General features: G+C 35.3%; 4 protein-coding genes across 4 annotated transcripts; 3 read left to right on the forward strand and 1 right to left on the reverse strand.

Annotated features, from left to right (window-relative positions):
- The first annotated feature begins 10,255 nt into the window (after window positions 1-10,255).
- On the forward strand, window positions 10,256-27,926 carry LOC149080057 (homeobox protein DBX1-like). The gene is made up of 4 exons (XM_089238576.1): window positions 10,256-10,715; window positions 13,782-13,907; window positions 26,006-26,304; window positions 27,248-27,926. Exons 1-4 carry the CDS (start codon window positions 10,382-10,384, stop codon window positions 27,518-27,520), a joined length of 1,032 nt encoding a protein of 343 aa, XP_089094702.1. The 5' UTR covers window positions 10,256-10,381; the 3' UTR covers window positions 27,521-27,926.
- A 26,361-nt stretch (window positions 27,927-54,287) lies between these two features.
- LOC149080058 (uncharacterized) lies at window positions 54,288-87,074 on the forward strand. Its single transcript, XM_089239001.1, has 2 exons — window positions 54,288-54,671; window positions 83,596-87,074. The coding sequence occupies exons 1-2, from the start codon at window positions 54,512-54,514 to the stop codon at window positions 83,802-83,804; spliced, it is 369 nt and encodes a 122-aa protein (XP_089095127.1). The 5' UTR covers window positions 54,288-54,511; the 3' UTR covers window positions 83,805-87,074.
- Window positions 87,075-92,731: 5,657 nt separating this feature from the next.
- On the forward strand, window positions 92,732-107,004 carry LOC149080059 (uncharacterized). Its single transcript, XM_089239002.1, has 6 exons — window positions 92,732-93,190; window positions 97,645-97,802; window positions 100,654-100,832; window positions 101,532-101,667; window positions 104,657-104,786; window positions 106,781-107,004. Exons 1-6 carry the CDS (start codon window positions 92,803-92,805, stop codon window positions 106,870-106,872), a joined length of 1,083 nt encoding a protein of 360 aa, XP_089095128.1. The 5' UTR covers window positions 92,732-92,802; the 3' UTR covers window positions 106,873-107,004.
- Window positions 107,005-111,078: 4,074 nt separating this feature from the next.
- crim (QVR superfamily protein crim) lies at window positions 111,079-120,413 on the reverse strand. The gene is made up of 4 exons (XM_089239003.1): window positions 120,126-120,413; window positions 119,791-119,931; window positions 118,307-118,460; window positions 111,079-115,153 (listed from the first exon to the last, which is right to left on the reverse strand). Exons 1-4 carry the CDS (start codon window positions 120,169-120,171, stop codon window positions 114,976-114,978), a joined length of 519 nt encoding a protein of 172 aa, XP_089095129.1. The 5' UTR covers window positions 120,172-120,413; the 3' UTR covers window positions 111,079-114,975.
- Between the last annotated feature and the right edge of the window lie 1,483 nt (window positions 120,414-121,896).

Here is a 121,896-nt window from a genome sequence, read left to right on the forward strand (position 1 = left end):
TCGGTGGCCTTTCAGTCCGAAAAACCTTAACGCGAAAGTCTTCCAAGCTATATAAATATTAATTATACAGGCTCGTTGCCAGAAATTTCGTTCGGGGGGGGGGGGGGTGGGCACTACTTGCATTTTGGGAGGAGGGGACCAAAACGATGTAACAATAGATTTGGCCATGTTTTCTCCTCCTTTTAAAGCATTTCTTACATTTCTAGGGGAAGACCAGGCCCCCAAGCCCCCCCCCCCCTCCACTACGGCCTTGGAATTATACGAGTATATTTAAAAGCGATGATGTTCTTACAGTGTATGCCCATAACCACGGAAATATTGGTTTTTATCTTTGTTTTAACTGTCAACAGGTCTATTAATTACATTTTTTGCCCCCTCAAATCATTTCTCAATTTTTTTTTTTTTTTTTTTTCGTGAGCCCTCAAATTATTTCTCTCAATTATTTCTTTTTTCCGATCCTCAAATTATTTTTCAAATTTCCGCCGGTCCGCGAAAATATTCAACTGCGTACTTTCACCGGTTCGCAGTTGTAAAAAAGGTAGAAGAAAACTATAATACTGCATACGTCCCATTTTTAAAACCAATTTTTTTCAATGCTTCTAAAATCTATGCTGGAGAATATTTTACACAATTTTCATTTGAAAAATGTGTTTTTGAAACATAATCTAAGAAAAATGTTTTTGATTAATATTATTAATAGATTATATAAATAATCTTTACTTACGTATGAGACTTGTTTAAAAAAATTGGCGTCAAAGCAGTTTCCCCCTCTCCCATAAGCTTTTTACCCGACTTTCAGATTTCCCATAACGTATAAAGTATTAAAATATTTATGTTGATGAGTTGAATATGATGTTTAATCGGTATATAAAACCATTATACTCATTAATTTTATTTTATGATTTTAAAATCATTGCAGAATTGTGAAGACATTATAATTTAGTCTTCATTTCAGAAATGTGTTGAAAAGCTCTTCACTTTTGTTTCATTCTCAAATAAATAACCGATTAAATAATTAACGTATTAAATAATTTCGTAAAAATATGCTAACTTATTTTTCGATAATTTTGTAAACTCTATATACTTCTTGGACTCATTTTATTGTTCTCATTACTCAAATCCACATATTGGACAGTTAAAAATGGTTTTTCGGCGTTATCTACTTTCATCACTGACCTTTATGAGTTTAATTTATAATGAACATTCAAGCAGAACATTATCGACAAAATAATTGATATTTATTGTTTTTATAAAAGTTTTAAAATAATGCTGCTAGGCTCATACACAAAACCGTTTTTAGTATCTCATTCATCAGACTATAAAAGACATAATCACGATAGCAAAACAGGTGGGTGGAGAAGGGTTCAGTGATATGGATATAGAAGTCGAACAGCTAATTAATAGCAATTCACAGGTATTGACCGAGGAGGAATTAATGCAGGTTGACTGCTCCTGAAACTGAAGCGTTACCAGATGAAGAAGCTCATGATAAAGAAGTAGAAATCAAGTTCACCATCAATAACATACCGGAAAGGCTTCGCACGTTCAAATCAGCAATAGATTGTTTTCATGACATAGATCCTTCTATGGTACGTTCTTCACATGTAGAAAAATTGGTAAAGGAAGCCTTGTCGTCATATTCCAACATACTTGATGATATGAAGAAGAAACGACAAACAGAAATCACAATGTTCTTTCAGAAAACATCGCCAACAATTGCTGCACTCTCTTTTACATTCCCTTATATCTCTGCGTTACAAACAGAAAATCAATTTTACATATATAGATTACAAATGATTTGGAATTTTACATTTTAGCATCGATTATATTCCTCGGTTGTTCTGAAGCCTTTTATAGCATTTTAACACACTTTAAGATGCGCATTTTCTTGTCAATGCTTTTTGAAGTTCCGTGAGTATTTAATGTGTGAAAATCTGTGCACACAAGTGAAATCTCGCTAGAAAGACACTCGATAAGACGACAAATCCCTCTACGACGATAATTCTTCAAATCTTGTTTGGAATTGCCCATAGTCTAAAGTTTACCTCCGCGTGATACAACGATATTCTTTACTACGATAAATTCCTCTATGACGATATTTTTTAAGAGATTTTGAAACCACTACAACGATATTTTTTTTATATACTGCTCGAAATCGTCTTGAATATGATTTAAACTTCGCGTTACCTGTTTTTATTCTTTGGGGACTAATATAACAGCGTTATTTTTCGCCAACTGATCACCGAAAGTGTTAATTGAAGTTTTAGGAATCGCTATTATTCGATTTACAGAGCATACAGAGATCAGTGCGGTAAACACTTTTACAGGAACAACACGTGACTGAATTTTTTTTTATTAATCAACTAATAAATTATAATTTTCTGTGAAGGATAAATACTTAACACATCATTCACCGGTCCCGAGTTAATTTGTGTTTCTTGTGCTCATACATAGCCGTGAACTTTTCCTTAAAAAACCGGTCTATAAAAAATGTTAAAAGTGCATTTTCTGGTGGTACTAACAACGCCGATTTTCAAAGAGATGTAAAAAAAAACCATAAATTTGGTGGTACGTAATAAATAGTGTTGCCTCTCAATATAACGATAATCCCTCTGCACCGATGTTTTTTCTTGGTCCACAGAGTATCGTTATATCGAGGTTTCACTGTATATAAAATTGATTTTCTGTATGTCCGTCTGTGTGTATGTTCTCAATACGAACCTGAAACTTTCGACCGATCTCCGCCAAATTTTGCTTAGGCCTATACATGGATCCCTCTTTCAACGTTTTCGGAAAAACTGTTATAAAAACCTCGTAAGCGGGCAAACACTTTAAACTGGAAATCTGGAAATCTCAGTGAGTATTAGTAAGAGTTTTCGTCGGCCACGGAAATAATCGTACTAAGCGGGAAAGTTTTCGAGTCGGAACGTTATAAGAGAGATCCGCTGTATACCATGTAGGTATACCAAACAAGACCGGAACGATGGGCCGTTTTAAAAAATCGTCAGAGCTAGGTAAATGCCTGAAATTGACAAAAAACCGCCGTCAAAAACGGTTTGAGGGCCCCCCGATGTTTTTCAAAATGTTTACTCTGGTTATCATGGTTCCCAAAAACAATGCATTTCAGACATGTTCATCCCTTATAATATTCATCCCGCTTCATTACACCCTTTACAATAGTTTGCCACTTTAATGCTCTCCTAATCAGAACCGGAACTAGAGAAGGACAAAGGGGACAACTGCCTCGGGCAGCAAACTTTAGGTGTGGGAACAAAAACACCGTCATAAAATAACCGAATTTTACAGCTGTGGAGGCAGCAAAATCATATTTGCCCCACTACCCTTACAAAAATCTTAGCTACCACCCTGCTCCCACAATATAGAAAGAAACCCGAATGTTTTTACTAGTTTAGAATGTACAGGGCGATTCATCCAGAACTGGCCCTGCGAAATGAGGTACATCACGAAAAGATATCATACATGTCATTATGCGCTTGACATATAACTGACCTTGGATTGTTGTACTGTACGTTCGAGTACCGTTCATTGTGATTAGAAGGTGTTGAAAGTGGGTGTCGTTTTCTTGAAAGCACGCGGCCACTCGATATTTCATATTTCTTAGTGATGTGTTACAGTGTTTCTTTGGTGATTGTTCGAATCGCAACAGGAATGTTATTCTTCAAATTTTGAAATGTGTGAGTGTGAGGTTTTTCCTTTGTGCAATCTGGTATACAAACCCATACTTTGGGAAAACTTCGATACCTTTCTGAGATATGAAGTAAGGTGTAGGGTGTCTCCGGTCCTTCAATATTCAATGTGTACACTCTGTACACTCCTTTTTTCAGGAAATCCCCCATTATAAAAAAATTAAGGCTTCAGTTTGGGGTCTGGAAAGCTTGGGGAACGTATGTGTCCTTGTGCTTAGCACCGTATGGTGCTACCACCTGTTTGCGCCATTCACAAATTATTCGACTAATCCACGTACTAAAGCCGAGAAATTGATATGTCCTAATGTTTAGCGGCTATATGCATGAACTACGGAATTATTAGCAAATTCATGGGCCGGTTTATAAAAATCACCCTGTAGATACCACGGTGTGATGTAATTATGTTGGTACATTACAGTATATAACCGACGATTTCTGTTCCTTTTGATTACTTTTCCATATGATCCCGGCGTCTCGTTTTAACCTTATTCAGTGATTTTAATAATCATCTCTCGTTGAATGTTTTTAGAACTCCGGGTGCAAACTAAAAAGAAAAAAAAACTTTTCTTTCTTGTGGTTCTTAATAAAGTGGGCGGGAACCAGTAGAAAAAGCAGCAACGAATCGATGATAATGATGACTCTTCACAAGCGTAATGTGAGCCATCTGGATATATTTTGGTTGCAAACTGACTAGTCGCTTTTTAACGAGAGGTGCATATATATATTCACTCATTGGTATAAAAAGCATCAGCTAAATATCACATGTCGTAGCTTATGGGGGAAGGGGAGTTCAGTGTAATATGTGTTACCCTTTCTTTTCCAACTCACGGATGTTTTTGATTTATGCTAAAGACATCCAACCAAGTAAATGACGTTAATGCACCTACTTTTGGTTTTCTTTTAATATGCAGATTATTTGAGTTTTGATCTCTTTGTTTGGTCATTGAAAAACCGTTAAAGAGATAAAACAACCCTTTTGTCGTGGGAAATTATTTTCGTGTTATATTTCGAATTCCAAAAGTAATGGTTGATAAATATGTTCAAGAGCTGTAATAGTTGTATATGACTTAATTTCATGGTGCTAATTTACCTAAAGTCTGGTTTTTTTATTATTATTTTCTTGAATGATTACTTTTGAATACAAACATATGTATAAAAATTCGTGGTGCGTGTCTATTTTTAATGACCTTTTAGCGATGGTAATACTTTAAATGTTTTATTTTTTAAATAGGTTCATGTAAAATTTTTTTTGAGGAAGGACGACGTGAATACATTTTTCTCGAAAAACAAGCTGATTAGTTTCTTGCTTTAGTTACTTCACTGGCATTTTTTAGATTTTGTGATCACTGATGAAATTACAAAATCAACTTTTGCGTCATTGTGTCACCAGATCCTTTTGCGGAGCAAGGAAAACGAAAATGACTCCTCAGATTTCTCTCCAATTAGGTCTATAGGCTCTCAATTAAACTTGGATCAGACGTTGGAGTTCACTCTAGATCTCAAAATCTAGTTTCGCTAGATCGACTGACAGTCGAGTGATTAGCGTGCCAGTCTGGTAGTGCTTTGAATCAGTGACTGAATTTGATCTCTAGAGGAAACATAACATTACGCAATTCTTATTAACTATACAGTCAGTTTTTTGTTTATCTGCGAGAAGGCACTCATTACGTGGCAAAAGGCGCAAGTTTTTCTAATTTTTGTACGTATTTTCCTTTAGCAAGTTGGAACGGAAAAACGCTTGAATATAATATTCCAAAGTCTCGCATACAATCATACTTCCCAAACTAATTACGTAAGTAATTAGTTTGGGAAGTACAGTAAATAAATCTTCCCACCGATGTTGATATAATGAGGCAACTAAGTTTCAAAATCGAATGATTATAGTCTATACTGTATTTAATGGCAATATCATCGATCTTCGCCAAAATAATTACAAAATGTGAAAAATGGCCGGTTATGGCTGAAATCGTTGAAAATTTGCCTTTGGGTGGAAACGAAAAGCAAGTGATTTAAAATGTGTTTCACGAAAAAAAGTTAAACATCACAAATATGCGACACGACACAAGTACTTGTACTTATAGTCATAATTATTTGATAATTTTTGTCACACCAAGGTCATTATTTGCACATGAGGGCTAATTAGATAGGGACCTACAATTTATCGCCGATTCCGAATATCAGCATTCGGCTGTTTGTTTTTTTTACTCACCAAGGTGTTGGTGAGCTAACCTCTCGGTAAGCGACTTCCTGCGGTAGCAATATATTTTTATGGTCATGTTGTCGTCGCCTTTTCTGTTGTACTCCCGTGTCCGGAAAGTTTCTGACAAGAACGAAGTTGGTATCGAACTCTTGACACCTCTAAACATCCTTTGGTACTGCACTTTAGGCAAGTATCTTATCGACCTGGGCTACCGTGCCAGTCATAATTATCGTAATGTAATTTATAAACAACAAAAATTATTTTCATGCGATTTCAGTTCGGATTACGAATTCGATTAAGCTTCGTTGAAAATATATTTTTGTACAAAAAAATATTATTTATAGGATGAGGCGACGTAAATGTGGGATGACGTAAGTCGAGGTATTACTGCATTTGCATACACAGACGTAAAAACCGGAAAGACAGCCAGTTTTGAATATAAATATAATTCTTAAATTTTAGCATTTCTCAATTTGAAAGTTATTCTTGCACAAAATATTTCCTATGTTCACACAACTTAAAAAAATTGACTTTTTACTATGGGTCACGTTTGATATCCCCAGCAGCCATTATATACCAAAATCGTGTGATTAAAAATAAAACCTAAATTTCATTTAAAATAATCTTAAGATTCAACGGGTTATAGGTATTAATGGTAATGAGTAAAGAAATAGTGAAAATTCGACGACTGTATCAAACTTGTCATAAGACGTGATTGAACATTTACGCGTTTTCATTTCTTATACTATATTGTCAAATTTCTTTATTCTCAATTCAAAAATTATTTCTGTACAAAGTATTTCCTTGTCTACCCTGAGATTTGACAAGAAAGTGCCAGGACAGGAAACTTACCAGGAAAGATAATGATCTTGCGAAAGTCACGTATGAAGCTAGCTTTCTTGCATAATATGTATGCTTGAAAGAAAAGATACTTGCAGGAGCCGATGACGCAAAGTATTAATGTGAATTTTAGATTAACGTTACTATCATTTTTTATAATCTCGTTTCAGATGGAAAAAACCACGAAAAATATATCTTTTAATCAAACTTTTCTTGAAAACACGTCTTCACAAAAAAAAGAACTGTATTATAAAAATTCTTTCATCAAACAATTGATTTCCTTAAGAAAGTTTGCATGTATAAAACGCATTCGTCATTTCATACAGTATTTTGTCTCCGAAAATATCTGATATAAATACTATATACGAAGTTTATAATAAATCCATTTTATGAATTTTTTTCATGTTCATGACAGGACTAGGTTTAATCATTTGGCGGCCCGGTAGAAAAAAAAAATACTGCCCTGTGCTGTATATATGGCCACCCCAAAGGCGAGAATGACAAGTCTGTAGCCAAGAGAACCGATGGCTTATTTATATATTTCATTTTCTGCACTATAAAATTTTATTTAAAAAAATCAATGTAGGAAGCCAATTAAAATCTCGGTCTAGGAGGGTCACTGTCTGCCTTTGTGTGTGTGTTAATAAAAAGTTGATTGTACGTTAGACTTTGGAAATAACTGATTAACCAACTAGAATTCAAGCGATTTCAAGTTCAAACTTTTAATGGAAAATACACACACATAAATATTATAAAACCTTACGCATTTTTGCCATGTAATGGTTGCCGTTGTCAAAAATGAACAAACTAACTGTATAGTTTATAAGAGAGTTATGTAATACTATATCTTCCACAGAGTTCAAAATCAGTCACTGATTCGAAGCACAGTCAAAGACTAGCACTCTAATCACTCGACTGTCAGTCGTCTAGAGCAGTGTTTGTTAGCTACGCGGTACCGGGCCCTGATATCAGTCAAACCAGGCCGTGCGTGATTCACCATTTCATTTTTTTCCGTTAGTCGTATAAATGACCTGGTCTTCCACTCACAGAAAGAAATCAACCGGGCCACGGACTTCCAAAAGTTGAGAACCACTGATCTAGAGAAACTAGATTTTGAGATTGAACTAAGATTATTAACTATCAAATGTAAACATGTGTTAGAAAATTTTAAGCTGGGTTTTTGCAAAGTAGTTCAAGTCAAATTGTAGTAAAGTATTAATGTAGTGAAAGTATTTTATTACCTTTTTACGGCCCGTTGTGGCTCTACCCTTTCCACCTACGTAAGTCTGGCCCTATTTCAAAAGCATGATCGGTAGAAATGGCGGTAAATAGCGATACGGAATAAGTAATTCAAGTGAATAGAGAAAACACTTTGAATATTCAGAATAATAATAATATTCATGATAATAAATAAAAAATATATTTTATATAGCAAAAAAAAAAAAATATGTTACTTTACAAAAAATTCAAAATGCCATCGAAATTATGAGAGATATTTAAAAAAAACAAATAATACCAGATAATAATACTGGAAACAATGAAATTGCGTTTGATATGAAAGTACAGTACATACAATTCCGAATGATTTTGACCTGCCGAGCACGAATATCATCATGAAATCCCATGAAAAAGTTTTTACTGACTCTACAGACCGCCCCTCTTCCTGTCTCACTTTATGTCTACTCAACGCGTCACATGCGTTGTCCTTGAGCGATTGGCTGGACTTCCGTACATAAGCGGGTACATGCTCTTCGAACGGGGTGGGGTGTGGTTCCACCGAGAGTGTGCGTGGTGATCAGGGAGAATTGTCTACTCACCCTGCAGACTATACTAATGATACAATTTTTCGTGAATGGCGGATCGTCATCCCCTTTTTCCACCTCTGTACAGTCTATACTCCTTTATATAAAAAAGAATTACTTCAAATTACTCCAATGGTTGCTTAAAAACAACCATCTTGACATCTACAGAAACCATGAGAGCTCAATGCTTGGTACTTCGCCCCAACGGCAATCTATAGCACTCCTTTAATTATTGCTCAACTTGACCCAGTAATTAACAAACTTAAAACGCAAGCTAGAAATTTAGGGTGTTCAGTCTATAATCATGTGAAAAATAATTATCGTGCATTCATGGCAAAGTTCCCTACAGCAGTGTCAGACGGTGGTGGTGGTCAGACTCCCTATGTATATACTCGAAGGGCAATCCAATCAGAGACGTACGCGGGGGATCGACTTTTGGACAGGGTACAGAAGGCTCGGGGATGGGTCGCACATAAAGGGTATTTCGATATTTTAATTTTAATATTTTTTTATAATTTTATAATTTTTAAATATTTTTTTGCATCAAAAATAAGTTTTTGATCTCTGGGGGGGTACGTCTGCGATCCCAACATATGTTAGGAATGGGGGGGGGGCAGAGCTGACGAAATTTTGCTGACAAAGAGAGGGGGTTGAAAAATGGCTAAAAATCTGCTGACGTAATGCTTGAATGGCCCTTTTGATCCGATTTTAATATTTTTATGGGGGAGGAGAATCGGCATCTATTATTTTAGCGTATACAGGAATGCTGAGGGGGGAAAAAATGTCCATACAAAAATTTTTGAAAACACAGTTAAATGTAGATTAACCAATTTTTGAATTCAAATATCTTTCAAATATCACAAAAACATGGAGTTTTTCTGTTGGCCTCAGGAGATACAAGGCAACAACTTTCTAATTGGAAGTTTGAGAACAAGGGGATCGTATAAATTTTTTTATTTATTTTGTGACACGCTGTTTTCACTCTCAAAACTGGTACAGGGTAATTTTTGAGCGCCTTTTAAGCATTTTATAAATTGGAATCATACCTCCACGACCGGACGGTTGATGAGATAAAAGCTACATTAGCACTTACAGCACACCCTGTATATTGGGGAAGTTTCCACATATTTGTGCTGTTTTCTCTGTATAGTATTTATTTTGTTTTCTACATACTCACGTTTTAAAAACCCGCGGTCAATTAAGTTTTTTCTCATGGTCAAATTCGTGTTCAGCATACCGAATTACATAAGAAATGACTATTTTTGCTTCAGACGCCGAAACTTTGTCGAAATTTTTTGTTCGGTATAATCGCAAAAGATTTGTTTTCACCAACTTTTCTCATCGGCTTGTTTTATTATTTTGGAATTCGTCTTGAGATATCCATGTGTGTACATAGTTTTGAGGCGTGCGCGTTATGCGAGAAGTGGGCCGTTCGATTCGCTAGTCAGCAACCAATGGGCGTGTGAGAGTCATGTATTCATGCGTCCGCCTCGCCGGCCCTCAGGCGCAGCATGACAAGCATGCAGCGCGCATTACGAAATCATTTACCGGCTGCTCCGTGTATTCTGCAATTCATAGGCCGCCACTGATAAAAAAGTCTCTCTCTTTCTCGTTGTCCAACACGTCTTTTCCCTGCCTTTTTCTTTATGGTTTTCTTTTACTTTTATCCCGTAACATCACTTGAAGGAGCCGAAAAAGAAAAGACGGAGGCGGAGGAAAATGAAATAAATAAATAAATAAAGAGGCGCGCGAGCCGGGGGGGGAAAAAAAACCTAAATAAATCTCGACAACTCATAACAGAGAGATAGATAGTTACGGAGAACGGATGTCCGATGCCTGTCGGGCCGGAGATGATGTTGTTTTTCGACGGGGCATCTGCCTCGGACCGGCCACTTTCGCCCCCGGCCACACCGCCACTTATAGGCCGTAACTCGTCGTTTCGTGTGGACGACTTGCTGAGGGATTCGAGGACGAGGATCGCTCGACCTGTACCCCTGCCACCGACTGCGACGACCACCACCAACAACAATTTGTCGTCGACAGCTTTACTTGTAGACGATGCTAGTAGATATACGAGACGTCATCATCCTCATCTTAAATTTGGTGTCAGTGCCATCCTCTCCGGAAATGATGAATCTGATTTCAACAATGATGCTTTCGGAACAGGTAAGAAATCGGGAGTCATTTGTTTCATTTATTATTTTCGAGAGAGGAAACTTATCGATTAATTTACAAAAAGAATTTTCACTAGTGGTGAAAAAAAATTACTTTACTCTCTCTCTCTCTCTCTCTGTTTACTCCTGTAAAAACGTATTGAAAAAGTTGTTTTTTTTACAAATACTGGTGTAAAGTGATGCTGTTAGCATATTTTTAATTGAAACAATACAACGGCTCAGTTCAAGAAGGCAACTTAGAAAATTGTATTTGTGAATTATGCACGCCATGAAAACGGTGGGAAATGCCTCTGCATATTGCAAAACAGCAACAACTCCCAACTCTTTTTACACGCTCCCTACAGTAATTAAATCTGAGTTGATTCACATTCAGTTCCACACAAAATGAATCTTTAAAATGCAAATATCTCGAAAAGTAGAATTTTAAGTTGTCTTTTTGGACTAGGCTGTCGAATACATCAACACCGAAAATTTAATTAAGTAGAGTAATTTTTTTAATTAATTATAATGGACAATTAAGGGTAAAAAATAAAATTTTCTTTTATTTTACTGTTATCTATAAACTGATAAAATCTTGCTTAGCAAAGTTGAATAGTTGTTACTTCGAATTTTATTTCTAATTTGCTTAATTTTATACGTTTTTATAAATCTCATAACACGTAAAATTTTTGGCAGCTCTCAAAAAATTACACCGATGAGGAATCAACTCTCTCTAGATAAAAAGAAAAGTATTGTACTTATACAGCCGTATTTTGTACTGAAATGACACTAACGCTGGGATTAACTATAGAAGTTTTGTAAAAGCTGTTTGATGAAACTTGAATAACCGATACGCGCCTATTGGTTGCATTTTCAAGTTTTATAAAAGAACTTTTCTAAAACGTTTATAGTGTAATTCCGGCCTAAAGGATGCACTTTCTAAAATATTAAATAAATTGAGAAAATAAATAAGTAAAACGTGTTTTTTGACCATGTATTTGCCATGTATATTCAAATATACACCGCACCGTAAAGGGTTAATTCGTTTAAACTGGTTAAATGTGACAACTGTGATATCTAAATGCCATAACAATTAAAATTTATTTTATTATTTTTAATATTATTTTATGAGACAAAATCGAAAAATAGTTCAGTCAATTTATTTTGCAGTAGAATCAGCACTGCAAAAAAATGACATAAAATTCACTAAAAAAATAATATGATGATTGTAGCAACTTTATTTTGTGTCTAAGACAAATAATATATAAAATGTTATATTATACACAAATAGGCATGCAAAAGCCACAACAGACAAACCGCTCAACGAGGTGGCTGAGGAAAGCAAAAGAAAAAAAGCCCATAAAAATACGAATATTAAATAAAAATTGAGAAATTCAGTCCGAATACAAGCAATGAAAATTTTAAACTATGTGAGCAAAATTTTATACATTAGCCTACCCATAAGCAATTATGGTTGCCTTCATCTAAGTGTGAAACTGAAACTTTAATGATTTGCACCACCGTGCCTATCAATACACCAAGTGGACAGCAAGTGCAAATATTCGTTAGTAATTCAATTTTTGGAGATATATATGCTACTGAAAAAAAAGCCTGAAGTTATCCACTCCGCGAACTGGCCGGCCCAGTTTATCCAGCCAATGTCCGAAATTCGGACTTTCGCCGGGCTTTGTCCGGCCCCTATATGTCAATCCCTATTTATCCTTATATATGGATCGCTAAAATATCGATATTCAGATTCCTTTTATCATGGATAATTATAAAAATGGTCATAATTACCGCAAAAAATGTACCAACGTGACGATGATCCCAAATCATAGTGATCGATATATAGGGGCTGGCCAAATCCAGGCGAAAGCCCGAATTTCGGACATTAACTGGGTCAACTGGGCTGTCCAGTTAACTAACTGGCCAGTTTCGGGCTTTAGCAGTAACGTAATACATACACAAAACAGATATAAATACAATGAAATTTAAACACAGAGAAGAATATGCAACATTATATAATATACACTCTCGCATCCAAATAAATAGATGATTTTTTCCCATGCATGTTTCAGATATTAGAGCGTTGCAAGGCCTTCCACAGCAATTGATAAATAAATAAATATAATGTTTTAAAAATAATGTTACCTCGGCGTACGGACAGAGATGAGGAACAAATGAAAACAGAAAGAGAAGGGGGAGGGGGGTTAATGAAGACTGCTATATTGCCAGATATATATATAGAGAGCCCGGAGGCATTTATAGAAATGTGTTTTTGAAGGGCAAAAAATGTGCATTCCTTAAGCAGGTGGTAAAGATCATTATATGGCTTTGTGGTTGGTTGCAAAACTGACAAGGTTCATCAAGGTTAAATTTGTGCAATATACCTTTGCTAGCGTAAAGTATAAAAGGATAAAGGCGTAGCTTGGCCATATTCCTACAAACTTCCAAAAGGAGATTGAAGAGAAGGTAAGATTGTAAGGACAGCGTAAATTCAAAATTATCGGCAAAGTGGAATAATGTTGAAGCGGGCGGTCGAGATCTGTCTTCTTGGAGAGAAATATCAATATAGTTATTAGTAAGAGATGTTAAAACTGCTGGAGTGAGGTAAAGAGGATGGGAGCCAGATTGACCGCAGTCACTCAAAAGGGACTTGAGAGAATTTGCCCAGTTTTTTCTGAGTCTGTATGCCGGCAGAGTTCGAGAAAAAAAATGTGGGTAGACTGTTTTCATCTATTTTTAGAAACCTAAGCTAATACGTGATGAGATGGTTAAACATGTGAGTGAGCGGTTGGACGGCAACCAAGCTCAAGTTTAATAAGATAACCAGGATAATATTTGCTTATATTTAGTAACTTTTTGAGAAAACTCATCTGAACTCTTTGCGGCATATTAGTAGTCTAAGTATGGATAGATAGAACCGTATCACTTCAAAATGGTAATTTTATGTAAGTTATAACAATTATATTTTTGTGACAACCACTTATGGTTCTGCTTTGAACAATGGTTCATGTAAGTACTGTATTGTATTTTTTAACCTTGTTAAATGCTCTTTTTTTTTTTTTTTTCGCATAAGGTCGATATATGACATCAGCTCTTTCTCCGTTGGCCTATTCGGCATTGATAACAAAGAGTATACAACGTCATTTACAACAACCGAGTTCATTTCAAAGCCTGCCATATAGAACGACATATTTAACAGGTAAATTATACCGTTCCCTAACAATTCTCTAAAAATTGTGTTTTTATCAGTTATATATATTTTTTGAAATGATCAAATAGAGTAAATAAGGCACTTAAGATAAACAAGAGAGAACATTTATAATAATTAACATTAAACATCTCTTTTTAGTAATCTCTTCGAGATTTTCCGTAGGAAAAAAGCTCCACAAGTGCAATAAAAACTTTGTACTCTCTGATTTGAGAAATTTTAATAACTGACCTTTTAACTACACTGCTGGCCACCCAAATTGCAACACCAAGAAAGACCAGAGATATCGCAACAATATTTATTTTGTAGATAACATGTTGACCAAGCATCAAATGATTAAATTTATAGACATCTGTGAAGTGCGGTTCCTGCCAAAATCAGTAGCCAGAGTAGCCGCCATTGTTGGAGATCACCGCTGCCACACGCCTCGGCATTGATTCAAAGAGACTTTGGATGTGTTCTTGGGGTATAGCAGACCAAGCAGCTTCCACGCGTTGCCAAAGTTGATCTGGTGTGGCAGCTGGGGATGTAATCTGGGTCAATCGTTGAGCAACCATGAACCACATGTTTTTTATCGGTGAAAGATCCGGAGAGCGAGCTGGCCAGGGAAGCAATTCAATCTGGCGATTGACGAAGAACCTTTGGACAATGCGTGCCACGTGTGGTCGCGCATTATCCTGTTGAAATATGGCTGTGGGCAAGCCCTGAAGGTAAGGAAGGACAACTGGCTCCAACACCTCGGAGATGTAGCGCTGGCTTTTTAAAGTACCGGCAATGCGTACTAGAGGAGTGCGAGAGTGATATCCAATACCGCCCCATACCATAATACCCGGTGCAGGACCAGTGTGGCGGTGCATAACGCAGCTGTTCAGCATCCTCTTTCCACGGTGTCTCCAGACTCGAATCCGACCATCGTGGTGTTGCAGACAGAAGCGTTACTCGTCAGTAAAGACAATTTCATTCCATTGTGCCGTCCACATCCTTCTTTCATCGCACCATTGGCGGCGGAGACGTCTGTGGTTCTGCGTCGAGGGTAGACGAAGCAATGGACGTCTTGCGGACAGACCACTCTGCTGTAAACGGCGTCGAATGGTACGCGCAGACACTGGATGATGCGGTACAGACTGAATGTGCTGTGCTATGGTTCGTGATGTGGCTGAGCGATCCGTCACTGCCATAAGCACAATACGCCTGTCATCACGTGAAGTGGTGCACTGAGGTGGATGCGATCGAACACGTCGGTCCGTCGTACCCTCCTGCATCCAACGATCACATATCCGCATTACAGTTGTTTGGTTTCGTCCAACACGACTACCGATTTCCCTGAAAGATAATCCACAATCTCGGTAGGCCACTATCCTTCCTCTGTCGAACTCGGATACTTGATCAAAAGATGATCGCTGTTTTCTACGAGGCATAATTGATCGTTTTTTGGAAAAAACCACAAGAAAAACACAATTACCGTACTTCAAATCGTCGAAATCTCCAAGCCTTAAATAGCGCTTTGAAGAGGCGCCACAGGCGCGCGTGATGTGCGTCTGCGCTGAAATTCTAATCATTTGCATATCTCACCTCTGCTAATGCATGTTGTAAATTTCATATTATTTGCATGCTTCCTTCAGGGTGTTGCATTTACGGTGGCCAGCAGTGTAACTTAAGAAATTTTAATATTAAACTCGAGTTTAGTCTTTGAACAGTACTTTTGACAAGGAAAGAAAAAACTTGCATCATGAAAAGGCGAAATTATACAGGGTGTCATCCTATATGCTGCCTTTATCTTATCAACCGTTTGTCGTAGAAGTATGGTTGCAATTTAAAAAATTCTCAGTGTATTCAGCAACCACCCTGTACCGGTTTTGTTTGGGAGTGAAAATGTAGTTTGTCATAAAATAAAAAAATCTAAATTTTTATATGGACACCCTGTCCTAAAAACTACTCTATCTATCGCGCGATGTAAATATAGAAGAGGCATGAGAACAGTACTCCATCGCAAGATGTACATAGCAGAAGGACCACGAGAACCACATTCTATCGCTAGATTTTTGCGCGATTGATTGGTATTCAAAATGATCGCGTCATGAGAAACCTAGTAAAGGGAGATCGCGTAAAGCGAAAGGTACCCGTTACGCAAAACGGGACCTGGAAACAAAATTTCTCATAAGTGTGGGACCGGAATCCGTATCAAAATGAAGATCGATCTGAAGTGCTTCTCGGCAACTAAAAAAAAGGGTTGGGGAAGGAGAGAGACAGAGAGAGAGAGAGAGAATCTCAGAATAGATGATGATACGAACTTCGAAAGTAGTTACGGGGCGGAGCGTCAATAGAGAGGAGTGGAAGAGAACGCATGAAATAGTGCTAAGCGACTCGAAGTTGTTGATGTCAGACTTGCGCTAACAATGTGCATAGTGCACTGCAAGCCCATCACTTCTGAGGAACGGGTGGTGTCTGCTACCTCCGCTAACTAGAACGAAAGCGGTACTCGTGGCCCGCAAATAAGATCAGAAGTAGTTGCCACCCTAGGCGCGCAAACGAACGTAATTGACTGTGTAGATAAGCGAACAGTAAATAAAGCTGCTGTCCTATAGTCCTTCAAAGCAGAACGAAAGTGCAAACCCGAACAAAAGCGGAGCGAGAGTGCGAACAAGAGTGAAAGCGGCTGTCCAAGCCCTTCAATCTAGGAAACAATAGTGAGACTAAGGTTGTTCCACTCTTGCTGCACCTCAATGGTTACCGTGGGGGCCCTGTACTAAAAAAAAATTTGGTGAAGTTTCGTTCAAATGTTGTTTCGAGAAAAACACCGTGAAAATTAGAACAATATTTTGAACTTCATTGTCACTTTTTTTTTACGTAGCAAACAAATGCGTTAAAAACATAAGAGCTTTGGCATGAATATTTCGTGTTGCTTCAACGAAGATGATTAAACATTCTATAAGATTCTGATATTAAGAACTTTTCATAATTTTGAACTTTCTGCATCGATCATGAAAACAATTGGTACAGCTGAGCTGCGTGACAACAAAACGCAAATAGTTTATTGAATTCCAACGACTCTCTATCAGATTCAGTTGGTCGTTAGATACTGAAAACAACTTTTACAAAACACTTTCCTTCTATATTAACCTTTTTTTTTTGGAATTATTATCATACATGCCCCTGCATCACCTTAGTAAATGTTATACAGTCTCTAACTGAGAACTGCTAAAACGTTTCAGAGTGGACCTCGCACATGTACGAAGTGTTTTACTTTCAGGTCCATTTGAGAGTTGAAGTTAAATATATAGCGAATCGCCAGCTAAAATTCAATTGCGATAGTTTCATCCCTAATGATATTTGAGAGAAATACGAAAATTAAATAATTTTTACATATATAAATTAGTGAAAATTTTGCCCTTTTTTTTCAACCGAAAGATCAGCAATTGGAACTCTCCTTTTTTGCCCCGATATTCATTTAAAAATATCAATTACCGAGTGGTAAGTCTTGAGTTTTTACATAACTGGTCACACATTACAGCACGCAAAAACTGGTAAAAATCGAAAATTTTAAACACCGGTGTCTGAAATTTTTTTTTTTAATGTGCGTTATATATTTCGCTCTCAATACTGCAAATTTAACTGCTTTGCATTTTTTGATTGGGAACAGTGTAAAAAAACGCGTTTTATATTTCCCCCAATCATTATTTAAAAAAAAAAATATCACAACTGAATTCAAGCTGGAAATTTCCCATACACGGAACTTCAACTCTTAAACGGACTGCAGAATTTTTTCATTCAGACGCTTTTCGAGGAATACCTTGTATATATTACGGTAAATGGGATAAATCGGTGATTATGCATAATCGCCGGATTCATATCGGTTATTATGCATATTCACCGACCAATATGCATAATAACGGTGATTATAATCACCAGATTCATCGCAGTACTGTAAAATATACATGGCATCAACGAATACGTGTTGCCGAAATTAGTGCTCCCTTTTTTTATTATACCAAAATAAATTTACTCATTTACGTCAGAATGAAAATTCATCGAGATATCGGTGATCGAAATTTTGGTTTTCTGCTACTTTCAAGTACTAAAGTAACTGAATATGGAGGAAAACTAACTAAATAAGGAATTTGGATATACTTGTTAAAAACCCCTCTACAGTTCATCCCCATAAAAACGCATTGAACTTTTAGCATATTTTTAATTGAACCCATACATCAACACTGAAATTTAATCAATCAGAGTGGATTTTCTAATTTGCTAAAATAGTTAATTAAGGGTAAAAGGTACACTTTGTCTTGATTTTTTAATGTTATCTATAAATAGATGAAATCTTGCTCAGAAAAGTGTAATAGTTTTTACCTTGAATTTTATTTTTGATCCCCTCAATTTGGTACAATTTTATAAATTTCCGAACACGTAAAATTTCAGCAGTTCTCAAAAAGACATCGACAAGAAATCAACTCCTAGATAAAAAAAATTTTGTACGTGTATAGCCGTATTTTTTGCACTGAAATGACATTAAAAGATGTAATTTATGAACTACACAAAAAAAAAGTAGAATTTGGTATAATGGTTTTTTTTGGCCATGTATTTGCCATGTATATTCATATATGCACGGAAACCATACAGGGTTAAAAATGGAAAAAATTAAAGTTAAATCCTAGTTAATTAAAGTTGATCCTAGTAAAAAAATTAAAATTTTTTTACTAGGAACTCTATTTTAAGTCGGTTGTTTCTGACTCCCAAAATTTTATCATTTAAGGTATCAAACAACGTTGAGAACGCAATACAGATGACTGGAAACCAAGCGAAGATAATTGGAAAGGAAAGTCATATTCCTCTGTGGGAACCACTAACCTCACACGTTCCGGGCGTGTGCTCTACCATTAAGCTACAGAGAATAGGCATTCTCTTTCCTAAGAACACTGTGTTCCTTTGGGTTGAACGGGACTGCGCAATAGATACCTTCCTAACTCAAAAGTTCGAGATAGGTAGTTCGATTCCCCACAGAGGATTGTGACTTTTCTTCAAAAATTATCTTCGCTTGGTATCCAATCATCTGTACTTCGTATAATTAGCGGCGAGCTTCTACGTTGAGAACGTCATTTTTGAAGAAAATCCCGATTTTTTGTTTTTGATGGAGCCCCCCCCCCCCTCCCTTTTTTTTGTTATTCAAAAACAGGCCTTGTTTTGCTCATATGACGCTTTTTACGAAGAATGCTATTTTGACATTTTACTTGAGTTTGAAACATGATTTCTGAAAATCTATAATGTATCATTATAAATTTTAATATGATATTCTGCCATATAGTGTTAAGGTTATAAACCAAAATGTCTATCACTTGTATTTGTCTAATTACAGTGTTTTATATACACGATATGTAGAATGACTTTGGAAAAATTCACACGTACATCAATAGAGATTTGGCTGTAACTTATCAGCATACCATACAATCCTTTAAATTTTGGTTCAAAACCTATGTACCATTACTAGCTAAATTTACTGTGAAAGTAACAAAACATTTATTCATAGAATTTTTTGCAATCGCATTTCAAGTATTACACACATTTTGCCTAAAATTTGACATAAAAATGACTTTTTCATAGAAAAGGACATAAGTAGTCCATAATTTATTATTGTTTTCACCATTCTAAGACATTTTCAATCAAAAAATGCCATTAAAGTTCACTCCAGTACCATTTTATGGAAAAGTGCCCTTAAACATAGCACGGATACATTAATAATTACTAATTTGGTTATATTCGAATCAAGTTTGAGATCGCGGATCACATCATATGACACTGAGGGCCATAAGCGGATACAGATTCCTTGAACGGGGAGGGGGGGGGGGGGGTTGCGTATTGAATCACCGAGGGTTGTATAGTAAAAGGGGGGGAAGATCATCCCCTTTCACCCCCTCCGTATTTCATATCCGTGGCCACATTTGGTTCGTTGGCCATGGGTTGAGCATGTTATTATTTGAACATTTTCTTAGTCCAAATTTCCATTAAGTATAATCATTCTCTTCGATGCCGAAAGATACCCAGGCAATATCGGCTCTCTTCGATGCTGGACTAACGCTCGACACGTTTTGGGTAATTGAAGATTTTTAACAATCGTTTATAATTCACAATACCGTAACTTTTTGCAACATCTCCCTTTTTTATGCTTTGATTGGCTTCTACTAGAATAGCTAAAATTTTTATCGTACATCGAAAATATTTAGTTTTAAAAAAAAATTATTCAAACTCAGTATATATATATATATATAAGAATTTGAACGTGTCTTTTTGAAAGTTATTCTATCGACGCAAATAAAATTGGACATCGAAAATTTTTAAATATGTAAAACAGATAGCATCGTAGAGAAATGTTTTAATTTTAATTATGCGAAAATGTGTGAAAATTTTGTTGTGTTGAAAAATTAGTGAAGTTCATTTCACAGAACTTTTCCAATTAACAAATAGACTATTTTTTGAAAGAAAAATGTCAACTCATTAAAATTTGCTATAATTTGTTTTTAAGTTAAAAAATTTTTTTTACAGGGTAATTGATATCATTGTACAAACTTCGAGGGATAATAGAGCATATTTACACATACTATTTTTTAACTTGAATTATTCACGGATTTAAATTACACTATTTCACAATCTACATCAGCTTCTTCGGATCGAATTGGAAAGGAATCTCAAATAATGTTTGTTATTATTCGAGTAAAAAAAATTGCCCTGTTTAGGAAAATGGTATGCGTTTCGAAAACTTTAAGTAAAAATAATGTACTTTCAAGTCTTTTTACTTTCGGGTTTTTCTCTCTCGATGATAAGATTAACTTTTACTCTAAACTCTGCCTGTAAATATAACAGTGTTTCAATACATATTTTTCTAAATAGTTCTTATGTGTTTTGTCTCCTTAATGAGACATTGATTGTAATTATGCAAATGCACATCTGAGTGAAAATTTTCTTGTTTTTTAAACAGTATAGAAAAAATACTGAAAAATTTACTTATTTATTACTTACTTATTTTTAATGTTGAAAACAATGTCTCCTTAGGCTATAAAATCATGATTATTCACTTTTCCTTTCGATGAAAGCACGTCATATCCTTTTCAGACCAGTACTCACAAACGTGAGGGTTGTTTTTTTCACGCTGGATACTATATTATTATCTAGCCTAAGATAATAATATTAACAGCGAGAAAAAAGTACCCCCCCCCCTCCGTTTCTGCATACGGAGCCTAAAGGGATTTAATATCAAAATCTTTTCATGATAGAATAGGTAATCCGTGCAAATACAGACATTCTCCCACTTAGTTTCCTCGATTTACGCGACTTTTTGTGAAAAATGTCTGGTTCTTGATTCCAGCACATTTTGTGCGCGTTATATGATGATAGCTGAGATGAAAAAAATATTTTAATCTGTTGTAGTCAAACAAAAATATATTTTCCATTCAATCAGAACACCACATGCAGCCAAGTTAAGCTGGTTTTAAAGGTGCTAAACTTTTGTAAGGTTCCGGGAAGCAGCTTAAGATCTAAACTTTGCTACTAGAGAATTTGAAAATCAGTTTGAACCTTAGAGAGTCATTTGAAACATACCTTGCATTTTTAAAGAATGTTTTGGTCACCACCACCCGTTGCTTCCAAAATAATGCTATTTGAAATTTATTGACAATGCCTCGGTCACCTGCCTCTCTACAATTAATTTCGACACATCACCAGACTTCCTACAGAGAAACAAAATCTAATAGCACAGTTACTCTGCTTTAACGCATAAAGCTCATTTCTTTCTATGCACCAAAAGTGTTACCAAATATTGTCTTGCACCTGACTTTCATTTGTACATGTTTTTGAGCAATTTACAAATATTAATGAGAATTTTTTGATTGCAGGTAAGAAAACCTATATTTTGATTCCAATTTTTTCCTCAAAAAGACGTGTTTTTCAGAAATATTTGTTCCAGTTAACCACTATTTAATGTATTTGTATGCTAAATTTCACCCCGGCTTACACGCTTAATGTCGGTCCAACCTATGGCGTAACTTCGGGGTATTACTAGCCAACTAAATATTTTGAATATTTTGCTAATGTCAATAATAAATCGTTTTGATTTGACAAAAACAAATTTTTTTTTATTTTTACGATTTTAAAAATAGATTTTTATATCATCAAACTTGATTGTCACGGTTTCATCACAGAACTAGTAATTAACTGAATAGACGATATTTCAAAGTATCTATACTTCCAAATGTCATCGTTAATTGATTTCAACTTGAGTGAAAAACTTGGAAAAATGGAATCCGTTCACTCGCATTTAGTTGACGCGTGAGTTCAAGAGCAAAAAGAAAGAAAAGGATAATTGTGAACAGCTTTATGTTTTGCACTTCTATTCCACAGAATGGGAAATAAAACGAAAGCGATTCATAAAAAGTGAATGCAACAACCAACGACAGCATTGTTGTCAAGTAAAAAACTAAATAAGCGAGGTCTGGCGACAAAAATCGGCCATTACTCGATAAATGCTGCTCGCTAAGTAAAAAAAAAAACACTTTACGAGATTAACGTCTTCAAGTGGCAATATAAACAAAATACTATTAATACACACCTGAATGCTATTATACACTATTTGGATCTCGAAGGCGTCTGCTTGCTCGTAAACCACATGAGAGGCCACTTTGGATGGACAACTGGGGTATTACGAAAGAAAACAAAGGAAGCCTTCTTCCGGGCGGCTATTCGTTGTTCCACAGCAACGGTCCTCTCCAAAAAAATAATAATAATAAGTATACGAAAACCGATATGAAATAGTCCAGGGGAAAAAAAACCATATGATATCGTTGTTTAAAGTTCTTTTTTTTTATCTTTCTTCTGAGATGAATTTTCAACTACGTAAAGAAAAAGGAGAAAAGTATTTAAACATGATTCTCTCTTTCGGATATTTGTTGATTGTTTTTTTGCTCCTTTAACTTCAAGATACGTACGTACATTACTTGCAATAATAAGAAAGTTGGCCCAACTATATTAGTAGCACTTGTGGGCAGCGATAAATGAAGACGCACTTCAATGTCTGATGCTGATTGACGTTTGTGGTGAGAATAACCAACAAAGACTTTCTTTAGTTCGTGGTTCTTCGCTGGAGGCCGTATCGAAGATGTTTATTTTCCTCGGCTTGTTATTTCTTTATAGAGATGCCTTTTATTATTTTTTTTTTCTCTTCTATTTTCAATGAACTCCTGTGAAATTCAAGTGCTCCGAAGATAGAATGATTATACGTCGATACACGCCATGTTTTTCACCCGTTTTCTTTCTTACTTTTCTGCTTACAAAATTGCTATAAGAACACTACACTTTATTGTGGTTCCGTGGCATATACATATTGGATTGTCTATCCTCTTAAATCAAGGATTAAAGCGAAATATTTTGTCTTTTATGACGCCACTATTATCTTTTGATTGCCGCTGAATTCAAGAACGGTTTCTTTAATGAAGCGGATTTGCGTAGGAGTTGTATTACATCGTGAATTATAATCTTAAACCATAGAAATTCACATTATCAACGGATTATAAAATCTTATTCGGAAAAAAGAAATAGACAAAGACGAGATCAGACTTATCATAATGCAATTCATAATTAAGCTTTTCGTTTCCCGAATCGTTTTTTCTAGATATGAGAATGATAAGCAAAGTATCCGATACCAAACTTCAAAATAAATCAAAAACTTTTACTTAAATTTTTCAATGATATCAAGACTTGGGAGAAATTTTATTTTTCTTCAAGTGTCATCAAAATTGTAAATTAATAGGAGCGAACCAGCGTCAAAAACATAAAATTTAAAAAAATGTATTACTACCCTATATAAACTGTATAAATGAAAAAATTTCGAAGTCTATAATTATCTATAAAAATAATATGATAAAATATATTTTAAGACAGTGAGATAATCATCATGGTCAGACGCAGTGTCGTGGGCCGCACCAGGATCAAAACTCCGGTATATAAGCTGAACGCACATGGGGGAGGTCGGCATATAAGCCTCACCCAGTGGTATGATTGCTTGCTATGGCATCGCGGGCCACAAACATTTTGACGGGAGATTTATGACAAATAAACTTAACTGAACTCTTTATTTAATTAAATACTAATTATAAATTATTATTAATGAATTGTTAACTGAACTCTTCATTTTTTGAAAAAGAGTATATGTTCTCTCATAGACAGTGCAATCAGCGTAGAAGGAAACTGTGTAAATAGCTGCAGCGGTGACTACAATTTCTTACTAGACTAGACTCAAATTTTTTCTTAGTCGTTAAGGAAACTTTTCCATCTTTCTTTTCTTTCAGCAAATTATGAATGTTGATGCTCTAACCAGAATGGAGAATGTTACTTCATAAAACGTTCAAAGTTTATCAAAGAAAAAAAAATTTGATATTCTTAAATTTGTCATTCTAAATTTCGTGCAATGCTTTTCTATAGTTTGCTTTTTTCCCTGCTAAATACTTGACTGAATGACTGAATATTTTACCAATGGCACAAAACATTTTTTGAGGGAAATTTTTCTCTTCGAGATTACCATCACTGACCTCCGATGATTGCGCAAGAATATTTGCTACTGCTCCCACAGTAGATTTTTGAAATCAATCATGTGTCCTTTGTGTTTAAAAAGGATTTGTATTTGTGTGTTGAAAATACAAATTGTTTTTGTCAAATCAGAAATTTTTTTTTTGCTACATTAACCACAATTTCGTCAATTGAAATTAATATAAAAAAATATAATAGATTTTCATCTTGTCGCGGGCAAGCTGTTGGCCATCCTTGATATATAGTAAAGATTTTACTCTAATTTTTTTTTCTTATTTTGCTCGCGCATTTTAAATAAAGAATTTTTTGAAGTATTTTACATATATTTGTCGTGATGAATTTCCCTTGAGATACTATCTGTATAAATCTTTTTTTAATCAGATATTTGCGTCACCGAAAATTACATCGATGGTTATGACTAGGGCTCGGATTTTTATGACCTAAAGGTGAAACGTCGTTACTGGACGGTTAAAAGAATTGAAATTCAGGTTTTTTTTAACCTATCAACAACGACGTTTCATCTTTAGGTCATAAAAATCCGAGCCCTAGTCATGACTATCATCGTTTAGATGTGATATCAGAAAAAATAAGGAATAGCTTTGGCATGTTCGAAAGAAATCTCGACAAGCTAAGCTCACACAGGAGGCTAACTTTCATGGTGTTAGCCTTAAGAAAGAAGACGCGCTAGAAGAGCTATTTTAAATGTGCTAATGATGGCCTTTTAGTGCATCGTCAAGTGCTTCTCTTTCTAAAGTGCTGGTGACAAGCCTCTCCATTTCCCCTCGTTCACTTCTCCCACAAATACGAATACATCGTCGGGAGGCGATGAGTCGCAAAGCAAAGGGCCAATAATGGATCATGCAAATTTGGTTGCCACCTGGACGGCAATTAAAATTCAATCAGAATATGTTGCTGGTGGCGTCGTTATGGTGAAGTACATGCCCTCAAACATCATTAAGGGACCGATCACTTTTGTAATGAGAGCTTCAAATGGTTACTAAATGAGCTCGTCTTTAAACGCTTGTAAAGCAAGAGAAAAGCGAGTCACTTAAGCCTCTTCAATACATGGAAACTTGGATCTTTAGCTTCCGACGGACTTCGGATGAACAAGTAAATGAAGATGGCGATGTGAGAGTAATTGACTGATTCCCGTTTTCAAGTATAAGTTTGTGTTCTTTACTCTTTCCTTTCTGTCAACATGTGTGAAAAGAAATCTTAATATCGGCTTTATTTCGAATCCAATTTAAATAAAGAGTTCAAATAAATTAAATTTTTTAGAGAATAGAATAAATCACAAATCTTTTAGTATTTTTCTCCCCATGCAATCAAATTGTAGACTGTTTTATTATATTGTAAGCTAATTCAAAATAGGATCAGTGTCGGAGACATCGTTTGAAAGTGTACCCAATACTGTTACATAATATTTATTTTTACTACATTTTATTCAAACAGGTGAATTGAATCGACTGAATATTGTTAACTCACCTCGAATTTTGATAATACTCTATTTACTTATTTAGGAGAAACGGAAGTGCCAAGCCTTCACAGTACCAATAGTCTTTTTGGACAGAGTCTAACATTGGCACTATCTCCAACTACAGTCGCTCCTACTCCTTCCAGACTCCAGACTGGGTCGTCCGTGACAACATTCCCTTGGGCAGCTGCTACTCGAGGCAAACCTCGTAGAGGTATGATGAGACGAGCCGTATTTTCTGACGTTCAACGTCAGGGTCTAGAAAAACGGTTTCAGATGCAAAAATACATCAGCAAACCTGATCGAAAAAAACTAGCTGAAAAACTTGGATTAAAAGATTCTCAGGTGAAACATATAATTTAAAATTCACTTCTATATATATATATATATATATATATATAATATTTATTTCATTACATTTAAGTACAGTATCTCACTTATCTGTTGTAACGTGACAAAGAAGTTTTAAGGCGGGTTGGGGCACGGAAATGTTCTAAAAAACACATTCCCAATTTTTCAATTTTTAAATACTATGAAATTTTCTGCGTCTAACTGTGTAAAAGTATTTGTTTTACCTGTACGAAAAATATTTTAATATAAACTGCTGGCAGGCATTACACACGCTAATGTTTTTCACTAAAATGCTTTTTTCCCAAAACCAAGTTTTTTGTTAGATAACGAACATTTTTCCGTGCACCACTCATTCAAATGCCTTGAAACTTTGTATCTCTCAACACTAACGGTTTTAGGATTTTAATTGTTGGTTATTTTGTTCTTGAATTTTAACTTTAACAACATGCAACTTTTTCAAAAACCACCAAAATTTACCCATATTTTGTGGCATAATTTTTTTTAATTATCTAAATAAAAAATCCTCGTGTTAAAGTATGTAACACCATAGTGTTGAGAGACACAAAGTTTCAAGACATTTGAATGAGTGGTGTTCGAAAAAATGTTCCTTATCTAACAAAAAAACTTAGTTTTGAGAAAAACGCATTTTAGTGAAAAACATTAGCATCTGTAATGTCTGCCAGCAGTTTATATTAAAATATTTTAAAAATATTTCTATCACAGGGGATAAAACAAAAACTTTAACATAGTTAGATGCAAAAAAATGTCATAGTATTTAAAAATTGGAAAATGTGTTTTTCGGAAAATTTGCGCGCACCAACATCCCTAAATCTTTGCAATTTCGTTACCAGAATTTATTAGAAATTTTAATCAAGAAAACATGTTATTTTTCCTTAACTCGTTATATAATGGTTCACGCCGTTTTCATCTTCCAAAGGTTAAAATTTGGTTCCAGAATCGACGCATGAAATGGAGAAATTCAAAAGAACGAGAGTTACTATCATCAGGAGGCTCCAGAGAGCAGACTTTGCCAACTAAGAGAAATCCAAACCCAGACTTGAGTGACGTTATATCAAGAAGCAAAGATCATCATGAAATCGGTGTCCGTGCATCACATTGCAGGAGATCCAGGCACAGTTCTCCCGAGTTAGTCACAGCTTCTTCCGAAAGAACTCTCATCTCCCGAGGACTTTGCGAAAATATGGATTAATGTACATGTACGATCAAAGTGTATACATATACCATATTTTAGAATTTCTTTTTAATGATAGAGAAACGCGTGCGTGTGATAATAAGCTATCACAATACAGTCTTCCATATGATTCCTCCATAGAGACCGATTATTTTGTGAAAATAAGGAGAACATGTGGTGAACAATATACAGTTGGTAAATTTCGCGCATACTTAACACGATACTGCAATATTCATTTGAAATCTCTATAGGAGACTGAACGAAGCCTGCTGCTATATCGTTGATAAATGTATACTAAGTCTTCCTCAAATGCAATATATATATACATATATACATGTGTGTGTGTGTGTTTATATGCGAAACAAATGTAATCTATGTCATATTGGTATACAATTCATTAATAAAAATGTATACGTCTGGTATGATTCAGTGGTTACATTATTAGCCTCTTATTTGAGAATATCAACGAATCGGAAGGTTTTGCTACACAATAATATCGCCTGATAGAATAGTTTCATGAAAAAGAAACAGTGCACATTCAATTTTAAAATAATTCTCAGAGTAATTTGCAAAAGATTTCTGGTAGAAAGTCATGATAAGAGAGCATTTTAAGACTGGATAACATGAGTGGATTTTAACCACACAACTTTGTTACAAATAAAATCATTAAATTTTAGTAATTACGATATCCTGTTAAACATTCCGCAATATTAAATTATTCATGCAAAAATTTATCATTCCGTAATAGAACGAGATAGAGCAACCATTTTTTTTTTTTGAAAATTGATCACCACTCTTCAGTGAATCGAAGAAAAAAAATTGATTTAGCAGCTGCAGGTGATAATGTGTGAGCTAATACTTGTTGAATGTACGTCTGATCGATTCTTGTGTTATCCACAAAAAAATATCGAACAAAAGAAATCTAGATCACAACACAAAACTGATGAGTTTATGAAAGTCTCTCTCAACACTGGGTTCATAAAACCTTCTCTTTTTAAACGATAGAGTAAGTAGGACGTAGAGTTTTAAATACGGAACAATTTTCAATTAAAATTCATCAAGATTACACAAGAAATAGTCGATTTATCAGAACAACGCGAATTCTCTGTACAAATTTAAGTTTAGATGTTACATATTGTCTATGAGATATTTACTAGTTTTTATGTGTCTCGTTTCCGTTGAATTTCTTATTAAAGTGTACTAACGATACCTTAAACTCGTACTTTTTTGCGATACATTTTCGTGAAAAATTTGATTTCTAATATTTAAACGAGTATCAATGGTTGCATCTTTTTGGTATAGAATTTTCGTAGGAGGGTTCGGCTTTATGTGCATGCAGCATTTGTAGCGTTATGTGGATCGGGGGAGGATTCGGGGATAAGAGCAATAAGGGGCGATACCTCCGTCACGTGCAGGTGACAGCATGTGCGGAGAAATAGGTATCTGATTCAGTGTGGTCCGTTCCCCCCACTCTTCCGACTTCCATACAGAGCACAGATTTCACCACCACTTCTCATAAATATTCCTCGCCGATTCCTAATATGGCTGCAACTGAACGTTCTGCAAGAATCAAAGGGAGTAGACCTCAACGAGTGGGTGGGTGGGTGGTGTCTCGCCTATATCGCGACACAAAGTCGGGTGTTCGGGATGCATGATCGCAAGTAAATCTTACAGTATTTGTTGTTGTTGTGATAGACGTTAATCAATTCATCTCTTGGACGATTGACCTCCTCGACCATTCACTTGAGTTACTACTTCGAGATCTTTGATTTATGTTTTATTATTTCTTTGGTTAAAAATGGACTTTCCAATTAATTTTTTTTCCTATAAAATATTCACGCGTGTTTTTAGTGTTTGTTTTATTATTTTTCTTATTAAATTGAATTGAAGAAATCAATATATCATCTCGGCATATCAATAGATAAATCACAACCTACACACATGTTCAGAATTCAAGTTCAAATGTTATTTCCGGTCAAAGATGTAAACGATAATATCAACAGAAGAATGAATAACTCGCTTAGCCCATTTATGTACATCATAAGCGCATATATGCGTGGAATTTTACTGGCCATTATCACCAAAGCGCATATATGCGTGCTAGTTTTTTATGGATAAGAACAAAACACTAGAGTATTATCATACTTTATAAAACTATTAAATTTAATTTTTAAAATTATTTTCAATGTATATTTTCATTGTGAACTAAGTAAAATGATAAATTCTTTGTGTACGTCATTTTGTTTTTCGCTTTTTTTTTCATTTTGAAATATTTCTAACTTTATACAATAAAAAAAGTTTGGTGACATGGGCCAATTTTCCACTTTTTCGAATGATGCAAATGGGTTAAGAAAAGATGCTCAATGATGTTAACAGTGAATTCTTACAGTATAGGGTACAAAATATCACTGCAAAACTAACTTATGAAATGAAGCAAAACGAGAATGTTCCATTGGATGATTTCATGATACATGACCATGAGCCATTTTCGAATCATGTCATCTATGACATCCTGCTGCTATTCCCTTCGCAAGTTCTGTAGAAATGTTGTTCCAAATAATTAATTTTTTTATCATTTTATGAACTCAATATCTTTCATAGCATAAATATATTTCAAACGGTCTAATTTATTTTGTATTTTCAACCCTATTAAGGGGGTCGCATACCTTTTAACATGGCCAAAAAGCCTCTAAAACAGTAGTTCCAAACTTATTTTAGGCCATGCCCCACCAAAGCTTATCTGGAATCCTGATGCCCCCGTCAGGACCATAGGTAGAACTTTTGTCACGTTGGGTACCCTCCCCCCAGTGAAAATTCATAGTTCTATGACAAATTATTATTTTTTCTGTGTAAAAACATTTTTCATGGTTGCAAAATCCGGGCGTTACGTCTTTGACCCCATTTTTTGTAATTCTTGTTATTCAAAAAGTAAAGTCCTATTCACTTTGAGGGAGCCACAAAAGTTATTTTCGTAGTCAAAAGCAGTGGTTCTTAACAAGGAGTGCGTGAGCTTAGATGATATAACAATTAACACATTGTTTTTACATCGCTACATACAGAATATTGTTTTGTAAAGGGGTCCGTAGCTTACATAGTGTTCTTCTTATTGGCACAGAGGGTCTGTGGTCTTCATCTTACTGTCACAAATTGTCCGTGGAACACAAAACATTCAAAATCCCTGGTTAAACCTCTTTCAAAGAAAACACTGAGAGAACAATGAAATAATGAAGTCATCAAGAAATTGTTTAAAGAGTATAAATTTGAACTGATGCAAAAAAATTGTAGAGTTCTGAAATGTTCCAAGCCTTGAAAAAAGAACTCATTCTCAAATTGCTCCCCTTGAAAATCAAATTGTCCCCTTGTGGGGCGTAGGCTCCACGTTAGGAATCACCGCTCTAGAACTATGCTCTGGTAGAAATTTATCATTGAAAATATTATATTATTATATAATATAATATCGCCTATATCGCGACACAAAGTCGCGTGTTCGGGATGCACGATCGCAAGTAAATCTTACAGTATTTGTTGTTGTTGTGATAGACGTTAATCAATTCATCTCTTGGACGATTGACCTCCTCGACCATTCACTTGAGTTACTACTTATATACAGTTATACTGTATATAAGTAGTACATACATATTATTACTTACTTATATACTTGAGTTACTACTTATATATATATATATATTTCGCATATTTTTGCTTTTATATGCTATGCTATGCCAATACAATATTTTACATATCTCAAACTGTATTTATTTATTTTATTTTTTCGTCAATTTTCAAACATTAGGAAAAAATGCATTACCAATACCTTGCGCACATGATGAAATGGCATGATATCAATGTAATTGAATAAAATTGATTCAGAATAAAGAAAACTGTTTGCACAGTTGAAAAAATAAGGCAAAATATTTGAGATCCATTCATAAATATTTCATTTATAAAAAAAAAGTTACCTAATTTTTTAATTTTTAGAAAGTTCGAATTTTAAGTTAAATTTTAAATTCCAGCTAATGAGCCTCATCCGGAAAAGTTAGTTATGTTGGAACGCCGCAACATCAGAGGCACATTTATGGTTTTACCGCTCGCGAGCGGTATTTAGCGACACAATTAGTCATTCTGAATGACTCATTCACAAGCTTGCACACGCTCTAGATCACTCTTTTGGTCATTGACATGCTTTCATACTCTCTAGGTAACTCTTTCGCTCACATGCTTGCACGCACTCTAGGTAACTCTTTCGCTCACATGCTTGCACGCACTCTAGGTAACTCTTTGGCTCACTCACGTGCTTGGAAACTCTCTAGGGTCACTTTTTGACCACACAATGACCTAGCCTCTAGTTGTCTGGGAAGTGGCGGATTTATAAGGATTTATGGGGGTTATACAAATTTTGCCGCCCTTCTCCCATTCTACCAATTTTATTGGCCAATCATTTCTCAAATTTGCCAGCTTGGACTATAGCCCCCTAAGCCCACCTGTAAATAAGCGCATGTAATTTTCATTCGAGGCCTTCATGAAACACCAATCTTTTAAATAAAACTTAATTCTGTACGTTTAACTTATCGTTTAAGTTTTTGTCGGGAGTTTTTATAATTTTATTACTGATCAAACATTGGGCATTATAATGATGTAAAAGAAAATTTTACGTTATAAAAATAATAACTTACAAAATTTGTATTAATCTGGTGATTCCCAACATGGGGCCCACGCCCCACAAGGGAGAAATTTGGGGTTTTCTATGAAGGCTTGGAACCCCTTCAAATTTCTAATTTGTAAGCAATTTTTCTTGATACATGTGTGATTTCTTTCTTTTATTTTTCTCTTTCAGTGGAGGGGGTTTGCCTAAGGGTTCTTAATGTTTTGTGTTCCATGGGAAATTTTTGCCAGTAAGATGAAGTCCAATCGCCCGAGTGACGGGGTGGTAAGATGCTCGTCTACCACCTTGAAGGTTGCCGTCACGGTCCCAGGTTCAAACCCAAGGGAGGATATATAGATAAGATATTTTCCCTAACGAACTTGAGATGAGACCACCGATAGATAGCGCCTTCATTTCCAACCCATCACATTAATGGCAGTAAATTGAAATATGGCCAGAGTGGTGTTTGGTGAAATAGTAAGATAAAGTCCACGGACCCCCTGTGCCAATAAAATTGAACAAAAAAGAAGGCTGCGATCTCCTTTAAAAAATGATATTCTGTGTATAGCAATGTAAAACCAATGAGTTAATCATTTTCTCATCCAAGCTCACGGACCAGAAGAAGGACTCCCAGAAGAACCCCTGACGAAGAATCACTGCTTTTGGCTAAGTAAAAGTAGGCAAGAAGGGGCGACAAAGGCTATGGTTTTATATATAAAATTTAAGGGGGCAAAGCAAAAAATAATGGTTCTTACATTTGAAAAAAAAAAAAGTGTTGTGGAACTATGAAGTGTTTTACGGAGGGGGGTACCCCTGACAAAAGTTCAGGGGGAACATCAGGATTTCAGAGATGCTTTGTTGGGGCATGGCCCAAAAGAGGTTGGGAACCAGTGTGGTCCAGACAATTCGTGGTCCAGAGGTTTTTTCGGCACTTCGTTGGTATGTACGTTGGTTCGTATATTATAGCACCTTTAACGCAATGAGGAAGGCCCCGGGATGTTTTACCCTTTACAGTATTTGTATAGCATATGAGTTCTGCTAAGAAGCCGAATTCACAGAAGGGGGCCTTCCTATTATAGTAAGGGCCGTTGCAACAATGAAGTACCGTTGTTTCCTGATGTGGTCCAACTGTGGATTAAGAGGCTGTATTCAGAAACCCAAAATATTTGTCACTTAATTTATGTTCGAGATGGCATAATTTGCGTTTGATTTCATCTCTTGACAAGGTGTAGCATTTTTGATCGAACCGATTTCTTCATAAAAAAAGTACTATTATATTTAAAAAAATGTTGATCTAGTTATTTTTTGAATTCACTTTTATATTTTGGCTTTGCATAAAAACTCATTTACACATTCAAGACTTGCTAGACTTCTGTTTCTTTTGCTTCATAAAAGAGATTACGATTAAAATATAGTTCTTCTTGTGAGCATTTACTCATACTGTACCCACATCTGCTGCTTCCATACTACCTTGTCGGAGGTACCATTATGAACTTTTCGGAATACGGTTATCTTTAATTTTTGCTTTGCTTCTTACTTTTCGAGATGATTAAGAACAGTTCGAGATGGACGTTGGCGATTTTCTCTGTCTTTTTTTTCCTTTCTCCCTGAGATACTAGCTGAAGGTGGAGATTTGTTGGTTGGTGAACGAGAAAACGGAATGCAATTCCGATTAGAAGCTCGGAATGTGGAAAAGGGATGAGCAAAAACAAAAAGGCTGGAAGAAGAAGAGATCAGCAGCTGTTCTCGGCCGTTCGTGTGCTTCGGTTCGCTCTTGAATCATTCATTCCTTTCTGAAAACCTTCCTCTCACTCCCTGACAATGACTTCACCACGGCGGTAACTCGGCTTTTGCCCATGCTACCTACGAGCAGCCAGCTGCGTTTCTTGCCATTAGCATTTCTCCCTCGCTCGGCCCACCGAAGAAAAGTGTACCGCAGTCAAGCACATAATGCGCACACAACACATTCACACATCTTTTCCCCCGTTCTCTAAAGAGTATTCCTTACACCCATTGATGTTGTTCAGCCGCGGATCTCTCTCAGCAACAGCATCGTCAAAGATCGTCTCTCTCCTATACATCCTCATCCTCTACCTTCTTAGGCATTTGTCTTCGTAAAACGTTTCACGATGCTTTTGTTTGTTAGTGATGACTGCACTCACTTCACTCAGTGACTATGAACAAGCAGTTGTCGACTCCCTTTGTGCTTCTAGTTAATTCTATGCTTCCCTTCTAAAAAAACAACTGTTCAATTTTATGCGCTATTCCCCTTTTTTAAATTGCGACGTACATGTATTTACATAGACGATGGATTTTTCTTCCATGCATCATAACTTACGAGATCGAATTAATTACTGTATTTCAGACACGCGGGGAAGAGATATGTAATATATATTAGTGTGAACTTTTTATTTTCGAATTTGTCTCACGTAGTAGGTGATGATGGTCCTACTTGAGCTGACGATAACTCTTTGTTGTCAATATTCATTTTGCTGTTACCCTCGAAGGCATTTAAATTCTAAAAAGGGACTCACATGCAAACATATTAGTCCCCTATGGTCCCGCGTATATTTGAATACACAGTACATGGTAAAAAAAATCCATTATACATTTTCTTTTCTCAATTTTTTGATATTTCTGAAAGTACATCTTTTATTGTCATTTTAGTGCAAAATATGGCCGTATAAGTACAAATTTTTTTTTACTAGAAGGATTTGATTCCTCGTCGGTGTCATTTTTTTGAGAGCTGCTGAAGTTTTACTTTTTCAAAGATTTATAAAATCACACCAAAAATTGAGGTAATTGCAAATAAAATTCAAAATATCTCCTATTCAACTTTGCTAAGCAATTTTTATCTTATCTGTTTATAGATAACATTAAAATCAAGGGAAACTGTATATTTTACCCTAAATTAACTATTTCAGGTACACAAAGGTTTTTAACAGCTGGCTGTGCGAAGATATATTTTCGGAAAGAGAAAATTTCCAACTGTCCCTGCGGGGAATCCAACTCACGCACTAGACTACAGAGGCAACGAATATCTCAATCTTTCCTTGGAGCTCGCGTGCACTGAACGGGACTGTACATGGACGGTAAGACACAATTCAGACCAAAGCTCACAATAACAGCCAGCTGTTAAAAACCTTTGTATGGATAGCGGAGAGTTACGTCATCTACTTGGATATTTTTCAGCTATTTAAAAAATCCACTTCTAATCAATCAAGTTGCGTGTTGATGTATTGTTTCAATTGAAAATATGCTAACAGCACCAATTTCCATCCTTTTTTGTAAAAAATACATTTTTTTAATTCGTTTTTATCGGAATGAAACATAGAGGGTTGAAAATATAATCAAAAATATTTCAGTTTTGGAAAACAGTTTAAACCATAGTCTCCCAAACTTTTTGTTCCATCGCCCCCTGCACCAGAAATTTTTTCTTTTCATCGCCCCCCAACTCAAGTAAACCCATAGGATCCAATGTTAAATCATTAGGGTCTATGGACCAATCCATTGCCCACTTTGGGAAACACTAGTTTAAACCAATAACTTTTCATTGAAAATTGCTTTATTCCATAATGAAAAACTGCCAAGTTATTAATAAATATTTTTCCCCCTTCAGAAATTTTACATTAGACTCCTCACAGTGCAGGAAACTCGATGATCATCGGGAATCAATGTTCAAACGATGCATATTTCTCATTGTACTATACACGCGGTATAATACAGGTTGTAACAATTAAAGTATATTAAAACCGCTAATTTTTTCAGAGCTGTCTTACACCCATAATTATTCATCAGAACGTTATGAAACTTTGGAAACCACTTTAATGAATGGATGAGAAAACATTGAACAAAAAAATCAGTTCCGACATTCATCACTAGATACTTTTTTGTAAACATGTGACCCCAAACTGCTCAACGTTATCCCTCTTTCATTGCAAGATATCTATCTACACAGGGTGAATCCGACCTATTCTGCCAATCGAAAGGAGGTGACAGACGAGCCTAAGTAGATCATGAAACAACCTAACCCTGTCCTATCTCGAACCGTTTTCGAGTTATACAAATACAAATACAACCACAACAGGCAAATTGCCCAACGAGGTGGCTGACTTAAGAACATCATGGATCCCCGAGCCATTTTTTGGAGGCCCTACCTACTACTGCTACACCACACATGCACCCCGCCCACACCCCCCCCCCGCGGAACCCCCAACGAATCGGTACACGCGGGAATGTGCGTGTACGTGTAGTGAAACCTGACGTGAAGTTTTTTGTTTCTCTGTAATGCTTGTTATGTGTAGTGCTGCCATCTGTTATGGTGGATAATCAATTATGGAAAAAATGCGTGGAGTCTGAAAAAACCCGGATTTGTGAAGTTTCTGAGAGACTAACATGTAAACGAAGCACATAATTGAAAAACGCAAAAAAAAAAAAATCCTATAAGATCACACCAATTTTATTGAAATATCTGGATTTAATGATGAGCTCCAGAGGCACTGAAAGATGGGCAAAGTTCAAAATCGAGTTGTCGCGCCAAATATTTTAATTGTCAATTCCGCAAACACCCTTCTAGCTACAATCGGTCAAATTCGTCAAACAACTTGTCCATTCTGCCAGCTTTCGAAAGAGCTTAGAATAAATCAAATTGACCATCTAGTTCAGGAGAAATTTAGTCGTTTGTTTGCAATACATCACTATCACTAAATCTGCGTTTGACGAAGTAATTTTAGTAGGTTTTGGCGATAATTTTTCACTTCACCGATCTCTCAGCGCTTGTAGCTCGCCATTAAATAAGGATATCCTGTAGATGGAGGTAGCGTCATCTTATAGGATTTTTTGTGCAAAATCAAATTATCGCCAAAATCTGTAACTACCAATTCCGAATTTTCGTCGAATATCTACTTCGACAAACGCTGATTTCAGTGATGTACTGTAAACAAAGGACTAAATTTCTCCTGAACCAGAATACCGATATGGCTTATTATAAGCTCTTTTGGAAGCTGGTGGAACGGACAAGTTTTTGACAAATTTGACCGATTGTAGCTAAAAGTTTGTTTGCAGGATTGGCGATTAAAAATTTTGGCGACAATTCGATTTTCAACTTTGCCAATTTTTCATCTCCTGTAGTTCGCTATTAAAACCAGATATTTCGATAAAATTGGTATCACCTTATAGCATTTTTTCTGCCAAATGTGTGCTTAGTTTGCGTGTAGATCTTTTAGAAATGTCTCAAATTCTGGTTTTTTAAGACGACGCATTTTTTTCCATAACCGATTATCCACCATAACTCGAAAACGGTTTTTTGATACGACATGGTTGGTGGGATGTTTCATGATCCACTTGGGCTCGTCTATCCCCCCTTTCGTTTGGCAAAATAGGTTGGATTCACCCTGTATATCTCTCCAGCACAGAACCATTTTCTATTCTTATTTCTTTACTGCACAGTACAACGTTGCCAACGAAACATATTTTTCTGGATCTTATGTCGAGGTGAACTCGGAAAGAAAAGTCAGCTGGTTCCATCAAGACTCAAACCCAGGCCCTCTTGCGAAGCGGTCAAGCATGCTACCATCTACACCACTGGAGAAACGACCCTGCCTTGCTGTTCACCTCGGCCTAAGATCCAGAAAAATTTCTGTTCCCTTGATATATTGGGCTGAGAAAAAGCTGTCTGTCCATCTCTCTCAATACGACGTTAAGTTACAAGAACGTTCTTTGGTGTTCAAGCTCTTACGAACACATAGTGATTCTGCATTAAAAACTGTGCAGAAATTTTTGGTCTCCGTAGGGGCTTCGAAAATTCTCCCCGATAAGTAGTTAACGCTGTAAACAGCTCAGAACAATGGAACTTTAATGTAACAGATTTTACAGTACTCAAGAATCAATTACCATTTTCTTTTAAATGGCGTTAATTCATAAGATCTATGTGATCTGTCAGGGAGAGAAGAGTCCTAAAGAGTTAGTGTTATAGAGATATCCATTTTCAAAGTAGAAAAATTAAAATTGAAATTTATGTGGTTGACCGTAATAGTAAAATAATACTAGTTAAGAATTTTACAAATTCTTCTTGGGCCGCCATTAGGAGACAGAAAGGCTATCAATGTCATTCCATTCAGCAAGATTTTGATTCTTTACGAGATACAGCGTTCCTGACAAGTTCGTTTTCTAGACGCGAACCTCGATTATTTTAAGATGACAGATATTTATTCTAATTCCATCATCTGGAACTCTCATAACAAACCGAAATGCAATACACATCGTGTGTGTGTGTGTGTGTGTCTTTTTCCACCCAATCACAATTTCATAGTTGGAATTACATTTTGACGACTTTTCCCAGTCGCATGAAAGTAAAGTTAAGATAGACTGATGTAGAGGACGTCAATAAATTATTTCTGCCGCACAGAAACCTTTCATCAGAGTATAAAAACATATTTTCTTAATGAAAAAAATTTGTCACTCATTTCTACGTATATCCTGCTAGTTCATTTTCACTTTCAAGTCCATACCATTACATGTTTTAATTTTCACTTTTTCTATATCCCTACAACGTAACTTGTGTGGACATGCTGGTTGTCTGCATCTTTTGCATGTCAGGGCAGTTTTCACAATTCTCACAAAATTTAGGTGAATAGAGATGTGAAATTGCATTTTCATGGCAATGCACTGTTGTTACCATAACAATCTGAATTGAGCATAAATGAATCGAACTAAAAAATGCACTATGTGTGTGTGTGTGTGTGTAAGAAAAGTTTAATAAAAAAAATGAATATACGACATCTGATGTGTACACATAAAAACACCCGTTTTAAAATGAAAAGTTTAGTTGAAGTGGTGCATTTTATTACAAATGCATTCAGCCAAAAACCAAAAATACATTCAGTTTTTCGATATAGGAAACGGTAGCCTATTTCCAACTGCGAAATCAATCCAAATCAATCAGTGGCCTCTATAGAACATGTTTTTTTCTCTTGCCTAAACTCGAAAATAAACTGACTGTTCCGCAATACCTTGCGCATTTCAGCAACTGATTTTAAACGTCAGTGAGACTAAAGAGAAATGGCGTGTTTTTTTTTCATGGTATTTTTCCAAAAGAGGAAAGGGGATGGTCACTGTGGGAAATCGTTTAGAAGTCTTTGATATAAAGCATATAATATGGAAAGAGAGCGTAGTGGTGAGTGAGAGTGGTTGAAGGGGAGAAAAAACGTATTTCATATGATGTGGTCGTCGTCCACATCGAGTCCGTTCCCATTCCCCGGCCAAAAAGAACCATACGATTCCGGAGCATTAGCGTATCCATTAGTTTTTTGACGTAGACGTGGTCGGCTCATTTGAAAAACCATCCAAACAGAAAACATTTTTTTCCTATTATTTTTCTGTTTCGAAAACTAAACTTGACCCATGGCTATTTGAGATGCTGGACTAGCAAACTGATTTCGAAAAGTCAACTGATGATTGATGACAAAATCGAAAGAAATTCAAAAACTGGAAAAATCACCGACAGAATGCTGTATGGACATTGGCAGTAAAAACATATCGTTACTTACAACAAAAAAAAAAATAGTTGAAGCCTCTTTTACCTCCAAATATATATTTTTCCCTTTGGTTTTTCTATAATGAGTTTAAAAACATTAACTACTGTTTTTTTAACTTGCATACACTGAGAATAGACTTATAGAAGTTATTTATATTTTCTTAATCGAATTTTTTCAATATTTAAGTTCAATAAATTAGATTTTCTTGATTTCGATTTCTGTCTAAAATAACTGCTTATTTTTTCATAATAATGGATCTACAAGCTAGAGCATTGTTTCTCAAACTTTTTCCACCCGCGGCGCCCTTTTTCCCTATTCAATGCTTATCCGCGGTCTCCGCCGACTCCTCAGAGCTGTTTAGCAAAGAATCTCTTCGAAAAACTTCGGGTCACCGGCTTCCCTGACAAAGGTTGGAGCTGCCGCGACACACAGTTTGAGAACCCCTGAGCTAGAGTGGAACGGTTGAGTTTCAGAATACCAAATACTGTATTACCTTCCATAAGAATGAAATATATTCCCCTGCAATCTAAAATATACAGGGTGATTCCATAATTCCCTTTGCCGCATTTTACTGGAGAACCGCTGATCCTAGAGGCATATTTCCAATTAGGAAAAATATTCAAATGATGTGTAGACCTCAGATACGTCATTCATATCGCGAGAGCATGTATAGTTATTGAAATACAAAAACCAACTTTTTATAAGGTCACCCTGTCCTGAAAACCCCAATTAGCAAGTTATTGCACTGTCTCGCCTGAGGCCAATAAAAAAAATCCACGTTTTCAAGTGCAATATTAACAGAGATATTTGAATTCAAAAAGAGACGAAATCTGGTAAAGAACAGCATCAACTAACGGACAACTCTTCTTTCCCTGATTTATGCTTTTATTTCCTAATTTTTATTTCCCAACTTTTCCTCCAATTTTTGAATTCAAATATCTAAACGAATGTTGCACTAACTTTCCTGACACAGGGGTACAACAGAAACGGCGACATGACCACAGAAGAAATTGCTACCGCAGGGAGTCCCCCATCGAAGGGGTTATCGCACCAACCTCTCGATGAATATGAAAAACAAGCTTGCCGTTCGAAATCGCAATAAATTGTAGGTGCCGGTCTAAAATTAGCCCTCACGTGCAGAAAAATGACCGTGGTGCGACAAGAATGAGCTATTGCTAATTTTCAAAGCTCACCACAGCCTCTGGCAGAAATGTGTCGATGCAAACTATGTATCAGAGACTTGGCGATGTTGATTTTTATGTTAGGAAACTTGTAGTTCTTTCGTCCAGATTCTTCTCATAATGGAACCATTTAACTTTGAACGACATCGTTCAAAATTAGTGAATTTGTCCAGTCTGTAGTTCTCTTCGCTGATAAATTAAGATTGAGCTTGTGAAGCTGTTCTCAATTGATTTAAGGGAAACCAGGATTATACGAGTAGCAATCTGCAGTGCCGCCTTACCGTATAGGCCCACCCGGGGACTTCCCGGTTTCCTGAAGTGCAGATTGGTCTCATGAAAATGAAATCTGGTCAAAATTTTCGAATGTAAGCAAACGCGCATTGAAATGCACAAGTTTACAGCCAATATATGAGGAGGGGCCTTCGGAAAAATATCTTTGCCCATAATGCTCCTAATACGGCCCTGGCAATCTGATGCACAACGTCCAGTGTTGCACTCAGGGATTCAAATCCCGACAAGATCATAGAAACAGACAGTCGATTGGAATATGATGAAAAATGAATGGAAACAACGTTCTCTCAGGGCAAACACACTAAAAAAATACAAATATAAAACAAAGGAAAAATAAAAACGTCTTAGAGCAAAATGCTAAAATTGAAAAAAAAGAAAAAGCACCAGTGCCCGCTGCTATGTTGTCACGTTCTGGCACTGGTACATCCTCGCCAACACACCGGTCAGATATTTGTTTCCTACTCATCCGTGATTAGGCAGCCCATTCAATATTTATACGTATACAAGTACATGAGCTCAATATTTAGCTTAATATTTTTCGGCCCTAAATTTTTGTTAAGTTGGCGCTTGAGTTCCGATATGGAGACAGATGAAGACCAACAGTTAAAAATGAAGCGAGTGGACTTATATTTTGTATAGATTCTAATTCGTCTATGTTGGTTTGGGTATGTGGGTCCCAGGCTTCACAGGCATAAGAGAGAACAGGGACAATATATGTTTGGTAGCACAAGTGACGGACATGACTGGTGGTGTTTTTCAGATTACGGCGAAAAGAGTTTTTGGAGACATTTATTAAAAATATAATCGACGTGACGATTCCAGCGCAGATCGGAGGAGATTATTATGGCCAGATATTTATAATGGGAAACCTCAGAGATCAAGAAATTGTTTATCGAGTAAGGGAAATTGTGGGGAATTCTTTTACGGGTAACTTTCATAAAAACAGTTTTTGAGGAGGGCAAATTCCAGGTTGAGCACCATTCGGAAATAATGTTAAGGTTGTGTTGGAGAGATTCTCTTCTTGGTCGGAATGATTGGACACTGTTTTGTAGATGACACAATCATCCTCGAAGAGTCTGATACTGCAGTTTAGGGAATCGGGTAGATCATTGATATAAATTAGAAATAGTAATGGCGAGAGGACCGAACCCTGGGGTGTACCAGACTTGACATGAAGAAATAGGGAGTTCTGGCCCTTGAATGAGACAAACTGGCTGCGGTCAATGAGGAAGGCCTCCAGCCATTTAAGCAGTTGGAAATTAATAAACGCGATAACTCTCGTACGAACTAAGTTGATTTTTAAACGACTACCTTAAAGCGAAAGCTATTCAAAGAATGGACTACGTAGCAAATCTCCGGACTTTGGTGATTCGTCCCCGTTCCCCCATCCCGTTCGAATAGCCTGTCTCCACTTATGGTTATTGAATATAGAATAATATAATTTTCCCTTCACAAATTGTGACTGGCATTTATTGAATAATGACATTTATCGGTCCAGGTTGATTTAACCATTTCCGTAGCATAGTAGAAATTACTAAGCCCCCCTTGTAAAATGCCATATCTTTTTAATGAGGTAGTCTTTTTCTATTTTCATCAGGTGCAATGTAAGGGCATAGGTTAAAAGTGTTTCACACTGAGAAATCAATAGGAGAAATAAAAGGCTTTTAGAGGAGGCAAGATATCTCGTCAATGACGCTGAGAGGGTTAAATACATAGTTTGATTATATGAGCATGTTTTGGCACTGCCAGATTTTTTGAGGTATTAACGTATTATTCTAATTCATTCAAGATGAATTTTTTACGCACAAACGTTCTTCATAAAATGTCATATCAAGGACTTAGCAGGAAGTTTCTTTCGTTGGTGGAAATAAACTACAGTAGGGTCTCAATAACTCCAGTCTTGAAAGTTCGAGGTTCCGGATAATCCGAGGTGCTGGTTTTCGAAATTCCTTCTCAAAAATTATATTTTTCTGTTCCAAGAATGCATTTTTTTTTCATTTTGTTTAATTTTTACTATGAATGGGAGTAATATCGGTTTGAATGGGACTTGACAGGGACTAAAGGAGTCTTAGCCCCTAAGCTGGGGGTATTCGGTAGGCCCCATGCCAGAATTTTCCAGAGATTCTTCTGTAAATTTGTAGTAAAAAACTTATATCGAAGCCCAACCGCTAGAGCAACTACTAAACCCCTCAGGAGGTCATGGTCTTGGCAGCAATAACCTGTAAGGAATTAAGCCGATAAATCAAGAAAAAGAAGAATGAAATTAAGCACGAACAGGTTTTCCCAGGAAAAACAATTTAAACCATATTTTAACGGAATTTTAACTATTTCAACGGAAACTTCAATTACTAGAATGCCCATGCTCTATTACAGCGTTTCTCAACCTATGGTTCGCGGACCAGCTTTGGTTTGCGACGATGGCATAAATGGTGCACAAGCAAACCTGATAATTCGATTCTGACTGAACGAAAAGTTATTCATTTGTTGTAATTGATATTAATTATATCCATATGGATTCAAATAAAAATTATACCTTCATATATTTAGGTTCACCATACATCATCAAGGAAAATGAGGGAAATTGTAATCCTAAATCCGGGATATCACTAATTGCAGTCAAAACATCCAGTTTACGACAAGTTGGTTAATTACTGCAAAAATGGGGTGAACGGTGGGAGAAATATAGGGCTGCTACAAATCGCAGTAAACAAAAATTTATTTGATGAAAAAACATTAAAATGACTAAATGACCATATTAAATTAAGAAAAATTAGGGGAACTGGGATCTTGGATACGATAAAATACGGGACGTGGTCAATTGCCATGAAAAACGTTGCCATAAGTCGACAAAATCCCCTATTGCAGTTGAAATCACTAACAAATTGAGGAAAAAACATTGAATCTGACAAATATGTAGGATGAATATTTACAGCGATAATTATCATAAGTTATGAAAACGCAATTTTATTCACGATGTTTTTTTGTTGTTTTTTTGCATACGTTACAAAATCAAGTAAGTATTGTTGAAAAAATAGAGACAAATGTATAAAACAATTTGAAATGACTAAAAATACAGAAATGTCCCGTAATGCGAGACGCAAGTGGTCCGTCGAATTATTTCAGACATTTCACTGGTTCTTGTGTTCAGAAAGGTTTAGAAACGCTGGTCTATTGGAATGGCCCATGTAAGTAGAAGCAAAATATAATGGAAAGATTGGCGGAGCTCCAACCCTGTGATGGACCTGTATTTTCTAAATTATTTACCGCTTATATCTACCATAAAATCAACATAATAAGACTTCCTTCCCCCATCACTGAAAGTCGTTTTCCATTGTATAATCCAAGTTTTTTCAGTAATCCGAGGTGGTCTCGGTCCCGTTTACCTCGGATTATCGAGACTCTACTGTAGTAAACTTATTACTCATTAAACTTCACCCATTTGTGTACCTACTGTACTCATGTGAGTACAGCTTAACAAGAAAACGTAAGTGTTGCAAAGTTTTTCGTAAAAAAATATTCATGGGCACAAATGGATTAATCATGGGATTTCATACACATCTTTCATTTTTCTCACATCTCGGGAGTAGAGAGGCCTTGACACTTCTTTCGTGGCTACGGCTTTATGTCAAATTTTGATCCATGCTTGAAGAAATTGAGAAATTGTCTTTTTCTTTACACTTACTCTCGACTATCTTTTTATATATATATGTTCTCCCAATTTGTACATTTTATGAACGTTGCTATATTTCGCCATTCAAATTTGCTACTAAAATTTGATTCTGGGCATATCCCATTATTTTTTCATGCTAACGTTAACTTAAAGTATTTTAAAAAATGAAAATTTTAATCCAGAAGAAATTATTATTCTTACAATCATTTATACTATCATAATTCAAATATTAATCGCATTCATCGGCATTTAAGATTGTATTTCGATGTCCTGTGATTCGTAACTTCTGAACACCGGTGGTAATTTCACCGACTTAATTTTCCGTAATATCGATTTCACACGTCTGAGTTATTGGGATTTAGAAACAGAATGGTATTTTTTCTCGATATTTTCAGTGATATAATTGTCATTCAAGAATGTGATGCTGCAAATTTTCGTATTTTTTACTCATTCGTCGCAATGGTTCGCAAACCAATCAAAACATTTCACACATTCGGGGAGTTGATAAAAACACGGGAGAAACCGAAACAAAGTCGAAACTTCGCGAAGTCAGGGTAACATTTCTCACTCACTAACCTCACTCAAAGTATCAGTGGACTTACGGTGTACCGCCATCTATTGTTGTTTAATGGAAGCTTCGATTTTTCTCTACTTCCAAAGAAACGTAGTTTGATGAACATAAATTAATGATAGTTTTACAATAAAAGTCTTTAACTTATAATATCCGAGTAGCAACTTTTTTGGTTGAACAACTTCAGATTTGGATTTTTTTACCACAAACATTTGCAAATATAATACAGTATTTTTAGGTTATGTACAAAAATTTTAAGTCTCGTAGAATCGGCAGGGTAACGATGGAGGGGGTTTGACGAGTTATGGCTACTCGTTGGAACCTCATTATCACTAATCAGGGTTTTCAAGTTCCCCATACTTTTTTATGACTGAAATATGTTTTTAGTTCTTCATGTGTTCAAAAGAAACTTTTTAATTTATTCTAAATTTCCTTTTGTTGAATTCCTTGCAATGGTTCACAAACCAATCAAAACATTTCACACATGCGGGGAGTTAATAAAAACAAAGAAACCAAAGAGAAAAATTAAACAATTAAAATTGAACAATGTCGAAACTTCGCGAAGTCGGGGTAACATTTTCTCACTCAAGTATCAGTGCACTGATGGATGATTCATAAGTTTCCATAGATACACACACACACATATATTTTTATGTCAAATAGTTTTGTTGTTTTCATTTTTACTTCTGCTCTACACAAAGCCGCAACTAGGGGAGGGCGGGGTGCAGGGCCCCGGGTGCTGAATCAGAAAAGGAGCCGAGTTTACCATTATGGGGAGAGGGCCGCAAAATAGACACACTGGCCCACTGTGACAAAGTAAACTTTATAGTTGCTAGTGTTTCTAGTAAAAAATTCTAGTTTGCTGCCCTGTATTGGCTACATATATACTTGGAATATTGCATATCTCTGATCTCTTTGCCAAGACCAGCTCATAAATCGAATCATTTTTCGTTGCTCATAAACCGAATTGTTCGCAAACCGAGGGTTGACTGTATATGTACCGCTAAAAAGGTGGGTGTCACGACAGTTCAGCGCAGTGATTGTATTTTGTAAATAAAAATTTCCTTCCCACTTTTTCAAGAATTTTTTTTACACAAATATTTCGTCGTCATGAGAAATGTTTGATCATGTAATAAAACGTAATTACGTTTGCAGCTGGAAATTATGTGCTATTTCTCGAAGAAATTCATTTGATGTTCGATTCTCGTAATTTTGAACTATTTCAAAAATTCTTTTCTTCAGTGTCCATCATGGGCGGACATTGGGAGCAATGCCCCCCAGCACCATAGGTATGTATACGTGTATATATGAATTGACATCATCATCATCATCGTGCCCCCCCCCCCCAGACTTTCAAGTCTATCCCCACCAAAGCGTATTAAAGACGAATTATTGATACGCTTTGATCCCCACCTATGGTGCCCATGGCTCTTTTACGACGCTTAGTATTTCCTTGACCGAAGATTCACTGCTCTAATTACATTTTTGTTAGTTTCTCCTTTTTCTGCAGCCGTTATGAATTTCTCAAATTTTTGAAATAGTTCAAAATTACGAGAATTGAATATCAGATGAATTTCTACGAGGACATAATTTTCAGCTGCAAGCGTAACTACTTTTTATGACATGATAATACATTTCTCATGACGACGACATATTTGTGTCAAAAAAAAAATTCGAACCACACACACACCTTATTTTCAAAATCATTTCAAAGCATTTTGAAAGTATGCCAGTCCTTAAGTCTCGAAAAAGTGGAAGGCAATTTTTATTTACAAAACACAATCACTGCGCTGTATTGTCGCTGCGCTAAATTGTCTCGCGCTCAATTGTCGTAGATCCGAACTGGTGAAAGTCAGCAAAATGCTGGTAAACATCTTGCCTTGTCGAAAAACAACCAAACAATTTGACAATGCAATTGATAAAAGTTCGTTTTTTTCAATAGATGATCGAATGAGTGCGCGTTTTTGTAAATTTGTTATTAATTTATCGTCATCAACTTAAAATACTTAATTAAATATAATAACTAGGGCTAGGATTTTTATGCTCTAAAAACTTCTAAAAAATGCTTTATAAAATATGCATTTATGCTCTTAAAAAACTTTAAATATGTCCTAAAATTTTTTTCATTCCTATCTCAAATAACATTAGTTTTAGCAAAATAATATGATAATGAGAAGAGCTGATGCAGCCTAAACTATTTTGAACCATTACTTTATTTTTGTATGAATAGAAATTCTTCATTTTACTAACCTCATCGAGCCAAAAGAGCAAGTTTTTCCCTCCAAATTCAGAATTAATGTGCTGCCATCTATAGGTAAAAATACGTAGCCATGTAGTGCATTTAGCTTTAGAAAAGCACAAAATTAAAAAAATAGAATAAAATAAATAAAAATTCTTTTTTTTATTTGATAAAAACTCCTAGAATTTCCCACAAACGCTACAAAATTCCCCCATTTACCAATTTTAGCCAATTTTTCCAACGATTTACCGTCACCGATTCAGATGATTAATCTATTTCAGTAGTTCCCAACCGGGGGGAGCATTTTTGGGGGTGCGAGATGGAAGAAAAAATTACATGTTCACTGATTTTTCAGGAAAATTAAAAGAATGATGTTAAAGTTGAATTTTTCGATTCCTAAAGAATATATGAATCACCAATATTTTGACACATCATCTTCAGACTTCTGCTCACATGCTCACAGAAATGTCATACGAATTTTGACTTGTAAAAGTTTCTTTTTCGGTTAGCGATCGTACGTTTTCCATTTCGGTTGAGAAAAATACCATTATTTACTTAAACTGTTTCGTGGTTTGTGTACATTGGTACCTCGTGTTATTAGAATGTTGCGCTTGAATTTGATATTGTCGTGAACCCACATGAATTTCTGTCAAGTGTCAAAGAAACATTCATTTATACAGTAGTTGTTACGGCTGGAATCAATGAGTTAAGAACTATTCAATGAATCTTTTTTCCAAATCTCAAAAAATGTTAAAAAATTGTGTTTTTTTAAATTTCGTTTTTTAATTAATTTTCAAAAAAAATGAAGCCAGTAAGTAAATAATAAGTAAAAGAACTCATAGAAATTAGTTATTGGATAATTAGTGTATTAAATTACAGGAAAAAAACTGAACTTTCTAAGGTAAAAAACGTCTCATGCGAGGGAGTGCGGGAAGGAAAAAAAGGTTTGGAACACCCCCCCCCCCCCACTGATCTATTTACATCCACACACACCAGTGTCATTGAAGGGCTAGTATTTTTATGTTCCATTCGATGCCATTGCTGATTTGTTGAAAAACCTGAATTTCAGGATTTTTTAGCAATCAGCAACGACGTTCAAGCATGCAACATTTTCAGTGCATAAAAGTCCTAGCAGTAAGAGCTCTCGTCAAAGGCGGGAACCGCAAAAACTAGTCTGTGAAGCGTGATTGGAATAGCGAGGAAAAAACTTACATTTTAACAAAAATCATGAAATATACAAAATACGCCTTAAAATTTTGAAAATGTGCTCTATCACGTAAAAATAGCGAGATATGCAAAAAAGTAAAAAAATATGCAAAGTAGACATAGAAATCCGAGCCCCAATAATAACTATTATTAATTGTTAATACAGTATATCATTCGTAATTACTAGTTAGTTTACAATTTTGTGAATGATAAGGCCCATGTGTTGTAAAACAAATATTAGTTAAGACTTTAAAGCTCCGTTTACCAGTGCAATATTGCGGTAGTATTGGGAGTCCCAGCATCCGCTTGACGAACTTTTTTCCTTCGTAAGGAAAGAATGGAGAGCAGTCATTGGTGACAATTCTTGAAGCGGGTTTTAAACTCGCTTTTTCCATTTCCCATATAAACAGGGCTTATAATTAATAAAAAAAACGGTGCTTTTAAAATTTCTATTTTGAACTTTTACCAACACGCTTCAGTAAATGTGTTTTTTTTTACCAGGATTTATACTGGTAGACTCTCGCTAAAATCCTGCACAAGCATCACACCAGGGTGTGCCGGGTTACCGAAGACGCCGGATTACTGGAAGTTAGTTCAAAAAAACCCCATTTAATAATTTAAATTGCTGGGCAGAAGACATGCAGTGACATATTTTTCGCTTCTGTGCTCGAAAAAAACCCGCCTAAAAAGTTAGGGTAGCCTGTGTCATACACATGGCCGAAAGTTTTGACTTCGTTTCTTGAATCGCGTGGTAGGTATTGACATAATGAAATTGGTATCATTGGATTTGTCTTTAAAATAGCTAACAGACGACACCATTGGCCTTTATTTGAGTTGCAATACAGCGTAAAACAATTTCGTTACGGAAACTGGCCGCGTGCCTGGTGCTTAGACCGGGAAAGGTATTAAAACCAGAGAAGCATCATTGGATTTGTATCCAAAATGCCTATCAGTCAACACCAAATACAAATACAAATACAAATACAACGCCACAACAGGCAAAATGCCCAACGAGGTGGCTGATAAAAAGATGCCCATAAAAATATGGTTGTCATATGTTTCAAAAATACAGCAACCCAATTAAAAATGCAATTAACACAAATTACAAACAATATATACACATGATAAAATATTATACAATGCCCATAAAGAATACTTATGGTTGTCTTATTCTAAGCATGGATAGCTTCTCGATTTACCCCAACATGTTTATCGTATTTCTTTTTAAACGTGTCAATTGTGTTACAATTTACATGGCTTCTACCTTCCTTTACATGGCTTTCATGGCAATTACATTGGCTTCTATTTGCGTTGCGGACCTCTCGACATACCCCAAAGAAGAATGTTTTGCACTGTTCTGCAACGAGCCCTCGGCTGACTGGAAATGTTCTGCAGTTCCCATAAACGTGTTTTCTACATTTCTCTTAAAATTCTTTCAGATTGTTCTGCAGTGGCACTCACTGATTGTTCTTCGTCAGATTTCGTCATATTATGCTTTCGGGTCGACATATAGCCTAAAACAATTTCGTTATGAACGCGAGCCTGGTGCCCAGACCGGAAGAGGTATTAGAACTAGAGTGGTATAATTGGATTCGTGTTAACGAGATCTACCCGCAGAGATATCATTTAAGTACAGTATCTCACTTATCTGTTGTTGTAACGTGACAAAGAAGTTTTAAGGCGGGTTGGTGCACGGAAATGTTCCAAAAAACACATTTCCAATTTTTCAATTTTTAAATACTATGAAATTTTCTGCGTCTAACTGTGTAAAAGTTTTTGTTTTACCTGTACGAAAAATATTTTTAAAATATTTTAATATAAACCTGCTGGTTTTTCACTAAAATGCGTTTTTTTCAAAACTAAGTTTTTGTTAGATAAGGAACATTTTTTCGAACACCATTCATTCAAATGTCTTGAAAATTTGTGTGTCTCTTAACACTATGGTGTTATATAAACTATGGGAGTGAAACAAGGGTCTGGTCTTAGAGGAGGTATAGACGCTCCTATATTACCTCTAAACTCTGGTGCTGAATTCCCTGGAAAAGTGAGAATCTAAATTCTTTATCTCTTTATTTCAAAACCAATTAAAAATGCAATTATATTGTTTGTAATTGCATTTTTAATTGGTTATGAGATATATGACATCCATATTTATTATGGGTATCTTTTTCTCAGCCACCTCGTTGGGCATTTTGCCTGTTGTGCATTTGTATTTATTTAGCCACTAGTTGGAGCACCAAAATGCACACTTTCCCCTCGTGATAGAGTCCATTCTTGTTTCTGGTATTAAGGCCAAATGCCCTGTCTGTTCCCACAAGTTTTCTCAACATCCCTGTTGCCAAAATATGGCTCAAAGCGGTGACAGCACTAGTGTATTGTGCATTTTTGTTATTCAAAATTTTAAAAATTTATGTGTCTAAACCTAGCCTAAGCCTACGCTGCCACCCCTTATAACCTGACGCCCGGGAGCAAAGCACCGCCTGCAGCCTTGCTATATATATGTATATATATATATATATATAAACCCTTTCTGTCAGACATTTTGGAAAGTGGACTAAGAAGAAAATTATAATAAATTAAAATAAAAGCATAAATCTAATGGTAATGATAAATAGTTATCATGTAAATTACTTGACAGGTCATTTTAGTTCTAATTAAAGACAAAAAAATGTTTTTGAAACAGTTCAAAACAAATAATACAACCTGGTACATTAAAGTACCGTCAGAAAATAAAAGGTGCTGTCCTTGGGAACAAAGGTGCGTCTTATGAGTGAACATCATGATGGACTCACCTCGTGAGATCCCAGGTTCGGTCCCCGAGGGTTTCACACTGGTAGTCGCTAGATTGATTTTCTGTGGTTTCCCCAATTTCAATGCGCAAGTGCGAATCGGTTTTCCGTATGAAAAAATCTTTCACCACAGCGAGCGGCAGGCTTTACAAAAAATAATAACAACAATATAATGAAAAAAAAAACTCATGGGACTCACACCGGGGCCCAGGGTTTTAGACTTGTCCAGTCATATACAGGGGTTGAGCTCGGTTTGAAAGAAAGCCCTGTCAGTCAGTCCCCCGTCACTGTATGGTCGTGTGGTCATACTGACGGACTCGCATCGTGAGGACTTGGATCCTAACTCCATCGGCGGCACAATGGTGTTCGACTAAAGTTGGTTTTCTGTGGTTCCCAACTTCGAGGTGTGAAAGCGAGTTGGTCTCGCATTCAAAAAAGTCTCGCCGCAGAGTGCAACAGACCTACAACGGTACAAACATCAATCATTACACTACACTCAAAATTTTGAATTTAGATGGCAGCACGTAAAATTCACGCACAACACTAAATACGCACTTAGAATGTTATGTACTCATTCACACTTCCGGCACAACTCATTCGGTAGTAAATTATCCGTGACGATAGATGGAAGTTGTACTTGGATAGAAAAGAAGAAAAAAAAGTTTTTTCAGAAGGACCCCCCCCCCCCCTCAGATGAGCATAGTTTTTTCGTGACTTGAAGCGCTTAAGCATAACTCAATTATCCATCACTCATTTAAGGGAAGTTGATACCTTTAACATGGTAAAAACTATGCTCTAATAGAAATATCATTAAAAATACTATTTAAACATTGATTTATTTCAAATTTTTTCACATGTTCTTGATTGCATGTACTATCCTACGCTGGTATAAAATTTTACATATCTTGGATATTTAATTTTTTGTAAGTTTTCAAAAGATGCATTAAAAACAGCTTGCAGGCATGGTAAACTACCATGGCATCAATGTAATTGAATAAAAATTTATTCAAAATAAAGTAAACTGAAATGAAATTCATGAAATGAAGCAAAAGGTTGATATTTCATTGACTCAATCTCATTTAAAATTAAATTTTGAATTTAAAAATGTTTGAAATTTAAAATTAAATTTTAAATAAGATTGAGTCAATGAAATTTCAGCCTTTTGCTTCATTTCATGAACTGAACAGTTTCCTTTATTTTGAATCTATTTTTATTCAATTACATTGATGTCATGGACTCATGGTATTTTATCATGCGCGCAAGCTGTTTCTAATGCATTTTTTGAAAATTTACAAAACATTAAGCATCTAAGATATGCAAAATTTTATACCAGCATAGGATAGCATAAACATGACGTAACAATCAAGTTATCAATCATAATGATAGGTAGAAATAATTCGTGATAATGTTAAAGGTATCAACCCCCTTAAAGGGAAAACATATAATGTATTTGTATGGTTTTGAAATGTTAAATTTAAGATAAATATTGAAAGAAAAAAACTTTAATTCGAAACAGAAACAAACTCTGAAGTATGCGTTTTGGATCACGTGATATTTTCCACTTCCAGTAAGGGCTTCGTCACACGAGGATGCCAAATAGGAGATTCCGTATCCAGAACATTGGACATTAAATATTTAGAAAATTCTTTTTGAACTTCAAGTTATTAATCTGCCTATTTTTGTTTCAAAAATGCTCCAATTAAAGTTGCTGAATTTCTTCAATGTAAATTATGTGCCATTTGTAATTTTAAAAATCTTCAACTACATACATCAATTGATGGAGTTGAATATTTAAAAACGATGCGAAGACGTGAATTTTCATTTTTACATTTAAGGAGATATAAATACAAAGTTGAAATCAATGTTATTGCATGGATATTAAACTCAAAAGTAGGCCCGGCTAATTGTTTCACATTTAATTTTCTGAGCTTCATATATCTCTAAGCGAACTGAATACTTCGAAAATCAAGAATTTAATTGGATATTCACTTTTCAAAATTATTGACGTGGTGGAAAAACTCATTAAATTTCCGCATTTCTACAGTAAAATCGGCAATTTTAACATTGATTTCTATGGGGATCATCCTGTGCCTGACCCTCAAAGTGATGCTGATGATGGTTATAACCAGGGCCGCAACTAGGGGGGGAGCAGGCGGGTCTCGTGCCCCGGGCGCTGGACCTGAGGGGGAGCAAATTTCATTCTGAAACCTCTCCCTCAACGTTACAAGGGGGGTGTCAAAATGCGCGCTTGCCCCGGGCATAGGCGGTGATTGACTTGGAAGTCTGGGGGGGGGGCAAGGTCATTATTGCTGGGGGGCACGATGATAATGATGTCAGCTCATATGTACATATATACATTAGATCAGTCGACTCCACCTGTGACGCTGGGGGTGGGACCCCCCCCCCCCCCCCCGTATCACCGCCCATGGCCCCGGGTGACCAAGCATCTAGTTGCGGCCCTGATTATAACGTCCATATGGAAAGCCTCATTAAATCGAAAGACGCGTTTCGCCCCGCAAATGGAGCGAACCGTTAGTACGTATCTTGTGTTGCCATCGAAAAATATACAAGAAACTCTGTTTCTTTATTGAGCCGAAAGATGGCGGTACAGTAAAGACGGATAGCTATCCAAGGAATTGAGGGAGAAGTGGGTGGGCCAAGTAGAAGGCAGAACAGCTGGCAGGGCAAGAAGAAAAATAATTTCGTTCCTTGTACAGCGGTTGGCTGTTCCATTTTTGTGTTCGCCTTCTTATTGGCATGTCGCGGAGGGATCTTCTCTCTCGATGATACTTCATGTAAAGTGCGAGACGTTCCCATTGTGTAAATAATTATTTTATTTTTAATTATTTTTGTGTAGCTTAAAAAAGCAAATACATCCGTAGAATATGCCTTCGCGATCTTCATCTACAGGGGAGACTGCCCTTGTGGCGATGGCCGTCGGTGGTGTTTTAGTTGTAATGTGTGCGATCTCGATCGCCCTTGCTATCCGTCGTAGACGACGCCAAAATACAACAAAGAGTAATCACCGTTTGACAGCTCTGACATGTAAGTCTATTTCATATACATTTTAATATATCGCATGTACGTATACTTATCGTTAGAATAATACGATGATACTTATATGTGTCAGATGAAACTTGGAACTTTTTCATGAATTTAATTCAATAAGGCCAAAAAAAAAAAAAATGAAACAATTCGCATTGAACTCAACCAGATCGAAATTGATTTGTGGTTTAAATTGTTGCAAATAGTTAACTTTATTCATTGTATAGTTTGAAATAATTTAGTCTCTCGTGAATGCCTGATCGATAAAAACACATTTTACGAAAATCGGAAGTAATTTCTTTAATGCCATGGGATGAAATCGACCCAAAAGGTCAATTTCTTAAATCGTGGTATGTGTATCAGATTAAATACTTAAACATCCTAATTATGCTAATTAGGAATCAAACTTAAAAATTGTCGGTGGAGGGAGAATATAAGAATATCTAGTGAAACAAGCAGTTTTAGTGAATTTTCATTGTTATTCAACTGCAGTTTTCATATTAATGATTCTCCTGAATTCATAAAACTAAAATGTTGATACATTATAATTTATGGAATTGTGGGGATAAATTAGGTTTCTCTCCATCCTCAATTGCCCTTCATTTTTGAATTTTAGCTGCATTTAGTAATTGAAAATTCAAAAGAAAAGTATATCACACACACACACACACAACAGTGCATTTTTTGTGGAAGCAATTGCAGCTTTAAAATTATTTTCCCCATATCTATCTGCCTAGTCGGACTAAAATACAGTGCTTGGAATCATGAGCATAAACAGGTAAAAAAGCCCATCAGCCAAAGGCCCCCTCCCCAAAAACATATTCGCATTCACCTTCTATAAAAATTTCTGCTAAAATATTAAGCACAATGCTTCCCTCTCTGATACTTTCATGCCTATAATTGAATTGTCTAGCTCAGTTTATGGTGATTATTGATAACGTATTTTATATGGAATTTTAAACTGTTACTATATTATTGATTTATGTCATGTAACGAGGTTTTTTTCTAATTGTCCTAATTCATGAAAATTTGAAATGTTATTGATAATATCCCAAAAAATTGTTTTCTTATCTTTTTTCTTTTCACTGTTTGCTCCTGATCTATTAAATGCTGGTCCTAATGCAAGATATCGTTTTGAAAGCTAAATTTTTTGGAACAAACTCCAGCGATTATTTATTGATTAAAAATTAAGATTCTACATCTTATATGGAAAGTAATGGCTTTTTTGACAACACATCCATGATAAAACTAAAAGCCATAGTTTATTCTTAATATTAGTACTTCAATCCTGAACATTAAGCTTTTGCAGGAAGCTGGAATGGACAGGGAGGGCAGAAATTATTAAAGAGTAATTTTCGGGATCACTTATAAAACATATTGTCACATTTTTATTGACAATATCCTTAAAATACAGAAGATACTGAGAGGCCAATTGCCCCATTGCCTTTCACTCCTAGCTCCGACTTTCTTAAAATCTTAGTAAAAATTTTTCCCTTCAGAAAAAGTTTTAAGCTTCAGGAATGAACTTTTTAATACCAGCCAAAGTAGTTTGAATCTCTTGTAGTCTATGAGTTGACTTCCACTTACACAATTCTGGATCTATTTGCCTAGTCAATAATAAGACAAGAAAATAAACATACACAGTATAAACAAAACAACTCTGAGCTGGGGGAGAAAAGATTAAAAGTTCTCATGAACATAAGGAACTTATTGGGAAAGCAAACTATATATATATATATCTGATGCGTGCTTCTTTTTTGCATCTTTAGTCGGTTTTCTTAAAAAAAAAAAAAATACTAGCTGGTTGATACTTCCTGGATAAAGGTTGTGTTTTTCTTTTTGTTGGCCGTCATCAAGAAGAATAAAATGACCACGATGGAATTGGAATCATTCCAATAACGGTGATGGTGGATATTCAGGCGATAAAATTCAGATTGTTTGCAACAAGTAAATATCCGATAAAGTACTTGGAAATCAAGAACATGCATCCAGGATTTATTTTATTTATTATCTTTCTTTTTAGTTTATTCTTTTCATCAGCCGTCGTCACTTGTCGTGTCATGTGCTGTGAGCGATTTTCGTCAGCAGCTTCTGTACAAATAAAATAGTCTGAAGTCGTCACGATCGTCAAGGTCATAATTTAAAGCAAAAGAAAATAACATATTATTTTGCCTTATTTAACATATATTTGCATTATTTCTTATTTTCTGTAATTCTTGATTACAGTGCAGCACAGACCATCCGTCCGTGGTATGCATGTATGAAGCATTAATTTGACAGATTGTCGACACAATTGTTTTGTTGTTCTTTTCTTTTTTAACCGTATGCCTCCAATCAATTCGATGTCTGCCCTAATTTAAGATATCCTATTGAGCTTAGTGTATTTCCTATACGGTTCATGGATCAAAATGAATGTAACACGCAGACTCGACCTGAATTCGCTATCGTATACGTTCCTATTATTTTATGGCACTTTAAATTTACGTTTCGTCAACTCACATCTTCAGTTTTGACTTTGCCTATTTGTAAATAGCCCTTATATGGGCCTTCTGTACGCCAGTATTTCTCAAAGTGCGCGTCGTTGCGGCTCCCATGGGCTTTCGAGCTGTAAATATTGATGTGTGTGCTTATTTATCGTTTGAAGCGGTTTTTTATGAATGCATTTTACCTATTCTGAGGCAGTACTGTCTTGCGCATGGGTCCACCCGGGGGCCTCCAGTGCAGAGGGGGGGGGGCATCGTGATAATGAGATCTGGTTAGGATTTTCTTGATTAAGCTCTTAAATTGATACGCAGGCATTTTCAGTCAAGTACGGAGGCCTCAGAAAAATCATTTTGCCCCAGGCCCCATCAGGCTCTTAAGCAGAGCCCTAACTAGGTACTTGGTCAGCCGGAGCAAGTACGCATTTTGGCGCCCCTCTGTGATGTTGAAAGATAGGTTAAAGGGGTGGAATTTACGCCCCCCCCTAGTCTAGCGCCCGGGACACCACACCCATCTGCTCCCCCGGTTTCGGCCCTGCTCTTAAGACGATCCTGTTCTGGAGGAGCCGCATATAACCTGTGAATAGGGAAAGGGTGAGGTGAGTGACAAAAGTTTGAGAATCACAGCAAAACGCTATAATGCTCATTCTAGACACTTGGTATACTGTATTTCTCAGTTTAAGAACCGCTATATCTCGATTTCCTTACATGTCTGTTGCTTCATTTTCTTGCTGTCATCCAATGCATTGATAATGAACCACATGTTTATGAAATGCCAATCGAGGAGAGAGGGGGGGGGGGGAAACTTGAATTCTTATTCTTCTCTCAGAGCATGCCCAACAAAAGGCCCTAGAGAGGCCAGGCTTTCTTTCAAGATTTTGAACATCTGCTTCCCTCCTGTACAACAGATCAAGGTTTTCCGAGAAGGGGGTCGTCATTTCTTATCCTCTCTATGCTTTGCTTTGTAGTAATTTTTTTTTTCCTTTTTTGTTTGAGCCACATATAAAAGCCTCTTTTCTTCGAAGCCAGGTGAATGGTCTAAAAACTTTTTTTTTTATTTTACCGATTCATGGCTACTTGCAACTACTGTATTTATGCTCGTATGTGAGTGAAACCTCGCTATAAAGATACTCAATATAACGTTAAATACTCGATATAACGATACCCTGTGCAACGATATTTTATCTCCTTCCGCAGAGTATCGTTATATCGAGGTTTCACTGTATTTATCTCAAATGATGTGAAGGAAGTTGATAATTTTCACTCCAGTCAGAACTGGTAACGAGACGCGTACAATTAATTAATTGGTACGACTGCCAGAATCAAACCTTGACCCTCAGATTAGGGCAACGTGCTACTGGTGTGGGACAGTGCGTATTGTTGCATGAACTGATTTTTTTCCCTGAACTGGCGTGCTGTCTCTGAGAGCGGGATCTCGTTGGATAAACCCACAGAGTTAGAATAATATCTTTCTTATTAGAAGAATAATATTATATCTTTAGTCTATGGATAAACCGAATTTTCTTGAATTCAGTAAGGATCCTGCAGTGGGTAATCGATGAATTCTTGGCTAAATTTATTGCTTCAAGTCCGCTATTGTCACTGCTTTTGAATTAATTTTCTTCTCCTTTTGCACTCAGCGAGATCCAAGTTCTCGAAACTCTTTTGGCGGAGAAAATTAAATTATATTATGCTTTAAATAAAACTGAACAATGTGAGTTTTCTTGCTGGCAATCGTCTGTTTTTGGGAAGGATTTTTGATACGTCGAGAATCGGCCATTTCTCGAATTTGGAAAGTGACGAGAAACGATGTGCTCGAAATTTTTTTTCCTCTTCTTGGAAACATGATTTGAGAAGTTACGAAAGTATTTTATCATCCAAAGTACAGTTTCTCTTTGAAAAAGCGATGTAGTATCTATTGACAATGTTATTCATTCGAAAACATTTCTCCAAACTGTGATTCGAACGCGCCGGTAGAAATTTGCATCGTTGAAAGGTTCCCTTCTTTCAACGTATGAATTTCTGAAAAAGTACTACTTTTTTTCTTTACGGTATTTCCAGGGCCGCCCTTACCAGACGCGAGGCCCGCTGCGAAAATAATAGCGAGCCCAGGTGCGTTTTAACAATTTCGGGGCACCAAAAAAGTTTAGGACCCCCCCCCCCCTTTTTGTCCCGATTTTATATATTTTTGGAGAAGAGGTGGGGATCAGAGCAACACACCATTATTACAGAATACTGAGTACACACAGAAATATACGTAGAAAAAAATTTTGAGCACACAGTTTTTAAATGTAAATTAACAAAAATTGATAATTCACCACACTGAAGGTAATTTTTAACTAATAAGAGAAACAATTTCCGAGATTAATGAAAATTTTAGAATTGATTAGTTAAAAATCATTGAAAGAAATAGTTTCAGCATCAATGAAAATTCAGAACTATGAAAGAAATAATTCCGGAATTGATGAAATTTCAGAACTAACGCGCGGGGAAAAAATTCCAGAATGAATGTAAATTCAGAATTAATGAAATTAATAATTCCGCAATTGATGAAAATTCAGAATTAATGCCAGAAATAATTTTTGAAGGCCTCCATTAATTTACCGTAAGTATGGGGCCTCACAAAGCGCGGGGCCCGGTGCGACCGCACACCCCATAAGTGTGTCTGAGTATTTCATCTATGAAGAAGCCTATAATCGAGTAGGTTTTGTTTAGTTTTAATTCTGGGGTACGATGCGCTGCCATGAGAAAAAACAATCAGGTGGAAGGGAAAAAAGTATTGCTTTATAAGAAAGTTAATTTTCTGATTTCTCCTAGTTATACAACTGCATGAAAAAAATATAATTCATTCATATATCCCAATAGACTCGAGTTGCCAGAATAAATTTTTAAAAGCCAAACTTTTTTTTCAGAGAAAAGCAGGTCCAAAAATATTTTTCAACTTTTCCAGGACATAGCAATCACCCCCCCCCCCCCTCCATGTTGGTAGATATGCTTATATGAATTTCAGAAATTTTATGTTTTCCTGACTCTAATTTAGTAACCAAATGAAAATTGTTTTGGCGTCATTCCTAATTTTTTTAGTCTCTATACTGACCTCAGATTTGTAAACCCCTAAATGCATGTATGCTAGATATTGATACTGAATTTATGGCGTTGGGCTTTTCTCACACTGACGGTGGACACTGGATCAGAAAATGAAATCAACGGTGATTCAGTATATAATGCAACATCGTAAATTGCAGCTTCCTGTTCCCATCGTAGGTTTATGCAAAATTAGTGGGAATTCTTTTTATAGAGATTATACCTTTGGAATCGTTTCGAAGAATAGCTTGAGAAGAGCTCTCGATCGTTGATTTCCCCCCGTTTCTCGTTCGATGGCTGAATGGCCTCTCAACGAGACGATCGTTGTAATTTTCCACCATCGATTAGAGATTTAGAAGCACATAATGGTTGAATTTTTTTACGGACCGAGCCTCTCCCTGTATGGATGTTATCGCATTAGAAAAGTGACGCGTTCGATATTTCATTTCCGCCTCTTGATTCTTTTCGCGATTTTTCCGAACCATGATTATTAGTGTTCTTGAACTTTTTTTTCCATATAAATATCAAACATATTGAGTTAAGTGCTTAAAAATGAGGACCCCGGTATAAGAGAAAAGTTTCATCGATGAGAATCTATGAACTTCTTTTTATTTTTTATTTACGTATTTTTTTTTTTCCTTACTAGAAACATTTTCTTTTGAATTTCATCAGAAATTTGAATAATAGTTAGTGTGTGTTTGTTTTGTTTTGCGATGTACGGTGTCTGTACGTATACGGGCATCCTTCGCTTTACGCGGTTTCCCTATAACGCGATTTTTAAAAGTTGAGAGATTTTAGGAGTTTCAACCTGCAAAATTCGGCTTGGAAAGACGAATTTTGAAAGCCCATTTCCAGGATTAAAATTAAAGATATATCATAGTTAAATCCTTTGACGATGAAGTACGTTAGGTTTGATGATGTAGTTGAGACAAATACGAGAGAAATCCTCAGATACAACTGGCCAGATCTCACTGATGAACAACATTTGGTTACCCATTAACAATGCCATGAGAAATTTGATCGAAAAAAGTGATTCCAGTGAAACTAGAATTTTTATATTTGCTAAGAAGTATGTGCAATTATCTGACTTTTGCGACTAGTTTTTATAAGAAAATGAAAAATGCTACTTGTCAGCCGAATTTCGACTGTTTCATTAAAAAGTTCATCATCTGCCTATCATACCAGGCGCTTCAGGAAAGGAAACATTCACACCCACTAGAATCAATCAGAAATAGTGAAGACGAAAAAAGTATTAATTTAATTCATTCACATTGCTTAAATTCACGGGATTTGTTTATATAAGTCTGAATAATTTAATTCATTAAAAAGGTTCTTTTGCTATTGGGTTCATTTTTTTTTTTGTAATCTTCCTGAAGAAAACCACAACCCCCTATTCCTATCTTCCCATGTTAAATTCACATACTTCACGCGATTTCGTCTTATGTGACTATTTTGCAAAACCAATTAATCACGTAAAGCGAGGGACGCCTATATAATGTATTTTCAATTAACTATCAAACAATTTCGAAAATTTAGATAGAAAACTCTCCTTACTACTCCTATAGAAACACGAGGCTATATATCAAAGACATTTTATCAGAAAGTTGTGTTGTTTCTTTTCACGAAAATCTTTTTCATTTTCTCAGAAAAAGTCTTGATATTTTTGAAAAAACCGGTTCATAGAAGTTTTTATTTCCATTTCCTTTATCATCGTATCTTTTTCTTCGCAAACTTTCTCCACTTTTAAAGAGAATCTATCAGTTATATTACGGAAGTTACGGTAAGGAAAAAATGAAGCGTTCTTCTAGGTCTATCGAAAATAGGTCATCTCACTTTATCAGAACAGACATGCAATCATGAGAACAAAGAAATGTTACTTATGATCATGTTGAACATTTGTCTGCATTACGCATTAATGAAAGAGACAGTAATCTTTTAATTATATGTCATTCATAATTTTTATTTTAGTCTCAATTCGAAAATTGGATTTTTTTTTCAATTTTCAAATTTATCTCGGAATGGACAATACCCTTCTTGTACGTCAACTTTTTTCGATTACCACATGCGATTGTGTGTACGGAAGTGTGTTTTAGTTTCTTAGCAAACTTCTCAAGAGTTTTATCAACGTGTTACCAGGTACCAACAGTTAACGACTAAGCACCACGCTGCTCAAAGTTGACATGATTTTTTTCGTGTTCAATGAAGCAATACCAAGACTGGTACACGTTACTTGCTCTCATAACAAACTAATTCATTCTTGAACGTTATGAAAAGTGAGAATTTTTCTTTTTCTGCTTCTGAACGTTTTTGTCAAAAAATTTGAAACTCCTTTATGTCGTCTCTACCTTCGATGTATTCATAAATTGAATAGCTACCAGATGTGTTAATGCGTGGGCTTCCGCGGTTACCCATTGTAATGGTAGTGTTACATCCCACGTCAAACTAACGATATATTTTCGGCTTGCAAACAGCGCAAGATGAGCTACCACCATTACGCACTGTTTATTAATTATTAATATTAATGTGAGGGTATGCTTAGGTTTGCGCCGTTGTCAAGCAGAAGCGTTCATTCGTTACAAGCCAGTCGATTTGGTCTTTCCAGAGCCGCTTGTCATTCCTCTATGGTCATTTCCTCCACAATAACTCGCTATAGCAATTATTTCGCAATGCCATTTTATCTTATGCATGTTTTTGCTTGGTTGGACTCGCAATCAATCGGCCCTATACCATGTATGGATGGAGAACTTACTACGATCCCTAACAAATGACAAAATTCGGAAAAATTAGGAAAGAAATATGACTTGCGTGGCTTTATTTTTAATTGTCAGCAAAATTTCGTCATTGGCTCTGCCCCTCTGAATCCAACTCATATTTTTATAAAGGGTTGTTGATGACGTAAGCATTATCCAAACCCTCCTTCCCCCTTGTCAGCAAATCGGAAACCCCCCCCCCCCCCATCGATGATGACGTAATACTTGAACGGCCCTCTAGGATATAGCGGCCCCATTCCATGTTGATAAATACGCTGATATTAATTTCAAAAATTTTGTGTTGTCCTAACTCCAATTTAGTAACCATATATAAAAAAATTTTAGGCGCCAATCCCAATTTTTTAGTCGCCATGGTGACCTGGCGCCTGGGATTTGTCCAACCCTGGTGTATAATATTGATTTTCCTTCCTTTTAGGCATATATACCTCAGAACCATACTATCGTATGTCCATTTTTGTCAATTTTGAGTTCTTGTATTTTTCATTCTGTAGTTTAGGGCCATAGTATTGTATTTTAGCTAAAATAATTTTTAAATTAGCCAAACCAGACTATAGTACAGTCGAATCCCGTATTAATGAACACTTTTCTAATCCCCCAGATAAGTTTATATAGGAACAATGCGAAAACCCGGAATTCCTTTACAACAAAATTCCGTTATAACGAAGTGATTTCTGTTGTCACTTGGTGTTCCTTATAACGAGATTCGACTCTATGTCCCAATATACTTTCCGAAGAATTAATTAAATAGAAATAAATTGTTTTCTCTTAATACTGTAAAATTACTCAAATGGACATACATGATAGGACATAATGGATAGTATGGTTCACAGGTATGGATAAATTATTATATTAATTAAAAGAATTAATATTAGGTTATGTTTTAGAAGAAGACAATAGTATATCACCCAAATCATTTTTTCATAATCGAGAGGTGGGTCGTGCTGTGAATTGAAAATCTTCCGCAATCTTCAAAGAAATTTAATGGTGTCTTCCAAATAATGACGGGTTTGAAGTATGTGATCACAAATATGGTGTCAAAAATATTCAAGAGGAAGAAACTTGAAATGTTTTATATAATTGTTTTGCGTATCTTAAAAATCTCAAGTAGGTGGTGTGTGTACGTGTGCTAGACGTATAACGATATTTTTTGGAATCAAATTTGCACTTGTAGCTCCCAAGTCGTCATTTGTTTTGGTGTGTGCGTCTGTTTGCTTGTGTAAGCGCAAGAATGATGTCATCGGTTCATTAATGTGGCGTTGTTTCTTGATCCAGCTGATTTGATAAAAAGATATATACACCAACACATTCACTTAAATTTGCTTCGTTAGCATTTTTGGGTGAAAATGTGAATATTTTCTTTCTCTAAAAACTTTTGCTTTGATGAGAAAAAAAAAAACACCCTGTTTCCGTCATTGACAAAATATATATATTTACAGTAGACGCTGCTTATTGAAATTTCTGATAATGTTATCGTTCAGGTATTGCTATCACTTATGTGAAGTATGGAACGGACCTACATCATGGGAAAAAATTCGCTTATAATTATCGGAATTTCGGTTTGTTACCTTTTTTCATTGAAAACTTTTTACACAATGTTCACAATTTCCTTCCTGATAGTGGCTATTACGCCCTATGATCCATGTCCGTGTGGAGCGGCCTTTGCAATGAAAGCAAATGAATATAATATACAGGGATATCCAAAACTCAACTTACAAACTTTTAGGGGAGGTAGAAAAAACAAAACAGAATCACATAGGAATGTATGACGGAAAACCGTTTCCTGATCAGCTGGAGAATAAACGAGGATGTAGAAATGACAAGCCAATGATGGGTGGAAAAACTCTCTATTTAGCGATACTTTACACGAGGACAGTACGTGTACAGTTTCACGACAAGTGCTCAAAGTTCTTACCATCCACGTCGCAAGAATCTCCGTCGCAGCTGCAAACGTCTGCGAAATGCCGGGTATTTTTGATGAAAGGGTTCGACAATCAATGCGTCGCCGTTGTGAAGCGTGTAGAACTGTGGATGGTAAGAACTTTGAGCACTTGTTGTGAAACTTAACGTGTATACGTACTGTCCTCGTGGAAATTATCGCTAAATAAAGAGTTTTTTTCCCACCTATTATGGGCTTATCATTTCTGCATCTTCTTTTATCCTCCAGCTGATCAGGTTAGGGTTTCCACATACATTCCTATGCGACTCTTTTGTTTTTGTGTTTTCTACCTACCCTAAAATTTTGTACGTTGAGTTTTGAATCACCCTATATAGTCCCGATGTGATCGCATTAAGCGGCGCGCACTGTAATAGTGGAAACATTTTCAATTTTGATCTTTTTTATGTATATAAACTGAAGTTTGCTCTTATTTCTTTTTTCGTCCTTGTGGTGTATCAAGTTTTAAAATATTCAAAAATTTTTCTTCCTGTTAGTAGTTTCTTATTGTCGCTATTCTTTTTTAGTTTTTTTATGCCTGAAATATGTGTTGCGAGAGCTTATCCTATAGTCAATAAGCGAGTCCTAATGAATACCGTCGTACTTTCGCTTTGTTAAGTTTGACCCACATTTCTCATTGTTTAGCCAAGAGATCCGGATCTTAAAAGTCGATTCAGGAAGGAAACATACAACTGGTATGGCTATTCGTGCTCTATTCAAAAACAATGGCCGATCGAAGGCGGCTATATTTCTATTATAACAATATGTGGTCACTAATGCTGCACATAATGTCGCGGTTGGGAGAACATTTATATCCCGTTCTTGTGTGTGTCGGTGGAATGTTCAACATTCACTGCCAGTTTTCTTTTATACGCTTAAAACTTTTTCGTTCTCTCGTTGTCGTTATTTTTTTCTTATTTCATTTTGGGTCTCGGTCTTGATAGCTCGTTGAGCGGAACCGTTATTTCTAGATTTGTTTGTTCAAGAGAAAGAAAATATTTTTACATACACACAAGCATGTCCTTATGTCTTCACACAAAAAAATATTTATGCATACACTGCGTTTTAAATGATAGGCACGGGACGCTAGTTCGTAAATATTGAGGGTATTAATTAACACGTTCACTGCGGGGCCTAAATTGCTTGTTGAGTCCGTGGGGCGCATTTTTTTAAAGATTAAAACTAGTTTTCTACTGTCCTCGTGACGCCATGGTGGCGTCATTAGCAGTGAACGTGTTAATTTCAGTGGGTGAAAAGTGATGACACTATATCAACTGATGTGACCGATTTCGATTCGTTAGGCAAAAATTATACCGATCAGGCGTTGAATAAAATCATCAGAATAAACAAAATACATGAAATTAAAATTTTTCAAAAATCCTGTTACTGAATTTCTTAAATAAAACATAATTGCTTGAATCTTGAGGATTTTGATTACGATATAGTTTTTGAGATAGAAGAAAAAAGCGTAATTTTAATCTTTTTTGAATATATTATCCCCAAGCAATAGATTTCGTTTATAAATTTATTTATATTTGATATTTATACAACCGTGTTTAGAGTTGAATCTAGATATCTAACTCTTTCGCAAGTTCCACTTTCGTCATAGATCCAGAATTCTTGAAGTATTTTTCTGAAATTTCCATTTCACGTTTCAGAGGATGGGTACATTTCTTTTTCTTAGGAACATCTGATTCGACCCAGCCAGTTAGCAAGACGCCACAACTAAAAGAGATTATACTGAAAATAAAAAAAAAGAACTGATACCGTACATGTTTCTTATTGGCAGACCTATACCCTCTCGAACGTCTGGATGTGTTTTCCAACGTTTCAGGAATAACGGTGAAAACAAAGCTCCAAAAATGTGAGGAAGAAATTCAAAGGGAACATATTATAAAACATAAATAAACCAAAGGAAGGTTTAAAAATATTTTGGGCTCGCCGCCTTCCCAGAGTTCTAACACACACACAGAAAGAAAGAATAAAATTTTAGTGCCCACTTCAAAGGGATCATCAATTCGCTATGTGCTTATGCGTTCAGTGTGCTTAATGATGATAATTGCCTTTAAATTTATGGATTTTGCTTTGACAATATTAATAAAACATGCTTTCAGCGGTGTGTGTATGCTAACTACAAGAAAAATTAAATATGTTTCGATTGAGATAAGAATATCGTCCTTCAGAATTTAGTTTGACTCGAAATAAAAACATTGTGTAATTAAATTTGCATGATAAGGTATTTTGAGGTATTTTAATCGGAAAATGTAGAGAGGAATCGGGATCACACACAAACCTCGTCGTACAAACTCACTTTGATCAAAAGTACTATGGTCGTCGTCTTGGTTGGATGGTATAGGTTTTCTTCCAGATGTCATTTCACTAGTAGCCTATTAGGGGCATCCCCAGGACCGCAACTGGGGGGGGGGGGGAGCAGGCGAGTCTGGTGCCCCGGGCGCTGGACCAAAGTAGGTGCCGAAAATTCACCCTTTAACTACACCTATCTACATTACACGGTGGGGGTGCCAAAACGAGTGCTTGCCCCGGCTGACAAAGTATGTGTCTAGTTATGGTCCTGGTCATCCAATATCCCCCCAAAGCAGAATATGCCGAAATCTGCGACGTATGTCACAGAACAATCAGTGCTACTGCAAAACAATCTGGAAGAATTTTAAGACAAAATGTGGAAATCACTGTTCTGTAAATTTTTACTGCAGAACATTTCCAGTCAGCCGAGGGCTTGTTGCATTGTATGCAAAACATTCTGTTTTGGGGCCCATAGCGAACACAAAACTGAAATCCCAGGCCATGGGTTGAGCATGCATAATGTTCGGTGATGGCATGAAAGTAATCGTATAAGTTTTTCTTTGAGCTATTGTGAGGCTCTATGCCCCAGCAATACGTAAAAAATACTTTTCTTTCTGATATTGCTGAATTAATAACTGAATTTACACTTCTCAAAACAATTAGGGGAATATGTATTATTTATTTAAATTTATTAAAATTTAGTTGATGATTAACTCTTGTGACAACTCTTCGTGAATACTTATGTTCTTTGTCAATATTTTATCAATTAAAACTGTTTCCCAAAGTGGGCAATATCGCTCCCTGGTGGGCGATAGTAGCTATGGAATAACATACGATCCTATGGGTTGACTTGAGTTGGGGGGCGATGAGGAAAAGAAATTTCTTAAGAAGGTGGCAATAGAACAAACAGTTTGGGGAACTATGAATTAAAATGTTTGAAAATTAAAAATAAAAACATTTCCCCTAATTGTTTTGAGCAGTGTACTACGTATATTCCTGTGAAATTTGAAGTCAATCGAATTAAAACTTCTTGAGGTATTTAAAATTTTTTGCACGTACGTAACTTTTGAAAAGCAGTGTCATATTTTTATGGATTAGAGATTCGCAAATTTTTGTTCCAAAATTAACTTGTTTTGTTCTGACTGTTTTGTTTCAAATGAAAGTTTTTTGATCGGGCTGTTATATTCTTAAATAACTTAATGGCTGACTTGAGCCTCTTCCATGAAAGTATCGAAATCGTTACCATAATCAGAGATCCTTCTCTGTCGTCATGTTAGGATCAGAAATCCAGTGCAATTTTGGCACACAAGGAAAACTATATGATAAGCATTCGATAAAATACTGTAGTAAGATACAAATACAACGTCACAACAGGCAAAATGCCCAAAGAGGTGGCTGAGAAAAAGATGCCCATAAAAATATGGATGTCATATATTTCAAAACTACAGCAACTTTACATCTTGAACATGTTGGTCAAACAAAGTAAATTTGTGTAATTAAAATTACTAAAATGTTGAATGTTTCCATCGAGACCAGTGCTTCTCAAAGTACTCGAACGGACCAAAGACAGCTCAAGAAGTTGAGGGGAAAACGTTGAGAATTTATTTTTTCGGTGGTAGGTGGCAGGACAACCACAAGTTAGGTAAATTCTGGGTTAGACCTTCGCTTAACTAAACGAGTTTATCTCAGTTTGGTTCATACTGAAAAAAAAAAGATACGAGAAAATTTCTAAACAGAGTTCAAAGTCACCTTCGCCCTATAGCAACAATGGAAGCAGGGACATAACATAATTTATTTGTTATGTAGGAACTTTTTCTTATTATTATGTTTGCAAGTATGTCTTTTTCAATACGTTTTGTTTTAGTAAGATTCGCTTTAGTAAGATTGAGTTGGAAAATCGTTTTGGGAAATCATTGCTCCGTATCGTGTGCTTCCCTTATTTTGTATAGGGAAAAACTTTTGCTAACATTTTTCGGGTTTCTTGATAATGTTAATGTCTGTCTCTCTGGTGTGGGTATTTTGTTTATCAATATTATTATTTAATAACATAAATAAATGATATTTTTATTGGTAGACTTTCTCTTGTGTGGGTGAATTTGTGGTTAAAAAAATATAGTTTTTTTTTTTATTTTACATATAAATGTAGCCATTCAAGGAAATTCTCAACAGGAGTTTTTCTCCTCCCTTACGATAGTCTCCCCCTCTCCATATTTCTTGAGAAGCGTTTACTGTTTTTCACCAAAAAATTGTGTATAAAGTTTGAAAAGAACGTCCTGAAAGCTGATGCTAATTCGAATGAGACGCACGAAAATATATTTTTCCACGAAGCTTGATTTCTCGATATGGAAACTGTCTGTTTTTCCAAGGACTCTAGCTTTGTTAAGTAAAAATCATTGCGCGTATTGACATTTATATATCATGTCTCTGCACCTGCTGATAGGAAAGCCGTGTAAAAGATGAATGATACTTATTTAGAGCTCTTTCAACCTCCGAGTTATTAAATATTAGAGAAGGTTAATGTTTACATAGAAGGACGTCGAACAGTTAATAAAATCCCGACAGATAAAGGTGTTTGAACTTTGCTCGATTTGAAACATCGTTCATTATTCATGTCTAGAAAAAATTTCTATTGGTAGCTATCGGTAAGGGGTAACAGGAAATCGGAATGTTTTATCTTTTGTGAAATTGGAGGATCATTGATACGACAGGTTCTATACGTAGCTGTATGGTGGTTTTTTTAGTCGCATACAAACATTGCATATAACAACCCGGTGTAATTTCGAGCCATAAAATACCGTATCAACTTATTGAGTAATTCAATAATAGGGTCAAATCCTATTATGCCACGGGTGTTATAATCTAACTACTTTTAAATATAAAAGTGAATTTTTTTCTTGATTCAATAAAAACTATGTACCATGGTACATATTTCCCCCAGTGGTATTACCGTATTTGCGAAATTTTGAATCGCTAAACCCGTCATACACTGCTATAAGCTGTAATAAAAATTGTTAGACATGAAACAAAACCTTTTCTCCCTCCTACTGTATTGGCCTTGTCCTTATCGTTTGGTTTTCTAAATGTGTAGCTCATATATATAGTTATGGCATCTACGCTTGGGAGGCCATTAACAAAAGTGCACTTGAAAGAGAAAGCATCCGAATGGAGGGCAAAAAAAATATGGATAACATTACCCAAGTTTGTGCTGTGCTAAACTTCGCATTACGTGTCATCTTGGTCTTTATTTAATGCAAACTTTCAGAATTTATTTTAACCTTACCAAATAACTGCCAATTTATTATTATTTTTTTTTTTTGGATGGCTCTGGTTAAAAAATTCAGCACACACACACACACACAAGAAAATCTAGTCTTTAATTTTGCCTGACATGGATAGTGACGCAGATTTTTTTTTTTGCTTCCACTAAGCATAAATAGGCATTTTTGTTAGCGCTTTAAATCATGATAAGTTTATTGCACCCTATATCCCTCTTTTCTTTATCTTCAGTGTTTTCGTTTTTTTCCCCTTGTCTAAAATGACCTTGTCTAGTTGACGTTCTAATAATTTAAAAGGGGAAACTGATTTATAGAGCAATATGCATGTAGTCACACACATTTATCTATTGTGACCGTACCCTTTCTTTACAGAGTAAGAACTCTTTAAACAGTCTTATAATGCTTGAACGTACTTTTAATGTGGCATCTGAATTCCCCTGTTTTCCTTAAGAATATTTACGTGCAATACAATACGCAAAGTTCTGTATATACTAAAGAATTATGAAAGTTCTCGAGATTGCTCATACAATAGTCTTCCACTAAACATTTATTATTTGTTGGCTATGCGATGAAAGAAGCTTCTAAGTTTTGCTTGTAACTGAAAACTGTTTCAAGGAAATTCTTTATATAATTAATGCAAAGAATCAATTTCATATTGTCAGGCTATAATTCATTAATGTACGGCTAAGATTTTGATGTTCAGTCTATTAATCAGACTGCAAACGAAATTGCTGTCCACCCGTCATCTCTTTCGTAGTTGCTTGAATATGCAGTACTTCATTCGTTTGGTGTTCGGCTGGTTAGGCTAGGCGATTCTGCGTAGGCTTAGTTTTCCTGGTCGAGGTCGTTGCCATATCGTTCTTAAAAGAAAAAAAACATTGTCTTCTATATCTTCTTAGACTTCCTTGCATGCATTAAATTCAATACGACAACTCGCCACTTGAAACCTTTTATCATATTATGCTGTCATTTATTCGAAATCCAACATCGATTTGAAAAATTGTGATTATATTGTGCAAACTTTATGTTCGTACATAAGTGCATTTAATAGAAGAGCTGATCTGCTTACTTTGAAATTTGTAGTATCTACTCGAGTTATATCTCTTTTCTCTATCGTTTTTATAACATTCTATCTCTTGTATACGTTTTCTTTTAGTTGAAGTTGAGCCTAACTTGAGAGAGAACTACTCTAGTATAATTAAGAATATCCGTCTAAAACTCGGTCATTTCTTATTTGTAATAAATTATAATCTTTTTCTGCAATTTTCATCTTTGCTTCAAATCGTGTTCTATAATTTCATGTTATTAATTGTTTTCAATTTTTTCAAGCCCTGCTTTATCTACAGTAGATCCCGCTTATAACGTTCCCCTTAGAACAGTTTCTGCTTAGTAAGATTCATTTCGTGCTCTCAACTCTTACTAATAGTCAGATTTCTTGTTTAAAGTGTTTCCCGCTCGCAACGTTTTCACGATGGATTTTTGAAAACGTTTATTATAAACGGGATCTACTGTATATTGTTATTATCCATAATAGAGTGCAACGTTATTTTTATTTCATTCCACTAGTATTACAGCCAAAAGGCTCAGTTTCGGTTACGGATGAGTAAATACAAAAATCTCTTTTCATGAAGTATATTAAAATATATATATAAAAAAAAAAAATTACCAATAAAAATACCACATCCTCATGATCAGTAACAATATATGTTGGAGCTATATTGTTGCTATATGATGTGTTAAAAGTCAGAGTGGTGGGAGTCGATTAATGTGCTCATTTTGAGAAAAAGGTTTTACTGGAATCGAGATGCGATATAGACCCATGTTTAAATTTGTTTGATTTCACAAAATAGTGGCGCTATTCACAAATTGAAGGTGACTGACTTCGTTTTTTCTTTCAATAGTTTATCACTATTAGATTGCATTTTTGGACTAAAGTCTGAATTGTGTTAGAAATATGATTTACACCACTTAACATTAACCTTCTCATATGTAGCTCTCCCCCATTGTGAGTAAAACTCTAACCCCCCCCCCCCCCCCCCGTCAGCAAAATTTCGTCAGGTCTGCCTCCTAACGCATATTGGTGGGACCAGAGACGTACGCGGGGGGAGGGAGGCATAGAGCGTCTCGTGTCCCCCAGACGATCAAAAATTTATTTTCTTAATGCAAAAACATTTTTATTCACATATGGTAAACCCTTGGCCCACGGACCAAATGTGGTCCTAGTGTCTCCTGCCCCTTCAAACCTAATTTTGCAAAAATGAACTAAGCGGCACATTTACAGATCGCTTAAGTGACCCGTGCACAATTCCAGCATAGATCACTTAAGTGATACGCGACATAGTTCCAGAACACTTAAGCAATCCGTGGCACATTTAGAGATCCCTTGAGTGACATGTGACGTCGCTTAAGTGTGTTTTAGAAAACTTAAGCGACCCCCAGTGCGGGTTCTACATCACTCAAGTTACCCCGGCACATTCCCAGATTACTTAAGTGATCCACGGCATAGTTACAGATCACTTGAGTGATGCGTAGCACAGTCCCAGAGCACTTAAGCGGCCCGGATACATTTCCAGATCACTTTGATCCGCGAAACATTTAGAGATCACTAAAGTGGCTCTGTGGAGGACTTATCAATAGGGAGAATGTTAGTTCAAGTGCCCACAAACTAGCGAAAGGTTTTTCTAATTTTGGAACCCCGAGTAAGATGCCATTAAAATCCAAAAATACTTGAGTACATATGTATTCTATTCTAATTTAGTTGAACGAATACTTTGAGGTGATTCCACTTTGTGTCTGTGTGTTCAGAGAAAACATCCCATTGAAGTTGATATGTACCCGAAAATGTCATTTATTTCCGTCGTGTTGATATATACAGTCGAACGTGGTTAATTAGAAGTCCAAAGTTACTGGAAAAAAGTTCGAATTATTCTCAAAGAATCAATCTTAGATCTGTAAAATGACTCTAAATTGCATCTTAATCATCAACATTCACATAGCATAGTTATCAATTATTATAATTTTATCATTGGTTACGAAACTGTTTCCCAAATTTTAGTAATTTGTAATTATGATTCTTAGCTGCTACATTATTCCGCTGTTCTGGAATTAGCATCACTGTACAATCTCTTGACCATATTCAAAGACTGATTTATGGTAACAGTTCATGATCATCCGTTATGAAATTGTTTCCCAAATTTTTCTTACCATTCTTATGCTATCAAGGAAATATACTTTCATTAACGTATTACAATCTGAACCTTCCGATTCTTTTTTTTTTTTCCTACCCTCCTTTACTATACTTTCCTTCCTCTTAATGACGGCAAAATGGATTCAGATTTTGAATGTTACATCTAGATCTACAGGTTGAAAAGCATAATCGGTTTTAAGTGGTACACAGTCTCGATGCACTCCAGCTGAACAATGTTAAAATGAGCATTAAATTATAAAAAAAGAGTAAAGAAAAACATAAATTTCAAACTTTAATTAGTCTTTTAAAAATTTATTTAACAACTTGATCAAGACAAGTCTGGCTTCTTGTGGAATTTTTTCAAAATGAATTTGGTGATACAAAAATCATGGTTCCCCCCCCCCCTCCAACTTCGAATTATCTAAATAATTCGAAAAAAGTTCGAATTAAACTAGAAATTTTAACATTAAATTCGATAGAAAACTCAAGGGGAGTTCGTAAAAGTTTGAATTAACCAAGTTCTACTATTTTTTAAATTTATACTATTTGGTCTCTAAAATAATTTATACTGATAACCTACTGTTTTTGCACCAGGTTTCAAAACTGTTTTCAACACACAACCCCGTTTGATTTCCGCTCAAATCATCATTCTTTTTTACTCTCATCCAGACAGATGACTTCCGTGCGGTTGTTCAAACTCCAGGATATCCGGAGATATACCACACTTTCATGTTATGTTTCTTTTCTCGCCACTATTCTCCTAGCAAACATCAAGAAGATAAAGTCAATTGAACGAAGGAATTCGTTGCTTCTTTCCGTTCGGAAACAATCAGCTTAATTCCCAGTTGTAAAAACCGGAAAGAGGCGGTACAGGTGCTTCAAACTATGGATGTTTTTAAGGATGGCATTTATTTATTGAGCTTGACTAGACGAAAGTCTATTTATTAATCGGCGCGTATTATGAATATCGCATTCATTTTATAAGCGGTTATTTTCCTCTGAACCAGTTTGATAGGCAAAGTTGAAGAAAACTGGTTTCGGTTTTTTCTGTTTTTCTTTTAACCTGGTGAATAAAATATCATTTGTCTCGTTCTATCCAATGAAGGATTTGTTTTTTACTGGATCAGAATCAATAGGGTAATAATCTGTTGAATTATTGTTAGCTCTGAAGATCAAGGGTGCTCAACCTTTAGGAAAGTGAGGGCCACCAGGGCTGGACAAATCTCAAAAAAATTAATGTGTCTAACCGGGCATGTGACTTAAAAAAATACATGCCCAAATCAATATTTTACACAGCCGAAAAAAAATTGCTTAGTTTTCTCTTTTGAGCAAGTTTTTTCCCTATGCATTCAAAACGAATGTGCTGCTATCTATTGATGAAAATATGCTGATAATATAGAAAATTAAAAGCATTGCACTACATTGAAAAAAAATTTCAAATTATTCCTTTGTTTGATGAAATCTTTTCAATTTCTTACACGGAACCGATTTTGGAAAATTTTTCCTCCGAGTTTTAATCAGTGGTGTGAGGCTGTGTGGTATCACACTAACCTTGACAAATGCAACCCATGAACATATCGGTTACGCTCGATCGAATACAACCGATAAGCTCATTGGTTGCATTCGTCAAGTTTTGTAAAAGAACTTCCGTAAAACTTTTATAGTGTGGCCTAACGAAATTTCCATTTTCATAATGTTTTTCCCACACATTCAAACAAATGTGTTGCCATCTATTGATAAAAATACTTACTGAGGAATTTAAATTATGAGAAATATATATATATATCATGGCCACACAGGCGGAGATAGACTTGGAAGTCTGGGGGACACGATGATGATGATGTCAATTAACATATATATATATTAGATCAGTCGACTCCACCTTTGACGCAGGGGGGCAATGCCCCCCCCCCCGTATCTCCGCCCATGATTCATGGCTGGACAAATCACAAAAAAAAAAAAAAAAAAATCTAGGCTCCAGAAAAAAATTTTACCCGGAGAAAAAGGTCTTTTGACTTTTTCAGGGTATGGTGTCCCTCTTTTATGTTGGCAGATAGATATGCTGCTTTAAATTCCAAACATTTTGTGCTGCTCTCAGCCTGCAATTTAGTAACTACACAAAGAAAATTTTTTAGGCGCCATAGCGACTTGTCCAGTCCTGCTATATATACATATTTTTTTTGCATTTCTCATTTGTTTGAACTCAAAATTTCCCACTGGACTAAACTACACGTATTCGAATTGGATTTTAGGAAGACTTTAAGAGGATATTTGGAATATTGGAAACTAGTCTTATTCCCATAATTGTTAAAGACAAGTAACGTGATTGAACATGCCGGAATGGATTCGAACCGTATCATCGGGATGAGAGTCAGATATCTAAACTATTCGACTACCCTGTACCCCTTTGGAATTTTTACTTGCCTGCGTTGGACAAGTGGTCGAAAAAAATACATGCCCGATCTAAATTTTTACATGCCTGGAGCAGTAGATTTGTCCAGCCCTGCGGGTCACTTCATTGGTTTAAAACGTGTCGCGGGCCTCTCATATGCCTCAGGTCTTTCAAGTGATCTGTAAATGTGCCGTGGGTCACTTGAGTGATCTAGAACTGTGCCGCGGGTCACTCGATTCATCTGTAAATATGTTACGTCACTTAAGTGATCTGTAAATGTGCCGCTTAGTTCATTTTTACAAAATCAGATTAGAGATCGTGGGTCATATTAGACACGGGGCCATGGGTTGAGCATGTATGCTTTATGGATAAATACCTTTAACAATTAGAATGTATTTTAGCGTAACATGTTTCAAGGTTTTTACGAGAATATAACTAGTGACTTCTAGAACACGTGGGATGTAATAAATGGGTGCTTTAATGAGGTTTACTCTTTTTTTTTTTATTTTCAAGTTGATGGTTTTCATAGAAAAAACTATTTAGACGTCATACCTGGGAGCTGGCAACAAAAAAACCTACTATGCTCGTGAGAGAAGTTAATGCATCAATTTATAATCAAGATATACAGTGAATCTCGCTTATAACGTTTTCAAAAAAACCGTCACGAAAAAACTTTCTAAGCGGGAATCCAATAAGATTTCTGGTTGGGGCTGCAACTGGGGGGGAATTGTAAGCAGGCGGGTCTGGTACCAAAATGTGTGCTTGCCCAGCATCTCCTAGAAATAGAAGGCCTCTGCAGTCTGCTTGTAACATCAGTAAGTAGTCCATTTTCCCTCAGAATATTCAGGGGAAAAAAATTCCCTGCTCACGTGCCAGTATCATCGTTGTGAGGAAAAGAAATGATCGGGCTAAGAATTGGCGATTTCTGTGCCCCACATCCAATCACTAATCGGTATTTGTGAGCCAATCAGGAAGATTCTACGCCAAAATAAGAAGAAACGAAATAGGGTGCCCCGTGTTTCAAAATGTGGCAAACTTGCTAGGCAGTCTGAATGACGTTTATGGCAAACACTGCAGATGCCTTCTATCTCTAGGAGGTGCGGCTTGCCCCGGCTGACCAAGCATCTAGTCGCGGCCCTGTTTCTGGTAACCAAAAGTTTTTCTGTACAAATGCAACGCCACAACAGGCAAAATGCCCAACGAGGTGGCTGAGAACAAGAATCATACCCCCTAGACCAACGAGCCATTGTAATGAGAGTAGGATGCTAGAAATGCCTTTCTTAACATTAATAAGCTATTGAAAGCATTTGAATGAAAACATGAGGTTTTCGCCGCTATTATAAATTCAAGAAAAATGTTATAGCTTTTCCAAGGCCGGGATAACACTGTAATAGTTAGAATATACAAAAAGATTTTTTATCAATCTTGATCTTTATCTTGAAAAATACCAGCAATAAGCGATTGTGTTTGGTGATTGGTGTTTTTTTTTCCAAGTTTTGTAAAGGATCTTTTATCAAACTTTTATAGTGTAATCCTGGTCTTATACAGTCGAACTTGGTTGATTCGAAGTTCAAGGGGACAGCAAAAATTTTCGAATTATCTAATTCATTCATATAAGATAACTAGACTTTCACAAAAACTCTTAGCATTCAATACATTTTTATATGATTATTATCACTTACTATGCCAATTTCCTTGTAGTTGCAACTAGTATTCGTATAAAACGTAAACGATCAAAACTATTTTATATGTAAATTTGTAATTTATATTAGTTTCATTCTGGATGCTCTTAAACATTGTACGACTTCAGATTGATTTAAAGAATGAGAGATGCGATTTGCGAGTTTCAACGGCCACATTTTTCCTAACAATGTCCTTAGCTTGTGAAAGTGTTGGAATAAGGACCTCTTCCTTTCTTAGATTCGTTTTCATCCTTTTCATGAGAACATTCAACACATGACTTTATTTTCTACTTTTTCCTACAATTTTTCTTTTATAAAGTTGATCAAGCGTACGAGTCTCGTTTGGACATGTGAAAAATGTAGTTGAGCTACATTGATATCCCAAAATTATTGAACAATGACGCTAGAAAGGTAAAGCAAATGACTGGGATTACGGCACTCCGGCTTTTGACAATTCTGTCTGTAGAGAAGTTGATTACCACGCATTCATATTTCCTAAGTTGTAGCATTTGCATCTGCCATTGACAGGTGCTAAAGAAATCATCCCAGATATCCGGTAAAATTCTAGCAGCCCACGGGAAGACAAGCCGGTAGGTGTGTAGAACTGGTAACGAAATCATTGCTTGATGCCGCAGCAAAAGAAAAATTCAGAATTTGTTGGTTGCTATCGTTTTTAATATTGGCTACATGTTATAATTTGAAAAAGATCAGTAAACCACGGATTATAGAAAAAGATGACTGAAAGTTGAGAGAATTTTCCAAAGAATAGCGACATTTTGCATACATGAATCAAACTTGAAATTATCCGACACATTAAGGGAAAAATTCGATTTAAACAGGTAATTTCAACATTAAATCAAATTGGGAATTCAAGGGAAATTCCCAAAATTCAAATTATTCAAAAATTTGAATTGCCCAAATTATCCCAGGAAAGATTGAAATTTTATTGAAGAGTGTGTTGATTGATCTTACTACGTTATATCACATTTGAGCACGGGATTAGCTACTCAGTAGCATTTATTCAGGGAAAAAGTTCTCGTTCATGCATCTTTTAATATATTTTTCTTCAGACAGACTTTTTCCCCCCATCCAAAACTTGTTCTTTCAAGATCTTTTTTTTAATCCTGTCTTCCTTCAAAACTTGTTTCTAACTTCCAAAACTTTAGTTTCATTAAATACGACATAATATGGAAGAATTTTCTAGTCTTGAATGAGCGACAATTCCAACGGTATAATCGAACGTTTTTTTCGCTCAATTATTCAATCTCGGGGTCATGCTATAGTATAGATTGAGGAACAAAAATTTGGACTTGACCCAGATTCTGTTTCTTTTGTTTAGGAAGAATGAAATTTGTTTTTGAAGAAACGTGAGAAATCGCGACTTTTTATTATGTGCTTTGCTGTTTTATGGTTAAAAAAACATGGTTTTCTTTTTTATAAAGTTCTTGTTTTCATATATATACTTTACCAGAAAAAGTATTAAATTTTCGGGATTCTTTAGAATGTTTGATTTTAGGTAAAGTATGACATACTAGTTTTCAACATTAATTATGGGTATTAATGGCATACAAACAGATAATTTATTATGAAAACTTCATCTTTTCATGTATGTTAATATGAGAAAAGTTTACATTATCTATATACAGGGTGCATAAGTAACAGGGCGTATGGCATTTTACTGGTGAACCATTGATCCTAGAGGAATACTTGTAATTAGAAAAGTATCTAAAGAACGTATAGTACTCAGATATGCCATTCATGTTGCAAGGGGTCGTATAGTTATTAAAAGAAAATATTAACTCGAGGGGTCGTATGCATGAAAACATGAATATAAATTAACTTTTCATAGTCCCCGTGTGCCCAAAAACCCAATTAGAATGTTGTTGCCCTGTCTTGCCTGATGCCAACAAAAAAAATTCATTTTTCTAGTCCGGTGCAATATTCACTGAGTTATTCGAAAAATCGAAGAAAGTTGGGAAAGAACAGTATTAAATGCGGAAGAACCGTTTTACCTTGCACTTTAGGGTTCTTGAAGAGTTATTATCCATTGATTGACACAATTTGTTTTTTCTTATAGCCAGTTTTTTTAGTATATAGTACACTATATCATTAAAATAAAATCTATCGCTTTTTGCATGATATTTTGACACTTTGAGGCTACGGGTACTTTTAAAAACATTTAAGCAACTTTTTAACGGTTTTTTAAAGTATGTCAGTGTCATTGAAGACTTGATTGGTTTTTATGTCATATTCGACCACTTTAGGACGACAGTATCATGTAAACCTGTATTCTGACAGGTTTACGATAGTTAAAAGCATTTTTTTTAATTTGATAGAAATAAATTTTTAGAATACTCATTAGAAAATCTATTGGGTTCTGTGCCAAAACTTGACCTTTTCAAATTTTGGACAGTAAAATCTGTGTCTTGTCCAAAATCTCAAAGTACCAAAATATGACATGAAAAGCGGTAGTTTCTCCTTCAGTTATGCAGACTATTAAAAAATTCATTTACAGGAAAAAAAATTATCTGTTTTTTGATACCAACACTTCAAATATAAACCACAAGCAGATAGACTTTGTTTTAACTCTAAAATCAGTCAGAAAATCTTAAAACTGACATGAAGAGTGATTCGATTTTTGTCAAAGGTGTTTTGTTGTCCCCTGTCAAGTTGTTGGTTTGAAGCTAATAATATGTTATATGAACTGTCTTAATTTATCAAACTATTTAAATGAACTGTTTCCACAATTTTGTATTTGGTTATAGTTGTCACCTACTTTGATTTTCTTTTTTCATGTATGGTTTTTGAAGCAGAAGTTTTTGGCAGTTTAGGACACGGGGGGGGGGGGTGGATTGGTGGATTGGACTGTACGGTAAAACCATATGGTTTGGTTTCTACCATACTGTCCAAAACCTTGCCAAACCTGGTTTACAACATTTGAAAGAAAAGGTTTCATAGTTTTTGGTTTTTTATTTTTGTTCATTTTACTTTCATTCTTTCTAACACCCATGTTGCAAATGACATAGCGAGAAATGCTATATAAGCTTGACATCCTCCGCGTTACTAAAGGAGCCCATTTAGAAATTTGTAGTCAGTAGAGAAAGAATTTGAACCCTTACCTTTCAAATACTTTAAGTCGTTTGTCTCTATCTTTTATAGAATTTTTTTAAATATTTTTTTCGAAACGGGTCAGGACTTCTGGACCACCCTGTATTTTCAACTGTCGTGGCATGAAATAGCAAAACATTCCATGTTTTCTATTCAACAATTACGGAGAAATCTAATGCTTTTCATGTTTTTATATTCTATTTAAAACACTGACATCTACAACCATGTAGAATAAATATTCCTGTGAAAAATTCTAAAAATATCCTTCATATATCGTTTCGCACAAAATTTTATTTTTTTATTTATTCATTTTTTTTTTTTTCAGATCAATTATCAGGGATTGGCTTTGTATCACATAAAAGTAATTTCATGTTTTAATGAACTTCTGATATTTCACTCATCTCGATATTGACGAAACTAAATTCTGGAGAATGAAATTGATATTTCTGCCGATTTTATTATTTTTCCTTTTTTTGCTCTTTTTAGTCTCAAAAAATGAGACGAAGGGCATTTAACGAAACAAATGCTGTGTGTATGCAGCGCTGTTCTTGAAGGTCAACGGCATAGTTTCTTAGAAGACGTCAGGAACATTCTTTCAGATGAGTCGAGTTTTGACTGGACTTATAATTTATTGACCTATTTAACCTTTCTTTAGCTTCTGTGGCCTATTTGCAAGAAACTTGTCCTTACGTTTTAGATTTTTTATTATGAATTTTTTGTACGTATAGCTATGTTATGCATATAAATCCAATCTGTCTTGATTAGTATAAATGAATCGAAATGCTGGGTTTTTTTTTTTTTTTTACAAAATACTGTATCTATATATTTCCGTAACAAAGGGCGTCTTGAAATAACAATATTTTTTTTAAAGTTTTTCAGTTTTCTTAAAAAAAAACAACATCCAGTATATTTTCTTCTGCTTATTCTTTTCATCTGTACCCATGATGTTCTTCTGGTATGCGTTGCACAAAATGTTTATGTTTCTAACAGCAGGGCTTGACAAATCCCAGGTCGCCATGGTGACTACAAAATCGGTATTGTGCCTAAAATTCTCTCTATGTGATTTGCTAAATCAGATCCTGAAGATTAAACAAAATTTTATTTCATGATAAAGGGCTTTTCAACGTGGGCAGGAATCATTGAGTCCCGGAAAAGTCAAAAACTTCATTTAAGACTGTTTATCCTGCGATAAAAAACCATCCTGCTCCTAAGAATGCATGCTTGGCTTCTATGGGCTCGCACCTAAATGTTTTTTGATTTGGCAATCCTTGCTCCATAGATATTATTCTTCCCCGTTTGTAGGAATGTCTTTCTTTTCGATCTTAACGTTGCCGCATGAAGCACTTCTTCTACTAGACCTAATGAACCTAGTAGGACAAGGGTCACTTTTATTACATTTCACATGTAAACTTCTTCAAATAAATTGCAAATCGTTTTCCATTTTATTCAGTCACTTAATAATATGTTTTCAACCATGCCAAAAAAAAGAGAAAAAAAAAGACTAGCTAGCATACGAAATGCAAAAATGTTTTTTTACGAGACCTAAAAAAAAATACGAAATCATGCAGAAATGCAATCGAATCAAAATGGTGTGAAATTAAGCTGACAAACCAGGTGCATCGGATCGGTCTCTTGTTTTTTTTAAACCACCTCTGGCGGTTTATGCTAAATTTAGCAGTAGGTCGTCTTTGGCTATTCTAATGACTTTCCTCGTTGATCTAACGCGAGAATGCTGATGGATGTGTAGAGAAGGCAAAAAAAAAACCCCTTCGCATTATGTCATGAAAGGACTTTCTTTCGCGCTGAAATTCGTTAGAATAGGTAACAAAAAGTTTTACCCTTAAAAAAATTAAATTTTACTCTTTTTATTAAAGCTTTCGCAAAATTTTAATACAGTCGAATACCGTTATAGCGAAAATCTCGTTTTAACGAACACTTTTCTAATCCCCCTTTTAGGTTTATATAGGAGCAATGCAAAAACCTGAAATTCCTTTATAACGAAATTTCGTTATAACGAAGTGATTTCTCCGGTCTCTTGGAGTTCGTTATAACGGGATTCGACTGTACTACGTAATTGCTGGGTCTGGTGCAATTAATAGAGTCTGTTACACACAATTAAAAATTTCAGTTCAATTAATCGACTCGATCAAAACCGATTAAAATTCGATCAAAATTTGTAACTTGGTTTATTTAATTTAACACATTGGGTTTTACCATGTTCCTATGCGTAAAATTTTAGATAGTGCCCATATTTGAATCAATATTTTGATCAAGTTTTTCGACATAGGACTAACCAAAATAAATGATCGATCGATGAAATAAAAGACGATCCTAGTGAATAAATTCTAGGATCTGGCAAATATGTTCAGCATGTAAAAATTGCTTCAAACGGAGGGCCTTAATTTCTTAATCCATTCCTATATTTGTTTACATCTGATGAATAGGTGCGTGAAATGAATTTAATACATTTTTATGGCCTCAAACAATATTATAGTTACTAATACTACGTTTGTTATATATGGTTGTCATTCGAAATTTTCGATTAACCAGTCGGTTAAAAATTCCAATCGATTCCCAGCCCTAGCAATTTCTGAAGGGGGAAAAATTTATTTTAAAAAATTTCACATCCTTTTTTTTTTTCTTCACCCAACCCAAGGTAGATGGAAATTTGAATCATTTGTAATGTCAATTTTTTTTTCTCTTTCTAGGTGAGAAAAGTACCGCAGATTCTCGTTTCGCCTTCCAGCCAACAGATTTCATGAACAGCTTGGCATCGTGGGATCGTTGTCATCCGATAGATGAAGAAACGCTGGAAAATAGGAGACGAGCAGTTTGGACATTGGAGCTCTTTGAAAACCACGGTATAGAAGATTTAACGCCCAAACCGGTCCATCCTAAACAACTGCAAGACTGCTAGGAGTGTCTGTATTATTTCCGGCGTCTTAGAAGAATTCCATTTGAGCCATTGAGTATATATACACAAGAGAAACATTTATTCAACTTAAAAATACGCGAATTATGCGTCCTCTTCTGTAACGGTGCCCTGGTAAATAAGAACAGTAATTGTTGAAATCGCGTCCTACTATTAATAAAAAAAAAAAAGACCAAATTTACATGTTTCATATGTATACCGGATTTTTTAAAATATTTAGGCACAGAGAGAATGATACCTGATACCGCGGCACAACTCACTGTTTTATTTCAAAATTTGATTTGTGTATCATTCTGTAATTGTTGAATTGCAAGCATTGATTTTTGAAAAAAAATAGTTTCAGATTATCAGTTTCTTTGGACACTGCGCTATTGATATGTATCCGATTATTGGGACTCTACTTCAAATTCCCCGATGCCTTGGCAAGCCATTGCTAACATAGTACATGTTACAGGCTTTTTGTCGGTATCTGCATTTTTTCATCATTGATAAAGACATTTTTTTTTTCAACCGGTCGAATTTAGAGAAGAATTTATGTAACGATCTGATTTTTTTTTTAGTGTGCTATACTGTATGTCGATTTGAAATTACAATTTGGAAAAGAAATCTCATTGGTGATTCGATTTTTTTTAATTGCATTCATAATATAATTTAATTTTAAGAATAATTCAATAATTTTTTCTGTGAATCCATTTATGCTTAAGAAATGCAATCTAAGCATCAAATATCCAATCTAAATCTCGTGGAAAGCTGCAGGTTTTATGCTGTGTATCTATTTAGCATAGAAGAAAAGAATTTGAATTTCATTTTTTAAAAAGAAAAATTCATCTCTATGTACAAAATGTAAATACATCTGCTAACTTGTATTGTCATTAAGGAAAAGGTCACTTTGAGTCGCACTTGAAAAATTTAAATTGCGTACTTCTCATTGTTAAATAATTCTGGATATAATTCAGCAAAAATATGTATAAATATGTTTGGATTATGGAAATCAGGTTTTAATGTCTATACGAATCTGGTTTCGTGAAATAGGATGCTTTTTTTTATGCCAATGTTTTCTAAATGCAAATAAGTATAATTTTCTTACCAAATTCACAAACACCAAGTGCACTCAAAGTGATCGGAATGAATATATTTTTAGATTAGAAGCAAAGTGCCAATGTTATCTAACTTGTTATTTTATTAGATTGAATAAAAGTGCATGAAATTCTGTTCTTTACTACTTGTTTTTATTGGAATATACATATAACTTAAGCTTTAATGTTAAAACCTTTTGACGGTGCAATTTCTTTTTCAGCCAAGGATTAAAAAACTGATTTTCTCATTGCTTTTTTTTTTTTAAGGACGCAATACCGTAAACCTATATAACAGCAGTTCTCAACCCGGGCTCCGCAACCGCTCGAAAAAAAATAAAGAAAATAGTAAATTTTTGAAAAAATATTTTAAATAAAAATAAATCAGTAAGTGATGAATAAATAGAAAAAATGGGCCTATACGGGGCTCCGCCATAGAAATTATACACCAGAAAGGGCTTCGTGAGTCAAAGGTTGAGAACCTTTGCTATATAATAATGTATAATTTTACAGTAAGTTTTATCTTATTCTAAACTACTGGCTCATTCTTATCAGAAAATTTCAAACACCATAGAGTAAATTCAGGTTTTATGCACGCGTGTGTTATAGTCAATATATTTTTCTAACTCCTATCATTTCACAGAATTAAACTTGAACTGTCGTATAAAAAAAGTTCCACTCAAAATATTTGTTATGTATGCGACTTTTAAGATGTTTCGTAATTGAAATTTCTCAGAAACCTTTATAATTTCACTAGATCCTGTATAACTCTTCGGCATTTTTCTTCAGACACGAACATTCAAAACGAGTCGCCTTGTTTCCAGAAGTTCAATATTTGAAAAATCATTCATTTAATGACCTCTTTCTAATCAGACTAGACCTTAACGGATTATATTCTGGACAACTTGACTGTCGGGCCTACTCGATCGATCATCCATTTAAAAAATTTCAGTTTTCCCACTTTTATAACTGAAGTTCTTGTAGTCGGCAATTAACCAGGATTGATCTGTATCTCGCACTTGGTGTCCGCGAGGGTAGTTATTATTTTCCTGCAATTCGTATGCAGTTTCTTCGTGAAACGAAAAAAAATCGGTATTTTGGCATACACATGAGTAGTTTAAATCCGTACACAAACTATATTTAGATATTAATATCCTGACTTCAAAGTGCATCAAACTAGTTCTTTATCATACATTTCTAATGAAAGTTCGTGAACTTTATCCAAAATCATCGCATGAAGTGCAATGTCATATCGCAAAAATGTGCAATTTGAAATTCAAGAACTATTGATGAGAATAGTAGGTTTTTGTGCGGCTCTACAACATTTCCATAAACGGAAATACGGTTCGGTTATATAACGAACCTACTACTGACGAGTGTGTCAGATTCGTAATTTTCCAAATTTAAAAAAAAAACATTCAAATTTTATATGAATGTGTCAAAAAAAAAGCTCGTTTGAATAGTCGCGTTCAGTTTTTTGGTAGTTTTCCCCCCTCAAGAAAATTGTCCAAGTATGCACAATATCGTCGAGTTTTTCTAAAGAAAACAGAAAAACGCATTGAAACAATTTAGCCATTAATTTATTTAAAAATATAACAAGCTTCTGTGCTTTTTTTATCACTGACAAAAATATTCGATTGTCAGTCATTCATATATGATAGATAAATTAATACGTGTCATATACCCTAGAAAACAGCAGTCTTGGCTGTGATTTTTAAGAATCTGAGGATTTTTACTCGCATAAAAAAGGACCGTAGAAGTATAGCAATTCAGTTAATGTTAGAATCGTACGAAACTTTCGAGATTGTGTATACTTAGCGTAAGCTTGCATCTATCGAATTCGGTTATATAACGAACTTCCACATAATGGTGATGAACCAGTACTAATAGCCTTTCTTAATGAAAAATACATTTCGTTTTTTTGTCTATATATGCAAAAATTTTTTGATTATTTGACCATTTTTTTTCCAGTTTGTATTATGTATGGTCTTCATGGCTCAACCCTACGGAAAATATATATATACCGAACAAAATGAATTATGCACTGTACGGTTGTTGATGGATTTTTCTACTCTATGTTAATCAATAATGTAAAGAGTTTAAAAGTTATTTAAGTGAGCTATAAACAGCATTTTAACCGTGTATATAATCGTTTGAAAGCATTAAATTCTTTTTCTTGAAATCTTTGTGTGAACTTTTATATACTCTATATCTGTGTTGGAACAACAGATTATACGTTAATGATGGGAGGATTCAAATCTAACGACTACAAAAAGACGTGGAAATAGATTGAAATTCTCGCGCGCGCGCGATTTTTATTTATACAATTATAAGTTCATAATAAATTGTAATGAGAAATGATATACATCGAGTGTGCAGAGGGTTTCTGTACGTGATTATACGCCACACTAATTTAGTTATGGGAAGAATGTGTAACCAAAAAAACCAACAGGCAGTATAAATATAAAAAATAAGTATAAATTGTTTTTTTTCAGAGTATGGCTGTGACACTGCCTAATAGAGATTTCTAATGTTTTGTTATACAAAAAACCCGATTTCGACACTGCTGGATGAAATCCAAACAAACATGAATAATTTTATTGCACCACGAAAGGGAATATTTTTTCAGGTTAAAACATGAAAGCTGCTCGTCAGTGGGATTTATTAAATTGATTGCAAAATTTTCGGAAATTTCGAATTTCAAACAGTAGATTAAAGCGGGTGTCACAAAGTTATGCGATGGTACCATGTTTTCACACGATGACGATGTATCCAGTGCCGTCTTAACGCATGGGCTCGGGGGAGCCTCAAGAAAATGAGATCTAATAAAAATTTTCGATAGTAAGCATGCTAATTGGTAGGCAAGCATTTCTAGCCAGGTTGAGGCCTCAGAAAATCCACTTTGCACTGAAGCCTATGATACTCTTAAGACGGCCCTGGATGTACCTCAAACAATGATTATTAGGTTACGTGAGTTTGAAAATACGTGAAAGAGAGAGAGAAAGGTCCACCTGTCACTGGTTGAGTCTCAATTATTAAAATGGAAGTTTCGGTCGAAACGCACGTATATCTCCAAAGAAATTTCACCTTAAAGAAAAGATATACATCTAAATTTTTGCAAAATCTATAACATTCATTCATAAGGCCTCTTGACAGTCATTCATTCAGTGTTAAAGGCCTGCAAACATGTAGGGCATGCGTATATCCTTCATTTTTATGATGCTTTGCGATGATTGACCAAATGTATTTATTTCTACGGGGTAGTATAAAGTAATTAAAAGGAAGCGTTTTAGAGAGAGGCTCCCAATCGTTGGTGTACTCGACCTCATTACCGAACAGTTTCTCGAAGTACTGCCAAGGGCGTACGCAGGATTGATGTTCGAGGAGGCACAAGGAATATCTCCCAAGAAAATTTTTGGGGTAATAACCTTCGAAAAATATTTTAAATTAACAGGAATTGGTTAATATAAGTACTTGCTTTCGATATCTTTAATTTTTTTACAAAAATATTTCCAGTTTGGGGGGGGGGGGGAGAGAAGGGAAGCTACTACAGTACTATTCGTACGCATATATTCCGGGAGATTCGTCGAAACAACGAGAGAGATGAGAACTACCTTTCTAGACATTTGTATTTTCGTGTCATTCATTGTCATTAGACGTGGGTTACGTGACTATCGTGGCTGCTAACGATAAAACAGTACTATATCGGATTTATCCTAGCGCCGTCTTCTTGGCTAGGATTCTATAATTAATATTGTATATTCAAGGAAAACTACAAATATATACTCTTGATATGCTATACGGAAATGCTGAATTCGCAATTCCTTTCGTACTTGTCGGTTATCAGACCCTCCCCACCCACCATGATTGACGTGTTTTCATTTTTCGATAGATATAATTTTATTTTTGCGATTATTGACGTGCTTTGGCTGTTTCAAAGAGTACGTCTTCATTTTATCTTATTAATAAAGTTGTGAACTTATTTACACATTCCGTGATGTGTTTACTATTATCTCATGAGTCATTTTAAAAAAAAATCAACTTTTGGCGATACCCTCATTAATTATGCAGGAAATTGGTAAAATGCAACTCAAAGAAGCTGACGACAGAACCCTACCCTCCTGTCCACAACCCCGGTCTATCGCCGTTATTATCTTTTTACTTTCGAAGAGGTTGACTGCGTCGGAATTGTATCGTATTTGTGAAACCTACCAGTTCTGCATTTTTCTGTTCAGAAAGTGCTGCCGCAGTCAGTATCTTTCAAATCGAAGAAGTAAGAAACTAATACTACTTTACCGCACACCAACTCCGGTCATATTACCATACAGCAATTAATTAACTGTGGATAGAGTTAGGTCAGAAATAAAGGTTCCATCTACCTGTGGTCGCCTCAAGTTTGTCAGGAAAGAACTTGTTATCTATGTTGTTTCCAAAGGATCGAACCTGCGTACCTAACGGGAACCTTCATGATAGTAGACGAGCATCTTACCATGGCGTCACTCGGGCGCGGAAGTGAGAAACTGGCAAATTGAGTGAATATTCTTCCACGTGTAATTAGACGCGGATGTGATGCATGCTGCTGTGAGACTTTAGTGAAGGCTAGCTTTAGAGATCGGCTAGAATTTACTTCTTAACCCTCTGTGGTCCAGAGGTTTTTTCGGCAGTTCGTACTTTGTAGTTCCTCCCTCGCAATGAGGAGGGCTCCTGGATATTTGTCCGTTTTGCATAGCTTATTAGTTTTGCTAAGAAGCCTTCTCCCAGCATGGTCTATCAAACTGCTTAAGTTCTCTTGGGGGACAGAGCAGGGACCATTTTTTGGTGTGGTGGTGGTAAGAAGCTGAATTCACGGGGGGCGTTGTAACATTGAAGTAACGTTGTTTCCTGACGCGATCCTATGTCAAGTCCATCTCGACATAGGATCGCAAAAGAAAGTAGGAAAAGCGCATAAAACTAACTTCGGTCAACCACCACTGTGCCGATTGCGGGTTGTTGACATGGTCTTTCGCGATATGAAACCACGATGATACCCAAGGCGAAGATTGGCTAGATGTTCCGTTTTCACCTCGAGAAAATATTGTTAGTTGTAGACTATTATTATATGAATGTGTGCTCCACGAGACTTCAAAAGTATTCGTCTAAACGGAATGTTTGTCATGGGACGGGAATCATAGGGGAAAATATTCGTAACGTGTAGGCGCCTCACGTTTCACGGGCCCCGGGAAAGGGTGTCTCCGACGATTCATCTTGTAAACACACACACACACCACATATAGTTTTTTTTAAATATTATATATATATATAACTATATAACATTTAATGATAATGGATATATTCACTATCTGCCGTAAAAAATTTCTTTCAACAGTTACACACTGGATCAAATTTCGAATTATAAAACAGAATGCAATGTTTGCTACCAATTATAATTATTAACAAGTACTTCACTACAAGAAGCAACTTACAATGAATAAAAATTTTCATTGACTACGGAGGGGGAAGGGACTGTTTAACTCGAAGATGTGAACCCGAGGACCTCGTACCGGCACCGATTAAACCCCTCGGTGGCATTACGAGTTATCTCGCCTGCCTTGATGCTTATTATTTCCTCAATTACGAGATATTTCGCCTTCTTAAAACCCTTTTATTTCGGCAATGACGTGAGCTCCCGATATTTCCCTCTTCTTAAGAGCATGTTTTCCACACCCCCCCCCCCCCCCAGTGTCAGATCAACAAGCTTCACATTTTGATAGCAGAAGGGGAGAGACGTTGTTTGAAACATATTTTTCCTTTCCCTTCGCAGTGGTATAGGAATATGCGTACAGTGTTCAAAAAGAGAGAGAGTGATAGAGTAGATCTCTCTTCCTCGGTTTATTATTCTCGGAGTTGGAGGAAGGGGGGAACTATCGGCTGCACAAAATCGGGGATAAAAGGCTTCTTGTAGAGAAGACTTGGCATTTCACAGAGGCTTTTGTTATTTCCACTGAACCCGTTTTAATTCGGATGAGTGAAATTTATAAAACCGTGGAAAGGGTTAAGACGCCATTACATTTAACAATGAACGTGACCGTGAGTAAATAGAACCGGTGCCCAGGACCACAACTAGGGGGATAAGCCTGGTCTGGTGCCCTGGGCGCCGAATTCACATACCAACCGCTCCTTCAATATTGCACGGTGGCGTCAAAATATTGTACATGTACATGCTTGCCCAGCACCCTTACAGATAAAATCTTATCTATAGTAGTGTCAGACGGCAGCAACTAGATACTTTGTCAACCGGAGTAAGCATGCATTTTGGCAACCCCGTGTAATGTAGAAGGAGCAATTAAAGAGTGAATTCGGTGCCCCTTCTAGTCCAGCGCCCGGAGAACCATACCTGTCTGCTCCCACTAGTTGCGACCCTGAGTGGTGTAGTATGCTGTATAAGTGTATTCATAATGGTATAAGTGTTGGCTTGACCCAACTCCCCAAATATTTGGTTTCGGCACTGCCTTTGCCTATCTCTTTCTTCCTCAGAAATACAATACACGAAATTAATGGGCGAGAAAAGATTATAAATTCAACTGAATTCCGTGGAAAAACTGTCTTGTGACACGGCCAAAAACTAAATTTTTTATTTGACCTTCACGGCAATGACAAATATCTTGTCTAACTTTATTTTGGTAATCACGAAATATCTCGCTTCCTTAAAACCCTCTCGTTTCGGCAATGACGAGCCCAGACAATTTCATTGATGGCTTCATCTTCGAGTAGTTAGGGGGGGGGGGAGAATGATTGGACAATGGGTGGAGTCAGCTTTTATTCAAAGTTTGATAACATGAATGAATGAACCCCAGGACTCTGCCACCGGACTTATCCCGTTGCCGAGATCTATGCCAGCCAGCGTCATGACAGAGTCTGGAAAAAAGTGCGTGTACCACAGTCTTCGTGCGTTTCGAGTATTGTGTCTCACTTTTTAGTGCTGCAATCTATATTTCAGAAGTGAAGTGTAGTGATTGAATTATTTGTACCGTTGTAGGCCTGTTGCTGTTTGTGACGAGACTTTTAAAATAGGAAGATCGGCTCCCATTTGTGCCTCGAAATTAGGAACCACAGGACACCAACTTTAGTTGACTGCCACTGTGGCGACAGTGGGGGGATCCTCATGATGAGAGTCCGTCACAATGGCCCTCGATCACCGCAGCGACAAAGTTTGATAGAAGTAAAGAGAGACGGTGTTTTTTCCATCTTTTCGGAGTAGTAAAGGTATATGCACATAGAATAAATCGTGGAAGAAAGATAGAGTATTCTGTTGGTTGTGGTTTTTTTTAATAGTACAGTCGAATCCCGTTTTAACGAATACCGTTACGAAGAGAAAATCTCGCTTTAACGAGCACTTTTCTAATCCCCTAAATAAGTTTACATAGGAATAATGGAAAAACCTGGAATTCCTTCATAACGAAGTGATTTCTCCGGTCTCTTGGAATTCGTTGTAACGGGATTCGACTGTGTAGTATTCTCTGTTTCGGGGGGAAAAGGAATATTATCGCACAAAATAGGAAAAAATATTCTTTTTTAAAAATAGGTGGCAGTTTCTAGATGATTTAGTGATATCCACTGTAGCAGTTATAATGCGGATCAAGAAAATTTTAAAAACTATAGGGTAAAGATTTAAAAAAAAAAAAGTCGGGATTGTTGAAAATACTTGACTTAAAATACTTAAAAATCTCCGGTGAAATGCGGATTATATATGGTCATAGTAGCCGTGATAACCCCATCGAGCTTATATTACTTACGAACTTATATATAAACTCAATGGTGATAACTTTATTATTATACAGGACTATAACTACTAGGGCCATTCTCTGATAACTGGAGGATGCTAGGAATTCCTCGAAACTTGAACAATGTTATAACCGTGACTGAGTCGCGGCATGGTAGTCTCCGGTTATTTTGAAAATGAATTAGGTGAACTTAAAAAATGTATAATTCGAAATTCGATAGAAAAACCGATCGTCGATGACTGCGTCGGCAAAATTTTCAAGTGGAACGCCAGTGATGAGTTTGCGAAACAATCGAGGGCACCGTCCTGTATGGACAATGTCATGTCCTGGCTTGCCTTACCTTGTCATCTTCTACTTAATGCCACAAAAACAAGTTGTGCCTCTCTTGTCATTCTTTTATTTTTCTATTTCCTAGTAACAACCAACAATGTAACACAAAAATTTATTATGAGAAATTCTCAAAATTACATTTATCCTGTGATGCGTAATGTTCGTTTGTGGACTTTGCCAATCATCAAAAGATATCAAAGTCTTACCGGTAAGCCCTCAACAAGTTTTACTGTATGTTGCTGAATAAAAAAAAAGTTACAATTTTTCAATGCATGAGTTTTTAATAATTAAATTTCATGAAATGCAATTACAATTTTGCTTGATTTAAGTATGACAAAGAACAGGGCTCCCAGGTCGCCATGGCGACTGGGATTGTGTACTTACTAAATTGCAGGCTGAGAGCTGCACAAAATTTTTGGAATTTATAGCAGCCTATCTGCCAAAATGAAAGGGTCACCATTCCCTGAAAAAGTCAAAATAAGCATTATTTTGGACCTTTTTATTTGTGCAAAAATTGTTCTGGTTCCTAGATTTTTTATTTGTCCAGCGCTGCCAAAGAGCTAAGGAAATAGAGCAGCTTGACAAGTCCCAGGTGCCATAACGACTAGAAAATTGGTGTTTACGCCTGAAATTTTGTATATATGTTTAGCAAATTGGTGTCTAAGATGACGAAAAAATTTTCATTTCATGACGGTGGCTCTAAAGTTGGGTTTACCTAGGGGCAGGTTTTCTGTGCAATGCAATGTGAAATGCCCAGTGCGACGCGTCATCCACTCACCAATGAGAAAAGAAGCATGACTGTTTCCTTACAGAGCGCAATACGCCTCACGACAGCATTTCACTTCGAGCATGATTGGCCAACTGCTTGTGGAGGAGTCAAGTGTGTTGTGCGTTGCATGTTTCACCAATCTTCTCTTCATTTTTGTTGTGTTTTCTTTCCCTTCCCTTCAAACCGAAGTATGCAGATGACAGAGATGATGCGATGCCAGGGCCATATACTATATAGCGGCCCTGATCTGATGCACCACGCTAGGAAAACAAAAATGCATACCATGGTTCTGTAACACGTTTCTACTGGACGCTAAATGATCCAGTTCAGTTCACATGGTGCAAAAAAACCTATTCCTAGGAAAACCCAGCTTTAACCCATTAACGTCAGTTGATAAAATTTGCCATTCGAAATTTTGATTTTTTTTTTCTTTGCCAATAATTGTTGGAAGTGGTTCCCACTCAGTATTTTTGTCTTTCAAAGAATCAAAGTCGTCTTTAATGGGTTAAGACTTGTTTACGCGAGTTAAGTGATTTAACTAAATTTCAAATGGTTGAGTACACTAAAATCTGCCCCAATGTAAGAAATCAAGTAGTGAATGATCATTAGTAGTGAATGGTTATTTGGTGTTGTGTTAGAGATTTTTTTCTTTGGCAAGAAGTCACAAAGTGTGAAACTGAGTCATGCTTTCGGATGGACATCTTTCTTGCCTAAGAAAAAAGCCATGACATGACCAAAAAAAAAAATTATGATAAAAAAACTAACAACAAAAAAATTCTCAGATTAAATAGGGGATCAAGATTAAAAATGAAACATTCTAGACCAGCGGTTCTCAACCTTTTTTGACTTGCGAAGCCCTTTCTGGTATATAATTTCTGTGGAGGAGCCCCATAGGCCTACTTTTCATTCATTCATCAAAGTTATTGATTTAATATTCAAAAATACTTATAATTATGGAGCCCCTTGGGAGTTCACCGGTTGAGAACCACTGTTCTAGACTAAAGAGATCCAGATTAAAAATATAACATCCTAGACCAGATGCGGGATCGAAAATGATAAATACCAGAACTTATAAGCAATCATCCCTCCTGATATATAAATCTCTAGAATATAAATATTATTTAAGAATAATAAATAATTGTGGAGGGTTGAAAAATCAAGTGGTGTAAGTTCAGATTTGGTTGATGTGTCACATAAGATACATAAAATAACTAAGAATTTTGATATTCACTTAGAAATATATGAAGTGGTGCAAGTTCAAGCTGGTAAAATATCCTACAGATGGCAACAATATAATTTTCCTGACACGATATAATTGCCAGCAATTTCGAATGCAAATTTCTTTGTCTTGAAAAAAATTTTCAGTGACTTACACCACCTGCATTCTCATCTCCCCCAATTTATAATTTTTTTATATAAATCCGGACTGTCTTTTAAAGTGAATATGGTCTGGGCAAAAAAAGCTGGGTTCTATAAATATAAGGTTAAAATTATATAATGGCTAGTATGCAAAAAATTAAAATAGAAATATATGAAATGTATATTACTTGTGAGAATTCATATGTAATCCTGAAAACAAATTCCAAATGACATGTTGAGAAAACAGTATGTGTGATACAACATATAGTGAACAAAATATATATAATTAGCTTCAAAAATGAGTGTGCTTGTACCAACAGACTTGATAAATTCCAATGCAGCAGTAATGGCTATTATAATTACAGCAAACTTCCAAAGGTGACGTCACCTTCAGATGATAACCACTAGCAAAGGAGGAAATAATAATAACCGGCAGGAAGAAAAGTGCCAACAGGCTACGAAGGAAATCGCCAAAGAAATAAGGGATTACCTATACTGTAATTCCCTCAATTACTAGCCTCCAGCAAGTGAAGTAGCTGGTGATCTGTTTTCAATTCCAGCTCAGCATAATTTCAATTACGTATAACTAATAAAATCGCTCACTAGATGAGCAAGTATCTCATTTTTCTCCTTTTTTCATTGTCGCCTTTCTCTTTTGTTACAAGACAAAACTAATGGAAAGAAAAGTAGCCACACCCATATTGCACCCAGGAGATGGCAAAAAAACTGGCGGCGAGTAGCAATAAAAGTAGTCTACCCTTCAACTTTACTTGCCATGTTCTTCACATCCTGAAGCAGAGCCCTTAGGCTGAAATCTTTGGTGGGTCATTCAATGGTCAATTTATAGTCTGAAGAAACAAAAAATGAGAATTATCCCATGTTCCAGAGCCCTGTCGGCCTCACCCTTGTGGGAACCATGTTGTTCACACTAACAGAGTGAGCGACAAGTTAAACAGATAATGTTATTATAATGAGCGACTTTAGCAGCAGCAAGTAGCTATAGTAAATTCACCCAATGTAATTGAGCTTTTACGAACTTAACTCGTGTAAATGGGTCTTTACATTGTCTCAGATTCTATGGTATTTGAAAACTTGAAATTTAATTATTAAATCACTTCTCTCGTGTAAATAGTCGTTTAACATGAAAAAGGGTCATTAACTAAGGAGAATTCACTAGGTTTGCTAGTGCACAAGAGCTCACACATGAGATCCTTACCATCACTTGAAGCGCACTGATTATTAGGATGACTGTTCGGGGACACTACTCCACACTACCAGCTAGACAAGAGTGGGAACTCTGACCTTTCTTAGTTTTGAGCGGGAAGTAAAAGATTTCACGGCTTGAGAGAAAATCTCACGCAGCGAGTTCTCCCAGGTTAGGTCTCCAAAAAGTTTAAAAACATTACTTCAGGTCATTTTTCTTCTGGAAAAGTCCTACTTGGCTCTTAAGAAATTTGACTTGCAAATAAACTTTTCTTTTTGCCATGGGTCCCTCCATAGTGAATTTATAGTGTAAAAATAGCAAAAATACTGAGATTTGTCTTGGGGCCTCCTGGCTAGAGCCTTGTCAGCCCTACCCTTGAGGGGGTCATGAGCACAGCATAATCTTGCAGGTTTTTGCACCAATGGAAACCAAAATTCAGTCTTATCTGACATCTACTCAAATCAAGATAATGATAATCACAGACTTGAGCAAGGAGTCCATCAATACCTTATACCTTGTGGATGAAAAATTTGTTCAAACATCAATTGTTCACGAAACATCAATTTGTCTACCATAGGCAAATACAGGGGTGATCTCCCCCTGTTCACTAATTGTATTATATGGGCATAGGTGGGAAGGCAGAGGTCGATAATTCCCCCCGTTCAATGAGTCTGTATCCACTTATGTTGCCTGCCCTACATACGATTAATAAGGCATTACTTTTATTACCTTATACTTTGTGGGCATTATGAATGCTAGGAATTAAAATCTTCCTTTCTTTTAGCCAAAACTGAAGCTCATCAAATATGACCTCCAATCAAAGATGAGCTAAGAAAGACTTGCTTCATTATCTATCTACCCAATTTAAAAGCATGTTATTACTGAAATGGACTTCAGACTTATTGATAAAACTAATAGTTTTTGAACCCATGTAGACTTATAAAGTATTTAGATTTTGTACTATAAAGCTATTTTTATGCCTTTTCAATTTGATTTGTGAGTTTCTTAACCCTTCTTAAGCAGCAATTAGAAACCACTAAACGCCCCTTTCAAAATGTCATCTTTTTTAATGAAGTAGGCTTTTTTCCGATTTTCAGCAAGTGTAAACTCAGGTAATAGGGAAAAGTTTTCCATTGAGAAATCAACATTACAAAATATCTGGGCTTTTCAGTGATAAAATAAGAGACTTTTATGAAGGCGAATTATCTCGTCAGTGCCACTTGAAGGGTTAATGAGCTGTACTCATCAATTTCATCATGTCTGTCAATTTGCCAATTATTTTTTTTGAGTTTGCTGTAAATTTTTCATTAAAATATGTTTTTGAACCTAGATTGGCATGAAGAAGATTGCCTAGTCAAGAACCCATTTTATCAGGATTCTTTTTTTGATTGTTGGCCATGTGAAGATGTTAGAACAATGGTTGATCTTACAGGTCTTTATAATTACAGCAAAGCATATGTATATAATGAAAAACCATTTTTTGTGAGAGTGAGTATATATATGCTTTTAGCACATTCTTAGTAGTTTTGTATGTGAAAAAAAACCATTTTTTAAGTTACCGTATTCCATGATGATGTGAATTATTGTGCATTTTGGCAACATAAATGTGACAAATATAACCATAAAACACGAGAGCCAACTGATTTTTTAAACAAAACTTCATGCTTATTAAGGGGCCGTTCAAGTATTATGTCATCATCGATGGGGGGTTTCAGATTTGCTGACAAGGGGAAGGGGTTTGGATAATGCTTACGTCATCAACCACCCTTTATAAAAATATTAAATATTTTTAATGGCACCTTACTCTGTGCACCAAAAACGAGAAAAACCTTTCGATAGTTTGTGGGCACTTGAAGTAACATTCCCCCCCCCCATTGATAAGTGCCCTAGAGCCACTTTAGTGATCTCTAAATGTTTTGCGGATCCAATGATCTGGAAATGTGTCCAGGCCGCTTAAGTGCTCTGGAACTGTGCCACGCATCACTCAAGTGATCCGTAATTATATGTCGTGGATCACTTAAATAATCGGAGAATGTGCCGCTGTGATATAGAACCGCACTGGGGGCCACTTAAGTGCTCTAAAACTACGTAGCATGTCACTCAAGGGATCTCTAAATGTGTCACGGATCGCTTAAGTGTTCTGGAACTGTCCCGGGTCATTTAAGTGATCAAAAATTTGCCACAGGCCGCTTAAATGTTCTGGAATTGTACCAGGGGACACTTAAGCAATCTGTAAATGTGCCGCTTAGTTCATTTTTACAAAATTAGGTTTGAGGAGGGCAGGCCGCATCACATAACCCCAGGGCCATATTTTAATTTATTAAAGATAAATTTTTTGGGTTCATAGACTTCAAATAACATTGAAATTAACAGAAATAATAACATATAAAGGTATTTTCTTCCGAAATTTCAATTAAAATATTTTTTTGCATTAAGAAAATAAATTTTTGATCATGGGGAGAGGGGGGCATGAGAGAGAGCCCTATATTACCCCCACCTGTGCACGTCTCTGATCCCACCAATATGCGTTACGATTCAGAGGGGCAGATCTGATGACAATTTTGCTGAAAAGGGGGGGTCAGAATTTTACTGAAATTAACTTTCTCGGTATTACTTTTTTTGCATTTAGGGTTACTGTTACAGTAGACGTCACTTATTGGAATTGTGGATAATGTTATCATTCAAGTCGGTAAAATGCAGCAACACAATGAACATTTTTAAACAAAACTGGTTGCAAAATGTCCAGTCATGTCAAAACCTCTAGGTTTGACATGACTAGATTCACGAATTTTCATAAATTTGTAATTATTATAAATATGCCAATATAATATAAATTATGTCTAAAAGATTAAAAATGCATTAAAAACAGCTTGCATGCATGATGAAATAACCCAACATCAATGTAATTGAATAAAAATTTATTTTATGACAGTGCAGCCAATTGAGAGCTGGCACTAACATCACAAAATTTGCGTTCGATTTCGAAATATACTCTCATGTGTCCAGACTGTAACTTAAACCCTGCATGTGTCCAGGAGGGAGTGCGCCATCACCATGAGTAGGAAAAGATAATAAACTGTCTTTGTCCATCCCCAACTTTATTGTCTTACACAGCCGAACCTCTATTGACATCCCATCACCAAAATCAATCTGCCTCTTCGACCTTCATCACACAATCAGTTATGAGGAAAAAGAAAGTTGGGTTTTTTGAGGGAAAAGAAAGCGTTTCACTTTTTGTGATGAATTTTTTTTCCTCTCTGTATAGAACTTTCACTTAAAAAAAAAACGGAACTGTCCCATTTTTCACAGAAAAAGGGATGTATGATCATGATATTTGTTTATGGGTTTCTTTTGGGTAATATAGTTATCAATCAGTTATTGTTATCAGAAACTCCAAGTCCTAATGTCATTACATTAAGCGGCATGCACTATACTTGTATTTCTAGGAGATTGTTGGTGACAACCAATGCAACTTCCTATAGAAAACAAGTGATGCATATATATTGATAGATTTTTCCATTAAAAATCCTCAAACCCTTTGAAATTTGAAAATCACATGCTAACAGTGTAGGCCAGCGGTTCTCAACCGGTGCTCCGCAGAGCCCTTGGCGCTCCTTGTGCACTCTCCAGGGGCTCCGCCGCCGCTCGAAGAAAATAATAAAAAACGGTAAAATTAAAAAAAAAATTATTATAAATATTTTAAACAAGTAAAAATAAATCGGTAACTTTGATCAGTAATTAAAAAATTTCCCACGGGGCTCCGCCATAGAATTTTTTTTACTAAAAAGGGCTCCACGAGTCAAAAAATGTTGAGAAACGCTGGTCTAGAGGCTAATGACTTGAGCCATGGATAGTCAACCACTTGGCTTTTTGGGCCACATTGAAATAAAAACTGTTTTAGACCATTCTTAAAATAAAATAACAGGAACGCCTTAAAGCCAAAGTTACTGTTTCAAGTGAAAGCAAGCTCATGTATGATATTATTAGTAATTTGAATAATTATTAGTAACTGAACAATATTTTAATTATTGGTGGGTCATTAATTTTTTTTGTGTATTTTTTTTTTTTGGGCTGCATTCATAACTGTTCTGGGCTTTGGGTTCAAACCCCTGACTTAGAACAGAAGATGTACAGTGAAACCTGTCTAAGATGAGTACTGTATTTCATTTGTTTTTTTTTTTTTTTTTTCAGTTAAACATTTAGGGTACTGCTTCAGATTTGAAATTAGCACCTTAAAAACAGCTCAAGTTATCTTAACTATTGTTTTTAGTAATAAATATTGAGTATCTTGCTCTATGTTTATACTTCATTAATTTTAATAAAATGCTATTTTTCTCAGGATGTTGTAGAAAGAAATTTTACTATTGATGATCTTGCCACAATGTACAAAACATACAAAATTAAACTTGACAGAGGAACCGCTAGATTCTCCTCAACTCATACAGCTTTTCAGTCACTTGGTGAGCTGGTGGAAAGAAAAGAAACTTTGAAGTCAATGAAAAATTTTCATGTATTATGGTATTGAGTTTAATAATTTTATAAAGCTTGCTTTGGCTTCATTTAACAATAGTTTTTTTTTTGGAATTTTCTAATTGAAAGTAGTGATTAAAAGTGTACAACTTTTTTTCAAAAATTTCAATTTCAAATTGATGTATATTGAAAAAAATATTTATCAGGGAAAATATATTAAAATAGCTTCAACAGGGGGGAGAAGTTGTTTGTATAGTTGCAGATATATGTTGATCTGATAATTGTCATTTAACCCTTTACCTGCTCAAAAAATCTGATCTTTGGTTTTCAGTGTCTTTTTTTAGTTAAGGAGAAATTAGTTTAAAACATATCTATCAAAAATCATTATCTCCCTGTGAGTTGCAATGTACAATTTTTAAAAAGTTGCATCATTTGTTTTATTGAAAATTTAATATATCACATTGATTGCTCATATATAATTCAACAGTTAAGGGGTTAAACTTGAACAGAATATGTGATAGAATTGTTGAGTATAATATAGTGTAACCAAGTAGCATGTCATTATGGAAAAACTTGTAAAACATTACTGATCTATATTTTGTAAGATTACAAAAAGGTAGTTGTACTTGTCAATATTTTGAACAGTGCTCGATACAATGGTTTTTTTTTTCTTGGATTTATTTATATTGTTTTCTTGTAATTTCATTCTATGCATGTATTAATAAATCATGATTGCAATTGTTTCAGGAAAGTTAACAGGGTTGCAGCTGCGAGAATTTTGAGGAAAATTTTTCAGCGTCCGTACTTTGTTCCTAACAACAGTGAAGTTGCTTTGCAACGATTTTTGTCAATTAGTGGATCAGAAGCCTCACAGTTTTTCTTGGTATGATGTTCTATAATTGTGGCTTTTTTTACATAAATGCAATGGCTGTCATTTCTTTGAAAAAGTCTCCCAGTCAGGCATGGATCCAGAGTGATGTGCCCAGGAGGGGCAATTTTATTGTGCACATTCGTTGAATCTTCCCATATTCTGACCAGCCAACTTTCCAGATTTAGGCTAGAAACTCCAAATTTTTTGCACTTTCTTCGGATTTTAGTAGGAAATTAGATTTGGAAGGAAATTGTTTTGCGATTTCTTTCAGATCAAAATTTTCTAGATTTTTCCTGAGCTTTCATGATGTTGTGATATCAATGATTACAGTCATCATTGGAGAAAACACCTATAGAGGGCAGCTGTAGTTCATGGAACCTACCTACTCGGTCGAAGACGTCACTTACATGGCATAGACAAAAAATAGGTCTTGATCACCGCATTTAAGCAAACTGGCAATGACATGACTTTGTTTACTTAGCATTTATCAGGGGATGGTCTTGGTTGCCTACATCCCTATGTAATTATTGTATTCTATAAACAACCTTGTGGCAAACACACTAACAGAGAGGTTGATTGTACACCATGTAATATGTGATACCACTGGACATTTTTTCGTCAGCAGCCTTATATTTTGAAGTTTTTTTTTCTCTGATCAAATGTCTTCAAAAAATATATACAACTGCTTTTGAGAGTTTGTATACCCAAGATTATCCATCTCTCTACCCCCTTTCCCCCCCCCCCCCCACCGAGAATCTCTGGATTTCAAAAGTTGGCACGTCTGTGTAGGTTCTTTCATAGCAATAGAATGGCAAATATAGACATGCAAAAGTATGCTTGCTGTATTTTCGAGTAAATTGCACAATGTTCTAAATTGTTAAAAACGTTCCTACAAGTTTTAAGAACAAAAATTCTGAACTCAATTGTTAAGTCAAGAAAAAAAATTGCAAAATCAAAAAAAAATTAGTCATTAGATTGAAAAACAATTATTAAATTCCAATTAAGACCTGTCCGGATTATTCAATTTGATTGTTAAAACAATGATCACAGTATACTGAGTTTTGACTAATTTGATTAACTCTGATATTTTTTTATAGTCCCATAACAATAATTGAATTAAAGTTTTGCTGTACATCAAATGTCAGACAAGTAATACATTTTCGAAGAAAAAAATTTTGCTGTTTCACTGAATGAGGTGTGGGGGGGAAATAGATGTCACCCTACTATCATCATCCTTTGGTGTCCCATAAGGGAAAAGCCTAAGCAAATTTTGCCCATTGATCTAACACCAAGTGGTTTAACACGAGTTGTAGGTCATGTGAATATGAAGAGAAACATTATTCTGTGGAAATTTCCAGAGTTTGGTAGCCGCTCTGGGGACGAAAGTTATGGTATCTGTTACCATTATATTGAATCTATGTGGGAGATTATGGAAACACGTAACCGGTAAAGGCCATATCAGAAAATTTGAGGCTGCTCCTGTCTGCGATACCTTTTCTTTAGTAAAGGAGCAGAGGAGGTCTCAGAGAGATATGGCTGAGAACTCAACATGAAGTTATTAAATAGTAACGCATGAAAGTTCAAGTTAGAGCAGAATTGAAACTCGCCATGAATTCAGGTGTTTAGTGTAATTGAGAAAATTTACCAGGATATAAATGCTGGGAGCATTTACAACTTCACTTAGTGTCACCTGATGATCACCGAAGTAGTTCCTTCTCGGAATAGAGAAGGCGGGACATCGTCAAGTGGAGTTTCGTCATCTTCTCCTCCACACGCAGGACAAATAAGTGAATCTGCATAGCCACAGTTGTGTAGGTGTTTCTAGGTTAGCATGACCAGTGATGATCTGTATAACCTGTTCAATTTGTTTCCTGTTCAACGAGAAGTTTTTTGGCAATATTCGGATGGGTTCCCAAGGCCAGCTTGGCCTGTCTGCAGTCCTGTCTTGAGTTCCATTGCCGCAAATGTTTGTCTTCTATCCATTGTTCGACATCTCCTTTGATGGTTGACAACGAAACAGGATAGAAAAGTTCAGGTCCAGATAGCTTCAGGTTCGTTGCCTCTTTGGCTATCTGGTCTGCGAGTTCATTTCCCTGGAAATTTACATGACCAGGAACCCAGTAAAGGTTGATGTTGCAATGCTGCCAAGTTATTCAGCATGTCAGTGCAGTATTTTACACACAGTTGAAACTTGAAGTTGTCAAGAGCCAATAGTGTTGATTGGCTGTCAGAGAAGATAACAATTTGTTTGCCATGATACCCTTTAGAAATCAGACTTTCAGCCAGTATGGCTATTGCTAATACTTCGGCTTGAAAGACTGGTCGTTTTGCCTAGATACAAATGTATCTTATGATAGTCGTGATCCACTCCAAAGATGCGGAAAATTGCTCCAGCCCCAGTAATCCTAGAGCCATCTGTGTAACACTCAATAACTCCTGTTGAGATGTTACAAATTATGTGAGCAACTTCATTTCTCCTGGGTATGTGGATAGAGAAGCATTTAGTGAAATTTTTTGTTTTGGAACAGGAGTCTTTTGGCATTAGTAGAGAGGGGATCTCCACTTTTCCCAGTAGACAGCTGTCACGGTGATTCTTGAAAGAAGGTTTGTATCCTATATAAGGTCGATTGCACCATGTACCATTTCTTTCCATCCTATACATGGTTTTAAAAGCTTCTTGTAGGTACCATCTCAGAGGTGGTAGCTTAAGAGCAGTTTCAAGGGCGATAGAGGGAGAGGTGGGTAAGGCTCCCGTAATAAGAATGCAAGGTAGTCTTTGTACTTTTTGTAGGACAGTTTCATAAGAGGTCTTTGATAACGCCTGATGCCATACCACACAACCATCATTGCATGGTTGCCAACCACACTCAGCATTGGGCGTGCAATATGTCACCCTATTAACTTTTAGCCTGTTTTTAGAAAGTAATTTAAAACATGTTTTTAGCTATAATTACTTAATGTATGATTATGTTTGATTTACAATCTCAATTTGTTTTTCTAGCCCACCACTGATTTTGCCAATGTTTGGATTGCTCAAAGTCAGGGTTATCGTCTTATCGTACTAGATCCGACAGAGCCTTGTCGGAGCAACTGTTCAACTTTGTCCATCTTGTTGCGTCCTCAAGATGTCTGTAAGTCTTCCGCAGTTTCTTTTACCTGCATTACTTTATTCACACATAATCAATTTCCTCGAGAAAGAAATCCAACAAATGAAAGCATCCAAATAATCGTTTCTATCTATCACCAAATCCACCAGTGTTTCTGTCTACTGTGTCCCAGTTTTGAGAGTGTGTTTCCCATATTTTTATTTATGGAAGACCCCACTCATAAGGTATCTGAATTTTCTTTTTGACAGCCATAAATGAAGAAAGGCTTAAATTTTTGCCAGTTATTGCTTTAAAGGTTTATTTTGAAATCTTGCAGTTCAACTAAAAGCAGTGTGTGATAAATGGAAAAAGATAGATTTGTAAAGCCAGAGAGAAAAGTAGTAGATAGATAGTACCATTTGTAAAGCCAGAGAGAAAAGTTATAGATCTGTTTCACAAGAGTTGATCAAAACTAAAACAAAAATCTGGATGCCTATATGGCAAGATTTTAATGAAGCTCTTTGGCGCGGTAGCCCAGGTTGATAAGATACTCGCCTAAAGTACCAAAGGATGTTTAGAGGTGTCGCGAGTTCGATGCCTGGTTCATCTTTGTCAGAAACTTTCCTGACACGGGTACAACAGAAACAGCAACATGACCACGAAAAAGATTACTACCGAGGGGTTAGCACACCAACCTCTCGGTGAGTATAAAAAAGGCCATTCGAAATCGGCAATAAGTTGTAGGTCCCAGGTCTGCCGCTGTGGTGGTCGAGTGGTCATAATGACGGACTCACATCGCGAGGATCCGGGTTCGAACCCCACCGTCGCCATAGTGGTGGTCGGCTGAAGTTGGTTTCCTGTGGTTCCCAACTTCGAGCCGATCTCCCCATTAAAAAGTCTCGCCACAGAGAGCAACAGGCCTACAACGATTAATTACTCAATCATTACACTTCACTCGTATTAAGAAAAACTGGTGGCAGATGGCAGCACTACACATAACAAGCATTACACAGAAACAAACTTTACGTCAGGTTTCACTACACATACACACACATTCCCGCATGTACCAATTCGTTAGAGGTTCCGCAGAGGAATATGAACGAGGTACATGTGTGGTTTAGTAGTAGGTCCCAGGTCTAATTATATATAGCTCTCGTGTGCAGAAAATAATTAATGAAGCTCTTCTAAATTGGTTTAAACAACAGTGGAAAACAAATCTCAATTTATTTTGAGTTATTTATCCCAATTAGCATGATCATATGACTCATATATGGGCCCCTTTTTGACTTTTTTAAATTGAAGGGTCTCTAATTTACATAATTTAGAAATTATGTCATAATGAACATGACTATAAACATGCAATTCAAATTAAATCCTCAGTTAATGGAGTCTATCCCCACAAAATTGTGAAAAATATAAATCTGCTAATCATCTATAATCTGCTAAAAATATAAATCAGCCGCTGTGGTGGTCGAGTGGTTATAGTGACGGACTCGCGATGCAAGGATCCGGGTTCGAACCCCACAGTGCTGGTCGGCTGAAGTTGGTTTTCTGTGGTTCCCAACTTCAAGGCGCAAATGCGAGCCGATCTCCCCGTTAAAAAGTCTCGCCACAGAGAGCAATAGTCCTACAACGATAAATCATTCAATCATAACACTTCACTCATAGTTAGAAAAACAGGTGGCAGATGGCAGCACTACACATAACAAGCATTACAGAGAAACAAAAAACTTCACGTCAGGTTTCACTACACGTACATTCCCGCATGTACCGATTCGTTGGGGGTCTCTGACAGATCATAGCAAACCCCTGATTTTTTTTTAGTTGTTTTGTGGATAGTTTTGATTTGATGCCGTTCGAGCAGTTTGCGGATATGATCAGACACTACTTTTGCAAACATGGGAAGATGTAATCATAGTTGCAACTTATTAATCATTTAATTACCAAATATTCCAAGCAATATTTACTCATCACTAGAATTTAGAAAAGTAATTGGTTATGTGTGTTAATATTAGTTCTATTATTTCTCTTTACTATAGTGTATTACAACTGGCAGCTTTGGAAACCTCGTTTGTTACCTGCTCGACTATCAGAGGATGTGAGCATCACTTACATAGGTTCCTTCTACTAAGTACACATGAAAATAGACATTTGATATCATGAATTATCAAATGCTAATGCCAAATAAAATTGATACAAAATGTTTCTATTTGCACAATATTTCAAATTTCTTTGCAATAAAATGGCAGATGATGTTTGTTTAGCTTTGTTCGTGAAAGTAATTTTCTTTGTACAGTAGAACCTCCATAATGAACACTCCTCTATATATTAACAGACACAGCAAACAAGAATTCCAGTCCTATGGTGTACATTATTCGAAGGTTTCATTGTATTAACTTTCGGTTCTCAAATTGGCTACTTTCTCAATTGCTTCATTATGCAACATAGCACAGTAAAACTTTTTTATGTGTGACCAAATAATTTCACAGGAAAAAAACCTACCTAAATGTCTTTCCAACTCCTGCTTAAGGGTCATCATCAGATATAGTCATGCACACTAATCATTCATTTTATTGGGTTGGAACCACCTGTACAGACACAAACATTTGAATATTCCTGTTCCCATAATTCCTTTCACACATTTTTTATATAGCTTCAAAAGTTGATTTTTTAGCTCTTGGAGCTGATTCAAAGTCTCAGCCTATTGAATAACATTTCTTTAATTTTAATTTTGAAAAATCATAATCCCCAAGGCTCCCACTTGTCCTTTTTGGTAAAATGTCCTAATTTTCCACCAATCTTATTAACAAAATTTATGTGATTGATTTTAATTGAGGTGGGAATCCGATATATTGCTGAATATTACAAATGCTGTGGATTGCAATTAATGATTCTGCCAAACCATAAATCGTGTCGTTTTTAAGGTTATTTGGGGGTGTATGTGAACCATTTGGTTTATTAATTTTTCATTTGCTTAGTTTGAGGGTTTAACAAGTAGAGTAGTCATTAAAAACTTCTGTCTGGATGGAAAAAATAATTTTGTGTTTACTACTTCATGATCTTGGATAGTAACATTCATAATTGTGGTGACATTTTGTGTATAGGTGAAACAACAGTTTGCATAGGCGTGTGTCTAATACAAATACAACGCCACAACAGGCAAAATGCCCAACAAGGTGGCTGAGAAAAAGATGCCCATAAAAATATGGATGTTATATATTTCAAAAATACAGCAAATCTAGTCTATTCTAGGTTTGTAGCATTAATTGTCTTCTGTATTTTTTAGGGCATGCAGAGGCAAACAATATGTACGATCAGCAAAGAGCTAGAAATGAGTTTCATTTGTCAAAATCGATTACATTGAACAGTGAAATGTAAACGAATCCCATTAAAAAAAAGATGGACAATGCAGTAAAACCATCCAGTTCACTTTGACTTATTTACATCGGACTGTGTAATTTACGCTGTGCTTTTCGAAGTGGTCTCGAAAGAGCATCATTCATAAAAAACATTGTCTTCATAATTTGCTATGCATTGTCGAAGAGAGTTCATGGACTGGACTTCTGGAAGGCTCCAAAAAATAATATAATTTATATTGTGAGGACAGACAAGAATTATCTGTGGCTCCTAATACCCTGTTTGGCCGAAAATTGTTTTTGTAACAAGTCATTTCTATCATTTTGCTTTCGCTCATGTCAATCTTGAAATAGCTGTTTTTTAAATTTATAAAAAAATTTAAGGATTTTTCTTAATTATGTGATGTCTAAAGAGGCACCCTCCCTGTCCTACTTTTTATAATTTTTTGAGTGGGAGCCCTGAATCCCTCATTCTTATTTTCATTATGGTTGGAAAAAATATTTTTTTTATTAAAAAATGCCTAATGTTTAATCAATATTTTAACTATAAAACCCCTTTCAACATGACTGACTACACATTATTTGAATCCTTTTTAATTGGAAGTATAGTTTTGCTATAATATGGTTTTCAAAAGTTAATTTTACAAATTTCGACCCACAAATTTTGGTTTTGTAGTTTGATCTTGAAAATGGGCTTGCGAATTAGAAATATGGCAAAATCTGTTGGATTTAGAATAGACATTGAAGAAACACTGAAATTCATCTCACAAACGAACACAGACAATGCCATCAGAATTTTAATCAATGAAAACGATCCTAATAAATCTAGAATTTTAATATGTATTTGCGAGGAATATTTAGAATTCTCCAGATTTGCTTCTAAAGCTGTCATAATGAAACAGTGCTGCTTGTCAAATGCATCTCGACTGCTTTCATTAAAGCAATCAGCCTCTATCAATGTCAGGCTCTTGAGAAAACATTTGCATTCACTAGAATCAATCATAAGTAACAGTAAAATACCCCCCCCCCCCCCCCACAGCTACCAAAATAAATTTATTCATATAGCCTAAATGAACTAGGTTTATTTGTAGGTTAGACCAATTCATTCAAAAAAACTTATTTTGCTGCTGGGTTTATATACTTTTTATTACCCTTCAGTAGGAAACCCCTTACTCATGTTAAATTTAACTCACTTTATGCGATTTTGTCTTACACGATTCTTTAACACATGCACCTTTCACATTTTTGCCTATGGAAGATTTTTAACCCTTTGATTGGCAAGCATTGAAATGTCCAGAGGAAAAGAGTTATGCTAAGCAAATGATGCACCTTGGATACCATCACACAAATTGTCAATATGTGAAAAAAAGTATAGGATGTTTTTTTTGCTTTACAGGAAACACTATTGTGAAACCAATTAATCATGTAAAGCAAGGGACGTCTGTATGCCTCTAGGATCAATGCGGGGAATTATGGGATATCTCACCCTGTATACAGTATTAGTTTGGCACACAATTTATAACTTATCATAAGGGGTTTTTTTTTTACAGTGGCCCCGCTTTTACAGTTTTTTTTTGTCTCATAGATGTTCTCAACAGAGGGGTTTCACTATACTGACAAATTAATGAGTTAAACTTGCTATAAATATATTAACAAAGCGAGTCGTAAATTCATATGGTTTCCTGTGAAAAATACACATTCCTCAAATTCAAGCATATTTACTGGATTATTGCAGAAATGATAATCAACCAAATAATTCTATGTAAAAAAAATCACATACCTCAGCTTAAATTTTTTTTTTTTCAGAGGTTGGAATAGAAATATTTTCAAAGATAAATTTTTTTTTTTAAAGATTTAGATGCCAGTAGAGAAAAAAAATTTCTACTAAAACATGAGTAAGCCTGTCTATTCAAGATTTAATTAACTCCTAACGCTAAGAGATTATTTCTCAAAGTGGATCGGTTGTCCAAGTTTTGACTGCTTTCTTTTGCTTCACAATCCTGTATCACTTAGACCCATCTTTCCAGTTCCTGCCTCTGATGAAGGCTTTCATCTTGCCCGCCATTGACAACAGCATACTCTCTATCTGGGCTGTCTTTGAACAGTTAACAAAATTCTGATATGCACCTTTCATATTTTAACCCATGGGAGAGGATTTTTAATGCCTTAACCCTTTGATTGGCAAGCATTGAAATATTTAGGGGAAAACGTTTTAAAAGAGTTATGCTAAGCAAAATGAGGTACCTTAGATACCATTACACATTGTCAATATTGAAAAAATATATATGGGATGTTTTGCTCCACAGGAAACGCTATATGATTTACATAGAATATAAAAATGTCATTTGTGTGTTTTTACCAACTTACTTTATTATTGTTAAAGAAAAAATGCACAGCAGTTTTCCCTCTGCACATGGCATTTCACTCCAGAAATGCAAGGGCTAACAATCGCCATTGCTTGGCTTGTCAACAAATAAGATAATTGTGCCTTTGAGCTATTCTGCTGGTGATTATAGAAACTTCATAAACAACTCGCAAGTAAAAATTGAATTCTTGAGTGTTAATTAAAAACATTAATGCTTGAAACAAACTCAAAATATAAAATGCTTTTACCTGAGAAAATAAAAGAAACTCATGTTGTGCCTGTTACTGAACTGCACCTCATCCACATTCCTCTGAGGAACTTCTAAATTGGTAAGTTTTGGAATATGAACCTGACAAAGTTTGTTTCTGTGTAATGCTTGTTATATTCATGTTGTGCCTGAGAGCAAACACTGTCAAATATATGGTATAAATTCTAAAGTGTAATTTTATATTCAAATACATCATTTGGTCTTATTTTGTCAATAAGCATCCATTCAAGAATTTATAAAACCTTTTCTTTATAGCAAGTGATCTTATTGTGTGAAGAATTTAAAAAGAATCAGTTTTGTCATTTTTTGTTGAAGTCTCCATCAAGAACATAAGCAATATTCTGTACAAAGATTTCAAGTCATAAATTGACTTTTTATTCATACAAAAAATTCAATGTGATAAAATATGATTTAAAAATACACATGAGGAAAGCTTCTTGCTGTTGTATAAGAGGAGAAAATGGACGGATTCTTATGTAATGAAGAAACATCATATGTTGCATATAAAATACTACTGTACAAAATCAATTATTAATGAATACCGAAATTCATTTTCATATATACAGTAAAATTCTCAACATGATACCCCCAATAATAACTATCACTTTCTGGTCCGGGTACCATGTTATATTCCATTTCTAACGATAATTTTGTCATGCAGTAAAACTACAGATTACTAAGATTTTGTGAGGCAAGTGATAATTTGAAGGGGGAAAAAATCTGATTTGATAAATGTCTCTCATAATACGAGCAAAACTTCCAACAAATTTATATTTGAGAACCAGCCATATATTGCAATATGTATACCGAAACCCCCAGCTGATGGTTGTCCATATTAGTGTTCTCTGCTAAGCGTCACATGATCACAACTAAAAACAGATGGTTTGCGTCCTCTCAGTGCAGGCAAGGTACTTTTCCATGCTTGTTTTGTAATTTTAATTCATGAAAGAGAAAAATATATGCATAAAACCTTCAAAAGTTTTAATGAATTTTGTTTGAGCCCATTCATAGCACAATTCCATGAGACTCTTCTTGTGTATTCACACAAGCAGAGATTTCAAAGCCCTTGCTGTTTTCCTTCATTCTGAAAATACTTGAACCTAAAATATAAAATGAGAATCGACCTGCATTTTTTATGTCTGGCATGAGGGAGATGGTTATGAAACAAATCATTTGTTTCGATTATTTCTTATAGGGAAAGTTTACTTTAACATACAAGTGTTTTGGATTACGAGTGCGTTTATGGAACGAATTATGCTTTCAAAATCAAGTTTTACTGTATATGAAAATATAACAAACATCAGTTTTTTAAAACATCTTGTCATGTTTAACAACAAATAAACCTCAAAACGACTGAAATAAAAAAATAAATTGGAAAGAAAATTTTCTAAACAAATTTCAATACAAATATTCGGGGAAATATCTATATTCAAGATTTCTCTCCTTTTTCATTCATATAAAATAGAGATTCTTACCCCACAAAAGAAAAAATAAAATACAATTTTGAATGGACTAAAAGACAACAAAAAACAGTTATGGTTATGACTCTTTTTTTTTTTTTTTGACAAAAAAAGAAATACTACTTAAAAAATGTTAAAATGCATGAAAAAAAAAAAGATAATCTGCGGCTAAGTATAACAGCTCTCTCAAATACCTAAAATGAAAGGAAGACAGAGTTACCAGTTTTCCAAAACTTGGAAATGAGGATATACGCGCATACCCTCAGCAAAATCACGTTTGTAATAGATGGCCTCACTACACCAACAAGAACAATTGTTTTCCAACCAAAATGGAACCACTTTTAATGTGTACTACTTGGGTTCTCGTTTTCTGCAAATTTTGACAGTGATTCATCAAAGCGTGTAAATATGCGAAAAGAATATAAATGATTAAGAGATGTATATGTTTCACTGTAATTATTTTATCCTAAGAAAGAAAAATAATTCCGGTAACCTGATAATGAGGACAAAAGAAATACTCTAGAAATGGTATATTTCTAGAGTTCCATTCTAAATGGAACATTGAGTACATGTTCTTTGCCCCCCCCCCCCCAAAAGTTGAAATGATGGCCCTGAAAAGATAGAAATATCAAAAACATATGAAGACTTTTGGTAACCCTACACATAATTTGCTCACTATTGCTTTATACATTCCATTTTACATTTTTTGAATGATTGGCTCAAAAATGAATAATAGATTAAATGCAGGTTACTACAGGCAGTTTAGCCAAGCCAAATGCAACACACGGTGAATCAATATAATGAAAATTTAAGGTGTTCCTCACCATGACAAATTTCATTGTGTTTTCCCAAATGGGTAGAAACTGATATACCCTATATCTATAAATGAGAGCAGAATTGGATAATTAATATCCACACAATTGAAACCTGTATTTTTTTTATACTTATATATATTATGTATCACATAGATAACAAACTATTTGAAATAGCCTAAACATGATTCATGTCAAAGGTGAAACAAAATATATTTTCCTGTCACAGATTGTTCAAACTATCTAAACATTAACAAACTCAGGCAACTGCCATCACTTTAACACACTAATTTCTCCTTTATAGCATTATAAATTTCCCTGTGCCAAAAATTTACATTCACAATTTTTTTTTTATAAAACATAATAGACAGCATAAAACTTAAGTGTTTTAACTGGTACTAAAACAAATTCTTCTCACCAGGTTAAATGTTAAAAATTACAGCATATTTTCAATACAAAATAAGAGATTTTTAAAAAATTCATCACTATACTTGATTCTCCAAACATATTAATCTGTTTAAAGCAGGGTTGGCAGGTTTTTGACACATGGCAGTTTTTGATGGTTTATGTCACGTCAAAAACCCTCCATCAAAAACCTTTGTCAAAAACCTCAAATATTGCTTTTCGATATAAAAATTCCCATTGGAAATGCACATGTTAATTGCATGTAATGTTTAAAGTGACTCTGTTATACAAAGAATAAATATTTAAAATATGATTCTAAAATAATTTTCTACTCTCGACAGAATTATTTTGGATAATATATATGCTTTTTTCTTATAAAATTTGAATAAAGCATAACATGAACATTGAAGGGAAAACTATGGAACGATTTGACATTCTTTGATTCAAGATGATTCTTGACCTTCCGAAATTTCTTCAACTGCTTATATATGTTTGCATTGATATAAACCGTCTGCTGTACTCTTTTTACAACAGATAAGTGTTTAAAAAAGTTTATTACATCATGTATGTAATGTTGATTTCTGTTATTATTAAATTATCTAGATAACCACTGATACGATAAAACGATACTCTTATTGCACATAACATTGAAATATATCTAGCGATCAAAATACTAAATTGTAGGACTAAAATGTCATTTAATTCGGCAATGCTATCTTGTATATGTCAAACTTGGTTTATTCTTACTTTTGCACTATGATATGGTACATTTACTAGCATTTATAATGCAATGGTTTTCCAATTGAAGCTGTATTAAAACGTGCAAAACAAATGCTTTGGGTATCAAGTCTTGTCAGCTCTGCTTTGGTTGAAAATACTCTTTAATTCTTTAAAGCTCTGTGAATTTATACACCCTGATCTAAGAAATTTTTAGGTGAAAATAAATGAGTTTAATTAGTACATTAACAGATGCTGTGTGAGAATTTTTATATGGAATAAAATTTTGGGCGGATCAGAAAATTTAAAATATCAAAATATATATTTTTCCTCATTAATTATAATTTTGAATATAAAACCCTTTAATCTAAATAAAAGTAAGTATTTTGTTATTTAACATATCTATCAAGTTAACAAAAACTATTCGACATCATTGACAGTATGATTTTGATAGTTTTAATACTGAGTTAGTTTCTGGGGTTAAAAACCTAACCCTGATGCCCTATCATACATATTTTGAATAAGCAGCTCTATTCCACTTAGCAAATTGAACACAGGTAAGGAGTAGCTTAGATAAATAAATCATAAAATTATATTTTATATGTTCTAGACTCTTATGTTGAAAAATTCAAAATTGCAAATTATAATTAATATTTTGTTTTAATTATTGTAATAAATTAATGTTTAAAAAAAAACCATTGTAATATGCCAAAAAGTAAGTTTTTTCATCATGTTGTACACCTATTGTGTTCAAAACATTATCAAAAGGCATTCATTTAGGTTTTTGATGGTTTTCGAAAGTTTTTGATGGTTTAAACCATCTAAACATGTCATTTTTGACATGACACTTGTCATGTCAAAAACCAGTTGTCACTGACGTCAAAAACCCAACCCTGGTTTAAAGTATACACAATGAGTGTAAAAAAAGTGGCAGTTATTAAAGTACATGTAGTTGCATATACTTGACTTGCACCATTGCACCATTGATCGAATTCACAAAAACAGTATGTTGTTTCGTCCCAGTATTGGCTGTAAAGAAATATAAAAAATTGTTAGGAACAACTTCGTAAATGCTTAATAGTACCTTAGTATTTAGCACTGTATATTATAAATATACAATAAAACTATAATATTTATCTGATATAAATTTAATATTATAGTACAGTCGAATCCTGTTTTAACAAATACCATTATAGCAGGGGAAAAAAATCTTGTTTTAACGAACACTTTTCTAATCCCCCAGATAAGTTTACATAGGGGCATTTTTAAATAACCCGGAATTCCTTTATAATAAAGTCATTTTTACGGTCTCTTGGAGTTCATTATAATGGGCTTCGACTGTATATATATATCAGAAGTGGCCAACTTCTTTCTGTTCGCGGGCCAACATAATGGTCAGCTGTAGCATCGCAGGCAGCACCAGCGGTGCAACTTCAGCATATAAGCTGCACCATTATTAATTGAATTAGTTATTAAATTATTTTTGTCACGAAAAATAAGCAGTTTGTTAATCAAGAAATCTGCTGTTGGAACTGATAAATCAAATAATGATCCAAAATTTAATTTTTTTCACTGTACTTTTACTTTGCCGCGAAATGCACAAAATCACTTCACGGGCAAGCTGTTGGTCACCTTAATATATATCATTAAAATTTTTATATGATATATACTAATATATGAATTTAAATTTGTTATAATATAATTCTTTTCCAATAAATATAAAATCGATTATCACCCAGTACAAAAATGTTCAGAATTACCAAAAATGTTATGGTTATTTAAATAAAAAATTTCTTTTTTAGGTAACTCATATACTCATATATAATTCCTGCAACATATAGTTTGAAAATCTATCCTAAAGAGTTTGATCATCCAAACGTCAGAAAAAAAAATTCTTAGATACATTTGAAACTAATTAAACCAAGAAACTTGGAATGGGTTTTAAATAAAAGCAATGAAAAATGTCATGAAGGCATAAAAAAACTTTGTTTTTAACTTCACTAACCAAAAAAGACAGTTTTTAACTTCACTGACCAAAGAAATAAAACTGAAAGCATTAAATGCCTATTGAAGATCATGGCTATCTATCACTGTGGAAGGAAAATAGGCTTATAGCCAGAGCCAATATATCCAAGATATACCAATTATATCCAAGGTATAACAATTATAAAATTAACTTTGTTGAGAAAATGTGGTGCGAAAATCATATACAGTCCATGTTGCTTGATGTGATCATATAAGGACTTGGGGGTTTCTGATAACAATAACTGAATGATAACTACATCTGGAAAAAATCTTGTTTGCAAATACAGTGACCATACATTCCGTTTGATTGTATGGGACATATGGTAAACAGGTGTTGGTAAAATAGGACAACTGTTTTTCTTCCCACATAATTGATCGCAAAATTTTCAATCATTCGATTCTAAAACGAGACTCTCCCCCCCCCCCCGAGTTAAAATCCTGTTTTTTTGGTTGTTATTTAGCCATTGTGAAGTGTTAGAATAGAACCATCTGATGCATAGCATTGAATATATGATAATTTTTTTTAATGTACAATACATCTCATAGATTCCTTCAGAGTCTTTAAAAAATATGAATCTGGCAAACTGATCAAGAACTGAAGGAAAGGACTTTTTTTTCCTTCATACAATTGTCTTCCTTATAAAAAAGCCATTGTAAAAGCAGCTCTACATGGATCACAGACTGATTAAGACGTTAAGTAGGAAAATGTTTATCAACAAGGGAGAGGAGAACACCTAACCTCATACATATCCTTGCAGCCTGATCATGACAACTTACAGGGGAAAAAGTTCAATTAAATTTTAGCTTCAGAAAGCTTCCCATGCTATGATCAGAGATGCCATTGACATGGCCTCCACATACTAGAGCAGGGCCCCTAGGCTGGGATCTTTTGCAGGGGCGCCCCCCCCCCCCCCGACCACTTTCACAGGCCCCTTTATGATGAATTTATAGCGTGAAAAAGCAAAAAAATGGTGAAAATCGTCCTGGGCCCCAGGGCTGGAGCCTTGTCAGCCCACCCCTTGTGGAGGCCATTGATGAGCTATAACATGTCAAATACCCGGAATTTCGGAAAAGGACGAATAAAAATTTTGTTCACACGTCATCCGGGATGCTTTCTTTCCTAGTTCTAAGAAATTGAGAGAAAAACCTCCCCAACTTTTTTTCCCTTTCTTTTCTTTTTACCGTCTATCAGATCGGGCGACCTTGAAAAAGTGGTTTTACTACTTTGTACAATCTACTGTATTGATATAAGTTGTTGAAGAATAAGATGAGGGATATCTAGTTGCTTTCCTGAATGAGGGGACGTGTAATTGTCAAATTTTGGAGTTTTTATTCCCCTGCAGATTTTCTCCCTTCCAGTCACATACTGGAAATTACGGTACTTTCGCAGCTATCTCGCGGCATTCAAAGACAGCGTCTATACGGCGTAACTTCGCCTTGTTCCTACACTATTTCGAATACAAATTTTTTTTAAATCGTAAAGGATTGGAACTCCCGTTCAAATTGTAAAATTTTCCCAAGATCATGGAAAAAAACAAATCTAAAAACTTGACCTTGAATATCCGCAGTTTTGTCATCTAGCTGCTATGTGGTACTCACTGTTTCACATCGCGAAAATCACGGGTGTGTACGTAGAATCGGCTTTTGGAGGGGCACAAAGATCTAAGTTCTTCACAGAAAGTTTGGGTCACTAACACTCAAAAACAATTTTAAATTAACAGATAGTATAAAATAAATTATTTTATTCCAATATTTTAATTCTCTACAAAAATATTTTTAATTTTTTGTCTTCGAGGGGGGAAGAGAAGGCCCCTTATAAACCCCCAAATTTTGCTTTTGGTGAATATCCGGGTTTGGAACCCATTATTGCGCTATGGTTATAGGATAAAAATATGATTTTTTAAGGTTTTCAAATTTTGAGTTGATTATTCCTTTGAAGAAAACTTCTGATTGCCACGGTGATCACATAGACCTACAACACAAATATGTATACATTAAACTTCAAATGCCCACATTACTAGTTTGGAGGATAGATGCAGGGCCGCAACTGGGTGGGACAGGCAGGTCTAGTGTCCCGGACTCTGGAGGGCACCAAATCACTGTGCTTATAACATCATTTGCGACTCTAATAAATGCAGACGGTATACCTTTACTTACTTTTTTATTTCAAGTTGAGAGATTTCATTCTGGACATAAACTGCCAACTTTGGTTGTTGTGCAGCTGGTCTGCAACCATCATATCGGTCAGCAGGAATATCTTTTCGCTGGCCTTTCAGATTTGAAAGACAATCCCTGGTGATGAATGTATCAGCTAAATTGGAGAAATTTCAAAATACATCAACTTTTCAATAAAAGGATAAACATAGTAAAAATTTCTGCATTGTTCACTCTAAAGCCACTACGAGGACCACCTGCCAATTTTAACTAACTGCCTGGCTAGGATTTGATCATTGAATAAATTATTTTTCAACTTGAACAATAGCAGGATTAGTCAGGAATAAGAAAAGGTCTATGTATCAATGGTTGTCAAGTTTTCACCATGTCTCTTGCGTCAGTCACCATGAAGACAGCTTGCCATAGCTTTTCTGAGAAAGGCTGGCAAAATCTCTAGGAGCAATGATGCTCATTTTGAGAACCACTGCCATAAGAAAATATATAAGAATGCTGCTAATTTGAACAAATTGGGACTGGGACCTGTTCAAGTTGGTGGAAAAATTCAAGTTACCAGGGTTCATCTCTTAAATATAATTTTATGAAAGTGGGTTACATGTTAGTTGCAGACCAAACAATTCCATTTCATCCATCTAATCTACATCCTCTCTCTGAATTCACTAACTTAAAGACCAGACACAATCCAGGCTCTGTCCCTCATGGGATGCAAGCCAGTTAGATGCAATGGTTTTTAGGAATTCACTAACTGGTTCATATCACTATTCATGAATAAAAAAACCAGGTTTTTATATACTGTGCCGGGAGATCATTATGCTCTTGGTGGTAACAGGTACTTACAATTTTAAGGATTACTCTGCTTCAGATACTTGCTAATAATAAACAAAAGTTTACGAAGCCTGGCATGTATCTTTTCTGGCATGTTTACCTAGCATGATTTTTCAGTTTGTAATATAAACCCTACCTTAAAAAACATCCTAGTTAACCTGTCCACACCTTGGTGTGCTTTGAATTTTATTTCGATATTGGGATATTTTGTTGAAATTGCATCAATTAACAATATTCTAAAAAATTTTCTAAATATGTAGAGAGGAAGTACAGCACTGGAGATGTCTGGTGTCCTTAATTAAGGAAGCAAAATACAACCACATATTTTAAAACAAAGTTGAAATGAAATTAAAAATTGCTTTATTTATTCACATTAACCCTTTCGCGTACAAACTGCTGGCAATAAATTTGAATGATCTGCATTAGACGTATAGGCAATAAATGTGGTAGCCTTGTTCAATGTTAAAAAAAAATGAAATAGAAGTGGCTTTATTAAAATGCAAAAATATCTCATTAACATATGATTTTTTACAATCTGAAACTTAGACCAAACCTTGACATCATGTTTATAGAAAGAAATGTTACACTGTTAGTCTTAGATTAAATAATTTATGTAAGTCTCGGTATCACTGTATACAACCAACCTCCTTTGCGCTCAATGATTTTCACACATTTGTCATCTTCTCTTGGACATGTTATGGCATGATAAATAAACCACTTTACATAATTTTCATCACATCCAGGTTGAGAACTAATACAACTGTAACACCAGAGCTCACACGATCCTATTGAACAAGAAATCATTTATACAGAAGAAATAAATCAATCGCAAAATTTATCCAATTAGAACAGATTCTCAATAGCTTCCATATTGCTTCATTTAAGTTTATCAAAATAATTCTAAATTAAAAATACATTTCACAAAGGTAAATTAGAAAAATGATAAAATTATTTGCTAGGCTATAAAACAGTATTTTACCTATATACGCTAGAGCACAATAGAATATATAACGAACAATCAACATATTGGTACAAATTTTAGCTCAAAAATTTAAAAACATGTCGGAGATCTCTGCTAAAGTTTCTAAGTTCAGTTGCGATTTAAAAAATTCAATTTCACAATTGGATTTAACTAAATTCAAACAATTAATTATACTTGAACTTCATTTTCCAATTTAAAGAAATTTAAAAAATCACGATGTTTTTATCTTTAAAAACTTTTACTCTAACATACACACCACACCCCTACAACAAACAAATTTGATTCCAATTACACAGGGCCTTCAGCTACCTGGCTGTTCATTCACAACAAATAAAGTTGCAAAAATACTTCGACCATATTTTCTCAAAAAAATACGGGAAAAACGGGATAATGCCAATTGTCACTAAAAAAGAGAAAAATTACTGCGAAGTTCTCAAAAGCCATCGAGTTTATATTACTGGAGGGAGCATCCAGCCGCCGCGACGTCGTCTACATCTAATGCAAGGATACCACGTGATCCGGTGAAAACAAACACGATCTCCCATAGAGATCAATGTTAAAATTGCCGATTTTAACATAGAATTGCGGAAATTTAGTAAGGTTTTCCGCCGCATCAATAATTTTAAAAATTGAATTGAATTCTCGATTTCCGAAATATTGAGTTCGCTTAGAGATACGAAGCCCAGAAAACTAAATATAAATTAATTAGATTGACCCACTTTTGAGGTTGATATCCATGCAATGACATCAATTTCAGCTTTTTATTTATATCTCAAGCACGAAAATGAAAATCAATGTCTTCGTATTGTCTTATATTATCCAATTGCATCAATCCGTATAGTTTAGGATGTTTTGAAATTAATTATGGAATTATTTCTTTATTAATTATTATTTCTTTATTAATTATTATTTCTTTCATTACTTCTGGAGTAATTGCTTTAATCAATTCTGGATTTGTTTAATTCATTATTTCTGAAATTATATTTCATTAACGCTGATATTATTTCTTTTACTAATGCTGGAATTATTTCTTTCATTGATTCTGAAATTATATCTCATTAATTCTGGCATTATCTCTTTCATTAATTCTGGCATTATCTCTTTCATTAATTCTGGCATTATCTCTTTCATTAATTTTGGAAGTATCACTTTTTCATTAATGCTGGAATTATTTCTTTCATTAATTCTAGAATTTTTCTTTCATTAATTTTGGAACTATCTTTTACTTTAATTTTGGAATTACCGCTTTAATTAATTTTTGAATTATCACTTCACTAATGCTGAAATTACTTCTTTCATCGATTTTGGAATTATCTCTTCCATTAATTCTATAATTTTTCTTTCATTAATTTTGAAATTGTCGCTTTTTCTTAATTCTGGAATTATTTCTTTCATTATTAATGCTGAAATTATCGCTTTCATTTATTTTGGAACTGAAATTATCTGTTTCATTAAAACGAATTTTTCTTTCATTTATTCTGGACTCATCTTTCATTAATTCCGAATTATCTTTCATTAATGCTGGAATTATCACTTTCATTAATTTTGGAATTATCACTTTCATTAATTTTGGAATTATAACTTTCATTAATTATGTAATTATCGCTCATTAATTATGTAATTATCGCTCATTAATTCTGGAATTTTCACTTCCATTAATTCTGGAATTATCACTTCCATTAATTTTGAAATTATCAATTTCGTCAATGTTGAAAGTATCTCTCTCATTAATTCTGGAATTATCTTTAATTACTCTCATGAAAGAAAT

Source organism: Pholcus phalangioides, unplaced genomic scaffold (assembly GCF_987345545.1).
Source record: "Pholcus phalangioides strain wild (caught in Gottingen) unplaced genomic scaffold, Ppha-v1.0 ptg000011l_1, whole genome shotgun sequence".
In the NCBI taxonomy this organism is placed as follows: domain Eukaryota; kingdom Metazoa; phylum Arthropoda; class Arachnida; order Araneae; family Pholcidae; genus Pholcus; species Pholcus phalangioides.

Coding starts and splice junctions, on each gene's coding strand:
- LOC149080057 (XM_089238576.1), top strand. CDS start 10,382: ATGCCTGTCGGGCCGGAGATGATGTTGTTTTTCGACGGGGCATCTGCC. Junction 10,716..13,781: donor CAATGATGCTTTCGGAACAG/GTAAGAAATCGG, acceptor TTTTCGCATAAG/GTCGATATATGACATCAGCT. Junction 13,908..26,005: donor TAGAACGACATATTTAACAG/GTAAATTATACC, acceptor TTACTTATTTAG/GAGAAACGGAAGTGCCAAGC.
- LOC149080058 (XM_089239001.1), top strand. CDS start 54,512: ATGCCTTCGCGATCTTCATCTACAGGGGAGACTGCCCTTGTGGCGATG. Junction 54,672..83,595: donor CCGTTTGACAGCTCTGACAT/GTAAGTCTATTT, acceptor TTCTCTTTCTAG/GTGAGAAAAGTACCGCAGAT.
- LOC149080059 (XM_089239002.1), top strand. CDS start 92,803: ATGGTAGTCTCCGGTTATTTTGAAAATGAATTAGGTGAACTTAAAAAA. Junction 97,803..100,653: donor AAAAACCATTTTTTGTGAGA/GTGAGTATATAT, acceptor TATTTTTCTCAG/GATGTTGTAGAAAGAAATTT. Junction 104,787..106,780: donor GTTGCGTCCTCAAGATGTCT/GTAAGTCTTCCG, acceptor TCTTTACTATAG/TGTATTACAACTGGCAGCTT.
- crim (XM_089239003.1), bottom strand. CDS start 120,171: ATGTTGATTGTTCGTTATATATTCTATTGTGCTCTAGCGTATATAG. Junction 118,461..119,790: donor AATCATTGAGCGCAAAGGAG/GTTGGTTGTATA, acceptor TCTCCAATTTAG/CTGATACATTCATCACCAGG. Junction 115,154..118,306: donor TCTCAACTTGAAATAAAAAA/GTAAGTAAAGGT, acceptor ATTTCTTTACAG/CCAATACTGGGACGAAACAA.